Source organism: Mytilus californianus, unplaced genomic scaffold, assembly GCF_021869535.1.
Source record: "Mytilus californianus isolate M0D057914Y unplaced genomic scaffold, xbMytCali1.0.p SCAF_8, whole genome shotgun sequence".
Classification (NCBI taxonomy): Eukaryota; Metazoa; Mollusca; class Bivalvia; order Mytilida; family Mytilidae; genus Mytilus; species Mytilus californianus.
Genome location: NW_026262734.1, coordinates 35,602,476 through 35,726,284, shown reverse-complemented (window position 1 = coordinate 35,726,284; position 123,809 = coordinate 35,602,476). Strand labels below are relative to the sequence as shown.

General features: G+C 33.3%; 4 protein-coding genes across 7 annotated transcripts; 2 read left to right on the top strand and 2 right to left on the bottom strand.

The window, feature by feature from the left end:
- Positions 1–4,047: 4,047 nt before the first annotated feature.
- On the bottom strand, positions 4,048–51,418 carry LOC127712210 (pre-rRNA 2'-O-ribose RNA methyltransferase FTSJ3-like). Of its 3 annotated transcripts, none has more exons than XM_052218514.1 (18): positions 51,271–51,418; positions 49,883–50,035; positions 49,025–49,104; positions 43,917–44,016; positions 42,952–43,264; positions 39,140–39,248; positions 38,413–38,513; positions 35,023–35,091; positions 34,069–34,176; positions 33,336–33,471; positions 30,948–31,168; positions 30,587–30,686; positions 27,623–28,010; positions 26,976–27,078; positions 16,211–16,295; positions 15,148–15,240; positions 14,328–14,422; positions 4,048–4,321 (listed from the first exon to the last, which is right to left on the bottom strand). In XM_052218514.1, exons 1-18 carry the CDS (start codon positions 51,335–51,337, stop codon positions 4,120–4,122), a joined length of 2,523 nt encoding a protein of 840 aa, XP_052074474.1. In that variant the 5' UTR covers positions 51,338–51,418; the 3' UTR covers positions 4,048–4,119. The 3 variants fall into 3 exon arrangements, with proteins under 3 accessions (XP_052074474.1, XP_052074475.1, XP_052074476.1); XM_052218515.1 differs by having other exon boundaries at positions 26,976–27,075; XM_052218516.1 differs by lacking the exons at positions 4,048–4,321; positions 14,328–14,422; positions 15,148–15,240 and adding an exon at positions 15,315–15,358.
- LOC127712212 (uncharacterized) lies at positions 16,828–21,212 on the bottom strand. 2 transcript variants are annotated; one of them, XR_007986993.1, is made up of 5 exons: positions 20,231–21,212; positions 19,651–19,875; positions 19,030–19,250; positions 17,819–17,945; positions 17,589–17,602 (listed from the first exon to the last, which is right to left on the bottom strand). XR_007986993.1 is itself a non-coding variant. In XM_052218517.1 (2 exons), the coding sequence occupies exons 1-2, from the start codon at positions 17,929–17,931 to the stop codon at positions 17,080–17,082; spliced, it is 636 nt and encodes a 211-aa protein (XP_052074477.1). In that variant the 5' UTR covers positions 17,932–18,588; the 3' UTR covers positions 16,828–17,079. The 2 variants fall into 2 exon arrangements, 1 of the variants encoding a protein (XP_052074477.1); XM_052218517.1 differs by lacking the exons at positions 19,030–19,250; positions 19,651–19,875; positions 20,231–21,212 and having other exon boundaries at positions 16,828–17,602; positions 17,819–18,588.
- Positions 51,419–56,758: 5,340 nt separating the features above from the next.
- On the top strand, positions 56,759–60,179 carry LOC127711285 (uncharacterized). The gene is made up of 2 exons (XM_052217280.1): positions 56,759–56,884; positions 58,210–60,179. Exons 1-2 carry the CDS (start codon positions 56,860–56,862, stop codon positions 59,874–59,876), a joined length of 1,692 nt encoding a protein of 563 aa, XP_052073240.1. The 5' UTR covers positions 56,759–56,859; the 3' UTR covers positions 59,877–60,179.
- Positions 60,180–63,515: 3,336 nt separating this feature from the next.
- On the top strand, positions 63,516–69,760 carry LOC127711286 (uncharacterized). The gene is made up of 2 exons (XM_052217281.1): positions 63,516–63,898; positions 67,973–69,760. The coding sequence occupies exon 2, from the start codon at positions 67,984–67,986 to the stop codon at positions 69,640–69,642; it is 1,659 nt and encodes a 552-aa protein (XP_052073241.1). The 5' UTR covers positions 63,516–63,898; positions 67,973–67,983; the 3' UTR covers positions 69,643–69,760.
- Positions 69,761–123,809: the final 54,049 nt, after the last annotated feature.

The following is a 123,809-nucleotide window of genomic DNA, read 5'->3' as shown; positions in this document are numbered from 1 at the left end:
TGGTCAATCTTAAGTTGTCATGTTTTGTCAGTTTATCAGACACTATAAGCAATAGGTACATTATATTTGGTGTATGGAATGATTGTAAGGTGTACATGTCTGTCTGGCAGTGTTCATTTTGACCTTGACCTCATTTTCATGGTTCGTTGATCAATGTCCGGTTTCCGTGGTTTTGTCAGTTTATCAGATACTATAAGCAATAGGTCAACTACTATTGCTTATAGTATCTGATAAACTGACAAAACCACGAAAACTTGACATTGATCATTGGTGAATGCAATGATTGTTATGTGTGGGTCTATCTGGCAGGGTTCATCTGACCTTGACCTCATTTTCGTGGTTCATTGGTCAATGTAAATTTCCGTGATCAAGTCCATTTCTTAGATACTATAAGGGAACGGCCATTTAATTTCAGGGGGAGGGGTGGGGGGGGGGGGGGGGGGGGGGTATTTTTCCTCAAAAATATTCTGAGTCCCAATTTGCTGAATAACAATATTGTGGTCAAGCAGATGACAAAAAAAAAATATTCTGAATCAAGATTTTCCTCATACCTTAATGTGTTAAATTTTGAAAAAAATAATTTGATTGATAGCGTCGAAAAACAAAAAAAAAATGTTCATTTTTTTTTTCTGACTCAAGACAAAAATCCATAACCACTCCCCCCCCCCTTGAAGTTAAATGGTTGCTCCCTAAGCAATATGTCAACTATATTTGGTGTATGGAATAATAGTAAGGTGTACATGTCTGACTGGCAGGTTTTATCTGAATTTGACCTTATAGTCATTTTGTTTAGTTTCTTAAGTTACCTATTCTGACATCGGACTCGGGCTTCTATTAAACTGCGTTTTAATGTGCGTATTGCCAGAGACATATAATACAATTGTATTATATGTCTCTGGTATTGCTGTGTGTTTGTTTTTTCTACATTGGCTAGAGGTATAGGGGAGGGTTGAGATCTCAAAAAACATGTTTAACCCAGCCGTATTTTTGCGCCTGTCCCAATTCAGGAGCCTCTGGCCTTTGTTAGTCTTGTATGATTTTTAATTTTAGTTTCTTTTACATATTTCGGAGTTTAGTATGACGTCCATTATTACTGAACTAGTACATATTTTTGTTTAGGGGCCAGCTGAAGCACGCCTCCGAGAGAGGGATTTTCTCGCTGTATTGAATACCCATTGGTGGCCTTCAGCTGTTTTCTGCTCTTTGGTCCGGTTGTTGTCTCTTTGACACAATCCCCATTGCCATTCTCAATTTTATTTTGATGGTTCATTGGACAATGTTAAGTTTTTGTGGTATGGTCTATTTCTTAGATCTTATAAACAATTTGGCCACAATATTTGATGTATGGAATGAATGGAAGGCGAACACGTCCGACTGGCAGGTTTCCTTTGACCGTGACCTTATTTTCATGGTTAATTGGTCAATGATGGTCTATTTCTTAGATACTATACACAATAGAGCCACTTATTTGTGTAAGGTGTACCTGTCTGACTGGCAGGTTTCATATGACCTTGACCTCATTTTCATGATTTTTTTTTGTTTGATCTGTTTCTCGGGTTTCTATATGCAAAAGGACAAATTTATTTGGTGTATGGAATGATTGTAATGTGTACATGTCTTTTGGGAATGGTTCATCTGACATTGTTCTCATTGTCATGGATCATTGATAATGTTAACTGCATGTGATACATTTAGTCAAACCTTCATAATACAGAAATAAATCATAAGTAAAGCAGGCAAGACATTTCAGCCTGTGACTCTTGTTTTTGTATTAATCTGTTACCATGTTGGTAGTGAAAAATGTCAAAAAACTTTTTATGGCTTTACAACATTGTGACCTTACACTCATTTCGACGAAACCCTCCCCTTATGAAGCTACATATATGATTAATGTTTTTTTTTTAAGTCAAAATCCTAACGTTGCCTCCTTTTTCAAAATCTGAATGCACATCTGGTTTATGAGTACTGGTTTTGATCCTGGTCAATCACAATCAAAACATTGGTGGATCCAGAGAGGGTTTGGGTTGTAACAATGTCCTTTTCTTCAGATTTATATTTTAATCAAGAAAAAATGAGACATTTAGGCTGGAACCCATTCGAAAACCCTTTCAAAATTTCTAGATACATGTGCCTGAAAACTCAGCTGAAGATATTTGTAGAAGAGATTTTATACAAAATCTTTTCAAATTTAGTACAGAAGTTGAAGAGAAGATAAACTTGTGAGTTGCTAAATGTGACTTCAATTTTAACTATGCATTAATACCAATGCCATCTTGTTTGCCACCCAATCAACATGAGATGATCTTTGAACATGTAGAGAGGGTCTCAATATATCCAATCTAGTTACATTTTATTATACTTAAACCTTGTTGTGCCAGAGTTTTGCCACTTGACAAATTGGCTTAGTTCCCAATCATAACCTATTATCAGTCACAATTTAATCCATTGAACAGATCGACAAATGCATTGGCTGTTAAAGCCCACTCTGCTCGAATGGACCTTCACATAGGAACAAGGATATATTGAGTGGGACAGAGGTAAACATCATGTAATTTCTTAGCCTTGGATCCTGATTCACTGCTCAACAGTAGTGGTGCAAGTGGAGATTTGGATTTACCAGAACTAACAATAAGTACAAAATCTTAAATTTTGTCACAAACTAAGAGTATTTCCAAAAGGAGCAGGGGCGGATCCAGCCAATTTCAAAAGGGGGGGTTCCAACCATATGTCCCCATTCAAATGCATTGATCGTCCAAAAAAAAAGGAGGACCCAACACCAGCTTCTCATGCCTGTTATACATTTTTGTATTTTTCTGTCCAGAATCACGCTGGATTTACCGGTATATATAAATTGTTTCAGTGTCAGAGCTGTTGGGGTTAACTTCCATTAAAGAACTCTACAAGTTTGCTTTAGCCTGTAATATACTTTACTATAATTTGGTTTTTGAAAATGTGTGTTTCATATTTTGTTCTGTTGTGTCGGGAACCTGTTGTTCAGTGGTTTTACACTAGTCATTTTTGGGGCCCTTTATAACTTGCTGTTCGGTGTGAGCCAAGGCTCCGTGTTGAAGGCTGTACTTTGGCCTATAATGGTTTACTTTTACAAATTGTGACTTGGATGGAGAGTTGTCTCATTGGCACTCATACCACATCTTCTTATATCTATATATTAAATAAAGATACTAGTCTATTGTTTAAGAAAGACCTATGATTGCTTAAATTAATCTGCTTCATTTGGACTCCTAGTAGCATAAATATATAGATGTCATGGATGTGGAACCCTCAATAAAACAAATTTATTTACAACTAGACGATCTCATCAGCCCCTTGACTTTTGAAAATGTGCCATTTTACAAACATAGTTTGTTCCTATGTTGAACTGCTACACAACAGTCCCAAATTAGGGGGAGGGTTTGGCATGCCAGCAAACATGTTTAACACGCCGCATTCTGTATGTGTCTGTCCCAAGTAAGAAGCCTGAAATTCAGTGGTTGTCATTTGTTACTGTATATTATATTTGTGTTTCGTTCATTGTTTTGTACATAAATAAGCCTGTTAGTTTTCTGGTTTGAATTGTTTAACATTTGTCATTTCAGGGCCTTTTATAGCTGACTATACAGTACAGGGTTTTGCTCATTGTTAAAAGCTATACGGCGACCTATAGCTATTAACTTCCATGTCATTTGGTCTCTGGTGGAGAGTTGTCTCATTGGCAATCATACATCTTCATATTATTATATTTAAATGTCTGTCTGTAGAATGTAGTGTATAGGTTGTTTTTTTTGTCCTGTGTTATCTAATTGATAAATATTTTTGACTATAATTGAAGAACTAGATGTCTCTTTTTCAATTTTTCACATTGGCTCAAGAGTGTTCTTTTTAAATTGACCTATAAATGGTATCAATCATTACCCAGTGCTGAATCCTGTACCATAACCTGTAGTGACTGTGATGGATAGTGGTTTTTGGAATTATACCACATCTACTGGTACTTATTTAAGAAGAACAAAGCACATATTAGTATTTTTGAAAGAGAAAATCAATATGGACAGCATCTGATGATTTTATTGTACGATATTCAATTAAAAAATATGATAAGCAATAGATTGTTATAAATATTTATTTTTTCTTTCTTCCTTTTCCTCCACCTTTCTTTCTATCTTGCATTTTCTGTCTTTTATTATCTGATTTCATTCGTGGATCTACAACTTTATAAGGGCCTTTATGGCCAGATGGACGAGCTGCTCGTTTACCTTTTTTGGCCACCACATACTTCACTTCTTTCTTTTTGGTTGATAATAAGCCTGCTTTCTTGTAAATTCTGAAAACGAAATAATAAATGATTCATAGTGATGCCCGAGTCTAAAATATTAATAAAATGCTCCGCTGGGGCGCAGCTTGATACGACCGCAGAGGTCGAACCCTGAACAGTTGGGGCAAGTATGGACACAACATTCAAGCTTGATACAGCACTGAATTTGGATTGTGATTAAATATTTGACACAGCATAGGTTTCTGACACAGAATGAATGTGGTCTAAGAACTTAAAAATTTTTAATTTACCTATTCAAACCATATCATTATTATTTGCTTTTATATATAAATCAGAAATAACCAATTTAAAATGGAAAATTTTAAAGAAAAAAAAAATTCCTCCACTAAATTTTTTGAACCCCATTATGATTCATCACCCCCAAACTCAATCCAAGCCTTCCCTTTGTGGTATGGTACCTTGCAGTACAATTTAAGAGAGATCCATACACTTGAACACAAGTTATTGTCTGGAAACTAGAAAAATGCTTGTTTTTAGGCCCCTTTTTGGCCCCAAATTCCTAAATGTTTAGGGCAATTACCCCCAAACTCAAACCCAGCATTCCTTTTGTGATATGGAACCTTGTAGTACAATTTCAGAGAGATCCATACACTTACACACAAGTTATTGTCCTGAAACTAGAAAAATGCTTGTTTTTTGCCCCTTTTTGGCCCCTAATTCCTAAAATTTTGAGGCAATTACCCCCAAACTCAATCCCAGCATTCCCTTTGTGATATGGAACCTTGTGGTACAATGTCAGAAAAATCCATACACTAACACACAAGTTATGTCTGGAAGTTAAAAAAATGCTTATTTTTGGCCCCTTTTTGGCCCCTAATTCCTTAACTGTTGGTACCATAACCCCCAAAATCAATCCCAACCTTCCTTTCGTGGTATTGAACCTTATGGTAAAATTTCATGGAGATCCATTCACTTAAACTAAAGTTAGAGTGCGAAAACCAATGTGTCTTCGGACGACGACGCCAATGTCATACCAATATACGACCAAAAATTTTTTAATTTTTGCGGTCGTATAAAAAAACAAAAAAACCAATGTTGAGCTGATAAAACCAAAAAGAACCATAAGTTAAAGCCGAACCCAGACAAGGAATCTGTGCAATGCATGAGGGAAACAAGTTCCATATTTCAAGTTGTTTCCAAAACTGACATGATTACAACTTTGCTTTGAATATATATATACACACATATAGGCCTTATAGATTAACCAAACAATGTCATAGTAATTTCAACACTCTAAATCGTCTATACACACAGATTTGATTTTGAAGTCATCTCTCAAGAGACGAGCTTTCAACAATTGATTAAATTTTTCTTGGACCATCTGCCAGGGCCGTAACTAGGCATCGAAAACAGACGAGGCAAGGATCTTGGGCTGCCGACTGAGGCCCTCTAGATAATAGGGGGTCCAGGGGGCTTTGGACCCCCTTCCGAAAATTGTAATATTAGGGTTTGAAATAAAACTTGTTATATTCATTTTGTTTCATATTTACTGCATAATGAACTGCATTAGGCAATCAGAGCCAGCTGACAGATACTTGCCTCGAATTTTGTACCATCAAACATGTATCCATTTAATTTGCAGTAGGATACATGTTTGATAGTAGAAAAAGCGGGACAAGTGGGTGTGGTCAACACTTCATTGAAAATAACACACATTTTAATAACACTTTAATAAAGCCCAAAGAGTGGAACCTAGTCACTGTCTGTGAATGCTAGTTTGACCTTTCTTGTGCCAATAAAATCCCATTGTTTGAGAACAGCTTCTGCGTTCACTTGTCCAACATTGTCCGTAAAGCATGGTTAAACCACATAATCTGTCCTCGGTCATTGCTGACCTGCACCATGTCTTTAAACGTCGAAGGGAGAGCAGAAAAAGATCTCTCACATGAGCAAGAGAACTGACCGGCAATGTCAATAGTAGCTTCAAAATTGTATGAATATTTGGATACAGGTCCTGATCAGCATATGAAGATGAGTCTGCAAGAGTCTGGTACATTGAGACACCCATCTGTCAATTTGTAGTCCCAGATCATTTGGTTTGGCAAGTCATTCATTTATTCTGTTTTCATATCATAAATAATTTCGGAATTTATCTTGTTTACAAGATCTGGTATGAGGTAATTGCTATAGAAAAGTCCCTTCAGTTCTTCTGGAAATTATATTATGCAGAATTTAAATTATTAACCGAATAATATATTAATTAATTTTTTAAACTATACAGTTGTCAGACCACCAATTCACTCACTCCAATTTAGAACCTATGTAAAAGTAGCCCTTTCCTGACAAAAATAGTGCTTTTGATGTCATTAAAATTGAGAATGGAAATTGTCTACTTAAACTAACCAACAAATTTGAAGAAATGAAACTGTTGATGAAAGAAATATATTTAGAGCATTTTGAGCCAAAATTTACTTGTCCATCCAGAGTTTGCATTAAAAATTGAGGATTAATGCGTTCCATAGTATACTTATTTAAGATTTCCAGAAAACCAGAAAACCAAGGGTTATTTTTAGTAGTCATGGTAGTAGTTACCTTTGGAACGTTGGTATTTTACTACAAGACTTTAAACATGGGTTGAAAATTGGCATGTAGAAAGGTGATACATGTACAAATCAGGATATACCTGGTTTCTATGAAGTTAAACTTAAGGTAAAATATTTAGAAAGCTGTGAAAATTGAAAAATTTGGTTCAATAGATAGGGATTTTGAATTGGTAGTCTGACATCTATATAAATACATGTAAAAGTAATAGAAACTGCAAATATTTTTTGTCTTCATACAACCATCCCCAATTACAATCCCTTGTAAATTGCATTCTTATTATCAATAATCAATTTAGTCACATTAGCCAATTTAGGAATCTGATATCATTATTTGGTATTGGATTAGGTCATTTATTAATTATAGAATATCAATATCTTAGGCAATAATCCAATGAAGATTGTCAATTAGCTGGGATGTTAAAGTCCAAAGTTGCCATAGCCTTCGTCAATAATGGCTCTCAGAAAATCAATAAGTAGATAATTTCATAATGTAAAAATGAAAACTGTTAATAATGTAGTGTAGTGTGATATACTAAAGAGGCCACTGAATTTCTGTCAGGAAACCTAAATATGAGAACAAATTTGTTTGATAATTGATCTAATAATAATGTACAAGCTTTTAGAGTTGGACATATGGTATCAACAATTGTCTATTGTCATGATTGTTGAAGACTGTCTGTCTTTTTTAAATTTTTTTATCAGTGTTCTCCTCAGAAATTTCTTATATCATCCTGGTAAACAGGAAATTATGAAATACCATCTTGTTTCTAGAAACTATAGCATCACATCCATAACACTATCTATAAGAAGCTAATTTCAGATAGCATCATCACATTCTAGCAATATAGCATTATATTACCATGATGCTAAACATGTTAAAAGGCCCTGGGGAGAACACTGCTTATATCATTGGGTTGCTGTCTCACAGTGTATTGTGCTTTATTGTATAACATAAAATGAAAACTTTTGAAATACGCTTTATTTTGCATGGAGTATTTATAAAACATAATGTTAAACTATGCTTCGGCTGTTGTCTGCTCTATGGTCGGGTTGTTGTCTCTTTGACACATTCCCCATTTCCATTCTCAATTTTATTTTCTAAACTTTTTGTTGCCATTTATCTATCATCTTTAACTTTATTTATAGTTTTTCATAAATAATGTTGAATATATATAAAATTGCTCCTTGAATTATTTTTTAGATCTGCAGGGATATTTTATAAATGCATATTTTTTGAAATTTGCCAAAAAACAATATTTATTAATATTTTTCACAAAATATATTTTTTCTATCTTTTTTACTACAGATATAATCCAACTACCATACATCAAATTTCAAAACCCAAAATAGCTTTTTTTTCAGTCCATTGGCATTGAGGAAAAACTTGACTAAATATGGATTTCTACAAAGTTTGTGATATTTCCAACATTTTAAAAATAAAACAATGAACAGAAAGTTTACTTTTACTATTTATTTCATATACATTATTTTTTAATACAGCATGCTATCTTTTAGAAATAAATATTAGAACCAATGTGATATATGCAAAAAAATGTGTACATTTTCATCATGCACAAGAACCTTTTATGATTTTTTTACAAGAAATGCATACTTTATAATTAATTTTTATTAAATTTTCATGATTAAAAAAATAAACGTCATTTTTAGCTGTTTATTTATCTTCTTAAAAAAAAATCATTAGTGATTTGTTCATAAAATGGTACAAACAATCTTCACTCATAATAAAGCCAAATTCCATTTTAAACAAGAAATGATTGTAACAGGATGCTGTTACGAAGTCCCCCAAACGAAGCTTCCATAATTCGTCATTCCCAGGGTCGCCTGACATTTGGCAAAGTCCAGTGAAAATTGGTTTGGTCCAGTAAAGTTATATGCATTAGTGATGCCTGGGGACTGACCCTGTATATCATCCAAATCATCTTGGCATGACAAACCAGAATATATATGGTTAAGGGGTGGGGATCTCGACCTTTTACAAGATATTAGAACATTGGGGGTGGGGGAACCCCTGGGGACTGACCCTATATGTCATTCAAATCTTCGGGATATGACGAACAGGAATATATATGGTTAAGGGGTGGGGATCTCGACCATTTACAAGATATTAGAACATTGGGGGTGGGGGGGACCCCTGGGGACTGACCCTATACGTCATTAAAATGTTCAAGACATGACAAACAGGAATATATATGGTTTAGGGGTGGGGATCTTGACCATTTACAAGATATTAGAACATTGGGGGTGGGGGGAACTCCTGGGGACTAACCCTATACGTCATTCAAATGTTTGAGACAGGACGAACAGGAATATATATGGTTTAGGGGTGGGGATCTTGACCACTTACAAGATATTAAAACTTTCTCAAATGGTAGGGGGTGGGGATAAGCCCTGAGGACTAACCTTTTGTTTCATTTAATGTGCTTTATCATTTACAACATTTTCAAATAAAAAGATTGTGTCTATCACAAACAGTTTTCAATTTATAATCATTTTGAAATTTTAAAAAATAAAATCACATAGGGTTCTATACTTAAACCCTCCTTTCTTTTAGACCTTCAAAGTACCCCTTTATAAACCCTCTTTGCACAAACAAAACCCTGATTGCACCACTAGACATGTTAGTCCAACATATTGTGGAACCTAAGTTAATCTGACTAGCGGTTTTGGAGAACGAGTGGGGACCAGTTCAAATTTAAAAGCAGCGGAGGAAGAAGAAGAAGAACTGAGCAAAACCAATAAGTATTCCCAAACTTCGTTTGGGAGACTTAAAAAGAGGAGTCCATTTACTCGTTTTCAAGCTAAAGATTAAAATCAGTTGATAAACCTTTAAATCCTACAGTCATAAGTATGTAAACAGATTGTGAGTAGGTATTTCAATACTAGGAAAATTATAATTGAGTTATCTTTCTTGTATTTGGGTGTGCTTCTTCATTGTCAGAGGATTATACACAGAAGTTAATACAATCAATGACCGTCTGTTTGTTATTTCATATCAAAAGTGAGGTCAGGCAAAGACTAAATACGTCTGAGTTTGACATTTCTAACGGAAATATAAATCGAAGTTTTTTATCAAGTTCAATATGGTTTTGGTCTTTCTGTCAATTACAGTTTCAGCATGAAACTATGGTAAACGTTGCAAATTGTGTGGACATATGAAAAATCAATGCTGACTGACTGATTGTATGAGTTAATATTGACGATCATTAATAGTTACTTATATGTTATATAAGTTATGTTTATACATAGTTTGATTTCCATTACACTCAGTAGTCATTATTTTAGGATTTTCCCAGGATTTTTTGTTTTCTTTACTATTGAGAAGAAACAGATTTATTATCATATCTTAATCAGCTACATGTTAGTTTATCTGGTGTTCTTAGCAGGGTGATTTAATTACATCAGTTCCATTACAAATATACATGTTTTGTTAATTAGTCAATAGTGAACACTTGTGGCATTTGGCTTTCCTTTGTCTTTGTTTGTTTGCACATAAACTTGGGTGTAGTTTTACTCCTCCCATTTAGGAATATCCCATTAAGAAGTTGTATATTGAAAACCAGTACATGCTGCCTTTAGTGTCCAGTTTTTTCAATGCAGACTAAGCAGTTAAAAGAATAATTTTTTCTCAAAAAGTGGCTTACTGGTAGCTATAAACTTGCCACCAACCAACTCCAACCTTACCCCTTCAATATTGCCATGACAGGGGAATCAATCTCAGCACAGTTTATATAAGATTTTTATTGATTTTTTTCTGTATATGTATATGTTATACACATTGCTTAAAAAATTAATTCCAACCCCAATTCATATCTTAGCAACCAGCCGTGCAATAATTTACTTTTAGGAGCTATGTTGGATTGGTGTGATGTCAAGCCAGGTGTCTATACTTTGCTACTTTTCAGTACACACATAGGCTGCTGGTTTAGGCATGGATCAGATAAAAAACCTCCCCATCTGAAGCAAGTCTTTCATGTCCGGACATTTATGAAATTTTATCACTGGTTGTTTCAAAAATTTCACTCATCCCCCAAGAATTTCTGGGGATAAACTGTCAAATTTCATACAAATTCCTTCCAACACCAATTCAACATCAACACTACTTGGCTTCCTCATAGCCACTTACTAGGCTTCCTCATAGCCTCATTATAGGCTTCCTCAGACATAGCCTCATATGCTTTCTGATAGCCTCATAGGCTTCCTGATAGCCTCATGCATGTATTTGGAACCATCATTCCAATTGGATTGGTGTGATGTCAAGCCAGGGGTCTATACTTTGCTACTTTTCAATACGCACATAGGCTCTTGGTTTAGGCATGGAGCAAAAATTTTAATTTTAGCTGAGGAGATTCTTCAAGGGCCAAATTAAATGATGAATATAAAATAATAAAAGTTATAGTTCATTTATGATTTATGTTTCATTCAAACCTGGATACCACTGGCACTGCTACACAATACATGTATTTACACAGAAGTTTATTTATAATGGGATAGAGCAGCGGCTCTTTTCACAAAAAATCTTAAGAGGAAAAATACTCGTGTAAGTCATACACTTTTCAGTATAACTTACAATCAATTTTAATCGTAAGATTTTTTGTGAAAAGAGTCGCAGGACTTTGAATTATGTTGATTATATTGTTGATATGAGTACTAAATGCTTAATTTTACATATCATGAGTTCAAATGGAGAGTTCTGAAGAAAATCAGGATAATTAAAATATTGCTAAAAATAAATGTACTAGGAACTCATTATGTGTGACTTTGAGGATTTTGTTCATTGGGCACATATTTCGGCAAGTTGGAATTAAGGACAGAGACTTACTCAGGCAGGTTTTCAATGTCAGGTCAAACGATTTTTGCAAGGAGGTAACTGTTTTTTTGGATGTTTACTCAGGTGTTATATACTTTTTATTATTACAAAATACACATCCACTGACCAAAGGAGAAATATGTACAGTATAAACAACAGACACTTTAATATTAAGTACAACATTACAACAAATTATGAATGGAACTTAAGTATATTTACAATCCAGAATTGGTACTCTAGTCAAACATGGAACAAATTACAGTTAAAAATAATCAGGACCATTTCTGAGGACTTTGTATAAAATACCCATCAAATTATGAAACCTGTTGTGTCCTTTTAATAGCTTTGGATCATAAACCTTTGGCCAGGTAAAATATTGTACCATTCATTTTTTTCCTTTACAAATTTAAGTGACAATTGATCAGAAATACTTTGATCATTTTTAAAATCATTTAATAAATGGCAAAAAATAAAGAGTGATGGCAAAATCACTAACTATCGACAAAGATGTACAACTTATTGACCTTACATTGATACTCTCATAGTAATAGTAATAAGCAATACACTGAGAAAAGCTTATCACTAATCATCAAACCATGACAATTGGACATGTACACTTTACACCCTTTATAGTCCATCTATTACTTTTAAAAATAAACTGACATAATCTTGAAAACAAACTTGACCCTATGTACCAACATGTACATAGTCCATCTTTTATACAATGTAGTAACTTAGAAACAGACCCGAAAATGAAAACTTAAGTCTTAACACTGATAGAGGTCAAGGTATGGATAATCCTGTCTAACAGACATGTACACAATAATCTAACGAACAGATATAGCTGACTTAATACTTATAATAAACAAGCATTCTGAGGGTATTGCATGGCAATGCATAGTCCCCTACCGTTTAAATTCATTGTACTGGAACAAAATGCTAACTTGATCTATAACTTGTCATGGTGTAAACTATATAACAAATAGTAAGTCAATATCTTCAAGCATGACAAAAAAAAAGTGTGGTAAACTGATTATTTTAGTGAATTTTTCAAGTCTAAGGACCATAACTCTAGACATAAACTGCTTCGCCGAGCACAGCTGGATACGACCACAGAGGTCCAACTCTGAACAGTTGGGGCAACAATGGACACAATATTCAAGCTTGATACAGGTCTGAATTTGGATTGTAATTAAATATTTGACACATTATAGGTTTCTGACACAGAATAAATGTAGTCAAAGAACTTGAAATTGGTTAAATGATTTGAATTTATATTCAATTGAAGATTTCTAGCTTTTTTGATTAACACTGTGCTGTTGCGCAATATTTAGTAAATCTGTTTTCAGACTATATACAAAGAATTAGCAAAATAAATTGTGACCCCAAATTTTTCTTTGGAAAATTGACAATTTCTTACCCCATAATTTTTTTTTTATCCACCCCCCCCCTCCTCTTCCAAAAATAATACTATATATACAAAGACACCCCCCAAAAAAATGTTTTTGCCCAAAAAAATATTTGAAGAAATTTTCTTTTTAATTTCTTAAATCTTGTGGAAAAAAAATTGCCCCCCCCCCCCCCCAAAAAAAATTTTTTTTTTACCCCTCCCCCCCCCCCCCCCTTTTCCAAAAAAAATATTTTTGTAAAATGTGGTACAATTTATTAAAGAGACATCAATACACTGAAACACAAGTTATTGTCTGAAAACTAGAAAAATGCTTGTTTTAGACCCTTTTTGGCCCCTAATTCCTGAACGGTTTGGGCAATTACCCCCAAATTAAATCCTTACCTTCTACTTGTGGTATTGAACCTTCTGGTACAATTTCAGAGCAATCAAAATACTTATACACAAGTTATTGTCCTGAAACTAGAAAAATGCTTGTTTTGGGCCCCTTTTTGGCCCCTAATTCCTAAACGGTTAGGACCATCACCCCCAAAAACAATTCTAACCTTCCTTTTGTGGTATTGAACCTTTTGGTCAAATTTCATAGATATCCGTACACTTAAACTAAAGTTATTGTCCGGAAACCAAATGTCTTCAGACGACGATGACGCTGACGAAGACATCATTAGACCGGAACAAAATTCGTACTTGATCTGTAACTTGTCATGATGTAAACTATATATACCAATTATCAAATCAATATCTTCAAGCATGACGGAAAAAAGTGTGGAAAACTGATTTGCCGGAATGACGAATGGACAGCCAGACAGACAGACAGAAAGACGGACAGAGTGCAAACGTAAAGTTACCTTCAGTAGGGGACTAATGAGAGATGGATCTAAATCATAAAAACTAAAATGTTTACTCTCATCCAACTAAAGACAAAATTTGTAATACAGAAATATGCCTTGCATCAAAATAATGATGAAAAGAAGAAACTAGATGTGTCGAAACAACACAAGTGGCCGCACTCACAAAAAAGCTTGAAGCCATTTTTAGGAGTGGAAATTCGAGAATGAAAGTATACGGACTATAACATAACCGAATGATGGCAATAGCATTTTCCCTTTTGACCATGTGAGGTAAGAACTAATACCAATGAAAAGCATTGAGTTAACATGTAATCATACATTAGCCAATAACAACCCAAGTCTATCCACTATATAATAAACTTACTGTTTAATCTGCTGCATTTTATCTCTCTCAGTAATATCTACTGTGTCAGAGATGGCTTCAGCTCTCTTCCTGGCTCTATCTAAGCGTTTACCTTCCTACAATCAACAAAAAGGATTTTATACTGAAAATTGAAATTTCTGATTGATTACTTGATTGTTTTAAACTACTTTCAGTACTATTTGCTATATCATAACAGTCAGTTTGTATTGGTGTAGGAAGGTGGAGAAACCACCGACTTTCAGCAGGAAAACTGACAACCTAGTCAATTAATATTGGAATTTTTATGTCTTATATATCAAAGTTAAGGTTTACAGTAGCCTAGTTTATGGTAACAAGCTATTTTAAGTTCCACTACTTTCCTTTAAGATGCAAGGGTCAAAAGATATGAAAGTTTATGGTTATGTAGGAACTTTTATGCTGTTAAACTACATAGTGTAAAAATATATTAAAAATACCTGTACTATTTCTGAAATGTATCCAGCTTTTTATAATTTTTGATACAATGATCAATTCTTGATTTTTTTCTGTCAAACAGACATTCATGGGTTAACCTGCAAAACAATTATCCATATAGCCCTACCTCCAAAAAAATCTTATTCAAATTTTGTAGAATTGCCAGTTATGTAAAGTTCAACATAAAATTTTCCTTCCTAATAAATTCAAAATCACATTTAAAAATTCCCTAATTTTAGTGTTCCCAAATACTAGACATAAAGGTCTACTTAATACCTAGCACAATAACAGCTCAGTCAGAACCAGAACAAGTTATAATCAAGGTTCTTAATAATGACATAACTTAATGGATAAGACATGTACTCACCCTATGTTTTTTTCGAGCCTTGGCCTCTGCTACTTTCTTGATAGGACGAGCATCTATATCTTTCATCTTCATTTTATACTCCTGAACTTCATCCTTAAATCAAACACATTTACATGCTTTTATTTTATTATTTTATACTCCTGAACTTCATCCTTAAATCATACACATTTACATGCTTTTATTTTATTATTTTATACTCCTGAACTTCATCCTTAAATCATACACATTTACATGCTTTTATTTTATTATTTTATACTCCTGAACTTCATCCTTTAATCATACACATTTACATGCTTTTATTTTATTATTTTATACTCCTGAACTTCATCCTTTAATCATACACATTTACATGCATTTATTTTTATCACTTTATACTCCTGAACTTCATCCTTAAATCATACACATTTACATGCATTTATTTTTATCATTTTATTCTTCTGAACTTCATCCTTAAATCATACACATTTACTTAGATATAGTTATTCTTTCAGTTTAGGTGAAACGAAATGTTAAATTTGACCACTCCTGTATAAACTGTTGGCCCTGGCAACTCATCAATTACTGGTTAACTATCTTTGACTGTTAACACAAATGTTTTAATGTTTGTATGTATCAGATCATTAAGAAAACTATTGACATTATTTGTAAGATTTCTTTGGTCTATAATTATTAAATATTACTCAAACCAGTGTTCTTCAATGCATAGGTGTTAAATTATCAACATCAAGCCAGAAATTTGGTTCAAAAAAGCTATTGGCTGTCTGAAATAGTTAGTGAGATGTAAGCCTTTGTACTTTGCTAAAGTCCTCATTGTGACTTTGATAATAAGACAGGCAATAAAAGCGGTGTTCCTATACTTTGTGCTTGTTCAAATGTCTGAATCTTTTTTTTTACATGCATTAATACACCATATTACTTCTTTTCCATTACAATGTCGCAAAAAATATCATAACTGGGGCAATACCCTCTGATAAATACAGCATGACCAAACTGAGTTTTTCAAAAAGGTTCTTTCATAAAAGGAAAATTGCCAGAACATACATATGAACAGTAAATACCTTACCTTTGTGACAGGTAAATCCCGTTTGGTATGCTTTGATTCATCCATAACAAACCATTCTGGGAGGCCTTCATCATCATACATGTACCTGAAATATATGAATATATAGTGTTATACATTAATTGTTTCAGAAGCATGTATAGTTGACTTCTATTCAAAACTAGTATTGAACTTGAAATGTTTACCAATGGATGTTAAGCAACCAAAAATCAACAAAACAAAGGTACAATGTATAATAAAATGCTTCGCTGGGCACAGCTTGATACGACCGCAGAGGTCGAACCCTGAACAGTTGGGGCAAGTATGGACACAACATTCAAGCTTGATACAGCTCTGAATTTGGATTGTGATTAAATATTTGACACAGCATACGTTCTGCAGGGTAGGAAACTCACTGGAAATGTCTACCAGACCACAGGGCTGGCTGCATAAAAAAATTACCTGTCCTGATCAAAATTTACCAGCCCTGAAAATTAATGCAATAAAAATCCAACCCATTTTCCTTCAAGATTCTAAATTATGTTTTTGTGTTTTGAGATGTTTTAATGACTAGAAGTATTATTAGATAAACTTCAGGATTTTTTGTGATGAAAATGACTTATGACTGCTTATGTAAAACACACTGCAACAAGACTCACAAGTGCACATTTAAGCAGACACTGCTAAGCCTAATGACCATTTGTTCAGAAGCAAGGTGTGATTTCATTTTTAGAATTTGGGGTGGGCACTGGGGGGTGTTAGTTTGTCTTCAGTGTAATTCAGCATGCCTTTGTTTGTACCTTTGTTCCACAAAATTACTTTTAAGCAAATAAAAATAAAATTTTGGTTTCATTTATAATTTTATTGCTCCTCATTTTCACAATATTTGAAACTCAGTCAATGTCACTCCTGTCACTACCAGTACCAATCTCATCACCAGAATAAAATCCCTCCTCCATGTCAGAAAAACAAGAATCATTGTCAGAGTCAGCAGCTTTGTCAGGGCAGGAAGCAGCAGTTTCCAAATTATCTACAGTATTTGTAAGTTCTTGTGTTTCATCCTCAATGACATTCATTATTTCTTCCATCTGTTGAACAACAGTTTTTTTCACCTTTTTTTGCATGAAGTTTGGTCGTCTTCTAGCCCCCTTGTTCCATTGGTGGATTGCATGTTCAGGGTTAAATTGTGTAATTGGATCTGAATGCAATTGTATTGTCATCAGTAATGTCATTGATGTAGACTTCAGTTTATTACGCCATTGGTTTTTGATAATTTTCATTTGTGAGAATCCCCTCTCACATTCTGATGTTCCTGCTGGTAGACTCAACACTAGATCTATTACATTCAGTGCATTGGCACACTTGTCTTGGTACAGATCATTGATTGTGCTCCAATTCATCTCATGGACTTTATGACTGAAAATAGATACATAGCCATAAAATATTTAAAACAATGTGTTTTGACATACAGCAATTATCATTGCATGAATCATGAATAGAGATGGTATAAGCAATTTGGTTTACTTTTCAAAGCCCTTTATCTGTAAAACAAAAAATACTTGAACATTTTTTTTCACCAAAACTCAGCATTTTTGACATTTAATACTGAATTCTAATTGCAGTTTAACTCACTTTTTATACAATAGGTTCTTTAATATTGTCCACTCTGGTTCTATGTTGCTTACATCTACACCATCAGTCTGATCCAATAACTGTCTATAGTGGTCAACCAGATTGCTCACCATTTCATCACCAAACTCTGCAATAGATAACACTTCCAATTTCAAATCAAATTTGCAAATTTATTAAATAAAATTGAAAATCTGCAATGTCAAAGATCTGTGATTGTAATCTGCAAATACATTAGGTACATGTACTTAGAAATAACAAACTGTCTGGAAATTTGGAACTGCTGCTGTAGCACAGAGAAAACTGTATATTTAGTCTATATGGTTCACCAATATCTATCTTTATTTTCAGGTTTGTAGAGAAATCAACATTTCAAGGAATTTGAAAATTAATTTCTGTTTGCAAAGCATTATAAAATATGACTTTTATAAAAACAAAAATCAGCATGATAGTGTTAATTAAGAAATTAATTTTTAAAAGAACAGATCTGCCCTGATTTTTTCAAATATACCAGGTTCATTATCAATAGTTGCAGGCCATGAGGCTAAATCAGCAATCTTGGTAGCTTGTTTTACACCTTCTGTTACATCCTTAAACCTCTTTTGAAGACTCTCAACCAAAGCTTTTAAGACCTTTACTGTTTGGCCCTCACAATCATCATTTCCCACAAGGAGTTCACCTTCAAATTTGCCATCATTACTAATAATTTCTCTAACTTTCCTTAATTCTGGACCTGGCCTATAAAAAAGTTAGCTGTGAATATTAACACGAGTCCATGATCAACAAAAAATAATCTGTCAATCATATGCAGATATATAATTAGTGCATTAGGTTTTTAGATTTAAAGCAGATTATTATACATGACATGCATATATTACATGAGGTAAGACGTATTAAAAGCACATGATATAGAAGTGTATTAAAAGCATATGATATAGAAGTGTATTAAAAGCATATGATATAGAAGTGTATTAAAAAAATATGGTCTACTCTACATGGTTAATAGACTAAGGTCTAATTGTTTGTCCTTTCCTAAGAACTGCACTGTAAGAAGTGAATGACACTTGAAAAAAAATAATAAAAGATTATTAAAACATGTAAGTGATATCTGGATAAGTTTCAATAAAAAAGTTATTGGTAAAGGACAAACAAAGAGAAAATGAAGCTGATAATGTGCAAGCCTGTATTATGTTTAAAGCTGAATAGAAATGAACCTTGCTTCTAGTTTTTGTATATTGGCTATGGTACACTCTAGATCCTGGTGAACTTCATAAAGGCAAGTAGCTCTCTGCTGCAGGCACATGGAAAGCTTGGTCAGTACATTGACAACATCATTAATGAAATGGGCAAATACAATAACACTCTTGCTTCTGAGAAGTTTAAGAAGATACTTTGCCTTGGATTGTGTAGCACTCTGAGTGTTGTGTAATGAAACCTGAAAAAGAAATGTGTACATGTAGTATATAAGTAATGCACAGACTCAGACTACCAGTTAAGAGGGAATGAGTTCATAGAAAATCAAAAGAAAGCTAAAGCATAAAATATAAAAAATACTGTCTTCATTGAAAAATTCACTTGGCAAAGTATAAATATAAAATCATTGTCTGATGTATGAGAAAAGTATTACAAACCTTACATGTATGGTACTCATTTTTTAAATATAAAATAAATTGAAAAATCATGTAAAATTAAAAATACCAATTTTGCTGCATCAGTGAGTGAGTGACCAGATTTGGCAGATGCACATAGCAACAATTAATGTCTCTTCAGTGATGCTCGAAGCCAAATTATTTTTAATTCTAAATCTAAGTGCATTGACAATTCGTTATGGTTACCTGTCCAAGATGAGTGACAAATGCAGGATATCCCTTCCAGAGACTGTTTAGGGCAGTCTGAACATGTCCTAACCATCGGGTACCACCAATCCTTGTTGGCATTGTCTGTTTGATCTTGAGTGCGGTAAAGGTCTGCTTCAAGTTGCTTGTCTGTTTAGGACTTTTGTGGTAAAATTTAAACAGATCATCTAGGAGACTAAAGACTTTAGTAAAAACTGGAGCTACCTAAAAGTGGATTTTTGGAATTATTTTGGATTATTAGAGAGCTACATAACTATTGTAAAATTTTTCATGTATTACTGTTATGAATATGACATAATGTTGAAGAATGAAGTATTATTTAAATTTAATTTATAATTTATTTTATTGTTGTGGCAGTGTAAGATTGATACACAAAATGATAAAAATTGGAGACTTTAACAGAAAAACCAGAAGTTGTAAATAATAATGTTTGGATTGCATTTAATCTAGTCAAACGTACCTCAATTAACAGTATACTAGTAAAGAACATACCCTTATTAGTAAAAGAATAAAGTAAAAATAAACACAAGACAAACCTAATAATTTGTTCTTTTTATACCTTGAAAGCAGTTTTGTATGCAAGTTCAATTCTATGTGACATGCACTGGACCATGACTACAGAAGAGGAAGCATTTTCTCGAAAATGTGCAATAACACCATTCAGCTGTCCCGTGTTCACTGATGCGCCATCCCCAGCAAATCCTACGGTTCTCTTAAGAATATCATTGACCGTCAAGTTCTTGAAATTCAAAGCTTGTAGAATTGCTGCATATATTCCTTTGGAATCAGCAGACTCACACTGAATGAGCCCAAGGAAATAGCAGTAGGCAATACCTCTATGCGCAAAATGAATGTAGACAATTTCATTTTCAATAACGGAAACATCAGTGGATCCATCAGACATAAGGGTATAAAATTTGGCTAGTTCAATCTTTTCCTCAATTTTACCCCTTTCAATTTCCGAAATAGCAACCAGAAATTCCTTGCAACTTTTGGTGTTTCTGTAGGTGTCTCCTAAGTCAATACCCTTTTGGATGTCAAGCTCACATTGCCATGTATAATCAGAAATAGGCCGTGACTTTTTCGCTATGGCATGTACATTCCTAAATAGTTTTTCAAGTCTATGAAATGATGCCTTGTTGAGGGTTTGTACTGTTTTTTCAGCTACACTCTCTCCTGTTGGTTGTCCTCGATTTTTCAGAAATTCAACTGCGTAGTTGTGGCCATCGGATTTTGCATGTGTAGTAAGGGCATCGTGCCTTAAATTTGCACAACCAACTACAAACGGGCCTTTTGCATATCGCCGAAATCTTTCAGGTACTTTTCTGACAGCCAAGGGCCCATACGCTGAACGGCATGGTTGACAAAATATTTTACCATGCGAGTCGTCACAAATCAACCACTCGAACTCCGTTTTCCAACCAGGAACAATTACCCGCTTCCTCTTAGACTGATCATACAATTTATTTTTTTCTGTTGATTCAACAGCAGTTCGCTTTTTCGGCGACAAAAGGCCCAAGTACTGTCTTAAAGACATCGAGTTTACCAAAACAAATTTATTTATATATATTTATTTTTTATTCAATAAACGCGATCGTGATTGGACGATTCGATACCAACAAGCCAATGAGTGCGGATCTTACAAACAACAGGTATCACCATGTTCCCTGCAGAAATCGTGTGGAAACACGTGGTAGTACAAGGTTAATTGACAGTCATGTTTCTTACGTGCTGTTATGAATGGGGTAATACTGAGAACTCATTCCAAAAATAGAAAAAGGTAATCCCAGCCACCTTCAAAAATAGACCGTCCACCGGACTGTTGAAATTTAATTTTTGACCGCCCGATCGTAAAATAGGCCGTCTCGGGCGGTCGGGCGGGCTATAATTTCCAACTCTGCGTTCTGACACAGAAAGAATGTGGTCTAAGAACTTCAATTTTTTTAATTTACCTATTATGGTCCAATGTCCAAAATCAAAATACATGGTTAGATTCAGCATATCAAAGAACCCCATATATTCAATTTTTTTTTAAATCAAACAAAGTTTAATTTTGGACCCCAACTTGAACAAACTTGAAAACTGGTCCCATAATAAAAAATCTAAACACATGTTTAGATTCAGCATATCAAAGTACCCCAAGAATTCAATTTTTGTTAAAATCAAACTAAGTTTAATTTTGGACCCTTTGGACCTTAATGTAGACCAATTTAAAAAACGGGACCCAAAATTAAAAATCTAAAAACACGGTTAGATTTGGCATATCAAAGAACCCCAATAATTCAATTTTTGATGAAATCAAACAAAGTTTAATTTTGGACCCTTTTGACCTCAATATGAACCAATTTGATAGCGGGCCCACAAAATAAAAAATCTAAATACATGGTAAGATTCAGCATATCAAAGAACCCCATATATTCAATTTTTGTTGAAATCAAACAAAGTTTAATTTTGGACCCCAATTTGGACCAACTTGAAAACTGGGCCAAAAATCTAAAATCTAAATACATGTTTAGATTCAGCATATCAAAGAACCCCATATATTCAATTTTTGTTGAAATCAAACAAAGTTTAATTTTGGACCCCAACTTGGACCAACTTGAAAACTGGTCCCATAATAAAAAATCTAAACACATGTTTAGATTCAGCATATCAAAGAACCCAAAAAATTCAATTTTTGTTAAAATCAAACTAAGTTTAATTTTGGACCCTTTGGACCTTAATGTAGACCAATTTAAAAAACGGGACCCAAAATTAAAAATCTAAATACACGGTTAGATTTGGCATATCAAAGAACCCCAATAATTAAATTTTTGATGAAATCAAACAAAGTTTAATTTTGGACCCTTTTGACCTCAATATGAACCAATTTGATAGCGGGCCCACAAATAAAAAATCTAAATACATGGTAAGATTCAGCATATCAAAGAACCCCTTATATTCAATTTTTGTTGAAATCAAACAAAGTTTAATTTTGGACCCCAATTTGGACCAACTTGAAAACTGGGCCAAAAATCTAAAATCTAAATACATGTTTAGATTCAGCATATCAAAGAACCCCATATATTCAATTTTTGTTGAAATCAAACAAAGTTTAATTTTGGACCCCAACTTGGACCAACTTGAAAACTGGGCCCATAATAAAAAATCTAAACACATGTTTAGATTCAGCATATCAAAGAACCCCAAGAATTCAATTTTTGTTAAAATCAAACTAAGTTTAATTTTGGACCCTTTGGACCTTAATGTAGACCAATTTAAAAACGGGACCCAAAATTAAAAATCTGAATACACGGTTAGATTTGGCATATCAAAGAACCCCAATAATTCAATTTTTGATGAAATCAAACAAAGTTTAATTTTGGACCCTTTTGACTTCAATATGAACCAATTTGATAGCCGGTCCACAAATAAAAAATCTAAATACATGGTTAGATTCAGCATATCAAAGAACCCCAAGAATTCAATTTTTGATGAAATCAAACAAAGTTTAATTTTGGACCCTTTTGACCTCAATGTGGACAAAGTTGATAACGGGGCCCAAAAATCAAAAATCTAAATACATGGTTAGATTCAGCATATCAAAGAACCCCATATATTCAATTTTTGTTGAAATCAAACAAAGTTTAATTTTGGACCCCGATTTGGACCAACTTGAAAACTGGGCCCATAATCAAAAATCTAAATACATGTTTAGATTCAGCATATCAAAGTACCCTAAAAATTCAATTTTTGTTAAAATCAAACTAAGTTTAATTTTGGACCCTTTTGACCTTAATGTAGACCAATTTGAAAACGGAACCAAAAATTAAGAATCTAAATACACGGTTAGATTCGGCATATCAAAGAACCCCAATAATTCAATTTTTGATGAAATCAAACAAAGTTAAATTTTGGACCCTTTGGACCTCAATGTGGACCAATTTAAAAACGGGGCCCAAAATCCAAAAACTTAATACACGGTTAGATTCAGCATATTAAAGAACCCCAAGAATTCAAGAATAAAACCCCATTCAAATTGATCAAGAAAAAAGCAATTTATACGAAGTATCTTCTTTTGCACAATACTGTGCAATTGAATATTTCTTGCTATTGTGCAATACTGTACAATTGACAATTTCTTGCTATTGCGCAATATTGTGCTATTGGATATTTCTTGCTATTGCGCAATACTGTGCAATTGAAGATTTCTTGCTATTGCGCAATACTGTGCAATTGAAGATTTCTTGCAATTGTGCAATACTGTGCAATTGAAAATTTCTTGCTATTGCACAATACTTATTATATAATAATTTACACATCCTGTTTGGTGTGTATCTCCTACCATATCATTATTATTTGCTTTTAAATATTAATCAGAAATAACCAACTTAAAATGGAAAATTTTAAAAGAAAAAAAAAAGGAAAAAAAGAAAAAAAAAAAATTCCCCCCCCAAATTTTTTGAACCCCCTTATGATTCATCACCCCCAAACTCAATCCCAGCCTTCCCTTTGTGGTATGGTACCTTGCAGTACAATTTCAGAGAGATCCATACACTTGAACACTAGTTATTGTCTGGAAACTAGAAAAATGCTTATTTTTGGCCCCTTTTTGGCCCCCAATTCCTAAACGTTTCGGGCAATTACCCCCAAACTCAATTCCAGCTTTCCCCTTGTGATATGGAACCTTGTAGTACAATTTCAGAAATATCCAAACACTTACACACAAGTTATTGTCATGAAACTCAGTGTTCCAGCTAGGATTTGAAAATAGAGGGGCGCGTTTTTAAAAAAGGGCACTTTAGCGCGTTCTCACTGAAAAAATTCAAATACTTAATATTACAACATAATGACATATTTTTAGCAAGCATGTAGCTAAGTTAAATACTCTATACTATTATATACCAGTTTAAAAATCATTTATTTAGAATAAAATCAAACTGAGAGCACTAATAGTCATTACTATATTCATTTCTCTTTCAGAACTACAGATTTTTTCAAAGAAGAGTTCAAATGCAAATAAATATTAAACAACATTGACAAGTCTTCTGTTTTTCTTTTTGAAGAAGGTTGTCACACATTGATCATGAATTTTTTCAAATTTAGTTTCATCACAGTTTAATTTTACAGTTAATATTTTTGTTAATGTCTGTGTTTTCAAGTTTGCCCTGTGACTTGTCTTTATCAATTTGACCTGAGAGAATATTCTCTCCACCTCTGCTGTACTGAGTGGTTGTATTATTGCAACACTGAATAGTTTTGCAACAAGAGGGTACATAGATAATAGGTTATGACAAGGTGAATGAAATAGCTCTAGCAGACTAGGTAAGGAACGATCTGTAAGTTCTGCTGATGACACAAGAGCTATAAATTCCTGCCATTGAATAAGGAGAGTTTCAGGGTCCATGTCAAATGTATTTGCCAGAGCTTCTATCTCTGTAAAACCATACATTGTTTCAATGTTGTCTGTTCCTGTAAGGTCTAAAATGGCCAACTGATGGATTGTGTCAGCATCCATAAATCTAATTGTTATATTTTCAATTAATCCATTGAGAAAGCACTCTCTGACTTTAGTGTCGTTATCTACTGGGGGTGGGTTAGTAATGTTACATGTGCTTCTTAAAAAATGTTCCTCTTTTTGAAGCCATGGGTCATTCTGGGTCTTTCTTGTTGTCAACAAATTGACAGTTTTCTCCACACAAGCATCTCCGTATATTTCATGTTGAGCGTATCTAATAATATCAATAAGTTTGTCAAAACGGATTTCAATAAGAAAATTGATACAAAAATCGGACTTTCCAGAGCTCCGTAATCGGCACAATAATAAATTAATTCAACTTTGAAAGTTTATTATCAATTCAACAAGCATCTCCGTATATTTCATGTTGAGCGTATCTAATAATATCAATATTAAAGTTAGTCAAAACGGATTTCAATTTAAGAAAAATGATATAAAAATCGGACTTTCGAGTGCTCCGTAATCGGCGGAATTTACAATAGAAGAACAATTGCGATATCTGATAGAAACCTTTCTTCTTCTCGATTTTTCTTAAAAGTAAAGAATCAAATTATTTTTTTACCTTTGATGGTCATTATTCTTGAAAAAAGATGTAATAGACTGGCAAGTCTTTGCTTCTTTTCATTTTCGAGTCGGTAAATTTTTCATTTTTTCGTCGGCATTTTGCGTGTTGACGATTTACGATATACTATTGGAATGATTCTTTTTTAATGAACGTTATTTTATAAATAACAAATACGATAGAAATGAACATCGTCACATTTATTTTATAAATTCTATATTGCATCGTCAGGTGTTAAAAAATCAATTCATTTAACTTGGATGTTTGGTGCTTCAGGGCAAAGGGATTAGACAGGGTCGTAAATTTCACCTGATTAAGTAATTGACTCTAATCAAATAGGTGATTATATACAGGTAACAAGTGTCAACAGTTTCAATCTGTTGTCTTAATGAAGTGTGTGTATAAAGAACTCAACAAAATGGCGATGATATGAGGAAAAAAGATTGTTTTTTAAACTTTTTTCAAAAGGGCACAGAGGGGCGCATCAGAAGGGCAGAGGGGCGCTTAAAAAGGCAGAGGGGCGCAAAATTTCGGGGGCGGGGCGCGGCGCCCCTCCATTTCATGCTAGCTGGAACACTGAAACTAGTAAAATGCTTTTTTTTTGCCCCTTTTTTGGCCCCTAATTCCTAAAATTTTGAGGCAATTACCCCCAAAATCAATTACAGCCTTCCCTTTGTGATATGGAACCTTGTGGTACAATGTCAGAGAGATCCATACACTTACACACAAGTTATTGTCTGGAAGTTACAAAAATGCTTATTTTTGGTCCCTTTTTGGCCCCTAATTCCTTAACTGTTGGTACCATAACCCCCAAAATCAATCCCCACCTTCCTTTCGTGGTATTGAACCTTATGGTAAAATTTCATGGAGATCCATTCACTTAAACTAAAGTTAGAGTGCGAAAACCAATGTGTCTTCGGACTAGGCTGGACGACGCCAACGTCATACCAATATACGACCAAAAAATTTTCAATTTTTGCGGTCGTATAAAAATTGTGAAACACTGAATTTTACGAAGCTAACTATCAACCAAGAATACAGTTACTATGTATCATAATTACTTAGATATACTTCCACCGCTTTTCCATCACAATGAACCTTCGTTCAACAGCAACAAGTAATGCATAATATCAGTAAAACATTGAGAAAAAGGTCATACGGCAAAAAAAAAAAAAACCAACATAACTTTCTTAAGGTGGATTTCCTACTTTCACAAAGCTTAAAAAGATCATCGTAGAGTCCTACCTATGATATCCATCATCAACAATATCACGTTTTCTCTTCCTTGATGTTACCATGGCAGCACCAATAGCTAATCCTACTGCATTTAACTTCGGGATATTGGCTGCTACAATGAAGAATTATCAAATAAATTGCCTCATATTTCAAAATAAGTTTAATGAACAAATTTTCTTTCTGCTTATTTAATATTTCATATTAAATCACTGACTTTAAAAAAGTATATACGTATGAATCTATGTCCCCCTATCCAACTGGAACATAAAATTCCCATTTAGATGCAAAATCTCAATGTGTCAGTGAAAAAGGTTTAAAAAATAAATTTTCACTTTACGGCTATTGAAAAAAGAAATTATCAGAAAATATAAAGATTATGCCCTCTACAATTGTAAAATAACAAGTTGACTTCTGTTACTGCTCAATGTGGAAAAATACACATTTTTTTTTTACATCAACATAACTCTAAATCTCTAGAACATCATTAAGTTGGAACATACAGAGCTCACTTTCACTGTGCTATGTTTCAGATAATAAAATTATGATTAAATTCCATGATAAATCAGACTATCATTCAAATGTAAAAGGATGGACAGACTATAATATGCAAATGCAAAATCTATTATACAGAGGAAATACAATACATAATATTTTACCTGAATCTACTGGCACTGTTTCAAAACCATCCTTTTTTGTCTGTGCCTTTTCTTTTTTTCTACTTTCCTTTTCCTTTCTATAAAGTTCTGAAGTATCATAATCACTGTCACTAGCATTGCTATCACTACTACTTTCACTTTCAGTATCACTGTCATCTGACAAACCACTATCATCTGAATCGTCCAACTGTTTTTTAGTTTTTGAATCACTTGAAGGTTTGCCATTAGTCAATGTATCACTGGATTTTTTGTTGTCAGTGTCAGTTTCAGCTAATTTTACACTTGGTTTTTGGTCAAGAATTTTACCACCCTTTTTAACATATTCCTTAGCCATTGTTTTTAATTCAATGTCTTCATGATCATCATCAACAAGATCAGCAAATACATCCTGCAAATTAAACCAAAAATATCAGTAAGTTATTTTCAAGATCTAAAGGACTATCGGTAACTTCAATGTTTGTCTGCACCAAAAATGAAAATGACATTGCACCAATGGCTGATTGTCAATTGTTGTGGTTGTTGTTAAACCAATAACAATTTTTGTGTGCTTCATTTAAAAAAGTTACCCAGAATGCTTTAGATTCTGAAATGGCAAATTAACTATTGAGCTGCTACCATACATTAGGATATTTTCATATCAGCTATTAAATGCTTATATCATGTGCATATATTATGAAATATTAACAATCCAATTTTTACATTAAAAAGCTGTCAAGTAACCTCAAAGCAATCTGAGCAATAAAATCTAAAAACAACATATCCCATTGCCAAGGTAACTCTGCATGCCATACAAAAAGCACAAAACTGAAAGAGATCTACAGAAATGTAGAATATAATAGAAACATTTATGCAGGACTAAATCAGGTTTTTTTTTAATGTGAGGTAATAAATTAACAATCCAAGGCTCTTTTCTGTTATGTGTGAGTTTATGCTCAAAGTTAAAGACAAAGTAGATTTCAAAATCTTCCGACATTCAAGTTCAGTGTTCCAGCTAGGATTTCAAAAGGGCAGGGTGCCAATCCTGAAAAAGGGCATTTAACGCGTGATATGATAATATGAAAAGGGCATGTTTTAATAAAGATAATTATCAAACATTGTTTATTCATTGAATCACTGGTTATATATATACAAGAACAACATCATTAGCTCATAGAAAAACTCTATCGTTCTACTTTTTAGGCTGAAAACTTGTCAAGCAGCTTGTCACACAAGTTTCAAGTCATTGCTTGGCACAGTTAAGCTTTATATGCAGTGTGTCCTGCTTCATTCTGTTTCTATGGTCTGACACACTTTACAAGTTTCACCTTTCTACCTCTTCTGTGCTTAATGGCAATACAGCACAAAACAGCTGTAAATGCACAATGTTAGGATATAATGAACAGTGAAAATTGGGATTAAAAATAAAGAATGCAGAAAAAGATGACCAAGGCACCCTACCAACCCTGCTACTAAGACCCTCTTTAACTTTTCCCATAACTCAAAATACCTAAACATATAAATTCTAAAGCCAGAAGTGTGTAGACATATTTTATAATATCTTAAGTAGGTTACTCAATGCTAAGAAAAAATAAGATTGAGTTATCTTTCTTTATTTTTGGTGTGCTCCTTCTTTGGAGGATTATAAACAGTACGTAGAAGATGTATATACGATCAACAATATGGCAGCCTATTTTGTTATTTTCGTATAAAAAATGAGGGCAGTCAATGACAAATACGTCTGAATTTGCTATTTATTTCACGGTAAACAATAACAGCAATGTTTTTAACCAGTTGATTATGGTTTTCGACTTTCTGTCAATTACATTTTCTCCATGAAACTACGGTAAACAGTGCCCAAGTTGTATTAATATTTATTCAAAGACAAATGCCGACTTACCGATTCTATTTGAATGAATTACTGTTGATGATCATTAATGACCCATCCGATAAACGGATTACCTATAACAACGGATTATGACACCTGTTTTAACCGTTGATTAGCTTGGGGTCGTAAACAAAGTCATATACTTGTCGCCAGGTAAATTTTCGTAATTGGCGGATCATATCAATACGAACAAAATAATATACAATCGATCTTCAAAAAGGCAGGGCACCCTGGAAACTGTAAAAAAAGGCACAGGGCGGCACTTGGGAAAGGGCGGGCGGACCGCCCTGTGAAAACAGCCTAGCTGGAACACTGAAGTTACTTATGCTGACCATTTAAGCTAATCAAGTACCAAGATGATTATCACTCTCTCTCTCTCTCTAATAAAACTAAATTGAAAATCTCTCTTTCTCTTATAATAAACTGTTGACACCGAGATATGTCTCGCCTGTCAGCATAAAATTAAGAAAAAGACAATCTGCTGTACATCAACATTGCTCATCATTTCAAAGTCGCTTGACCATGAATTAGTGGGCAGGGCCTTGGAATGGTCAACAAACTGAGATGTACACTGTACAGACAGTAATGTAACTTTATATAGAAAATATCGTTGTCTATTGTAAGTAGTTCCTATCAAACTGACTTAAGCAGAAAACTTAACATTGAAAATTGCTCATTAATTCACAGTCACTGGACCATGACCTAGGAGGCAGGGCCTCGAAGTAGTCGTCAAACTGATATGAACTGATAGTAATGCAAATTTATAGAAAATACCATTGATCTATCACAAGTAGTTCCTATAAAACTAACTTAACAAAAAAAAACTTAACATTGAAAATTGCCAATTAATTGAAAGTCACTGGACCATGACCTAGGGAACAGGGCCTCAAAATAATTGTCAAACTGATATATATTGATAGTAATGCAACTTCATACAAAATATCATTGATCTATCTCAAATAGGTCTTATCAAACTAACTTAACAATTGTTGATCGATCGTCGCTGGAAAAACGATACCTATGTCTCACCTTCCGCGACTTTCGTCTCGGGTAAGAAAATATCAATATTGAAAAAAATGTACTTCAAATAATTCACATACCTTACTGAACCAACTATTTAGTTTTTTCTCTGTCCTTTGGTCTCTACCTTCCATTTTGACCAGCAATGGATTATCATCATTATCCTCTGCTTCCAAATCACTACAACGAGTCATCATTAGAGCTATATTTTTACCAGGTGTATGTTGCAGGAAGAAATGTACAATGAAATTTTAGTCTTTTTACTGTCACTTTTCAAGAAATTCCAGTTTATTTTTTCATTCACTTTTATAAGAAAATCTATTTTTTTTACATCAATGTTACATTGCTTACACATTAGATACAGGCTGCAAAACAAAATCACAGACATAAACCAATATATAGCCTGCATTATTTCTGCCGAAATAAATTTTGTAAACATACCCTTCAATCTCTTCATCGTTATCATCATCCATTTCATCGAATTCTGGCTCATCCTCTCCTTCCTCACCAGACGAGTATAGATCAGAATCTAGGTGCTCCTTGTCCTCTCGATCGAACGTAAGTTTTTTCTGTTGAGCATTAAGATCTTCTTCTTCTATGTCTTGTTCAGCAGCATACTCATCAGCAATCATTGTATCACCTTCTTCAACATTATCCAATTGCTAAAAATTAGAAATATCATTGCTTTTTGTGGAAATTCCTTGTTATTTCTTTAATATTAGTTTTAAAAATTCATTTTCTTTTTCTTCTTGTAAAAGCTTTAATATTTAGATATGAATGCATTATTTTAATAACAAGACTAGCTAACACTTTTTATTTATGTACATAACAGTAAATCCATGCAACTATAACTCATATTCCCTTTTTCAATATTCCCTTAATTCTTCTACTTTTCAATTTTCACTTTTGTTAGAACATCAATTACAAAGTCAACCATATATTAATATGTAAAAAACATAATAATGTGGATTCATTATTATTCGTTGGATACCAATTCTTATGGATTTCATTGGTACAGATGAACCTCGAATTTTAATGTTCAACAAAAGACACATTTTATATAAGGTTGTATGCAGACTTTGGAAAAACCACGAAATTAAATAGCCACGAAAATGCAAGATTTCCATAATCGCCGAAAATTGACACCCCACGAAAATAAATGAATCCACAGTATTGATAATTTGCAGCACTAACATGACCTAGAATTTCTGCTTAAGATTGAAAAAATATTTTCTAAAGAAAATAGACTATTCTTTTTTATTGGTCATATCAATTCTATGCTTACAACAGAATTTCAGTGGTTCTTTATAGTTGTACATTTTTTGTTATTTAGGGAATTTAGCATTGATGGCAGATCTTAGATAGAGATAGTCTTTTAAAAATTTATTCATGGCTATTCTGGACTCTTGGACTTTATAGAAATAAACATATTGTATCGACGCTAGACAATTGGTGAAGACTGTTTAGCACATAACAAACATTACAAATATTACCACAAGGTATCTTAACATGCCATTGAATAGCTGTCTCATTCACATAAACCAAACATCTCCTATAATCATGAAATCTGTTTAGAGCCATTTTTCTAATGCTTGTAGTTTAAAGGTTTGGTGGGGTTGCTTGCTTTGTTTGTATAAATGTTTGCTCAAGCATTGTAATTAAGATTGACATCTGCAATCAGTAGATAGGCGGGGCTTCATCTTGTATACATTATACTTAAATGTTATTGGATGTTAAGTATAATACAGAGAATAATGAACACAAGCTGATGCAAGCCCTGCCTATCTATATTGATTGTAGATGTCAATCTTAATTACAATGCTTGAGTAAACATTTATACAAACAAAGCAAGCAAGCCAACCAAACATTTAAACTACAAGCCCTAGGAAAATAGCTCTAAATCTTTAACATCTGAAAATTTGCCTCTTACTGTATTATTAGTGTATATTTCAATTAGAATTTAATTATTATTTTAAATCTATGTATAGCAAAGTAAGTCATAAATTACACTTCTTAATCCAAGTCATTCTAAAGGACAAAGCTGCATTTTAAGGTAAAGATCGGATGCAGATCCAGGATTTTGAAAAAGGGGGCCCAAACTAGGCAACATTTGGAGTGAGACAAGTAAAAAGTCTATACATCAACCATATATGTAGCTCCATAAGGGGGACCAAGGTCCCCTGCCCCCCTAAATCTGTCTTTGGAGATGACTTCTAGTAATACAAGTATTGTCAGTTGGTCTCTGGTTGAGTGTTATACCATTTGAAATTAGATTTATTTTCACAGTCATGTAGGTTTCCTTTCGCATTTTCCACCTTCAAAACTTCTGGCTTATGTTGACACATAGTTTTCGTACTTTTTGCTTCCAATCAGGTCAGCGGATAGGTAAACCAACACATTATAAACCCTCGTCTAAGCTTGCGATACCATATGTCATGAAGTCATATACAAGACTCATTAGTTACGCTCGAATCAAAAGAGTGGGAATTCCAAATGAATTTCAATTTTGGAAAATAAAGATCATAACTAGATAGCAATTTCATTGCATTTAGAATAAGATAACATGTATACCCAAGTAAGGGTACATAAATTATTTTTCTTTGATATGTTCCAATCCTCATATACTTGCAATTAGCTTTTGTGTTGACAGTTTTTACATTTCGAACTTTTATGGTGAATCGTTATTATTTATAACATAGTCTTCAAAAGTTGCATCCTCTCTATTGGGAGGGGCAATAAAAGTCAGGGAAATATCAATATGACACATTGTACCATAAATGTATATGGTACACCTGAGATAGGCTGTAAATACTTTCCAAATATACATACTGTTTTATTTTTGATTTTCTGTAAGTTAAACATTCCAATATCATCGACAAAGTCATGTCTATCACCAGGTATTATCATTTTCAGGTCAATCTTTCTTCTTAACTTGGCTTTCTCCCTTCTAATCTTTTTTATTTTCCTACAATTAAAATGAATGCATATTGATTTATTACAATTCAAAAGTTTAATCGTGCAGATCTGAATAATATCATCCCCAAGTATTGCTCATCCCTCAATATTGAAAGCCATTCTAAGTCAGTGGGAGTTGTTCTCTACAAGCAAGTTTTGAAAAAAATCTTAAAGCTTTGATTTATTTATTGAACTCAGTGGCTGATAAGAGAGATGCAATCAGTCATATTTCCATTCATTCTGTGAATGTCTAACACAGACAAAAAATAGAAAATATGTACTGTAAATTCAGAAATTATTGCGATTTTTGAAGAATTAACAAAAATGCGAGTTTAATAATTGCGATTTTAGGAAAAGCTTCATATATATATATATGTAATATAAAACAAAGGATATGGGGTATCCATCCGTGTCACAAAAGCAGTACATGCACAGCAAAAAACACACAAAAAGCAAAGGTACAGCACTTTTATTGCTGTTCTTCATCTCCATATGGGAAATGAGGAATTATGAGAAAATTTTAATATACTTGATCTTATTTAGTTTAAAATATTAATATGATATGTATATTTTATTTGCTGTAGCAAAGGTTAAACCAGAAACTGACCTTTTTAATGCCTTTTTCTCCTCCTCCTCAGCCATTGCAATTTTCTTTAACAACTCTGCCTCATCATCCTCTGAATCTTCTTCCTTTTCTTCTTTTTCTTCTTCTTTCCTGAAATATAACTGAGAATAATTATGGTATAAAAAACAATCTTTGTGTTATAACCTAATAAAACAAAGGGCTTTGCTACATTTTTTTACATTCTCATCTAGTATAGAAAGCAGGCAGTGAATGTGCCAGTAGCAGCCATATTTCCATCTATGTTGTCTTTTAATATGTGAACTTTTAACTGTGGTATTTGTTCCACCACTGTCCGAGATATTAGATGGCATAAAACTAGTTGAAGCCAACCACTTAATTCTCTAACTGTACCAAGTCAGGAAGCTCTTCGGTGATTTTTGCTATATATGTTTTATGTCTATTTATAGAATTTTTATGCTGATGTCATATATTTTTATATCAAATTAAGCAATGAAAAGCAATGTTGCTTTAAAATTATGTGTAAATAATACATTGATTATAGTTAAAAGATAATTTTGTGTAGGATATAAATATGATAAATGTATACTTTAAACCAACTTACTTTTGCTGATGCTCTATTTCATGTTTACGGACATGAAGGATATACATCGATCCAACGACAATTCAATGATAACTCAACAAAACCAAGCAAATTTAAGCTAGCACAGCCATAAGATGTTTTCTCAAACATCACACTGACAGAAAAACAACCAGAAATACAAGTACTGCAAGCAAAGTTAGCAAAGATCACAAAATGATTCCATTGCCCCCACGGGATGCAATTGCAAAGTCTATGATAAACAACAAGATGACTATATGCATCCTAATAATTATTTTCAGAGATGATAAAAAATACAACAATCTTGGAATAATATTGTTTTTAATATGGAATACAATAAGCAATATTCTACACATATTTATATACAAAGTACTTACACAGGTTTGTCTTCTTTATCCTCTAAGTTGAAATCCTTTTTCAGTCTTTTCCTCCAGTTAATAATACTCCTTCAAAGTATACCCATAAATATTTTTAATTTTAGTCATACAATTATTTGTATAATATTTAAATTTCATTTAGAAATGTAGAATTAGAAATTTAGAAAGTGATTATGATAGAAAAATATTTTTTTTTTAACTTTAATCATGTTAATTATGTCATTTTCATATGATAAACAGTTCACAGCAATGAGGGCCATATGGTGGTTTATGGATAAGGTGGTCATCTCCTGCAAAGTATATGGACTAAATTCTTCCAATCAACCACAGAACCAAAATTGGTTTACAAATAAGGGCTCTTCCAGAAATAAACATATGGGAGGATCAGAAGGCACTTTTTATTTAACCCTGCCATGAATAAAATTTTAAATGATTCCATCATATAACTGTTGAGGTTATCTGTCTAAAATAACTGCCACCCATCAAATTTTAATAAAAGTTGCTTCTGACCAGTGATTTTGCTAGCGCTCGTCACTTTCGCAAAATACGAAAGGATTTTCGAAATGACGAAAGTTTTTCAAATCAATTTCGTCACTTAAAATTTTTAAAGTATAAAAATTTTCGCCATAAAATTTTCACTTAAAGTTACCTTGTTACATGTTTCAGACAAGTTTATGACCCCAAGCTAATTAATGGTTTCAACAGGTGTCATAAACTGTTGGTATAGATAATCCGATAATTGGGTCATTAACGGTTCTCATAAATAATCCATTTAAGTAATCATTCAATCAACGGGAACATTAAAGTCTGCTTGGATGCTATCATGAGTAGACTGCTCATAGTTAGACAAACAACTCAAATTTCTCAAAATGCCTTTGGTTGTAATAAATAGCCAAACATTATGAACTCCACAATTATTCACGATTGTCACGTTACAATCCGCCATGATTACAAACTTCTTCACTTCATCACATGACCCGGGGTCAAAGGTTCCGGCTAAAGTTCAAACCAGTAACAAGAAATCTAGATCAGATCGTCTTCAGAATTCAAAATTTAAACCACAATGGTCAAAGATTTTCCCATGCATTGACTTTGACGCAGATACCGACGCAATGTACTGCAAAGACTGCAAAACAGCCAAAATGATTAATTCGTTTACGATTGAATCCAGACGATGTTAAAAGACAACATCCAAAAACACATAAAGAGCGCCGACCATAAGAAGGCCATTCAAGCCAAGATCATGAGAACTGACTGGGACCAAGGCATTGCTACAGCCAACAAAACTCACGAGAAGGAAGTTACCGCAGCTATGTCAAACATTTTCTGGATGGCAAAACACAACCTGTCCACATCACTGTACAACGACGTCAATGATCTACTTGATTTCCATGTATGTGGTGATTGTCTGCTTTATTTTGTTTTAATAAAAATTGCCTTCGTCCCTCCCTCAATAAAATATTAGCGATTTTCTCAATATGGAGTAAGTTGTCAATGAGACTTATGTTAATTCCGAAAATGACGAAAATGGGTAAATGTGAAAGATTAAATAAAGAAAAATAAGATTTTTTTTTACAAATGACGAAATGCCGAAATTCGTATAAATGTTCAAGAGATAAATTAAATGATAGAATTGTGTTGCTTAGTGGTAATTGCCAATGAGACAGAAACAAATGTAAATTATTATTTAAAATACTTATGTCTTAGTGATAACTACGTTATGCATAATTTTACAATATTCTACTTCTTTTTTCAGGGTGTAGAATCTGTGTCTGCAATTCAGAAAGCAAAGAATGCAAAATATACCAGCTCAGACTCCGTCCTGGACATGCAGATTGCACTAGCCAAGGTCGTTGACGAGGAAATTATTGAAGACATGAAAGCCTCTGCTTACTACTCAGTCATGCTTGATGAATCAACTGACCGTACAACAGAAAAAACTTTAATGTTATATGTACGTTACATAAAATCAAATGTGTCTGTAACAAGATTTTTATCTGTTCTTGAACTGTCTGGTGGTACTGCTGATGTTATATTTACTGCTGTAAAAACGCTTTTTGATATGTATGACTTAGATTTTTCAAAGTGTATATCCATCTCTACAGATGGTGCTAGTGTAATGACTGGTTTACGGTCAGGTGTAACTACTAAGTTTTCAGAGCAAAACCCTTTCATAATTAAGACACATTGTATTGCACACAGGCTAGCCTTAGCATCATCACAGGCAGCCAATTCTATTAATTATTTGAAGAAATACCAGGGTACTCTTAATGAGGTATACAAATATTATCATCATTCATGTAAACACATGTCAGAGTTAAAAGCTATGGCTACAATTTTTGACAAGGCAGAGAAAAGGTTTCAGGAGGTGTTCAGTACAAGGTGGTTGTCCTTTGAAGGTTCTGTTTCCTCTCTTTTGCATAACTTTGATATCTTGATTGGCTGTTTGCTTGTGGATGAGGAAGGTGGTAACATTGTTGCTGGTGGCTTGGTTAGGTTTATTTCTACTTATGAGTTTTTAGCTGTCTCTCACTTCATGGGTGATGTTATGGGTATTGTTTGTAGAGTGAGTCGTGTATTTCAGAGAGAGGATCTGACTTTTTCTGTTATCAAGGATGTTATTGACCCTGCCTGTGCTGCTATTCTTGGTATGAAGTCTACTGCTGGGCCTAAGTTGGAATCCTTTCTGTCTGAAGTCCCCTCTGAGGTTCAGGAGAGTGGTAACTTTCTATTTGGTGGCAATCTTATCAAGGACAGTCCCAGTCAGAGGTCGAATTTTGAGAGTCTTAGGGTCAAGTTCATTGATCAGCTGGTCTTGAATCTCAGAAGTTCTGACCCCCATTTAATTAATTCTGGAAAAGCCCTAACAAATTTATATAAGTTTTTAAAATATTAGAATTCTATTCTATTGATTTATTGCCAACCAATTATTTGTTAATTATCAAGAAAATAAATGAATAGACATCACTAATGCGATAGGAAAAAGTTTCTTTTTTGTTTTGTTTGGAAGTTTATTATAATTTAATATGTAATAACTAATCAGAGAATTTCTTCAATGAGTGAATGAACAGCATATTAATTTACAAATGCATGAGTATCATATCAACTACTGTTGTTAGGTCATTAGTTGATCATTTTTCAATATTTTAATTCTTAGATGAGTTCTTCTTTTTATTATATTGACTTTTAATGTAAATAAAGAAGAAAATCCAAGAAACTTTATTTTTTCTATGTGTTTTAAATTGGTTTTGATGCAATATCATTGAAAACATCACGACAAAACCTCTTCATGTATGGTCAAATTACAGAATTTCTTTCACATGTGAAATTATCAGTTTTTATTTGACTGGGAAATAACTGCATTATATAGCAACCAATGTAACAATTTACCTTAATTCTTTCTTGCCTAAGACTTTTATATCTCCTAAACAGTGTTTCAGTTCTTCTGTGGATTCAGGATGATTTGCTATTCTATCTTCATCAAGAATTACCTAGTATTAAATAAAGTTAGTAAATTATAAAATTACACATGCTATTTGTTTAAAGAAAAAAGTAACACTTAATACAATTTTTCTCCCTAAAAAAAATAATTGAAAATATGAAATTTGAGCTATTCACAACCTTTAATAAGCAATGTATAGTAACTCTTAAATTGTCATTAGTAATTTGCATCCCTGTACATTAAAACAAGGACATGTACCAGTAAATGCATGAAATAATTGCCACTGGACATTAAGCAAACAATAATCAATCATTAATAATGTACAGTAAATGCAGAATTTCACAGGTCATTTTTATTTGGAAACAAGAATGTGATCATGATGGATATGGATTTTTTTCACGCTATCTCATCTCAACAAGAAATAATTCTGAGAAACCATCGTTATATAATTCAAGCACTTATTAATCACATGACCATGTAACTAAGAACAAAGGGCCAAATTGTTTTGAATGATAACTACATTACAATGATCTGATATATGTACCAGAATGTAAACAATATGCAAATGTATTTTTGGTTCACCTTTCTAGCAGAATATTGCAGTTTAAATCATTATCAAGGCTAGATAATGCTTATTAAATATTTGTTAATGCTAACTGTACATGTATAACAAACCTGATTAGCCGCTGCCAACAGTTCTAAATAATTTGGACTCTGTATAAATTCTGAAGCATTTAATGTGTGGAAAAGTGTGTAGTCTCCTTCAGCATAACCATCTCTTTGCCTGAAATACGATATTCACATAAACATACAAATTATGACCATTAAATAGACGCAAGACTAGGTTATCTACAAAGAAATAAATTCTAAAAGCCTTGATTTGCAAAAGATTTACTAAAAACTCCGATTTTTTTCTCAGTGCATTGATAATAAACAGCTGCGCCATGAGCACATGATACGCCCATCGTCTTGTGTGTGAATTTTTATGCAATAAGCATAAATAGTTTCTGACATACAGTGTGACATGCGAAAACCCCCTTTTTTTTTTACAAAAAACTCAATATCGCTAAAATAAAATTTTGAATCAAAACCAAAAAGTATACAGATCTTTAGATTAATATAACTAAGAAGTGTGTAAAATTTTAAGCAATAATCATAAATCGTTTTTGAGATACGGCGCGACATGTGAAAACCCCCCTTTTAAAAAAAAAAAATCAATATCTCAAAAATAAAATTTTGAATCAAAACCAAAAATTATACAGATCTTGAGATTAAATATAACTAAGAAGTGTGTAAAATTTTAAGCAATAATCATAAATCGTTTTTGAGATACTGTGCGACATGTGAAAAACCCCTCCCCCCTTTTTTTACAAAATACTCAATAACTCAAAAATAAAATTTTGAATCATCACCAAAAAGTATACAGATCTTAAGGGTAATATAACTAAGAAGTGTGTAAAGCTTTAAGCAATAATCATAAACTGTTTTTGAGATACGGCGCAACATGTGAAAAACCCCTCCCCCTTTTTTAACAAAATACTCAATATCTCTAAAATAAAATTTTGAATCATCACCAAAAAGTATACAGATCTTAAGATTAATATAACTAAGAAGTGTGTAAAGTTTTAAGCAATAATCATAAATTGTTTTTGAGATACGGCGCGACATGTGAAAAAAAACACACACCTGTTTTAGTTACTAAGTCCCGTAACTCAAAAAGTTTTAATCTTATTTTTCACCAAAAAGTATGCAGATCGTTTGACCATCATAAGAAACAACTATGTAAAGTTTCATGAAATTTTGATAAGTCATTCTCAAGTTACGGAGCGACATGTTTACGCCGGACAGACAGACAGACAGACGGACGGACACCGGACATTTGTATACCATAATACGTCCCGTCAAAAATTGACGGGTGTATAAAAATTGTTCATTCAGATTCCTCATTCACTGGAATCAGGGAAAAAAGAGATATACCGGTGCATACAATATGGACTGAATGGGTACATACATACATTAGTATTAATTATCCTAATAATAAAATTCTCAAAAGTAATACAAGTCTGAAGCATACATAATAAGCCTGTGCAATATATATGTATTTTCTGAAAATTAAAAGTCTTGTTGAAAATTTCAATTAACATCCTCATCTTTTTAGTGATCACAGCATCAGCATCAATTATGGCTGGGGTGACTCTACCAACAAAAATAAGTACAGTAAGACTCCTGCAAATCGGATACCCAAAATGTCAGCAAAAAATATCCCATTACCCGATATATTCAATTAGACGATAAATGTATATTCATTGAATATTCTGCAATAATGAGTAGACCTAATCCTGAGATGTTACTAGCCCTGACCACTGCTCTATATATATGTAAGGGCTGGAGTGTTTTTTATCAGTTACATCACCTCGATGTTTGTGTAAAAAATTATCAGCTGGTTATGATCGGTTATGTAATGCTCATATTTGTTTTCAGCTTTTAAATCCTACATTTATTAAAGTAAATCAAATTTTCTGAAATATTTATGTGAATAAATATCTACCATCCATAGTTTGTGTCTTTATTTGTTTTGTAAACGAATAATATCCATTATTTTCATTAATAACAGGTAAGCTAATTTGGCTATGAATACATCAAATAGATATAAGAAGATGTGGTATGAGTGCCAATGAGACAACTCTCCATCCAAGTCAAAATTTATAAAAGTAAACCATTATAGTTCAAAGTACGGTCTTCAACACGGAGCCTTGGCTCACACCGAACTAGTGTAAAACCATTCAAACTGAAAAACCAACGGTCTAATCTATATAAAAACGAGAAAGGAGAAACACGTATGAACTACATAAACAGACGACAACTACTGTAATTAGATTCCTGACTTAGGACAGGTGCAAACATTTGCAGCGGGATTAAACGTTTTAATGGTACCAAACCTTCTCCCTTTTCTGAAACAATAGTATAACATCACAACATAGAAAAACACACTATAAAATATCAATTGGAAGGCTTAACTCAATCAAAAAACTTAAATTAACACACAATGAACGAATAAATTTGACCTGTGACACCTGAATGCAAATACACAGTTAATAAAAAATTACAAGGGATAAATAATTAAAGTCAAAAGTAAATAAACAGGTTTAAACAAAGTAAAAGTATGATATCACTGTGAAATTTCAAACAATTTTTAGAAAATCATCACTTTTGAAGAAACCTGCATCATATTATACACATTAAATGAAAATAATTTTGTTGTTAAGTATACTTCTTCTTCTGTGTGTATAAAATCTTCCGTTTAGGAATACCAAGAAATTTCTTAAATATCAATAAAACTAATCTAACACTTGGTACATATGGGGTGAATATCAACAATAAAAATATGCAATTAGTGCTAGATAAAACTTCCTGTACAGGTCCAAGAACAGCATCTAAGGAAAAATGAAATAATTTTGATGTTCATAGTACGAAGAAGTGAAAATTTGTAGTAAATTAAATACCAAATAATCAAAGCTGGTATATAGACAAGATCCATGTTAACATTAAATAACAAAAAAGCATTACAAATAGTATCAACAGGTCAAATTAAAAAGAAAGTACGATTTGAGAGTACTCGCAGTTACTGAAAGCGTGTTCTGTGTAGTCTCTAAACTAAAATCTTATTTGTTATCTATTTTATCTTTTTAAATAATCAAATTTTAATTTATGAAGATAATCATGATTGATTAAATATTATTGCATCAAGTTTTCTGAAGACTCTGACTGTTTATAATGTTTAGGTCATGGTTCTCGAGGCTTCTTCACATTTTCTAAACAAAACAAAAAGGCGTCCATGACATGTGGTCATGTACATGTTACAAAATTATATCTGACAAAAGTCAGATTTCTCTTGTCAAAAGGGATTTATATGTATATTGCAATAAATTATTCAGAAGGAGGTACATTCAGTTTAAATTATATTTCTGATTCTGTGAGCAGAGTTTTATCAAAATTCTCCCAGCATACTGCACTTGTATATTTTATAAATAAATTCAAACCATTTGAATTTAAAGGGCATCTCATTCACATTACAAACGAAGACAATGAATAAAGACAACAATTCATTAAGAAATAGTTCCTTTTTATTTAGTCAAAACTATTTTTTTTTTGTCTGCAAGATTGTAATTTTGTAACTTCCAGGTCCATTTCCTGTCAGAAAAACACTGAAAATATCCGATTGTGCATGGTTTTGAACACAATTTTCTGAATATTCTTGTCCTATTTGCCGATATATTCTTATATCCCATATTCGATTACACGATAAAATTAACATTAAACATATAGGGAAGGGTTTGGTGTTTTGAAATAATATTACAATAGCCGATATATATTCGTATAGCCGATATCCGATTACGTGGTGTCTACTGTAATCGCAAAATAGAGCTTTTATTTGAAAATAAGAAATTGGTATCAATAAAATTATCCTTAAAAATGCATGAACATACCTTTTCTTTTTTTCTGGATGGATCAAACTAATGGTCTGTTTAGGTTCCATTTCCAACTCCTGGAAGACATACTTAGGGTCCAGAAATTTTGGGTCTATTTTATCTGGTGCTAAAAATTTCTCACAGACCACAAATATTTCTGCCGATTCATTACGTGAAGCTTGTGGTTTGGTAGCATGTACACGTTTAAATAACTGTTGCATTACCCAGAGAAGTGCATTGTAGTCTTTGGATCTGAACACTTTTGTAACAAACCATCCACCTGGTTTTAAAAAATCTGTTGCTAATTTTAACGCCTGGAGGGCAAGCTGAACTGAAAATATACAAAAGAGGAAAATACATCAAACAAGAATAATCACTTGCATGTTTTAAAAAAATAAATGGAGAATGTGTCCCCATAGGACACAGATGATGTCCCACTTGCATATAACGTTATTAAGGGACATAACTCAAGAACAGTAAAAGTGAAGCCACCCAAATTCAAACTTGATCTGTGTTTTGTGGTAATAAGCATTGTGTATAAGTTTCATAACATTTGGTTCAGGCAAACTAAAGTGAACTTATAGAATTGAATCTTTTGGGACGTACGTACAGACGGACAAGGTAACACTTAATGCCCCCTCTGCTGCGTGGTAGGGGCATAATAATAACATGATTATATGTATCAAAAGTGCATAATTGCATTGAAAGATTTTAATCTTTAAGCAAAATTGAAAATATTTGAAACAAATAATGAATATGAAAATCTCTTGCTTCCATCAGATGATCATTAATAATCATTACATCCTACTTTTTTATATTATACCTTACTGAACAAATGCTGGAAAGTAATGCAGTTTGATTTTATCAAAGCCGTACCAGTTTTTGCTGGAAAGCATCCTGTAGCAAAGAGTGTTACTAATACAACACCAAACTTTATTGGAAAGCTTTTTCATGCAACATGTTTTACTAATATAATACAATACCTTGTTGGAAAGCATCATGTAACCAGTTTTTGCCGACATTAGGAGCTCCATCATTGAGAACTACATCAGCTTTCCATTGATGTAATTCCTTCCTCAATGTCTAAAAATGAAACAAAAAATATGTCACTGATATAATTAGAAGAATGTACAATTAACTGATAAGAAATAATTATATTATTCAGCATTAACAATCTAAATCAAAGCACCAAAGGCGCTATAGGCAGTTAATTAAAAAAATCAAAGGTAAACTTGGCAGAAGTTAAGATGAATATAGCGGAAGAATGGATGAAAATATTTTTCTCTAATTCTTCGTCAATTTATCCCTTTCTGCACCCATTGTATACAAAAAATTTAATCAACGTGTGGTTCGTTTGATCTCAGTTCTTCATTGGTTAAAATCCGATTATGACGTCGAATTTACTTGCTTTCCTCTGAATTTCCTATTGTGACGGCATGAAAAAAGGCGACCATGCCTGATGACGTCACATAGAAAGAACACATCTTTTTACAGATCATTCGAAAAGACGGAATAAGTTTGCCTGCATATTGTTTGAAAATCATTAGAGAAACAGATACCACCACCAAATCTCGTGTAATACGATATTTATCCACTCTCGACAGTTAAATTTTAAATATTTAAAACGCTCGACGAGCCTCGCGTTTTAAATTTGAAAATTTAACTGTCATGACTGTCTCGAGTGGATAAATATCGTATCACACTCGATGCAGTGGTAGAATCTATATATCTCAGCTATTTCTCAAGTATCAAATAATGTTTGTACCGTAATGTTTCTTCTATCCAATCCTACCACTTTCAAAAGTTATTTCCAATTTATTTTTTAAAGATTCAATGTCTGAGATTATGCACATACACTGTCCCATGTTAGGGGAGAGTTTTGTGCCAGCTAACATGTTTAACCCGCCACATTCTGTATGTACCTGTCCATAGTGAGGACCCAGTAATTTGGTGATTGTTGATGTATATCATATTTATTTTTCATAATTGTTTTGTACATAAATCAGGCTGCTTTAGTTTTATTGTTTTACATTTGTCATTTCGTGGTCGTTTATATCTTACTATGCAGTATAGGTTTTGCTAATTGTTGCAGGCTGCATGGAGGAATATTCTTTTCAGAATAATAATTTCAATTATGGTGTCCAACAGTGGTGTATGGTTTAATTCCACTATGTACTAGAGTTTGAATATGCCATATTAGCGCTTTTAGTTGGATCAGCTGGTGCCACTATGCACAATTATCAAATCATACCTGAAACTATCTGAAATGGTGTAATTTTCTTGTATACTAGTATTACAAGAAATGCTGATGTTGTTATAATGGCCTAGCAATGATGCAACATATATTTTTGAAGGCTGTACGGTTGCCTGTAATTGCTTACATCCACTTCATTTGAATTTTGGTGGATAGTTGTCTCATTGGCAATCATACCACATCTCCTTATTTTTATAATAATTACACATGTCTAATCTATAATAAGCTATTAACACAACGTAATGTTTTGCCTATTTGTTATTTTGATAATGCAAATGTTACACTTAAAATAGTAATACTTTAACATGTAAGTGATATTCAAAGTCAATGAACCATGACTGAAGGTACAAGGCTAAACAATCTCTATGGAAATGAAAGGTGCCAATGCTTGTTCAACCGCAAACCAAATACCATTGACTTTTCATAAGTCGTTCCCTTTAAACAAACCTTAACACAAATTCAATTTCTAAGTCAATGAACCATAATGAGGGGGTGGGGTTATATAATATCCATGGAAATGAAACTTTTGAATACCAATACGTTCGCATACCAAATAGCTTTGACTTAAGATTACTGGTAATTTTAAACTGACATAATCATAATAATCACAAACTCATTCATGTAAACTAAGTAAAAGTTTCAAAGTCAATAGATCATGCATATGACTGAGGGGTGAGGACCAAATATCCTCTATGGAAATGAGACGTACTAATGCTTCTACACCTACATGCCAATTATCATTTACCTACCACTATTAGTTTCCCTAATACTAACCTAATCGAAAACTAATAAATGAAATTTCAAAGTAACATAAGTTTCCAAGTAAAAAGAGCATGATTGAGGGGGCGGGGCCAAATAATCTCAATGGAAATTAGAAATGAAAAAGTTTATACAACTGCACACCAAATATCATTGACCTACCACTAGTGGTTCCCCCTAAACTGACCTAATCACAAACATATACATGTAAACTATGCAAAGTTTCAAAGTCAATAGACCATGACTAAGGGGGTGGGGCCAAATATTCTCTATGGTAATGAGATGTGCCTATGCTAACACAACTACTTACAAAATGTCATTGACCTACCAGAAACCAGACCTTATCACAAAATCACAAACTAATACATTGTTGATTCCGCCAAAACAGCATGCCTATATATATATATATATGTCTCACTTTTTGACTCTGTCAAGGCAAGACAAAAATTGCAACAAATTTAATACAAATATTTTGTCCATCTTTTTTTAATATTCTTCATTTCTTAGATATATCAATGCTGCGTTGAGTGCGTTCACACATAATTCGAATTCGATTCACATTATTAACTGATTTGAATTAGTTTAATACGCATTCGAAACGTTTAATGTCCAAAAGTAAATTCTACTTGGAATTGCAATACACGTCAAAATTGCTTTACTGTGAATGCAGGGGTTAAAATTAACATTTGGTACTGGACAGTCCAGGACCTTTGACACTCCAAACTGAAAGGTCCACAACCTAAATTCCAGGTCCTGCTTTTACTTGAAATAGTTCATAACTCAGTAAGATACTTTAATGTGCTTTTGGTGTTAAGTTAGCTTGTTTCATTGTCAGTGTCACTGTCGTTTAACTTGTTTAATAATAAATGTAATTGTCTTGTATATTAATTTATGAATTCAAATAATCTTTTTTTTTGTATTAGGAAGGCTGAGGGAGGCTGAGGGTATCACTGTTGGTGGGTGTGTTGTCTCAACAATTGATTATTTATTACTAATTATACCATTATATTTAACAGTTCAAATTCAAAACTGTTTAAGTGTATCCAGAGACATATATGTCTCTGGTGTATCATATCTAGTTGCACTATATATTATATTAGCTAGTTCCTCTGTGAAAATAAAGTAAGAAACTTCCAGATTTTTATAGGCCCTTCAAAATTGAGAAGAAATTACCTCATGGAATTGTAGTAATATGTTTAAACAATAAAAACATCTACATGTAATATCAATATTTATTAATGATAAGGAAAATACTGTCACATTTTATTGGTTTTTGACATGAAAATTTGTGAACTAAAAGTAATTTTGAGTTTCTGTATAAAATATTTCCTGCTTTTTCTTTCTTTTCAATATATCTTTGGTTTTCAATTCTAGAGTTTATATTTCATCATGATAGATGTATTTTGTCTCATGCCTGGAATTATTATATTTTTATTGTATTTGATCGGCAAACCCGGAATTACCCTTATCCGCCCCCGGAATTAGATCCGGTATTATAATTTCCGGTTTATGGCATCCATTGTTTTTCAATGTTGTTTTTGTCAGTCAGATACGATTTACTCGGATTTACACATAACATGTTGCCGATTTTCGGTATAAAGCTAGCGGTTGAACAAAATGATTATTATCAGAAATCACCAAATTTAAAACGTCCTTGATTTACGTTTTGTCGACGAAGTTAAAATTACCGTCACTGAGACTTCAACTCCGTGTCATATTAGTCACAGCTGTTATACAATATTCCTGCGCTTTGTGCCATTTGGCAACTGTAAACGACTTGTAATTAGAGATTTTCGGCGATGAAATAATTCATGCAATTGTTCTTTGACATCTTGGCCAAAAGCACAGGGGATAATAAACTACATAAGGATTTCTATTGAGCACTACTTCCTATGTGCAACTTCAAAACGTTTGGGTGGTTCGACGATCATTTAAGGTTTTTCTGGTCATATTTTTTGTATTCCAGAATTAAAAGTATGAAAAAAGTGTTCAATTAGTTATAAATAACATAATAGCCAGCCAGATAATAACAATGGCACATATTTCAGCATTTATTGGGTAGAACACAAATCTAGGGTGCTCGCATAAAGCAGCTTAACTGCTTAAAAACTCTAATAGCTTACAGACTAAAATATTAAAACATGGTACATGTAGGAAGTGCAAAATGCCATGAAAGATTTTTTGAAAGTTTCATTGAAATCCATTCAGTGGATAAGTTCCTGAAACAAGATGCCTTTAGTACTTTTTTGTAGATATGACATATACATATTTTTCAATCAGAAAGCATACCAAAAAAACATTGGATACAAAATTTTAAAGATTACGCACACTGGCATTATGTCAAAATATTTCAAAAATAATTCTGTCAATGGTTTAAGAAGAGTGTATTTTAAGCATGTAGCTTGTAAACTTTTTATGATCTGGATACTGTGCAAAACTGTACAATACTGTTTAAAATATACATGGAAGTCATGGTGATAAAATTTGTGGTATTAACCTTTTTACAGCTAAAAATATATATCTCAGCTACAGTTCTTATGCCTTAACCTTTATTAGGCTTTATGCATAGGTTTTAAAGAATAAGTAACACTCATATTACAATTGGTACAATATACATGTATAAAGAGAGGCAAATTTTCGAAGTTGTTTTTGTCAGTTAATTCAAATATGTTCATACCTGGTTTTACACAATACTTGTTGATGATTTTCAGCATTAAGCAAGTGGTTCAACAAAAAGAACATATTTGTTTTTCTTTCATTATTTTGTACTTAAATTAGGCTGTTAGTTTTCTCTTTTGAACTGCTTTACATTTGTCATTTCAGGGCCTTTTGGCATGCAGTATGGGATTTGCTCATTGTTGAAGGCCATACGGTGACCTATAGTTGTTAATTTCTGTGTCATTTGGTCTCTTGTGGAGAGTTGTCTCATTGGCAATTATACCACATCTTCTTATTTTTATATCGCTTATAGAACTAGTACATTAAAATCTTTAAACTGTAGACAAATTCCCAACAGTTAGTTAATGGACAAAGGATATTATTTTCTAACAAGAAATAGCTGTCTCTTTACATACTAACCTGTCTGCATTTCTCTGTAGTGATATCTTCCTGAAATGTTGTTACATTGGGTATAGGTCTTATAGATACCAAATCTACACCTGATGACAAAAAAAAATCATTTCAGATATTTTTATGTACATAAATGTTAATTCTATCATATTTAAAACATACAGTAGAAATTTGGGTTGGTAAGCCTACAAGCAAAGTTTCTAATACATGATAGGATTCTGTTTTGGGGTTGGACAAAGGAGGAACATTTTATACTTGTGAAGTTGTGTCGCCAACAAAAGTTATATGACAGACTGTTCTATTTTTTCTGAGAGTTAAAAGCATTTCTATTTGCAAGACACTTCTTGTTTGTAGATTCATTTTTTTTATTCTGTTAATTTTGTAATTTTAATTTTTTGATGTTTATCACCTGTGTTTTATAATTAAAAACAAAAAGAATTGGGTCTCTGCTAAAGTAAGCAATTTTGTTAAAATAATATATTCAAGTTATTTACAATGTATTAATATTTTCATAATAATCATTTTTTTACAGCATACAATAACATTATGGTACAAGATAATTGGATATACATGTACATGACATTCTGTCAATATATATTTGTTATATAAATATTCTATACCCTTTATACCGTAAGGAACAAATTCTGTACTATTTGTTCCAGTGGAATATATACTACAGAATACTTCTTCCATTTGGAACTTATCTTATGAAGGAAATTCTATTTCATGACAATTAAATATAATAATTGGACAATTATCTCATCTGACAGTTTTTTCTCTCACAAAAGCGTATAATAATATGCAGCAAATTTGATTTGTACATTTCTTAAGGCCGTGACAGTGAACTACAAATGTATACAAACATACCAAGAATAAGACTGGATACTGGAGTATTTTCGGAACAGACTTGTAACCATCCTCCTGGAGCAGCACACAGATCAATCACTACTCTGGACTTCTGTAAAAACTCATATTTTCTGTTCAGCTGGATAAGTTTGAAAGCTGATCTAGCTCTGTAGCCTAAAGTAAATACAAAACTTAATTTCACAATTTGTAATGCAATGTCATGGATTCAGGTCTTGCTATTTCATCCTTGATGGACAGGTACTACAACCGTAGCCAAGAAAGCTAATTCCAAGCTTGGTTTTCTCAGAAGAAATCTATGATTTTGCCAAAAAGATTGCAAAAAGACGGCATATATATCTTTAGTGAGATTGACTATGGAATATGGGGCCATAATATGGGACCAATATACATGTACACAACACAATATAAACCAACTGGAAAGGATCCCATGTAGGGCAGATAGATCTATAACAGGCGATTAATGATCTAGAGAAGGGGGGTCGGTCACTAAAATGCTAGCAGAGTTAGAACTGGACAATCTACAGTCAAGAAGAACAAGTCAAAGGCTGGTATTTCTGTTCAAAGTGGTTGAGGGGTTTGGTCCAAGCTTTTAATCCCAACGATTTTCTGGTTAAAACAAAAACCTAAGAGAAAAAAATTAAACCGAAAAAATTTGATAACTTTGAAAGTGCCAATATAGTGACAAATTCAGTGAAAAACAATACGGAGGCCCTCAACACTATTTCATATAATACGGATCCATATAAGAACTCTTTCTTTGTCAAGAAACATAATTGTATTATTACATTGGAACCAACTTGAAGAAAGTATTGTATGCACTACAGTTGAGTTTTTCAAGGCAGCTCTCCAACATCGTCAATAGCTGTCTCTCTCTCTCCTGTTGAATAAAAGCCAGAATTGGTATCTTCAACGTATATATACAGATACAGATGTACTTTTAATCCCAATAACTTAAAGACAACCATCACAAAAATGTTGGGGTCTGCAAAAGGGCCGCAAAAAATAGGGTGAGTCAGGTAACTGGAAATATTCATATTTGTCTTTTGATTTCAAGGAAGAAACCCATTGAAAATATCACAAAAAAGAATGCAACCTGCAGTACAAAAAAAATGTATATTGAATTTTTTTGACAATTTGTAGAAACAGATCTTGAAATTATGCTGATTGGAAGGGAAGATATTCAGTGGGCATACACAACAGAACTACACGACCTCTCTAAACTCTAAATTCCTAACTATACCAAAAGCGAGAATCTACTATGATGTACTTCTATATAATCGGTTCTACCTATGCAATTAGGGAGAAGAGTGAGTATTTTTCTGATGTGGTTGATCAGTGATAAAATTAGAAAAATATAGGGAAAACTATATTTGAATAATGATGATTACCTGTTTCTTTAGCTAGTTTGTAAAATTTGTCTTTTCTAGATTTCCCTGTTTTACTTTTCTTCCCCATAATAGATGATATCTGATCAGCTGAATCTGTTTACACCGAAAAACGTGGTTTTCGATTTTGTGTGTTGTTCGTCATTTCCTGTCAATAAATGATTTTAAAATACAAAACTGGATGCGGAACAGACAACGACTTTTTTCCGAAAGTAAGTAAGTTAAACTTTATTTGGATTCGACGTATTGACATCAGACAAACATTTCATTCAAACAGATCTGATGAGCTTTTCTCCCAAAATGAAAACAATTACAGTAAAAAAAAAGAATAAATAAACAAAAAAATCAAACATTAAAAGCAAATAAATAATTATAAAACAGCCAACTCAGCCTGGATTTGTATAGTACTAATACCATAGATATAATAGTCATTTTATTATCTAAGGTAATACTATACAAATCCTTGGTCTAGCACACAAAAAAACCGACACTTAAAGCACGTACAAGTGTAACTGTACGTAAAGCAATCAGCCAATCTAATATAAAAGATGAAAGTAAGACAATTGCAACTTAATCTGGTCAGTCCTGATAGTCATTGAACGTGAAATTAACTATATTTTTACTTGTAATAACTAAAAATTAAAACGAGCATATATTATATACCACCATACAAAACAACCTGAAATGAGACCAATAATACAGCAGATAACGGACGAAGCTAGTAAAACACTCGGATTTTTGCGGGAAAATATCATGAATTTCATGAACAAAAGTAAAAGCCAATATCTATGATCAGAATATACCTCAACTGTTTGGGACCCAGCCATAAAAGAATCTATCTACAATAATAAAACATATACACAAACAAAAACTGCCAAATACGTGACAAACAAGTACAAAACCAACTGCTAGTGTCTCAGAAATGATAGATCACCTGCACTCAGCAATGGAAATATCACTTCAACAACGTAGAAAGGGAACCAGACTGAGACGGGTCTAGATCACCCATCTGCTGATACGACATCTGCTGATTTTGCACCATTAATCTGCCAATTTTTACCAGACTAGTCATGTTTCATAAAATAGAGAACATTCAAAAGCACATCAATTACCACACTCACGTATTGATGCACCACATAAGTTTTCATACTTACCACAGATTATAAGGGACTAGAACGCCTTATCACCGGACAACCCACAGACAGAAACACTAGGTGTCTTCAAGGCCCTAGTGTCAAACCTCTAGAGCCTTGGAGGTTCCTACTGTTTTTAGCCAGTTTTTAAAGTTTAAAATTTAAATTTCACTTGAATATCGTTATTTCCATTGGATAACAGCACAAAGATTTCTTACATGAGGTCCTATCCTGCAAACGGAACTTGTTAGGAAACAAAAAATCTTATATAGCATAATCTTCAATTTGTTGAAGGAGGCTATTACCCGACAGAAACATATAAAGACACAAAGCGCTCTTTATCTGGCTATCACGTATATATTCAGACAGTATCCTGCATAAAAAATTAAAAAAAATTTAAAATAGAGCCAAGCTTATAGAAATGAGATATTTAATTTTATTTAAGTTTTTTTATCTCCACACTGAGTCCGGTACCCACCCCTGCTAGCACCTCTATGTGCACCGACTGAGGTGGGACAGCTACCATAATGAAACTTAAAATAATAAATTACAATGTAAGCTAGTTAGCCAGCATAAAAATGCTAGAACTTGTATCAAATTACCTGCAAGCAGAGTAACAACACTTAGAACCAGTACAGCGGGCTGAACAAAACCCCTAAAATGTGCAAAACTGTGTTTAGTCCTTAAGTAGTCTAGTATAATTATATATATTATATATTTATATACGAGAAAAGGTATTTGTACTCGACTAACGAAATTTAAGATATAGTTTTATATACTTGTAGCCTAGTTGGTCGAGTGGTCTAGGGCGCTGGTCACAGTGCAGGCGGAGTTGCCACGATGTCACAGACGCAAGGGTTTGAATCCCGCTGACACAAATTTACAGATCTAACATTGTTGGGCTGAATTTGAGACGAATTATATATATATATATATATATTATAGAATATCCAGTATGGAAGAAGCTACAAAACGAAAAGATTTCTTACCACAAAAGTGACATCAATCTAATTAAAACTTATATCCATATTAACTCGCTAGCTCGTATATATGTCGTGTACAAGTTGCGATTTATTGTACATGTGATAACATGTACAAAAATATTGTACATGTTATAATTTGTACAATGCAAAAATACAAGTTATAACATGTACAAAAGTACCTCGTAAATGTTATAAAATGTACAAAATATTGCTTAAAAATGGTTTTAACTTGTACAAAATTGGAAAATAAATTTAAATAAAGCAGAATATACATTTTAAATTTATTGCATAATAAAAAACAATAATCAAAAGCCCAGAACGTGTTTCTTTAGAGCAGAGTGATCGCAAAGTTTCAGAAATGTTTTTATTGCTTCACGGCTTATGTTGGCATAATACGTTTTCATGTCATTGTATGTTTTATGCAGTCCACCATGGTCTACAGCAGTGTGACGCTGTTTGATAATTGCATACATTTCCTTAATGGCAACAAAGAAGATAACTGGGTCATCTGAAATTTTTAAGAACAATGCCTTGCAATTTTGGATTATACCCCTCCCCCCTCTTTTTTTTTAACATGCAAAAATTAAAGCACGGTCTCCTATGCATACTCTATAAAAGCCAGAGAGAGAAAATGGTTTTCATTGGACCACGCTTAATCATAAATATCTTTGGAGTTCAGGGCCGAAACTAGCCTCTTTTAAAAGTGAGGCAAAATATATTCGCCGAGCGAAGCCAATTTCGGCGAGGAGTCTGGGGGGCCGCGCAAGGCCCCCAGAAGTTCGGGAAAAATAACGCAAAATTGTGCATTCTGAGCTTCTCGGACCCGTTCTTAATCTGAAACGCAAGTTTTGTTTTAATTATGTTTTCGACAATATTTTTGTCTCAAAGCAAAATATATAGATTCATTGTAGGGACAACATCAAAAGACTGATAAGTAGGATAAAGCAAAAACCGTATTTCACATAATTAAGTGTGTGGCTGTTTTTTTTTTTTGTTAATTGAGTTTCGACTTGCAGAAAACGTATTATACCTGTCAATTATTTTTTTTTTCAAATCAAGTTAAGAGGGGGCTGATTATCATTTATTTAACTATGTGAATTCAGATTTTATAACACATTTCAATTACAACTTGATGTAGTTCCTAAGTGGGATAAAAGGGTACACTCGGGGTATACTCAGGTAAACTGTTCTTAGACCTCATTGCTACATTTTATACCGGTTGATTAATGTCGGATCTGTCTGTTCTGGTCTTGTATTATGTTTAGACTTTGGTGTATTTTTTTGTGACTTCGAAATTTATTCACAGTACAATACTTTAAGTACCGCTGAAGTCGACGCTAGGGGCCGTCTTGACCTTATTGTGGGATATGAATGATTCTTTCATTGTTGAAGACCCCCAAGCGACTGCCAAGATGAAGAACAGGAATAAAAACCCTGTTCATTGATAATATGTACCTTTTCTATGTAGTGTGTGCGATTTTGTCCCATGCACATTTACTCCATATCCTTTATTTTCTATTTAAGGGCCTGAACACGGCTTAATGCAAGTTTAACCCTTCAATGTAAAAGGTCGCATGGCAATACATGATTTTTCTTTTTAAATGATTTGATTCCGGGAGATTGGTTGTCTCACTTTAATTTAATCCATGTCAGCTTTTTAGTTTTATTTACAGAAAAGAGAGCCAGTCTTGTATTCTTTAATATAAAGTTTAATTTTCCATGAAAAAAACGACCAATTTTTCTATATCCGGTAGCTTTGAATCTTCTCAAAACATTTTTTCGAACAATATCTGGGCATCGGTGGACATGCAACATTGCCAAACCACACAACCTTTCACCCGTCATCGTTGAACTTTTCCAAGTCTTAAGTCTACGCAAAGCAGAGAATGAACGTTTACAACATACAGATGTTACGAGAAGAATCAACAACAGCTTAATATTGGACAATTGAAGCGTTAGTTATAAAGATTGATTGATTGATTGATTGGTGTTCGCTTAATGCCGCCTCAGAACAAAAAGGGAGAGCTAATTTCAAATATTTTTACAATTTAAAGTAGTTTTTAAAATTAGACAAAAGGTCCTTAAATATAATAAAACTCAATTTAAAAACAAAATTACTAAATTAAATTTACAAATGAAATTCAACACTAAGACAATAGTCATGAAGAAGGGCAATAAACGAACAAAAGACAAACCCGGTAACAGATAAGACACATAACGACAAACAATAGACCATCAACACTGAAAACTAAAAATAAATCAGGAACATGGATCCCGAAAAACAGGGGACGACGTCAGAGGGTGAACAGAACTTGCTTCTTGCAAGACACTCGCCGTGAAAACAATTTGATATGAAGACAAGCTTTTGTTTCAACTTATCTTTTTTTCTTTCTCGAAATTTCCAACATGAAATGCCTCATTTGCCTCAATGTAGTTACATTTTGTACGGCCCTGGAATTATTGAATCTGCTCTATAACATTTTTGGCCTTCAGCAAAACTGATGTAAATCTTACGCATCAAATCATTATTTTTTCATAATAATTAAGATCATTGCATGAGTCGAATGTTATTTTGATGTTTTAAATTTCTATCCTCTACTTTGAAAACAGGGTATTGTTTGACATATCAAGGATTTCATTGTAAAATCTATCCTGGCTATCCTTTTGCATCTCAAGTGTCAACAAGTATGAAAGTATTTTACTATTGCCTTTAAAGTGGACACTCACAAATATAATTTATCAGATGAGAATACTGAATAATGTTTGTTGACTGCATGTGTGTTTTAAAAGGTATAAAGTAATTATAAAAACTATTCATCTGGTCATTAACTATATCAAAATGGACAAAACACATGTTAAAGTATCTTTAAATATATTTTGAATGATTATTATGAAGCAATTTTTGTAAACATATTGGTGCCAAGTTATTCAAAATTTGTCCTGGTCTCGAGTGCCATATATTGTCATGATGCGTTTTACTTGTAGGATTGGGACGTCTAAAGGAGAGTTTCATAGGGGGGGGGGGGGGTAATTTTTTTACCGTAGTTTGTGTTGAATAGTACAAGTATTTCTAAAAACGCAAATTTTACAACTTTCTATTTTACTCTCCGAGGAATTAACTATAATATAATTGACAATTTAAGTTTGATATTTGTAGTAAAAATATATAACAATTTAGGTACATGGAAAAAAAAAGAAAAAAAATAATACCAAATTAGTACCTATACAAACGTATAGGTACATAGTAACTGTGTCTTTTTAAATCGGAACGAAGAAGTTTTCATGTCGATTTAAACATTTGAAAATTGAATAAAGAAAGGTTTCCTGTCACGTCACTGCTCGATAAATTTTACATCTGGTTATTGATAAAAAGGTGCGCGCATGTTTTCAAGGAACTATTTTTCTATCTTCGAATCTCTGCATACCACCTCTGGTGTTGACAAGTATATTGCAAGAATCAAAATCATTGTTCCATAATGTCAAAGACCGACTCTGACACAGGTTTGTGATTATCAAAACTCTGTAATAATGTAGAATTGAAGTATTATATATGTATTTATAAAATTGAAAATCTATTTAACTTCCGCTTGCCTTCATTTGATGATCGTAGAAAGGGTTCTGGAAAGGGGACCCTCATTTCTGTATTCTGTTACATATTGGGCCATTTTTCTCTCAATTTTGCCCCTTATTAAACATTCTTTATATTTTCTCTATTCTTAATTTTTGGTCTATTTTGTATTTCTTGGTCCGTTTTTCTGTAGTCTTGGCTCATTATTCTCTATTTTATTAACCCCATCCATTCCCTCTTAGAAGAGATGCAAACACATTTGTACTGATCAACTGGGACAAGGGATGTAGTATATATAATTTGCTTGGAAGAGCCGGGTCATCCATCGATTCATCACTCAAACATATTCCATCAAAGGCTATGTTGTAAATTAAATCAATAATAAATAACTGGTGCATAGTTTACGGTGAATTCAAAAATAAACTGTTAACATCAGTGTTGTTGATTCTGGATAGGGTTTCAATGAAGTTTAGTGAGCCGTTTTTTAAAACTCGCTTATGCGTTAGACGTTTAACAGCTTGTCCGGTAGTTGGTTCCAATCCATGATTGTATGTGGGGAAAATCTGTATATATACATCCATAGTTTGTTTGCATAAAATCGTCTGCAGCTTGCACAGACATGTGCTTATGTAAAAGCCTTTGTAACAAGCAATGCTAACCATACACAAGTGTACAAAATAAAAAAAAAACATGTTTGGCCTTGACATTTATATCAAATTTAATCAAGTTAAAAAGAATACCCGGAAAACAATATTTCGTATACCTTCACAAAGTGTTATTGATACTTGAGTGGGTCATTATCAACGTTGAAATCACCATCAACACCCAAGTCATCGCCAAAGAATTATATTACCTCTCAATCATTTTCTTTTTTATATAGCTCGTATAATATCCTACAAACTGTTTGCTTAAATGCATGCTCATAATATTGTGATAAGTTTATAATTTTTATTGTATTATGGAGAAGACTTCACAAGTCTTATTCATTTTGCTTTAATAGACACGCCCCCTCAACCTAATACAATTTACAATCCAATTTATGGTTGATCTGTCCGAAATCGTCTTGGGCAATAAAAACTTTATTTAAATATCTTTGTAATTTTTCATCTTCGAACATGTTGAACATATGTTGAACCGATGAAACATTTTATTTTCAAAGCCATTTCGTTATTCAAACACTACGTTGGATATTGCTCCGTTTGTATTCTGTATTTAATTGGATTGTCATTCAATTTGTAATTCTTATTATTTTTTAAAGATATTTTTCACATGGCATCAAACGATCAACGTGTCTGCGAACCATGTTCAAGAGGTGATACTGTCTCATCTGGTTACAGCTGGTGTTCTGACTGTGAGGAAATATTATGTGATGTTTGTGACAAATCTCACCGAGTGAACAAACTAACTCTGTCGCATAACCTAACCGAGATACGCGAATTACCGTTTATTCCGACAGAAACAGTTATCAAATTACGTTTCTGTGAAAATCACCCAGAAAAGATTGTTGACTTTTATTGCGCATTTCATGACGTCGTTTGCTGTCAGACATGCATACCTGATAGTCATCGAGCTTGTAAGCAGGTTAAAGTTATTGATGATGTATCTAGTGGTATAAAATCGTCGGCTCTAGTGGAAGACGTATCAAAAGCAGTTTCTTCCTTTCTGAAAACATTTCAGTCAGTTATAGAAAATCGCAAAAACAATAAAGAATCAGTGTTTTTACAAGAATCAATTATTAAAACATCAATAGAAAAGTTAAAACAGGATTTACTGCAACATGTTGAATCTCTTGAAACATCTCTACTTTTTGAATTGGCAAAATTAAAAGACGAAACCGTATCCCAGCTTAATGCTGATATAACCGAATCAAAATCAATGAGCCAAAATTGGCAGAAAATTAAACAAGAACTTGATTTCAATATCGAACATGGCTCTAATAACCAGTTATTTCGTTTGGTTCAAAAGCTTAAAAATATGATATCAGATGAGGAAATGAAACTTCAAGACAATTTAACAAGGACAATGAACTTTGATCTGAAATACTTTGTAGAAGAAGACTTATGCACCATGATTTCCTCGCATTGCAAAGTAAATGTTGCAAATCAGCATTGCGGTATTAGCCATATATCTCAATTGGATACAAAAGCACAGTTTGTACCAGCCGTTTTGTCTTTCACACCAGCTAATTCAATTGACTTATCGTTGAATGGAACATGCGCAATATCTGGTATAGAAATAATAGGCGATAGACTATTGTTATGTCATTTTAATGCAAGCAAGATATTGGTGTATAAAAATGACGGTACATTTATTAAAGAAAAATGCACTGAAATCAAGCCATATCAAATATCAAAGATGCCCAACGAATCACATGTTGCACTGACTACACTAGATTCTTCAACTATTTTGATAATTGACAGTGAAAGTTTAGATAGCATTCGCATGATAAATACAGAAAAATCATACACTGCTTTGAAAACACTTGATCATGCGTTTATTTTTGGCGGAGTCAATATTTTGGACATTATATCGTTTGATGGTAGTGTAAACCGACCTTTTACTGTCCCTAACATTAAGGATAGTAAAATTCGCTGTATACGAAAAAGACAAGACGATACACTATTGTTCACCAACTCCTATAATTTATATTGTATCCGTTTAATAGATGGCACGTCAATTTTTGAGTACTCTTCAACAACTGAGGCACGTGGCATAGCTGAAGATCAATATGGAAATATATACGTCGCAGACAGAAGACAGAAAAATATACACAGGCTCGCTCCTGATGGATCATTCATTGATATTGTACTTACGGAAGATGACGGAATCGGTATACCGATTGCTTTGCATTTCAGTAGCGATTATAGTAAACTATATGTAGGAATGGATCGAAATAATGTGTTGGCAGTTTTCAAATGCAAATGAACTATGAAATTTAAATTTGTCAGTTATATTCCATAAACATTGTTGCAGTCATTTTCGATATGAGAATTTAGGGCAGCACGATTTAATGTCAGCATGCTAAGACTTTGAGCTTGCTTCAAGTAAAAACTGCAAGCATTATTTGATAGGTAACATAATTATTTTTTGTACTTTCGTTTTTGTTATCTATTGCATGCACAAACGAGGAAAGTGCTTTTCTTACATTGATTTTACTTTGAGTTCTTTCATGTACATTTTGTTAGCCATCTGGTTGAGATTAAAAAGGGGGATTTGATATGTACAAAACTATTTTAACTGCACATTTATATATATACCTGTTCCAAGTAAGGTACCTCTGCAGTAGCATTTTGTCAATTTGCTTCCTCGCTTCATACACACTGTACTTCGGTCAACGTTTTTACAATCTAATAGAATTACAAAAAGAAGCATTCAATTCTTAAATGTTTTTTTTTTCTCTCTGTTATTTGGAGAACTTGGTGTTGATGACAGATCTTTAATAGTTTCTGTTTAATTGATTCTAAACATTTTTTTATACTCGGGACGATTTAGAGCTCGATATGTTGTACAGAAACCTGTCTTTTTGTAAAGACTGCGATTATTGACTGTGATGACCTCTAGGTTGACCACTTTGATTGGTTTGCTGTGTCATTGAAGTATACTCCACATCATCTTTATTCGTATTTTGAACATATGATACATTTGACTGTACTTCTCTATCGAATCATAGATTAGAAGGATTGCATATAAAATAGAATACAAAAGAGATAAGAAAGTCCAGGGTCCATAAGGGCATTAGTAGTTTTAAAGTTGAAATAAAACCAACATGAAAACGGAGAGATAAGAATCAACGACTTTACAATAACAATAGTTGTGACGTCATAGAAAAGCCACTTTTTTGCGTATTCATTAAAATGCATAGATTTTGGCAGACATTCATATGCTTCTCGGACCTGCAAAAAGAAAGCCCATGCAAAATCCCATTAAACAACTCACTAAAATGTTGGTATGCATGATCAAATCTCTCCTACAATTATTATCTAAAAGACGTTAACACACTTTTTATAATTTTCATTATATTTGGATTTAAACAGAAAAAATAATAGAGAAAACGTTTAATTTAAGACCGAAGAACAAAACATAACACAACACAAATATGTTTCCATTAGATACCGTGCTAGTCACACTTTCACATATTCATGTTCAATGAACTTTGAAAGCTGGGTCAAAACCCTTAATTTAGATATATTTTTTAAAGTTTGCATAATGAACTTGCATGTGCACAAAGGCTGGGCAAAAAACAATCTCTTAGATGGTCCAATGAGTACTGACTGCGTATGATCGATTCATGTTAGAAGTGTTTTTTTTTTTGAGAAATTAAGGCAGCGATTCTCACAATATCAGACCCCGGCCCTGTCCTTGAATTTTATTTTCTAAATTAGGTGACATTCTTTGTGTATACTGTAAAGATAAATTCCAAATGTAACGACTAAACTTCTGTGACCTAGCATACCTACAATATGCCACAGTATGTGTGGAGTAGCTGTTGCAGTAGCGAGAAAGCAGTCGATTTGCATAAGATATATGCAGACTAACCCAAACAATTTCACTCACGCAACGTTCTTTTTTATTTTTAATTATGAACTTACTGTTTTTACAAAACTAATTTTGGGACGAACATTTCCATATTCTGTACATTACTTATATTTTTATATTTTAAAACCAGTTTAAGAACCTCACTGTTCTCTATCTATTATTTAAATTCACTATGATTAATTTCTTTTCGTTATTTGTACGAATTATTCTCTATATTCATTATACCCCACCAAATACGGGGCGCCGAATGGGACGTGAACTTTTTGTAATCAAAATCAATTTTGTGTACACAAAATTCAATTTTGTCATAACAAAATCATTTTTGTCTTACAAAACTATGTGATACAGACTTGTTTTATGAGAACTTCAATTTTGTAATGACAAAATTCATTTTTGTAGACAAAATTGAATTTTGTCAAATAGGTATGCAAATATAAACTTATTTGCATACACAATTGACTTTTGTTACCTGATATGGAAATTAAAACACAAAAGTAAATTTTGTGAGACAAAATTGAATTTGTAAGCAATTAACATGTTGATTAAATTAGCATCCTGTGATTTTGTAATTAAAATTATTTTTGTGTAGACAAAATTGAGTTTTGTTAAACAGAAGTGAAAATTTAACACAAAATTGACTTTTTAAAAGAAGTCAATTTTGTATGCAAATTTGGATCTGCAAATGAATTCTCTCAAAAAATGATTTTGTAAGAAGGCCTCTCATTGGCTATAGTAAACGCGGGTCTCGCAGGTTCAAGGACATATCATATGGGTGATGCGCTATTCTGCAAAAGTAAGTAATACCTAATAAAGTATATATGTCAAATATAGGACATTTTGTGCAATAGTGATTATTCTAATATGACGTCCTTCTTTTGCTTTAATGTCAACAAACTCATGTTACTTATGGGGAAAACGTGCTATTTATGAACCGATGGGATGAGGTTGGGGTAGTTTTGGGAATAAGGAAAAGTACTGTAGGTTAAAATCGGAAAATATTATTTCTACTGTTGTACCATGTCTGAAAACTTGAAATGGTGAAATTATTGCTTGCTTGAAGCGAGTTTTTGTTCTGTCCTTGAAATCCCGACAAATAGAAAACATGTGCGATTTCGCGAAATACGTCTATTTTAACCACGCGCATTGTTATCGAGAACTGATTACTATCGAGAACAAATGACTACACGATACTCTAAATCGTCTTTTGAAAAATAACTGACGTCGGAAGTTCAATTGTGACGTCAATCACGTGTATCCCATAAGTAACATGGGTTTGTTGACATTAAAGCCAAAGAAGGACGTCATAATTGAATAAAAAATATTGTACAAAATGTCCTATATTTGCCATATATACTTTATTAGGTATTTATACTTACTTTTGCAGAATAGCGCATCACCCATATGATATGTCCTTGAACCTGCGAGACCCGCGGTTACTATATCCAATGAGAGGCCTTCTTACAAAATCGTGATGAGAGAATTCATTTGCATACAAAATTAACTTTTGTTAAATTTTCACTTCTGTTTAACAAAACTCAATTTTGTCTACACAAAAATAAACACAAAATTGAATTTTGTGACAAAATCTCAGTTTTGTATGCAAATTAGTTCACAGAACCCAAACTAAACTAATTTGCATACAAAATTGACTTTTGTCGCCCAATTTTCAAATTTAGGTAACAAAAGTAAAGTCTGTGATACAAAAATGAATTTTGTCATGACAAAAGTAACTTTTGTCCACTGAAAGATAATTTTGTATGACAAAATTTAAATTTGTAGTATGCTACAAATTTTGTTAAACTGAACTCATTTTTGTTGACCAAAACTCACTTTTGTCCGTACAAAATTGAATTTCGAGTACAAAACCACAAGAGTCCCGTTCGGGGCCCCGTACCAAAACCCTTCATATACAAAATGTAAGTTTTGTGGAAAACTGAATATGTATAACGATGTGTATATAATTATCCATGCACTGCTATTTAAATATATGCAGTATTTTTTTTTTCAAAATTAAGAATTTCTCAAGTTTCGATTTTACTCTACCCGAAGTAATTGCTATAAAAGAATTGACCAAGGCATATGTGAAAAAAATATATGCTAAATTATTTCCATGCACACGCGCAACATCTTACACTATTTAGAATTAGTTTTTATACAGGAAAGATACAGTTTTCATGCATGTTAGATACATGACTATGTCGATTTAAAGATTTGAAAATTAGATAAAAAGGTTTCCCGTTACAATGTACGTCACTGATTAAATTAAGTTCACCTTTGATTATTGATAAAAAGGAGCGCGCATGCTTGCAAGGAACTATTTTTTCTATCTTCCTACCTGCATGATGATTTAAGAATATATTGCTAGAATCAAACTCATTGTTCGAAGCTGTCATAGAACGAATCTGACACAGGTGTGTTATTATTGTAACTGATGTAATAATGTAGAATACAAGTGGTATGTATGTATACAAAGGTACAATCTATATTACTTCCGCTTGTACTTCATGTTACCCCAACTTTTAATATCGAAATGAGACACATGTGAACACGGTGAATGAGACTTTTGTTGGACCCTGATACATTTGATAGGTAAATTTTTATCTGAATTGCTTTGAAAAAGTCATCGACCCTTCGCGTAATTGTATATTCCAACATGGCTAAATATTTAAAATTAAATGAATAACAAATAGCTGGTACATATTAACAGTGAGTTTAAAATAAACTGTTAAAATCAATGAGTGTCTGGATGTTGGGTTCTTCATTTCTTTATTCTGATTTTTTTTAGACAATTCTTTATTCATTTTGCCTATTGTTCTCTATTCTTGATATTTAAGCACTCATTGTTTTCTATTCTTAATTTTTTTTGCGTTTTTTATCTATGCTTTGTTTTGTTGCCTTTTTTTCTCTATCACTTGGGTTTTTTTGTCTGCCATTTGTTCTTCACTTTTTGTCCATTATTCTCTGTTAAATAGTTGGTAATTTTATTCAACAGAAGATCTCAACATTGTTCCATAATGTCACAACCGATAACAGACAATACTTCATAACATATTCAGCTTAATGGCATGACATTCTTCTATTTAACAAAAAAAAAAATAATCAGAGATTGACAATAAATTGACCTACCCTATCTATAGTATTGATATTTTATACCCGAAAATCTCATCAGAAAATCCAAGTAAGTTTTTTTTTTTCTCGCGTTACCATTTGGTTGTGATTTGATGGTTTATCAGGCGTGTATAATGTCGTGCATTGCTTTGTTCAGTCGAGTCATATGGGAAGTTATCCTTTTTATATAACTTGGCCTTAGCTTTCTCATCACTTGGCGTCCGTCGTCCGTCGTCGTTGTTGTCCGTCGTCGTCGTCCGTCGTCGTCGTCCGTCGTCGTTAACTTTTACAAAAATCTTCTCCTCTGAAACTACTTGGCCAAAGTTAACCAAACTTGGCTACTATCATCATTGGGGTATCTAGTTTAAAAAATGTGTCCGATGACCCCACCTTCCAACCAAGATGGCTGACATGGATAAAAATAGAACATAGGGGTAAAATGCAGTTTTTGGCTTATATCTCTGAAACTAAAGCATTTAGAGTAAATCTGACATGGGGGTTACAATGTTCATCAGGTTAAGATATATCTACCCTGAAATTTTCAGACGAATCAGACAACCCGTTGTTGGGTTGCTGCCCCTGAATTGGTAATTTTAAGGAAATTTTGCAGTTTTTTGTTATTATCTTGACTATTATTATAGATAGAGATAAACTGTAAAGAGCAATAATGTTCAGCAAAATAAGATCTACAAATAAGTCAACATGATCAAAATTGTCAATTGACCCTTAAGGAGTTATTGCCCTTTAACGTCAATTTTTAACAATTTTTCGTAAATTTTTGTCATCTTTTACAAAAATCTTCTTCTCTGAAACTAATGAGACAAATTTAACCAAACTTGGCCACAATCATCATTAGGGTATTTAGTTTAAAAAATGTGTCCGATGACCCCGCTTGCCAACCAACATGGCCGACATGGCTAAAAAATAGAACATAGGGGTAAAATGCAGTTTTTGGCTTATATCTCTGAAACTAAAGCAAAAGTATAATGGTTGCATTATTTCATGCATCAATTGTAAACAAAAATATCAGATGAGCGACACAGGCTCCTTGGAGCCTCTAGTTAATGATAGTGCTGGTAATTCTAGTTTTATGTTACATTCACTGTCTCTCTAAAGTAATTGAGAAAAAAAATGTTCCAGTCTATGGAAGATGTTTCAGAACATCTTTCCCTTATACATAAGAAATATACCAAGTAAGAAACTCAAGTATTATTTTCAAAAAAAGATACATGTCCTGAATGTGACACATGCAGTATGAAATAGTACACTTATAGTTTATGACCCATCCGGTTGTAAAACCCATGCTAAGATAAGAAGATAAAATAAGACTTTATTGGTGTAAAAGCCAGACAATAGGATTGTTGCTAAATGACAACATAATCGGGATAGATAAAATTTTCGTATATAAGTGATCATTCGTTTTTAAGTTAATTTTTCCCCTTATGTTTATTAAATAGTTTTTTTAAATTTAAATTTAAATACGAATTAGACTTGTCACCAACTTGGTACTTAAACGAGCAACACCACGGGTGTCACTTGTGGAGCAGGATCTGCTTACCATCCCGGAGCACATGAGATCACCACCGGTTTTTTGGTGGGTTTGTGTTGCTCATCCTTTAGTTCCTATGTTGTGTTTAGTGTACTGTTGTTTGTCTTTTGGTCGTTTTCTGTTTTTCCATGGCATTGTCAGTTTGTTTTCGACTTATGAATTGGAATATCCCTTTGATATCTTTCACCTCTCTCTTCTATAAGTTCACTTTTGTGGAAATATATGCAGGGGCGGATCCAGGATTTTGGAAAGGGGGGCGTAGTTTTAAAGTTCGCCGAGCGTAGCGAGGCAAAAAATTTTTTGGACCTTTTTTTGGCTAAAAAACATAAAATAAGTTGAAAATGCATTTTATAGTTAAAGTGTAGGGGTTGGACATTTTTGGTGCCGTATTCTCTCCATTTATTGTCTATTATAAAATGATTGGATGGATCCAAAGCTATGTACTAATTAATATATTTGATGTGGGATTTGTCAGTAAAAAATGGACATGGAAAATTCTCGTTTGTTGTATGGTTAGTTAGCATAACCTCACAGATTTCTTGTTGTAAACAAGATATACGGCTATTCAATGAAATTTCATATACGACCGACACGAAGAAAGACAAACAAGCAATTTTTATCCAAATGTTTGGTTAAAATGTTTCAACCAACAAGGGAAGTGAGGGGTTCCAAATCAATCAAAGGCTACGAATGAGTTGGAAATGACAATGCAGTTGTGAATGACGGTTGACACATGGAGACATATAGGCCACACCCAGCAGGCAGGTTGCAGTCGGGCCTTGAAAAAAGTATTCAGTATATCAGTTCGGCGAAACAGACATTCCGGTCAGATATGGGATTCACATGCAACCCCCCCCCCCCCCCAAAAAAAAAAATTTACGCCCGTTTTTTATTCATCATGTTCATTTAATGCTAAATAATTTTGTTGAAAATATTTTTTTCTAATAGCAAAAAAGTGGACAAGATTATTGTTTTCAATCCACATACGGCCAGAATTTTTGTTTAAGGCAAAAATCAAGGTCAGAATTTGTATTCTAAAATATCTCAGACTGCCCCCTCAAATCAAATGGTCCGTACCTTAGACTTTAAATCTATATCTAGAGCTTACTGACTGGGGATCACTATTCAGCAATGTTATTAATGGGCTGGGGCGTGTGGGGTTAAACATGTTTTCGTAGGTAAATAATACTGCTGTGGAACTTTTTTTTTCATGAGAGTGTAATAGAGTATTACTTTCTGTTGGGTGGAATTGTGAAATAGAAGTCAATACGTTCTTGCTCAATACTTTGTAGCTTTGAAGGCGTCATGCTTGTCATCCTCAGCCTAATCAATGTGTTACTGTAATTTGAATTTCAAAATGACTGAGTGACGTTTTTTTCGACGTACTGGTCAACTCCACCGTAGCGAATCACATGACTTTGACATAATCAACAATATATTACAGTAAATACGAGCGAAAAATATCTTTATAAGTAAAGAATTGTCGCATAAAAATTAAATACACGGGAAATGGCAAAGTTCGCGAAGTCTAGTCTGATTAATCATTTTACAAAAAAAAAAAAACAAAAAAAAGTGCAAGCAAAAGGGGGGGGGGGGGCGTACGCCCTCTACGCCCCCCTCTGGATCCGCCACTGATATGCGTGACGATCGATTATTAAATTTCCTTGTTCTTGCTTAATTTGAAAGTCTTAATTATTGTCTTATTGGATTGGTTTTCAAGACTTTTCATCAAACATTGGAGGATCTAACCTTTGCTTTAGCCCTGTTTGTATTTTTTTTCTGATTGTCATTGAAACTCAAGGTTTAATTCCTAATGATTTCTTTCCAGGTTAACTTCACATGGCATCAAACGATCAACTTGTCTGCGAACCATGTTCAAGAGGTGATACTGTCTCATATGGTTACAGCTGGTGTTCTGACTGTGATGAAATATTATGTGCCGTTTGCAACAAAGCTCACCGAGTAGGTAAGCTGACTATGTCACACCATGTTACCGAGATACACGACTTACCGGTTATTCCGAAAGAAACTGTCATCAAATTACGTTTCTGTGATATTCATCCAGAAAAGATCGTTGACTTTTATTGTTCATTTCATGACGTCGTTTGTTGTCATACATGCATTCTTCAAAGTCATCGAGCATGTGAGAAGATTGAATTAATTGATGATGTGTCTAGTGGAATCAAGTCGTCAGCAATAGTTGAAGATGTATCAAAAGCAGTGTCTTCGTTATTGAGAACTTTTGACTCAGTAAAAGAAAATCGCAAAAATAACAAAGAGTCGATATATTCGCAAGAAACAATGTGTAAAACATCAATTGTCAAGCTTAAACAATGTCTACTGCAACACGTTGATTCGCTTGAACAATCTCTTTTCTCTAATTTAGCAAAACTAAAAGACGAAACTTTATCACAGCTTGATGCTGAGATAACAGAGGCAAACGCAATGAATGAATATATGCAGAAGACAAAGCAAGATCTTGATTTCATTATGAAGCATGGTTCTAATAGCCAATTGTTTCGTTTAGTTGAAAAATCGAAAAATAAAATATCAGAAGTAGAAGCGAGACTGCAAGACAACTTAATAAAAACGACGAATGTTGCTCTGAAATACATTGTCAAAGAAGACTTGTCCAACATTATATCAGCCCTTTCTTCAATAACTATACAGAACCAGCCGTGTGATATCGAACATATCTCTCAGTTGCAAAAGAAAGCTCAGTTTGTTCCTGCCGTGTTATCACTAACGTTTAATGAACCTATTTATTTAGCGTTACACGAAACTGGCTCAATATCGGGAATCGAATTGACAAGCAACAATGTATTACTCTTATGTAGCTATTTTGCAAACACAATACTTCAGTATAATGATGATGGTACTTTTATACAGAAAAAGGACTTAGATAACCGTCCATATCAAATAAAAATCATGCCTAATAATGAACAGGCCGCAGTTACAATGCCATTAAAGAGTAGCATTTTGATCATCGATGCTGTCAGTTTATCTTCCATTCGAGAAATAAATACTGAGAAAAATTATTATTCTATAGAAACATTCAATAACGCTTTTATTGTCGGTGGAGATGGTGTTTTGGACATAATAACAATGGACGGTAAAGTTAATCGAACGATTGAAGTGCCCAAAAAAGGCCACATTCGTTGTATAGTTAAAAGGCGAGACGACACAATTCTTTACACGAACTACCGTAAGCTTTACTGCATTCGGTTATTTGATGATACAAGTGTATTTAAATACACCGCGACAAAAGAAGCACGTGGTGTAGTTGAAGATAGATATGGATGTATATATGTTGCTGACAAAAAAAGTAAGAATATTCATCGGCTTGCTCCAGATGGTTCATTCATTGACATTATTGTTACTAATGGTAACAAAGAATGTTTTGATTCCCCGCTTGCCTTGCGATTTAGTCCAGATTTAAGTAAATTGTATGTTGGATTGGACGAAAATAAGACGTTATTGGTTTACAAGTGCAAATAGTTATTAGAAGATGCAGTTGCTTTTGCTACTAAGAAATATTTTAATATACAAGTAGAATAATATGTAACCTTGAAATTTCTGTAAGGATCTAACATTTCATAAAAGATTTTTGAATTTTCTCTTTAATCTTTTCGCAACTTGTATAACCCGGGATTATTTAGAGCTATCTGGGCACCTTTCAGCGCAACTATTATCCTTATGCCATAATGTATGACATGTATAGATACCCGTCCATTGTTGAAGTATGTATCATACCCTATACATACTTTTTTTTGATGTGTTTTTGTATTTCGATTGCCGTCTCATTTACGTAAATCCTATATCTCTTTATAGTCATTAAAAAATTAAGAAAACTAAGAAAACCTATAACATTATATCAATACATGATCGTATGTCCAAGACACAATGTAGTCTCGATATCGACGACATCAACGATATCGAGTCGATATCGACAAATAATGATCCAAATGTTTATCTGCTACATTTTTCTATAAAGATAATTTAGTTTCTCCTGGTTCATCTAATAAAGATGTCGATATTGACGACATCGACGATATCAAGTCGATATCGACACATTATGTTTCAAATGACTATCTACTACGATAATCTATATAGACAATTTGGTTTCTCCTGGTTCGTATGTTTTAAGATGTCGATATCGACGATATCGACACATTATGTTCCAAATGTCTATCTTTTTTACAGTTATGTATTTAAACAATTTTAGTTTCTCCCAGATCGTCTATTTTAGATGTCGATATCGACGACATCGTGTCGATATCGAAAAAATATGTTCCAAATGTTTATCTCCTACAGTTATCTGTATAGACAATTTAGTTTCTCCTGTTTCGTCTGTTTTAAGATGTCGATATCGACGATATCAACATCAGGTTTTGTCATTGGTTTCGTCATCAAAATCTACATCTGGTTATGATATGAGTGTATAAGTTCACCGATATCGATTCGATATTGTGTCGACATTGTCGATATCGACGATATCGACATCTTAGTATGTCTTGGACATGTATGCCAATTTCTCACGGAAAAAATTGACCTCACACCTCATTATGTCCTATGACGCCAACCCCCCAAGCCCCTTTCCCCCAGATAAACCCCAGGCCGACCGAGGCATTTGATTCATAATTGGAAATTGGAAACTCGTCTAATATTACGATGCAATTTTTACACAACTATTATATGATATCATTTGTCGTGAAAAGCTTATTCGATGAAGAAACTCATGTCGTGCGCTCAAATATTGATAGCTTGATTATTTAACATTAATGTACTATTTTCTTTGAACAGGGATAAGATTTATGTCCTATTAATCATCATCAGTTTATCGTACTTAAATGATTGATTGTTGTTTGCTTTACGTGGATAGTTATCTCATCTCAGTGGTAATCATACCACATCTCCTAATCAGGTGCTCTGGAAGAATAAATTGTTCCTACTAAATTAGTGACACACGTCGTGTTACTCATGCCCCTAAGGCTTATAAGAGTTCAGGACCATCACAAACATAAGGAAATATAGCCGAAATCTATGTTTAACTCATCTGTTTTTGGAACTGATAGCCCGTAATTATGCTGGACACCAATGTATTAAGCCGACGATCAATACGTCAATACAAAGACGTTACAAAATAAAGCCAATATTATACATTTTACTGTGATACTGATTCGTACGTGGAAACATGGAGTCTTGATAACAAATCATACATACCAATACATGTGAATATACATGTATGCGCAAACAAAACAGCAACCTATCGACATACATAAAAAAAAATGTGACGAAAATATTTGTTGGACGAACGAACGGACGGACAGAAATCTTATTCATTTTCGCTATTCGATTAATTTTATATAGAAAGAATCATTGAAGTGTTGTATTTGTAGTGAATACGAAGGTACAAGATAGAACAAAAAAAAAATGGAACCGTTAAATTCGATTAGCTTTAAAGGGTGAGTACTCTTTCTCTGTTCGTTAAAAATCCCTTGCAACATATTGTCTGTTGCAAGGCTATTCCCGACCCTATCCGACAAATCCTTTTTTTTCAGTGACAGCCCAAATTTCCTTCCCTTAAATCCGATCGAACTACCTTCTCTAATTGCTGATTTGTTCTCGTCGTGATTGTGAATGCAATAGTTCCCACTGGACGTTAAAGGGGCATTAGCTACGAGAAATAAAAACAATTACAATATGATTTTTTTTTGTTCAATCATTAATGAAAGTGATATGGTGAAATAATAATTCGCTTTTAGCAGGCAATTTGGTTCAATTTTGTCAAAACAAGCTAAGAAACATCGCTGATGAATTTTTCACTTGCACGTGAATAATTCGACCTCATTGAATCCGTATTCATGTGACCTTCAATAGTTAACCCCTTAGCTGGAGCTTGGTTACGCATTATTCATCTATTAAAAGGAAAAGAATGTCAACATTGAAAAGTGAAACAAGGATGAACCATTTGGTTGACTGATTCGATCCACACAAAAATTATTCTTATACAGGTAAAAACGATGATAAACATACTTTTCAACCTACAATATGAAATCAAACAGACCTAGAAAAATCCAGTTGCACGTGGTCGTTATCTATTTAATTTTATGTTTATATCTGATTATATGACCGTTGGCAGTCTCCGGAGGTCATCTCGATGGTTAATTAGATGACGTCTAGAGAAAATTGCACACGAAAAGTTAATACATATTATCGAGTCCATGCATTGTTAATTGTTTATTTCAGACTTTTTGTAATTTGGATATACGTTTTAATATGTTATAAATCAAATATGAGAATTTGAGTCAAATCGGTAAACATGAATTTGACAGCTAATGCCCCTTTAAGCAAACATTTAATCTAAAAATAAGGAGATGTGGTATACATGGTATAATATAATTGTTAATGAGACAACTATCCGCCAAAGTTCAATGCGATTATAGGCAATCGTACGGCCTTCAACAATGAGAAAACCCCATACCATTTAGTCGATTATAAAAGGCCCCGACATGAAAAATGTGAAACAATTCAATTGAGAATCATTATCCAAATTAGTACCTCACAAACCAACACCTCTTCATTTGACTTTATAAGTGCAATTGTAAATTTAATATCAAGAACAGTATTTAAAAAAAAAAAAGATACACAAAAATACGATTCAAACATTTGAAAGTTGATAAAACGATTTCCTTCTGCACACTATTATTTAGATTATTGATTAAAGGTGTGCGCATGTCTGCAACGAACTTTATAACTGAACAGACATGTGACTTACAAGTACCAAAGACCGAATTCAGCATAGGTGTGTCTTACAGGCAACATGTGTAATAATGTAGAAATCTAGTGGCGGAAAAAAAACCTGCTATATATGTTTTACATGTTTAAATTACTTCCGCTTTACCTATGGTGTTGCGTTTACATTATTCCATCATGGCGAAAGGGCTTCCAAAACAGGCGAAACTATAATATTGTAACGTGTAACGGGCGATCAATGGATCCGTATCTGAATAAATCAGGATTTCAAGTGTTAAACACAAATTTGCACCACAGCCAGTTGTCCTATTCAAAACAATTAACACATCCTTAAATGGATTCACAACGCAAAATATATACACAGCACAATGTACAAAAATCAAAATGCAAGGTGAAGTACCTCATTCACAATGCATAAACACAATGTTTCATAACTGAATATATATACACAATGTCACTATGCAATCACTATGCAACATGTATAAGACCGATTTATTCACAATGTCACTAACAGATCACTATGCAACATGCAACAGGCCCTTTATTACACAATGTCACCAACAGATTACTATGCAACATGCATCAGGTAAGTATCACACAAAACATATGAACACAAAATCAAACATATATATAACTTCTATTTACAACGTCCACCAATATGTAGTATCACCTTGTGAGTATGCAACTAACAACAACAACACAATGACACATTTACACTTGCACAAATCCTTCCATGCACAAGGAATATATATATAAACACAGCTGAACTCGCGCACTAACTATCCCTATGAGTTCCCGCACAATGAATATTCTCCAAACTGGTAAGGTTAAACGAAGTGCACTTTCACCTATACACTTCCACAATATAACAACTTGCAACACCAGCAAGTATACACAATGTATTCTCACTAATATACATCTATGAAGTATTCACACTTCCACAATAGTACAACTTGCATTCTCACTAATACAATAACTTATTATATAAGTTTCACTTTATATCACAATCACTATTGTAATATCCACATATAAATCCGAACACTATTCATATATCCTTTGGAATCACTAAATTCACTCTACTTACCAGTTGGAATATAATCCGTGATGTTATCACTTCAACGGTCCACATAAAACTGACAGAGTTTCTCTGTCTTGGGCTGGTTTATATACTACCATCTGGATCAGTCCATTATACTTAAAGGGGTGAAAATCAAGACTATACCAACTTTAGGGGTGTTTTAAGTAACAGATGGTGCTCCAACTATGGAGAAACTTATATAAATATAGAAACACAATAAATAGGAAAAGACAACTGGTATTTCACATCAAAATAAATGAACTATGACCGATTTTCGTTACACTACCCACGCCTCAAAAATCATGCGTCCCGCATGACTCCTTGAATACATCTGACATGCTGAGAAATCATCTATCAAAGTGGTCATTTTTCATACACAAACGCTACCATAGTGCAGGCACTATTTCCATTGGACATATATACATCAAGACAAAGCCTTTTCCCGCTTTGCCACTTCACAATACCAAACAACTTTGGTTAGATTCTGACCATATATATCTTCAATTATATATATATCTTCTGACCACAACGTCAGGCACCATTACATCCGACAATATGTCAGGCTACACTTTTGTCCATCAGGTCTTAACAGATGACATCACAAGGCACAACCCGTAGATACAAAGTCTACCTATATGTCCAAATTTCAGTCAGCCATATCAAACATATTGAACTTTCTTCTGATGTACAAACACTATTCACAGGATTTCTCTTTTTGTCCGAATAAAACTTTTTAAAACTTCCTACTTCAAAATATCCCTGTTTCTAACATTAACCTCTTTCCTATTAACGTCTGTAATTTTGAGCGTCACTGCCAAAGAATAAATTTAAAAGGTCCCTAACAAATTTTGCCTCTGCAGCGGCCCCAAGGAGCCTACTCTTAACGAAATCTGCAGGAGGGGTCTTTTACGTGCACAGGGCGTGACATGTTCCTGTACATGGGGCATCGGATTTAACGTCCCCATCCGACGGACTCACATTTAACTCTATGTACACTATATACAAATATGATATATCTTATCATCTACTCTACAATTTTCAATTTGCCTAGTTGTATGTCTTAAAGGCAGAGTCTCTTTGTCAAAAATATTCAATTTGAACAGACATGTTTTCAGAAAAGTGCTCCTATGTCCCTAAACTAAACAGAATTTCTGGTTACTTCATTTTCATCCTTAATGAAATCAGCACAAGTGTATCTCTAGAATCATTTACACTTTTCAACGTAGATAAATTAATATGACCAATATTGAGCAGTGAATGCCTAAATCTTTGTTTTAAGCTGTATTCTAATTTTTCAATTTCACTTGTTAAAACTGCAATTTCCGAATCAAACAGATTATCTGCCATTTCAATATCAACTGACTTAATGTTCCTTTTACTTTTCGTATCTGAATAAATCAGGATTTCAAGTGTTAAACACAAATTTGCACCACAGCCAGTTGTCCTATTCAAAACAATTAACACATCCTTAAATGGATTCACAACGCAAAATATATACACAGCACAATGTACATAAATCAAAATGCAAGGTGAAGTACCTCATTCACAATGCATAAACACAATGTTTCATAACTGAATATATATACACAATGTCACTATGCAATCACTATGCAACATGTATAAGACCGATTTATTCACAATGTCACTAACAGATCACTATGCAACATGCAACAGGCCCTTTATTACACAATGTCACCAACAGATTACTATGCAACATGCATCAGGTAAGTATCACACAAAACATATGAACACAAAATCAAACATATATATAACTTCTATTTACAACGTCCACCAATATGTAGTATCACCTTGTGAGTATGCAACTAACAACAACAACACAATGACACATTTACACTTGCACAAATCCTTCCATGCACAAGGAATATATATATAAACACAGCTGAACTCGCGCACTAACTATCCCTATGAGTTCCCGCACAATGAATATTCTCCAAACTGGTAAGGTTAAACGAAGTGCACTTTCACTTATACACTTCCACAATATAACAACTTGCAACACCAGCAAGTATACACCATGTATTCTCACTAATATACATCTATGAAGTATTCACACTTCCACAATAGTACAACTTGCATTCTCACTAATACAATAACTTATTATATAAGTTTCACTTTATATCACAATCACTATTGTAATATCCACATATAAATCCGAACACTATTTATATATCCTTTGGAATCACTAAATTCACTCTACTTACCAGTTGGAATATAATCCGTGATGTTATCACTTCAACGGTCCACATAAAACTGACAGAGTTTCTCTGTCTTGGGCTGGTTTATATACTACCATCTGGATCAGTCCATTATACTTAAAGGGGTGAAAATCAAGACTATACCAACTTTAGGGGTGTTTTAAGTAACAGATGGTGCTCCAACTATGGAGAAACTTATATAAATATAGAAACACAATAAATAGGAAAAGACAACTGGTATTTCACATCAAAATAAATGAACTATGACCGATTTTCGTTACAATATCAAAGATTAGAGAATGAAGATAAGTGGTCGTTGGATTCAACCTTAATTGCAGACAAATTAAACTAAGTGACATACTGATAGATAATTTATACCGACTACGTTAAACATTGAAGTGTTGATGATCTGATCAACTAGGACAAGGGCATTTTAGCTGTTTGAAAACGAGACTTTTTAATACTGGTAAGTTGATTTAAGGTATAAAAACATGGGGATTCCTGGCCTTTGCCATCCGGTAGTAAAAAACATCGGAAGAGAGGCGTCCATTTGACTATACGGAATGTCCAAATAAGCAGTCACGCAAGGTCAGAGCGTGTACAAAAATCCAATGCATCAGGTTTTAAAAAAAAACCTGCAATAACCCTTTATGGAGTCCGTAGGTGACCAGCTGCAAAGCAAAATTCATACCCATGTTCACCATGCCCTCATTTTCCAGTGGCAGTTGAAATTCCTGATCCTTTTCGACCCACAGAACCTTTACAGAACCTATTGGATATTTTCGTCCTGAATATTCATGAAGTATTTGCAACTAGACGTTAATCAAACAAATAATCAATCAATTCAAGTTGATCAGCATAACTGCATCTGGTAAATTACTTCTATCAATTACAAATAATGATGCACATTTTACAATGAGTTTAAACTATCTAAATGAATGTTGTTGATGTTGGCTATATATGTTTTCAGTAAACATGTAAAATGTATTGATTTAATGTCTCGTGTTTTAAACTCGTACTCCATTCGATGTCTAGTTACTAGTCTTTCAATCCCCGATTCAACGTTGAGAAAACAAGTTTCGATGTTCTTGTTGGTTTTATGATATATGGTGATATTGGTATTACATTTTTTGCTTTGTTCAGCAGAGTAATACGGATCTTCTCCTTCATATAGATAATTGTGAAAATTCTAAAAGTTACGTTTTAGTCCCTGGCTCATAAGGTATTTCTTTTAATGAAACATGCGGCAGGGCGTGGAACCATCACTGTCTGATCTATATGTTTCTTGAGGTATGAGTCCCATATCTCCCTCAGTTCACATGGTGTGGTCTTACAAGTGCAAGGAGGGTTTGTTTCTTGACCTCTTTGGGCAGGTGTCGAATGAGGGAAAGTGTCCTTTTTTCATTTGGCTACTTATTTGTCTCATGACAACTCCAGTCTCAAGTATAAATTAAATTTATTTGACCTATTAGAATACATTGCCATTGATTTAGTACGAGGTTGTTTTGATGTCAGATGGCCTTTTGGGTACTTGCTGGGCCCCACGACCCCAGCAAGTAGTGAAAAGGTCGACAAGTCGGACTACCATATATTGTATAGTCAAAATCTACTATTGTCGTTTCCTTGACAATAAATTGATAGTTCAGCCTTTTATAAGATGAAAATGATTTGCCAGTTTTTTGTCCAGTTTGTCCATTTTATAGACGTTGAAAGTCGTCGTTGGTAGAAACCTGTAGGTATAGTAGGCTGACATCTGCGAATAGTCAAATTTAGGTATTGATGTTTTCCTTGATGTTATTGATATAAAGCAGGAACGTCAAGGGACCTATTACGGTTCCTTGGAGTTGTCCGATTGGATAGGTTGTTTTTATGAAAGTTTTGAGAGCTATGCCCTGTAAATTTGTAAATTTTTACCCCCACCCAAGCACATACGTTGCTCTTTTATATTGTGATTTTGATGTACATAGAACCGGTAAATCGTTATTTTTTTATATCATGGGTATAACGTATGTCTCGTTCCATTGATGTTAGATCAATTTTAGCGCCGTAAATCGTCTGTAATGGTTTATTGTATCCACAATAATCTTGATACATTGTTTGATCCAATTGTTTTTAACTTATTAAAGATGCCTGTCCATAGCAAAAACAAAAATCATCATAGATTGACTCTATCTTTGCAGGGTTTTGGGGATTTGTTTTTCTATTGAGTGTTGTTTGAACTTTAAAAAGCAATACGTATATGTCAAAACAAGTAGATATGGTTTGATTGCCAATTAGACAATTATCCACAAAGACCAAAGCACAAGGATGAAAACAACAGCAGGTTACTGTAATACCAGAATTCACTTTTGTTATAGTAGTGTTTACATATTGTATTGCATGTACATGCACAGTTAGGTATATTTTAAGATCTTAACGTGTGTTAACATAATATACACATGTCAATATAAGAAATATATTGAGTTCCAGTAATATTCTTAAGAAGCGAAATGTATTTATAACGTTTGTCTGTTAGAATATTTCATCTGTATATACTTATTTGCTTTTACATATTTACTTAAATATGATAACATTGGTTGTTATCTCATATCATATTATAAGATGATTATATGAGATTATCAAATTATTTTAGTTTTCAATTATTTTAACCGATTCAAGAACTTTGCTCTTCGTGGTCTCTTTTAGTTTAAATAAAAAAAAAATATTCTGATGGTTTCTGAATAGTGAGCAGTTTTCAGGTTGTTTTTTTTTTTGTCTCGCCTGTGACGAAAGTCGCAGAATGCGAGACATTGGGATTACAATTCTGCGGCGGTGACGGCGTCAACTATTTGTATACATCTTTTATATTTCAGAAGGTAGAATACCAGGAAATTATTTCTTACCTTGTTTAAAGATACCTTATAATACGACGTTTGCGTCTGTCATATATCTATTGTCCTTGACCTCATTTTCATGGTTCAGCGACTGCTGAAATGTTTTTTGTAGTTTTTTTGTCATGTAAAAATATTCACTTATTACGAGTAATATCATAACTATATTTTGTATATGGGATCCTTGCAAGACCTACATGTCCGTAAGGCACGGTTCATCTGACCTTGACCTTATTTCATGGATCAGTGATCGAAGTAAAGTTTTCGTGGTCAAATCCGTAACTATAAGCAACAGGTCAACTATATTTGATGTGCGGAATGATTGTAAGGTGTACATGTCCGACTGGAAGTTGACATCTAACCGTGACTTCATTTTCATAGTTCGTCAATGTTAAGTTTTTGCTGTTAGGTCTGTTTCTCAGATACTGTAAGCGATAGGTCAACTATATTTGGTGTGTGGAATGATTGTATGGTGTACATGTCCGACTGGCAGGTTTCATCTGACCTTGACCTCAATATAAAGTTTTTGTGGTTTGGTCTGTTTTGCAGATACTATAAGCATTAAACCAGCTGTATTTGGTGAAAGTAATGATAATAAGGTGTACATGTCTGTCTAGCGTGTTTCATTGGTCAATGTTACGTATGTCAGGTTGATCTATTTCTCAGAAACTATAAGCAATAGGGCCACTATATTTTGTGAATGGAATGATTGTAAGATGTACACGTTTGTATGGCAGATTTCATCTGACCTTGACCTCATTTTGATAGTTCATTTGTCATTGTTAAGTTTTTTTGTGGTAAGGTCTGTTACTGCGATACTGTAAGCAATAGATCAACTATGTTCTGTGTATGGAATATTTGCATGGTGTTCATATTTCTGGCAGGGTTCATCTGACCTTGACCTCATTTTTAAGGTTCATTGGTCAATTTCAATTTTCGTTATTAGGTCTGTTGGTCAAATATTATAAGCAATAGGCTAACTATTTTTTGTGTATGGTATGAAATTTAATCATGATAACTAAAGCAGGCTATACATTTTAGCATGTTCACTTTTGTATGTGTAAGCATTTCTCATCACTATATTCTGTTTAGACAAAATTTTAACATGTTAAAAAGCTGTTGCATTTAATCTTTGAGGGGTCCGTACAGATTTTTTATAAATATAAGTCTGTTTTTTGCAAATAATATAAATGAAGATTTATAAATGCTAGAATTTTTATTTGTTAAAATATTATTTGGATGTCTTAAGCTAAATATTGCCTTATTGATTCGATGTAAAATTTCTGTTCAAACCACAGGTGCGAGACGAGATTTTTTTCAATTTATGTATAAATGTAGGACTGGAAGGTGCAATTGGGACGCTGAAGTGCAATGGTCATGCTGAAGTGCGATGGTCACGCTGAAGTGCGATGGTCCGTTCGCTGATGTGCGATAGTCTATCTTACGTTAGATGGCTAGCTAAAAATCTACAGATGTTCGATTATAATGAGAAGTGAATTTTTAAATAGTTACTATATACATTTGCATTCTTTATTGCCTATTTATGTAATTATATATAGATAAAGTTGCAAACTAAATGAGAGATCGTCCTCTTTGATTTTCTGCATGTGAACACAATTCTGCATTAACATTTATCTTTACTTGATTCGGCCTCTCATGAGTTCCACGTGTATCTTTCGCCTCTCTTTTACTGTAATTGTCTCGCCTGTGCGCCTGCGACGAAAGTCGAGGAAAGTGAGACATAGGGATCGCTTTTCCGACGACGGCGACGGCTGCGGTGACGGCGTCAACAATTGTTAAGTTTTCTGCGTAAGTTAGTATGATAGGAACTACTTCTGATGGATCATTGATATTTAATACAAGTTGCATTACTATCAGTACATATCAGTTTGACGACTATTTTGAGGCCCTGCCTCCTAGGTCATGGTTCAGCGACTTTGAATTAATTAGCAATTATCAATGTTAAGTTTTCTGCTTAAGTCAGTTTGATAGGATCTACTTGTGATAGATCGATGATATTTTGTATGAAGTTGCATTACTATCAGTACATATCCGTTTGACGACTATTTCGAGGCCCTGTCCCCTAGGTCATGGTCGAAACACTTTCAATTAATAAGCAATTTTTAATGTTAAGTTTTCTGCTTAAGTCAGTTTGATAGGATCTACTTGTGATAGGTCAATGATATTTAATATAAAGTTGCATTAGTATCAGTACATATCAGTTTGACGACTATTTTGAGGTCCAGTGACTTAAAATTAATAAGCAATTTTCAATGTTGAGTTTTCTGCTTAAGTCAGTTTGATACGAACTACTTGTGATTGACCAATGATGCTTTGTATAAAGTTGCATTACTATCAGTACATATCAGTTTGACGACTATTTGATGCCCTGTCCCCTAGTACATGGTCCAGTGACTTTGAATTAATTAGCATTTTTCAATGTTTAGTTTTCTGCTTAAGTTAGATTGGTAGGAACTACTTACAATTTAGATAACGATTTTTTCTATAAAGTTACATTTGCTGTCTGTACATCTCAGTTTATGTTGCTGTCCATCAGATTGTCTTTTTCTGAATTTTATGCCGACAGGAGAGACATATATGTGTGTCAACAGTTTATTTTAGTATAACACGGAGATTCCGATGCTGTCTGCGGACCCGTATATATTTAGAGAATGACACGCTCATCAGCACATTAGCGTGACCATCGCGGTTAAGAGTCCTACATATATATTCAGTATTGTATATACATATATTAAAAAAATATCGTCTTGCACCTGTGATTCAAACCATTCCCTTTGTCCAACAACTGCGTTAGATCTCACTTCTTTATCTGATTGCCACTAAAAATCAAGTATTTTTTCATAATTATATTTTAGGTTAACTGGACATGGCATAAAACGACCAACTTATTTGCGACCCGTGTTCAAGAGGTGATACTGTGTCATCTGGTTACAGCCGATGTTCTGACTGTGAGGAAATATTATGCGCTCCATGCGACAAAGCTCACAGAATAAGTAAAGTGACACAGTCACACTACATTACTAACATACAAGACCTATCATGTATTCCAAAAGAAACAAATATTCAATTCTGTGACAATCATCCGGAAAGGATGGTCGACTTTTATTGTGTATTTCATGACGTCGTTTGCTGCCAGATATGCATTCTTGAAAGTCATCGGACATGTGAACAGATTGCATTAATTGATGACGTGTCTGATGGAATTAAATCGTCGGCTTTAGTTGAAGATGTATCGAAAGCAGTGTCTTCTTTATTGAGAACATTTGACTCCGTAATAGAAAAACGCAAAAATAACAAAGAATCAATATATTCGAAAGAAACAATAATTAAAGCATCAATTGTCGCGTTAAAACAATGTTTACTGCAATATGTTGACACGCTTATAAAATCCCTTCTCTCTGATTTGACAAAACTAAAAGATGAAACTGTAAAACAGCTTGATGCTGAGATAACCGAGTCAAAATCGATATGCGAAAATTGGCAAAAAACGAAGATAGAATTTGATTTCAATATAAAGCACGGTTCGAATAGCCAGTTGTTTCGTCTAGTGGAAAAACTGAAAAATCAAATATCAGAAGAAGAGATGAAATTGCAAGACAAGCTTGCAAAAACGTTTAATGTTGATATCAAATACGTTGTCCAAGAAGACTCGTCCAACATTATTTCGGCTCTTGCTGCAATAAGTATAGAAAACCAGCCGTGTAACATCGAACATGTATCTCAATTGCAAAAGAAAGCCCAGTTTGTACAAACCATGTTATCACTTACGCAAGATACCACCATTGAGTTATCGTCGCATGGGAACAGCTCAATATCGGGAATAGACGTGACAAATGATAATAAACTACTCCTTTGCGACTTTATCGGAAAGAAAATACTTCTGTATAATGAGAATGGCAAATTCATAAGGAAAAGAGACGAAGATAATGATAAAAATCCATATCAGGTAAAAATCATGCCTTGCGATACAGAAGCCGCAGTAACGATGCCATTTGTGCGTAGTATATTAATAATTGATGTTACCAGTTTATCATCTGTTCGAGAAATAAATACTGAGCAACAATATTATGCTATACAAATATTCAATGACGTTTTTATTGTCGGTGGTGATCAGGTTCTTGACATAATTACAATGGAGGGTAAAGTTAATCGAACTATTGAAGTGCCCCAAGATAGCTCCATTCGTTGTATTATGAAAAAGCGAGGCGATACCCTTCTTTATACGAACTCATTTAAACTGTATTGCATTCGGTTATTTGATGGCACAAGTATGTTTGAATACAACGCGACTAAAGAAGCACGTGGTATAGTTGAAGATAGATATGGGTATATTTATGTTGCTGACAAAAAAAATAAGAAAATTCATCGACTTGCTCCTGATGGTTCATTCATTGACATTATTGTTACTAATAGTAGCGAAGAATGTTTTGGTTCCCCGTTAGCCTTGCGATTTAGTCCAGATTTAAGTAAATTATATGTTGGATTGGACGAAAATAAGATGTTATTGGTTTACAAGTGCAAATAGTTATTAGGATAGGGAGTTACCTTTGTTACTAAGAAATAGTTAAATATTAAAGTAGAAAAATATATTACCCACATTGTATAGACACCTGTCTATTGTCGAAACTTGTATTTTGCCCACCTGATATCTTTTGGTTATTTTTGTATTTGGATGGCTTTCGAATTTACACCTTTTACTATCATTCAAGAAAATAGGAAATAAAAACCATTAAATTACTTATCGCTTCTAATTTGATAGAAAACTATCATATGATATCATTTTCCGTGTATAGGGTATCAGATGAAGAAACGCGTGTCGTGAGCACGAATATTGTTATAATGTCAAAAAGTAGCAATCAATCCTACACTAGTAAACACAAGCTGTAGTAATGATGCCGTTAAAGTAAAACATACTTTGACAATTGATATTGTCGATTTATCATCTGTTCGAGAATTCAATAAAAGAAACCATTACATGTGCTTTACCAACCATTTAATGATGTTTTACCTAATTATTTAAACGTTATTATAATATTTTCTTTGATCATTGATCAGCTTAATGTCGATAATTCTGCTCGGTAAAATCATTTATTAATAATGGTGACAGATTAATCACATTCTAGTTTCGTTCTAGTTAACCGGCTTCTGGTGGATTGCGATCGTTGCAGTGGAAATTTTAGGTTTATTTTTACTATCCTTGTGACTTTTGTGCCACTATTTTTCATATTGATAGAGAAATGAGTATCATTACATATCTGATGTAAATTTTGTTCATGTCCTTAAATCACTATACAAAAAATTTAAGATTTAGCAAAATGAACCCCACCTTAAACCAGGGGTGAATTCGGGTGCTCCGGAAGGTTAAGCAGTTATCATTTCACTACTGATGGCACAATCTTGAACCTAGTGGAACGCTTATATATATCTGGTGATAATTCGAATTTGATAATGTGAAACGAGGAGGAGGAGTAAGGAGGAAGGGGTATGTGGTAATCTTTAGCGATAACTGACTAGGATAATATAGTCTAGTCACTTTAGTGCAGAATCATCATTTCTTATGTCTCTATGGTGCCGTGAACATATCAAAATACACTTATTTCACTTAAATATTACTGAACATCTGAAGGACATTTGATAGATTTATATTAATTTTTTCTTTATTTTCGATTTCTAGTGGCAAAATAAAGTATCCGTACCTTGGCTTCTCTTTTGCTAAACGTGTTTTTCCGCAATACCCACTACATCGTTTTAGTGCTAAGAAATATCTTGCAAAACCATCCTGTTATAAACATTTCACCTATTCGATATTTATTTGAACGAAATGACACCAAGGTTTCAGTGTAAACATTAACTATTGCCAGTTGAAATATTAACACTCTTTGTCTCTAGATTTTGTTTCCCCTGCAACGAATACCACGAAGCGAGGCATAAAAGCAGTATGATAAAAGTGTTTTTTTTTCATTATTCAACATTCAACATTCAACATTCCAACATTCGATTGCATCATTTAACATTCGATTTAAACATTCAACATTCGATTTCAACATTCAACATTAAAAAAATTCCGTTTTTTCCGCACTTGATTCTGTCAACGTACAGTTGTTCCGCCTAACAAAAGTTCCCTTGGAAACTTTGTTATCAACAATGCCATAACATCTGTTCCAGTTAGAACAAAGATTCTATACTCTTAATTCCGTTAGGAACAAATACTGTAATATTTGTTTCAGTGGAAATAATATTTCATGATATATATTCCATTTGGAACTTACAGTATGAAGGAACTTCTATTTCATGACAATGCTACATTCAAATATGCTTTTTTTTTTCTATACTGGGTAATAACAAGAAATATGATTTTTAAGCTTATTTGTACCCAAAATAGTACAGAAATACTATTTTTCAACACTCGATTTATAGAATTCAACAGTAAATTTTCAGAATTCAACATTCGAGTCGTGCGTTATAGCTTGCTGTTCGATGTGAGCCAAGGCTCCGTGTTGAAGGCCGTACTTTGAATCTTTGGTTTACCTTTACAAATTGTAACTTTGATGGAGAGTTGTCTCATTGGTACTCATACCACATCATCTTATATATTTTTATTCACATACAACAGCCGTTTTTTCAACATTCAACACTCGATTTTGCATTTAACATTCGATTTCAACATTCAACATTCAACTTTAAAAAAGAAAAACGATTTCAACATTCAACATTCGATTTCAACATTCAAAATTCTTTACAACATGCAACTTTCAGTTTTTTTTTCAATACTTGGGAATACCAAGAAATTTTTTAAGCTTATTTTTTTCACATAATAATACATGTAGTTAAGAAATACCCTTTTTCAAATATTATTGCTGAAGATATATATTCAATGAAAATAAACATTGATTGTCATTTTTAGAGGATAAACACATTCAAGCTTATTTTCAATTTCTTCTAAATTGTTTACTCTGAAATCAGTTATAAATATAAAGAATAAATACATAAATACCTTGTCCCTATATAAAACAAGTGATAATGAATCTGATTCATGTCTTAGATATTTTCAAACGAAAATAAAAACTAATTAAAACAAAAATGTGGTTACGAAAGTAATTCTTATTCGAAAATAGAAAGCGTCAGTAAAAATACTCATACATTATGTCACAAATTAACAAAATATTTCATTACTTGGGAAACAAGTTTTTATTATCCTATTTCGGTAACAATATTTTGAGGGTCACTGTGTCCAAATTACAACGAATTTCAACAACTGAAGAAGCAAACTTTTTTAATGGCCAACAAAGTGTGTAAATCTGAATTAAATTCTATTGTTTAATAATAACGAGTACCTTCCAACAATATTGGTACTATAAGAAGTAAATATATTGTTCTTTTTTCATCACTATCAATGCCGAAATATTTATATACAATACAAATTTATAATCATATCGGAAAATAACAATATAGCATGAATTATTTGTTTATTTTGATCATTAGCACATTTTTGTTCATATTCCTAAATAGGGGTAAAAAAAAAACGAATGGAACGAACTGAAATATATCTCAGAATGATTGTGTTTACGAGCTTAAAATATTGAAAATGTTTTTTTGTTTTTTGCTAAGTAATATTAACGGTTCCAATTGTACTGTCCCAGATGCGCATACCGACAATATTTATTGATGGTCGAATACAAAAGAAAAAAGAATAACCTCAGCCTTATTCAAACGAGGAAGAGATGATAAAACCATAACTTATTAAACGCTAAGCCAAATACAGACAAGGAATCAGAGTTATGCATTAGAGAGACCCACTTCTTAATTGAATAAGAGTAAATTCAAATGAAATAATATCCACGTTTTCAAGCCAGAAAAGAAGTCCTGTTGGTTTGGCTGGTGATATATAAGGAACTAACAGTCAATCAAATAAGAATCTGAATGAATTAGAATTTGATTACACACATACTATAGTTTTTTGTTAATTAAATAAATGAATTGTATATACCATTTGTTTTCTTATCCATTTTCTCCACGAATATATAACTTGTATTCACCTGGAGCACAAACGGAAGCTTTATTCATGGCAAGGTTCCACTTTCGACGACAAACTTTCGATGTCCTCAAGTTATCACAACCTCACGTAATTTCTTTTTTGTATTATGAGAGTTAATTCATGTCAAAATGTTGAAAAGCACATTGGACGAATAGACACATCATGTTTATATATGCGGGTCACTGGGATCATATGCATACATTTACTCCAAAAGATAAATGCACATGACACAAAGCACATGTCGAAGGTGAAAGACCATTGCTAAAATTGGAAAGGTTGAGAGGAATAACGGTTGCGTTTGTGCTACATGGAAATTATCGTTAAATTTATTTAATAGAAAGTATGAACGATCTTACCTTTTATCTATATGACAAAAACATTTAGATATGGCAACACAAAATTCCTAGCGAAGTTTCTGACTTTGGAGGGTCATCATATGTTAGCCTTTAAGTTTTTTCTTATGATATCACCATTCCCATTTTAATCTTGAATATAATTAAGATAAGTGGACTACAAAAATGAACAAATAATAATATACATAAAACGATTTGGTTTGTCAGTTTGGCTGTTGAATACTATCACAAACAGAATGATACCATATTATTATTGTTGAGGTGATGTTGTTTAAAGAGCTGTTAATTTAAGTTACGACCCATGCAAATTAGTCGATGCCTAAAATAAATTCTTAGATGCTTATGTACATAGCTATTAACAATAATGCTATTTTTATAATATAATTCATAACTTAATATGTATTGGTATCCAGGTATTAAAACAATTACGATCGCCATCCTGTCTATACTTATATTTTGTCATTGCACCAGGTAATGCTTTTCTTAGATGATTTTTGATGTCTTTACACTATATCAGTTGGACTGTACAAATATATTGGATAATCTGGAAAACAAGAATTTATTAGCTGCAATTGGGCGTATAATAAGCTTTCCGTGTTCGCTAGACTGCGTACTAATACATCGGTACTTTATATTGTTTTAGGCAATCCCTATCTAACTAAAGTTCTTGTGTTGTGTTGTAAAAACTTTTTACGGGCAAGATATTATGCTATCAAACATATTTCATCCCGACTGTCCCAAGCATTGAGCATGTTCTGTAGTAAATTGATTGATGTTTGTTGTTGGATCAAATATTCAATTGTTGTTTTAATAGAAAAATAAAAAAAAAAGATAAGATATGATTGCCAATGAGACAATTCTCCACCAAAGACCTTAGATTTAACAACTATAGATCACCGTACGGCTTTCAACAATGTGCAAACCCCATACTGCATAATAAGCTGGGATATATCGGAGGCTGGACTTCATAGTAAATTTGTACCGCAACACGATGAACAGTACAGAAACAAAACAGAACAGAACAAAATTGCAAGGAACTCCAATGCAAAACATAACCCTCCAAAACAATCAGAAAAATAAAAGGAACATACGAAAATGTTTGTATTACTCCTCATTGCCATCAGGGGAGCATACTAGAATCCCAGATAAGTAATTGAAAACTATATCACCAAGTGCACTAATAACTGGCTCGACTAGACATATACTGAGAAACCAAATAATACGAAACAGAATTATCAATAGTGTCAACAAGACATTGATGTTGGTCAACGATACCAAAAAGCCATAGATGTGTCAATCTTAAATCACAGTTTGCGTGCATTTCATGTTTAGGAATTAACAACACCATCGAAGTGTTTTCAGTCACTGGTTAAAAAATATATAAACATGTCTCTACCAGCTATCAGCCATAGTCAACAGCATATTTTGTCTGTCAATAATGACTCACGACAATTCGTGTTCGCCATTTTCTCCAAATGCTGAAAATGGTTACACGAACCTCAGAAAAGTTTATTGTTGAAGACAGTTAATTGCCTCTAGATATATATTTGGATTATTTTTATGTTGGTAGGTTTCGTACTAATTGAAGTATACTCCAAATTTCCTATCATTTAGATTATAGAAAAGCCTTAACAGAAGAGGCAAAATTCAGCAACAATGGAAAGTCAACATCAATAATAAAAAAAAGGATCTCAACATCACGACCATCCTTTAAGGGAACGACCATTTAACTTCAAGGGGGGTTATGATTTTTCCTAAAAAAATATTCTGATCCCCAATTTGATGAAAAAAAAAAGTTGTGGTCAAGCAGATGACAAAAAAAATTATTCTGAATCCAGAAATTCCCCATACCTTATAGTGTTAGATTTTAAAAAGAATAATTTGATTGATAGCTTCGAAAAACTAAAACAAAAATGTCTGACTCAGACAAAAAGCCATAACCCCCCCCTCCTTGAAGTTAAATGGTTGCTCCCTAACACAAAAGATCAACCTATTCTAATAATTTCAACAAGTTCCAAGTTAACAACAGGGTAAGGAGGACATAATTCAATATCAGCTTTCGATTCAACAACAGTTTTCAGCTGTAGTTCCCGTCTCTAACTCAGTAACAGCCAAATTCACGAAAGTTTGTACAGGCATTCATCAGTTTATTCATCAGCAACCACCTTATCAACGACATTTGACTCTGTTCACTATACCAACCAGCTACTACTTTTGGTTACCGTACTACATTGTTTCAACTTCCAGCTACTGGATTCACCTAAGGTACGGAAATTTCTCATACGTTTACAACCAAATTCTATAAATCTATCATAAAAGCAATTCCTATCAGTAGGGGAAGGTATGAAGAAATAAAGCAATCATAATAAGGTTTTAACAAACTGGATATTATGATAAGCTACTATTCCAATATGGCTGCATCAGGTGCCTCTTCGTGTAACTTAAAAAATGTTGTAAAAGAATTAGGAATAAATGAGCACTCAGGTAATCCCACATACAAAACATATCATTTGACAAGGATGAGATTTTTGCGAATCATAAGTCCTTCATGGCTTCAATGAACATTGCATTGAACAACAAATCGGAGGACTTACCTTGTTTGTATTGGATACCTAAACTTCACAAAATTCCGTACAAAACAACGGTACATTGCCGGCTCATCTGCATGTTCCACTAAAGAATTGTCCATTAGATTGACTAAAATTCTGTCCGCAGTGAAAGGGGGTCTTCAGAAATACTGTATAACTGTTTACTCGCGTAGTGGTATTAACCATATGTGGATTCTTAAAAACTCTAATGAACTTCTGGATAGTTTTAAATCTCGATCTTTTTCTGAAATTAGTTCTATCAAAACTTTTGATTTTTCAACCTTGTATACCACCATTCCCCATGTGAAATTGAAAAACCGTCTAAAAGAAATAATCCCCAATGCTTTTCAACATAAAAATGGCAGCATACGCTATAAATTTATTACTTTGGGATACCATAAGGCACATTTTGTTAATAGTGAACAAAAGGGTAAAACATGCTACACAGAGGAACAAGTGATCAGTATGCTGGAGTTTCTTATTGACAACATATTTGTTGAATTTGGAGATAGATTTTTTCAACAATTTGTCGGCATTCCTATGGGAACGAACTGTGCGCCTCTCCTTGTCGACCTCTTCTTATTTTCATATGAATCGGAGTTCCTTCAGACACTTGTCAAAAACAAGAAGATCAAAGAAGCCAGGTTATTTAATTTCACTTTCTATATATTGATGATGTTCTTTCTATTAACAATCCGAACTTTTCTGATTGGGTTCCATAAATATATCCCCCAGAACTAGAAATTAAAGAAACAACAGACACGGCTTTCTTTGCCTCATTTTTAGACTTATACCTCGAATTTGACATACACAGTCATCTCAGTACCAGAATCTATGACAAACAAGACGATTTTAATTTTGAAATTATCAATTTCCCCCACCTTAGTAGCAATATACCAACTTCACCTGCATATGTGATATACATTTCCCAACTTATTCGGTATTCAAGAGCTTGCAGCTCCTACTCAGACTTTGTAAAACGTCACCAGTGTCTCAGCAGAAAGTTGATGAACCAGGGGTATGTCAAAGAACGTCTCGTTCTTTTTCTAAGTTCTTCGGAAGGTACCAAGACCTTGTTGATAAATATTCCGTAACAACTTCACAAATAATACACGATGGTCTTGAAGTATAGATTCTGCGTACTGACGTTGTTTATCATCTTAATAACGTGTTATAGTATACTTTTATTTGTCGTTATTAATATTACTTTTACTGTTAAGTCTGTTTTTTGTGATATCCATTTGACGTGACTCTGTACTTATGTATCCCGTCATACTTTGAACGAAAAAATTATTTTATTTTATTAATATTACTTTTACTGTTAAGTCTGTTTTTTGTGATATCCATTTGACGTGACTCTGTACTTATGTATCCCGTCATAGTTTGAACGACAAAATTATTTTATATCTACCTGTGTGACGTCAAACGCGCGATTCTACGCCAGTACTTAAAACCTTCCATCCTTTATGGGTGGATTTTACATAGATAAATAAAATCGTATAATAAAAAAGCAAAATGAGGATGTTAAATTTGATGTATGCCTTTTTGTGCTTCTTTGTTACATTTGTTTGTTTTTATAGTGATTAAGATGATAACACAATGTTGACTGCTGTACCCCTATTTTTGACATTTTTACCTATTGTGTCTGCTTGTTTTGTTCACGCATCGTTGTCAATATAATGGAATTTGATGCGACTGTCATACAAGTAAGAGGTTTAGCTAGCTATAAAACCAGGTTCAATCCACCATTTTCTACATAAGAAAATGCCTGTACCAAGTCAGGAATATGACAGTTGTTATCCATTCGTTTGATGTGTTTGAGCTTTTGATTTTGCCATTTGATTAGGGACATTCCTTTTTGAATTTTCCTCGGAGTTCAGTATTTTTGTGATTTTACTTTTTATAACGTCAAAATAATAGTGAAAGAAGATTAGTATACGACATTAACATACAACATAGTTCATCGCACCACCGTTTGTCTCTTGGGATGACGATGGACACTATTCACTACATGTCAACACAGCAAAAAGACTTTCAACAGCGGACCATAAACTTTTACCTTGGGCAGGTTAAAAAAATACCACATTCAGGAAGTACTCGTCGCAATACGAAGTGCACACAAGATACTGAATTAAAGAACAAAATATCCTGATCTCTTAGAACGTTGATCAGTAAAAGCAGCTGCAAAGCATTTTACTCCATGAATTGAATTGTTTTGCATTACTTGGCGACTCGATTAATAAACACACACGTGAAAATATCTGCTGTTGAGAATGCGTGAGTGATTTCTATACACGGGTATGGAATTAAACCACTTATTCATGGCCCCATATGTCACATTCGGGAATTCCAACCAAACATAGCTATATTGCTAGTTATTGTTCGGTAGTTTCAGCCTGGTATATTTTCTTTGTTTAAATAAAATGACAGTATTTCATGTCAAAACTATATCTCATCCTGGTTTATGATAGGAATTGAACATATCTTTAAAGGCACATAAGAATGCGCTGATTCACAGACGTTTGGTAGTACAAAAACATGTACTTCTGATCTGAGAAAATATTCATTTTAGTTATATATATTTTTATTATAAGTCAACAGAATCGTTAACCAAGTACTTAAATTATAAGCCTTTATTTGATACCACATTGACCCAAACATTTTGCTTATTTACCAAGTAACAGCCGTGCGTAGTAAATATTTAGTTTGAATTATGCACCACTTTCGTATTATGCCTTTTATGACCGGGCCCGAATTACTGGTTCTATACCTATAATGAGTCTATAAAGTAAGGCGACAGAAACAATTCAAACGAAAAACAGATATGAACGACAACCACTGCATTACATGCTTCTGTTTTAGACTAGGCAAATACATAATGTGACGAGGTTAAACATGTGTATGAGCGGTCAACCTGCCCCTAACCTGGGGCAATGATGTAACAGCACATCATATATGTAAGAACAAACAGTAAAAAAAATAAGTTGAAACAACTTAACTCATCAGATCGGCACGAAGCACAAAAACAACTGACATAAAGACAAAATATACAAAGTGCCGATTTAAGACTACTACCAATTAACAATTACCAAGTACAAACTTATAAACATTATAGTCTCCCAGAATAAAGTATTAATGAGTACACATCCAACAGATTTATTGTAAAAAAAAGTCATGAAAAGTTTATAAAAAACCGACTTTGTACAATACCCAAATATAAGTACATACAATTGACAGGAAGTACGACCATATATAATCATAATCGTAATGCAATACCTATTGAGTTATGTATTAATTTAAAAAAAACAATATAAGTAACAATAAAAACTATATTCAAAGATCTTACTACGGTGTTTTGAATAATATCCTTTAAAATAATTTTATTCAAAAGATCATGAAGTTTACATGGATCTTATTTAATCTTCGTGCAGTATAAATAACAATACATGTATATATGATACACAAAAATACACTTACATCAAAAAGTTAACAGTTTTAATGCATGATCAGATATCACGTTCAACGCATTAAAAAAAGTCTCGACGCGGCAGAATTGAACAATTGATTTGGGAGTAATTCAACAGATTGTATGAATGCTTGTCTTGCGGATTCCTTATTGCCTAATAACTGTAGAACGACACCCAAAAGTGTGTAAGAAGGTCCTTTATCCTCATCTGTCATTAAATAATCTTCATCTATAACCAGTTGTAAACTTTGTAGGGAATCTTGACATTGTTTGGCATTATTGAGATGATAATGACAAAGAAAACTAAGGAAATAAGCATACGCAGTAGATCGAAATATTTGTAGTATAATCGAATTCATTTGAAGTTCATCTGGCAATAACGTAGAACCCAGCTCAAATTGTATAATATCCACAAACATTATTTTCAGCAAACAAACAAAATCCTTCTTTTGAATTGTTTGCAGCTTTAGCACCTGGTAATGAACGTCCGACAGAGTCACATCGTCGTAGAGTTTTTCGTGAGTACATTTCGATATAGAATACATGGTGACGTATAAAGCTTTACTGTATTGTTTTGTCTTATAGAAAAGGGAAGCTAAAATCAGCCATCCTGAAACAGCGTCATGATAGACATTTATTAGCAGAAAACTAAGACAGGATTTGTATTGTTTGTATCGGTATTTATTATTACTTAATGTTTTGTCAAGTGATAAACACTGGGCTATTCCGCTGCACTGTTTTGACAAATAGTATTTATAAACGTCTTTAATTGAAGACTGTTGACAATGAACTATCTGTTTTATACTTTCATTGAATTTTTTCATATTTATAATTGGTAATGTAACCAATGTCGGAGATATAACAATGGATTTTAGAATTTTTTCCAACTTCATTTACGTGTAATGTAAGCGGTTCGAAGCAGAAATTACACATTGATACATCAACGTTTGATATTTGATCTGAAAATAAGATGCATCGCCAGCCATAGCTATGCAACGTATTCATTTTTTCTACAAGAATGTCACGAGAACAACCCTCTATTTTGTTCTCGAACATGTTGTTTTCCGGAATGAAGTAATGCAAACAAACTGAGTGCTCAATACAATAAATTAGCCTGTTGAAACATCGCATGAAGCAAGGTATAAGGTTAACAGGTTTCCAAACGGATTGTGGCAGTTCTTCAGATATCCAGAAAATAATAGTTTTAAGGAAATAGGAGCAGAGTAAATCTTTACATTCGGCGAAAGTATTTATAACATCTTTCAAAATAATTTTCAGGAGAGCATAGCACAACAATTGAGTGTGTGTAAAGGTATTTATTAGAAGTTTTTCACCAAATGAAAAAGAAACACGCCATTCTAAATGTTCGTTTGGTGATCCCTTAACTCCAACAGGTACATAAAGTACTCCGTGTTTTAAAATACTTTGTTTGACACCATGACTCGGCCATGAGGTACTTGATCTTGATATCCACTGTACTGCAGGTGATACCCACGTTTTACAATGAACACAATCGGCTTTGTCAATTTGTTCATATTTGTCAGTTAAACACGGTCCATGAATCGTTCTCAGAGAGGGAGTGACACGCCATTGCTTAAATAATGCACTCGAAAAATAATGTTTACCATTATGTTCTTCACATTGTTTGAAAATCTCATGATGTCTGAGCAGTCTTAATTTCAACCTAGTAAAACCAGGTTTGACATTGTCTGTTTCCATTGAAAAATATGTTATATTTGGATTAAAATGGTGATTCACATCTTCAAAAACCTCAAAATGTTGATATACCATCGTAATATCCAAATCACTGCCTCGCATCTCAAGTCCCCAAAGCTTCCACTTGTTATAAATGTGAACAATTTGTTACTTGCCATATTGTCATTGGCAGCGTTCATCACTCTGATTCGTTTAACATGATCTTCTGTTCCTACTATGTTTTGACACATATAGCGATACAGTGCTATTGATATGTTGTGTGTTAAGGTGTCTGTTATAGCTAAAATGAATTTAAAACTGTGAATAAAAACATTACATGACTATTATGGTAAACACATTTTACGTTACAAGAATTATAGATTAAATATAATAAATATGCAAGGGGGCCTGGTTAATGCAAAATTTTATTCGATGTTTACTTGCCCTCAAATCCTCGAATTCAAAGGACGTTGTGATAAAAAGGAAATATTTCCTAATACCAATTATGAAGGTAATTAATAATCTTCTTTCATTTCATTCCCAAGAACTGGGAAATGATAGATTAATTGATTGCAATGGTTGCGTGTTGAATGCGTGTAAGGTCCAGGGACAAATGTTTGAAGCATGATTAATATCAGGAATAAGACCTTCATAAGATAAAGAAAATGACTAAACATCAAGTGCATATAATTAATGCATGCACTGGTTTATGCTCCTCCCATTCTTTGCTGTTCAAACGAAAAGCCATCAACGGCGGGATTGGAGAGTACAATAACTAAAAAATGATTCAGTTAACGCACTTCTTTAAAAAAAACTGAAGTTAAACCACTAGAAGATCAAAGGAAAAATTACCATTCATGTTACAACAATATTTACCATCAGGTACGATGTCGTTATCGTCAATATCATTAACACATCGTTTCTTGCACATTACTCGAATTATGTTAGGAATTTGTAGATTTAACGTGTCAACTGAATGCTTTTATATTGCTATTGCAATTTAGAACGACCATGCTCCATGTAATATACTAGTTGTTTTCACAGCAAAATTCTTAACTTCAAATATTTTCCGGTAAATATAGCACACCCAATATGTGTACTTGGTGGCAGGACCATTAAACCGCCACATTGCAGCAAGACTTTCATGTTGTTTTCTAATCTGAATCTTTATGCTTATTTGAATCCCACAACTTTCATGGGCTGGCATGCATATAAATCAGCCTATCGACACTTTCAATATAATAAATCTGAAATGCTTTACAAGGCAGTGATTAAAGTACGTTTGTTAAAAATTGTTTAGTCTCCATTTCACAAATAAAGATAGCAGTAGTATACCACTGTTCAATAGTAATACATTGTAAACCGATTTAGCGAAAACAAATCCGGGTTACAAACTAAAAAGAGAACCACATCAATTTTACGAGGAAAACAACGGAACAACAGAAACACTGAACTGCAACTAATTAGACAATAGTTTTTAGATGTCAAAAGGTCTAAAGTACATTAAATGATGCTTTACAGCTGGTAGATACATTTGTCTTTTAAAATACAACTTGTATATAAGGATCGTAATGATGCTCTGTGGATAAATTTTTAGAAACTGATTTGATAACGCGTCATCCCTACAATGACCTCTTTTTTCATCATAATGGATTGTAAAAATGAGCCAATTAAATGGGGAGATATTTTTGACGAAATAAATCTTGACTGTACCGTTTTTGTGTAATGTTCTGTTAATTTACATAAAGTACACTATGAAGATCGGTCAATTATCAGCTTTTATACAGAGCCAACAAATTTGCAAATCATTGAATTAATTTTATACAGTTTAAAATGTAGATTAGATAAACGTTTCATTATTACTTGTGCTCAGTGTACACCTTGAGATGACCCCTTCTCAAAATGGTTACCTGTCGTACTAGGTATAGGTGTAAATAAAGGGAACAGTAGTATACCGCTGTTCAAAAGTCATAAATAGATTGAGAGGAAACAAATCCGGGTTACAAACTAAAACCGAGGGAAACACATCAACTATAAGAGGAAAACAACGAAACAACAGAACACTGAAGTGCAACAAAAAACTAACGACAATGCAACATACATAGAAACGAACTATTAGATATTCCTGACTTGGAACAGGACATTTTAAGAAAAAATGGTGGGTTGAACCTGGTTTTGTGGGTAGCCAAACCTCGCGCTTTATGACAATGTTAAATATACCGCTTAAATGACAACATTACATGACGGGAATACAGTACAAATAAATGCAAGAACACTCAAGACAGAGAAATACATAAATAAATAATATAATAGTACATTTTGACATGTTAACCACAGAATAACAACGAACAATTAAAGTTAATTTGTGACAGTACACAAAAACAGCATAACAGAATTACGAACTGTGAGTCTGTCTCACGAATGTATCAACGCCACAAAAAGTAACGTCACAGGTAAATTTCTAAAAATTGGATATAAATCAAGATTAGGTTTCTAATTATGTTATCTGATGTATTTTATAACAATTACAATTATTAATATAGAATTGTGTTAGTAATTGTGCAACTAACAACACTATCTAACTACGTCGGCCTTTTTTTCAAATCAAACTGTGTAAAACAAATAAATCCTGTGCACATAGTTGCTTTAAACTAAAATCATACAAATGAACTGGGTGATAAATTATTATCTTTACTTTTACATACGAATAGAAAATAAAAAATAGAATCACAACTACAAACGATAAGACACAAAACAATATCCGATCAGAATTACAAATAAAACTTCGTAACTAAATACATGGACACTGGATAAACAAATACCTAGACACGTCTTATAGCAATGCCAATTCACACTCAGTCATATTCGGGAATAGGTCACGTTCGGTACTTGGTAGACCAGACGACGTAAATGGTAAACCACAATCTAAGACGTGGAAAAAATGTCTTTAGTTAGTTTAGACACAGACACATCGTATGGATCAACCAATTCGTGATGGTGTCCATAAAATTTACGGAGTATCATTTTTAATCTTTTCTCCTTATAACTTTGTTGGAGCAGTTTCTGCGTAAGGAGCACACTTCTGTATATGAAGTCCGTATAGTGTGAACATGCACGAGCATAACGTATCAACTGAGATATGTATACACCATACGATGGGGCGGAGGATATGCTACTGCTTAGAAATGGGAAACTGATAATTGGGAAGTTGAAATCGTCCCGTTTGTCATAGATTTTAGTGTGAAGTCGTCCATCTGTGTCAATATTGAGGAAGAGATCAAGGTATGCAGCAGTCCTTCTAGTATCAGTAGTATCCTTAATTTCAAGTTCACTGGTATATATGAGATGTAAGTACTGGCTGAAATATGGGTTATTCAGTGATAGGACATCAATTTTATCTGAAACTAAAATTAAAGAATTTCGCAAGGTGCTTTTTTGTTTGTCTTTTAGAAGGTTCTGAATGAATTTTGCTTCATACGAGTACAAAAACAAATCGGCCAGTAGGGGTGCACAATTAGTACCCATTAAAATACTGACCGTCTGTTGAAATATCAATCCTCCAAACTCAACAAATATATTGTCGATCAAAAAGTCCAGCATTTTGATAATATCATCTTCAGTATATTTTCTCGTAGAATCAGTGTGGTTTTCACAAAATAAAAATTATTATAACCCAAAACAAGAAATTTACATCTACGACTCCCATTTTAATATAAAAAAACTCTGTTTAATGAGATTGTGAAGCCGATCTTTCAATTGAGCATGGGGAATAGTAGTGTAAAGCGTAACAAATCAAAAGTCTTAATGTTGCTGCAAAATTGAAGAGATTGTGATCCAAGATTTAGCCGTAGATCTTTAGAATTTTTGAGAATCCACATCTGGTTAACACCACTGGTAGAATATATCTCATCACAATATTTTTGAAGGCCATCTTTTACTGTAGAAAAAATAGTAGTCAGTAATTTAGAAAGATGTTTAGTGGAACATCTTGATGATCCAGCTATGTATCGTTATTTATACGGAGTTTTGTGAAGTTTTGGTATCTAGTATATTGACGGTAAATTTTCTTCGTTTTCTTTGATGTTGATTCCAAAAGATAGAAGGACAGATTTGTTATTTTGTAAAATTACATCCTTTGCAAAATAGGTATGATTACCAGTTGTGCTGTTTATTCCAAGCTCTTTTGTGAGACATTGCAAATACTAGTAATGGTTTTTACATTCGAAGACAATATTATTGGAGGCTTTATCTGCTGGAACAACGACATATTTGTCATGCAAAGAGGATAAGCATCCACAACCTCCGGGTTCTTGAATGGGTTAGAAACCTTTGTGCTCATAGTACATCGTAGTTTCTCAATGCGCTTCTGAATGCATGACCGAATAGCTTTGATCCATTCAGACAAAGTGCTCTGTTCTAGTTCGTCTGGTTCGCGCTTTACCCATTTTCTAGCATAGTGTCCTCAACTGCATCCATCAGGAACCTGAAGTTCTTTTTCCAGTTAATGGGCTTGGGAATTCTATATTTTGGTCCCTTGAGTCAGTATCGACAATTTTTCTAAAATGTCTAGTAAAAATGACATATCATCAGCCGTCCTTTTATACTACGGTGTTTGATGTATCCCACGTCTCCGCATGCATGTTAATAGACAGCGAATGGCAGCGGTTTGTTTGGGTAAATTCAGGTGCATATTATTCGTATACTTTTTAACATACATAAAGACTGCTTAAAAATGGGTCAGTTGTGTTTATATTTCATTAAAAAAAAAACAGAATATAGAACCATTTTTTATAACCAAAAAACATGTAATTTTTTTAATCATAAACTAGAAGGACATTTTATTGAATCGCTACACCTATTTATTAGACTTAAAATTTTAAACCAGAAATCGTATAAATTCTAAATTCTAAGTTTTAAATTTAGAGACGAGAACATGAAATGAATACCAGAATTTAATTAAGGAATGTAAGGAATAAATAAAGTAATTCTTACCTGTCATCTTGTTAGCCTATTGAGTGTCAAGTGCGAAACGTGGTTTTCCGTAAAATCTTCTTTTGTTTCCACTAATTATATCGTCTCAAAACACCTACGCAACGCCTTGTTGTTTGTTTTCTAAATTCAACAAATGTAATATTGCGGAAATAAAAAAACAAAAACTACGATGTCAAATATTCCCATTCGCGTGCATGGTCACACTGTGGCGAATTAAAGTGTAAATAGAATCGGGGTATTTTATTCAATTTAACTATAATACCTGATGAAGGCTTAAACATTGACAACAGTTCACAATAAATTGCCACTTCGAAATTAAAATTGAATAAAAACATATAATGTAACATAGTTCAGAGTCTGGTGAATATAGAATGTGCAATGTGTTTGCTAGGTGGCAGAAACATTAATTGTCACAGTGTAGCAACACTTTTAATGTTATTTTTTAATATAAAAATTAGAAAAAGTTGTATGATTGCCAATGAGACAACTCTCATACCAGAGACCAAAAGACATGGAAGCTTACAACAATAGATCACCATACGACTTTCAACAATGAAAAAAAACCCATACCATATAGTCAGCTATTAAAGCCCAAAAATGCCAAATGTAAAACAATTTAAACAAGCAAACTAACGGCCTGATTTAAGTACAAAACAGTGAACAAAAATTGATACACAGCAACAACCGACAGGCTCCTAACTTTGGACAGGCATATAAGCTGGCAGGGTTAAAGTTTTTCTTAATAGGTATGCTCATTTGTACACCATATTTTTCTAGGGTTGGCATGCATATACATCAACCATCTACACTACCAAGATTCTATCTTATAATATACATCTGAAATAATGAATATTACAATAAAACAAAAGAGGAAAATGAGAAGAACCGATTATGACACGAGGAAACAATCTATCAAGAAAATGTAAATGCTTAGTTCCAGAATGTACTTTCAACAGATAAGTGCGTGTCTTGCTAGTAAATAAAAATCTAGCATGGAAAGTATTGTTCTCTTTGCATGATTTTTTTCAGAGTATCATTCTTTATTGTCATACAATTTGGTTTCAAAAACATAGACAGGATTTATCTTTTTAACAACGATGAGTGTTTGCTCTATTTCCATTAATGTGCTGGAATCATCACTTTTTGACGAGAAGCGGACACATGGTTATACAAATGGAAATAACACAATTAAATGTTTATCACGGGTAGAAACGTCGTCATATCGAGGAGCGTTTAGTACAGTGATTTTGTCATAGTTTGGTTAAGTCGGTCATGAAATAGTTAAGTAACTTCCCAGAATGATTGCCTCAGTTCTTTTCAAATGAGCAAATAAAAAGTAAATAACATGTTTGAATCTATATTGTAAGTCAAACGATCACAACTGAAATTGTTGTTTTTAAGAAATTAACGCAGGATAACCAAAATATCGAAATTGGTATGGTTTGGTTAAGCGGTTGACATGGCTTAGTTAAGTGTCTAGAAATTCGTCAGAGTTTTGATAAAATATGTCATTGTTTAGATCCAAATTAATACATAGTTGTTTCACCTTAAAATTGATAGTTTGTTTAAAGGCGCGTGTGAAAAAACGAAGTTACTCAACTTACCAATTGACTAAGAAGAAAATAAAGCCTTTAAAGAAAGTTGGTCTGCGTAATTGGCAAACTTGGACATTTTTACTTTTGTTGTGTTCCTTAGAAAGAATTTAGATAGCCACTGCTCTTTTTAACTGACATTCGATAAAATCAATTATAAAAATAGAAAGCGTTGGTTCTGTTACACCTAGACTCTTTTCTCCATATGTCCATGGTATCGGCTTCACTAGTCAAATGATTAAGGAATTCTGCTTAGTGTTCCAAAACGTAGCAGCTAGTAAAAAAATTATCTTTAATTTTTTTATAGCAAACTATAAAACTGTTATTTTCATTTGAACCAGATTATGTATATGACGAAAAAAAGGAGATGTGAGTGTTATATGCCGTTAATATAGTAACCCAACTACAATATCAACCTGACTATATTGAGAGGGCACCATAAGTCTTCAATCCTCCACGGAACAAAATGGTAACATGGGCAACCGTTTAAACTTATTTCTTTAGTAAGTTATAAGTGAAATTACTATAAAAATTACTAAGTTCAGAATTTGAATACTTTAGTATATGAAAGATCACAATTTCGAATTAGAAATAGGTCGATATAATGTTCATTTTAATCAATTATTATAACGAATGAATAAACATGATTATATATTGAATAAGTGTATTGTGTAGTATCACTTAACCCGTTTAAGATTGTTTTTCTTTTATGCAATAAAGTTTCGATAATATCGACTAGTCGTTGGTGATTATGTGACTTGAATATGTTGCTTTGTTTCGATCTGGTGAGTCATATCCTTTTCAACTGATTTTTACAGTTTGTTCTTCTTTGTTGTTTTGTTAAACCACTATCTAGGTTAAGGCGAGGAGGGGGTTTGGAGCGCACAAACATGTACCCTTCAGGAGCACCTGAGATCACCCCCAGTTTTTGGTGGGGTTCGTGTTACTTAGTCTTTAGTTTTCTATGTTGTGTCGTGTGTACTATCATTTGTCTGTTTGTCTTTTTATTTTTTAGCCATGGCGTTGTCAGTTTATTTTCGATCTATGAGGTTGAATGTCCCTCTGGTATCTTTCGCCCCTCTTTTAAACGCCGCCATATTCTGTATGTGCTTGTCCTATGTCAAGAAGAGTCTGTAATACAGTGGCTGTTGTTTTATTACTGTATATCGTATTGGTTTTTTCGCTTATTGTTTTGAACATAAATCAGGCCGTTGTTTTTTTCATTTGAATTGCTTTATATTTAATGTTGTCGGAGCCTTTTATTGGTTGCTAAGAGGTATGTGTTTTGTGAATTATTGAAGGCCGTACGGCAACCTAACATGTGCGTCATTTGGTCTCGGGTAGATATTTGTCTTATTGTATATCATACCGCATCGAGTTATTTTATATTACGATGTACTTTCTTTCGTTTTGTATTCAAAATTAAAGGAAATTTGCTATTGAAATGCAATATTATTAATATGATTTCTCAATACATGCGTGTTCTATAATGATAACTATAATGAAAATATCTTGAATTTACTGTAGACGACTTACTTTCTCGAGCGATATATTTCCGCGAGTAGAAGATCAATGTAAATATGTGAAACTCTGATCTTCTCGTAGGAGAACAAAACGACAACATTAGGAAATGGCGATAATGTATTTCCTCAAATAGGATAGAATGGTTAAAACGCGAAAAATAAAGTATTTCAATATTTGTATAATGTCTGTTTGTTTATTTTGATCGTTACTCTTCCATCTTACACGACAGGAAGCACAGAACTGAACCATGTCGAACATAAACTAAACTATGGTACCACAGAACTAAACCATGACACCGAATTTTTGTGATGTAACAATCAGTAAACAAATCACTTTTCCTTTTGCATAATACACGAATAATAACTTTTAAATTTTGACATACGCAAGCATTATTCTGTGTCAAATCATTAACTACATGATACAAATTTTAATGTACTAACATATTAAGCATAAACAAAGATACTTACCAGCTTGAATCTATGTTCAGAAGTTCCTTTCTAAAAAATCCAAATGTGTATGTTGTGTCATTGTTTGTCATTTAAAAAACCCCACTTAAAACAATCATGTCAAACTTAACCAAACTATGACAAAATCACTGTACTAAACAGTGTTGTCATTTTCTGAAGGATAACCTTTTTGAATAATCAAATTATTATGAATTTCTTCCCTTAACTACAATAAGTAGGGTTAATAGCGGAAAAGGAAAAATGCATTTTATCAAATTTGCGGAAATGTTACATGCCTGTTGATTTCGGTTTTGAACAGGACGTGTATTTACTTCTGGTTGGAAATCCTCAGTAATGTTTTAATATGACAATTAAAATGATAAAACTGATTAAAATAATCCGAATATGGTATTTGCAACTTTCCATACGAAAGTTGAGCGATTCTGTTTGGGGAAAGATTAATTAGTTACCCCTTAATAACAATGACATATCATGACTTGTCCTTGAATGCTACGGTATTTGATGTTTCCTACGTCCGTATACATGTTATATAAAAATGTAACAAAAGGGAATAACAGCCTTTTTTTAATGTAAATTCTGATGCTTATTAAGCGTATACTTTTTAACTTATATATAGACTGGTTGCTGAAAATTGGGACAGTAGTGTTTATCTTAAATGAAAAGCATTTTTTATTAAAACCCTTAAAAAAATCATGTTATTCTTTTTTAAAATTACAAAATAATTTAATTTTGGATGTTAATAGTTATCAATGGTACCAGGCTTATAATTTGATACGCCAGTCTTCATAAGACTCATCAGTGACGCTCAGATCAAAATAGTTAAAAAGCCAAACAAGTATAAAGTTGAAGAGCATTGAGGACCCAAAATTCCAAAAAGTTGTGCCAAATACGGCTAAGGTAATCTATGCCTGGGATAAGAAAATCCTTAGTTATAGAATAAATCATACTTTTGCAAACAGTTAATTTATAAAAATGACCATATAATTGATATTCATGTCAACACCGAAGTGCTGACTACTGGTGTAACACGTTTTTCTGATTGGCTGAAAGTATTTTGTCTATAATCTCATAAACATAATTTTATCATGTGACCGTGACGTCATCAACGTTTTTTTCATTATTTCTCCTTAAAATGGAATTTAGAATTAAATTATAAGGAGAGACTAATAATTTTTCTGTTTATTACAAAATTAGTTGCATACTTTAAAATAACCCGCTACGTGGGTTATTCAGTGTGCCCCACGGTTTTTTAATGTTTATTTCTTCATAGACAGAACAAATATTACAGTCATTCCTTAACTAAATTTTTTTTTTTGAATCGCTTCACCTGTTTTTTAAACTTAGATAGACGTATTTACACTTATATGCAAATTTGTCCGCCATTACTTTCATTAATACAAGTCTCCATAAACATTGACATCACAATTTAAAAAAATTGACGTCACAATTAAAAAGTGATTGTTGCTTGACGTCAGAAGGTTACTCGGGGCAGATCTAAGGTCATTTGGAGACAAAATTCAGCTAAATACCAAAAGTGTAACTACGTTTATTGTAAACCAGAACTACAATAAAATCAATAATTTTCAAATTTAGAGATGAGAAAATTAAATACATAACTACTAATTAACACATAGGTTACAGCCGTGCATGATGGCATCCGTCGGGTTTTGAAAAGAAAATGATACAGCTATGTTGTATGGTAAGAAGATGCATGTTAGATAAAAATGATCGAATTTGTGAGGATGACTCGTTGCGAGTTAACTGACAGTTTGTTTTTCTCTTCTCCTTGGATAAGGAATTCATATCGATATTTTTTTTTAAACATATCTTACTTTTGTTTATCAGCTCTGTTGATGTGAATTCGATTATACACTCTAAATGTCTATGTGATAACAGGAACTATTATAAATATGATATGATATGAATACCAGAATTTAATTAAAGAATGTAAGAAGATATACATTAAAGTTATTGTAAACTGCCATTCTGTAGACTTTTAAGGGTAATATGCATAAAATCTTCTTTTGTTTTCAATAGTTGAAACGTCCCCATAACACCGACGAAATGCTTTATTTATTTTATATTCAACTACATAGATATTGCGGAAATAAAAAACTACGATGCCAAAAAAAGAATCCATCTTAGAACTGGGGTATAACATTAGATTATAATTTAATACTTCATGACGGTTTGAACATTGGCATCAGACAAAGACCGTTTGTTGTTTAGACTTAGCTTGTGTTTTGTTTTGTGTGTCTTTCTCATTGACGCGTCGGGTTACGACTAACAAAAAGAGAAAAAAGACAAATAACAGTCCTACAAAGAAATCTAGAGGTCGACCAACACGAATCCCAACAATATTCTGGGATAAACTGAGTTACTCATATGCTTTAAAAGGGCAAGTAGTTCTTGCTCCAATAGCAATACCCGTCACATTGTGTCTTTATTACATAATCCTATATAAAAAAGTCAAATTAAAAAAGGGGAATTCTACAAAAACTGACAAAGTCAGACGCTATCAATCAACGGAACAATCGAAAAACAATTGCCATATTCCTGACTTAGTACAGTCAGGAATAAGTATAATATCATTTTGCATAGAAATTGTATAGCTCTTTATCGTGTTCATTGCACACAACCGTTTCTTCTTTTACACATTGATGTGTGAAATCAATTCTTAAGTACTTTACGCCAATTTTACACTGTAGGTATACGGTATGGTTTTATTTCAGCAGGTGAAGTTCTGCATGGTTGCTTTTAGAAACGCTGAGAAACCCTTAATACCTTGTAGATTATTATTCTATTGGTTGAACTTTCGTTTTCTTATCTATAATACCAATATTATGGAGTTAAATACTTTTCCTGTTTCATTATTGTGTTTTGTAGTACTGTTGAGTCTGGTTCGAGGCCGTCCTATTTCAGTTTATAAGGTTGTTAGGTCGGACCCGTATACTGTTTTTGTTTTTAGTTGATTTATTAATTAAAATTGGGTGCTCTCACAGCAAAGTCAGTAGATGCTGTAAATATGGACCAACTGCACCCATCAAAATATTTAATCCGTCAAGTGAGACTGTTGTCATTTCAAGGGGAACAATTGTAGCACAATTTGAGATACTGGACGAAAATTTTGATGTTATAACGATTCAAAACGATGGAAAACTTGAAGTGAATAACGTTCAATTTCAAACAGAAAAGATTTCCGAAAAGGTTGAAAGCGGAGCTAAATTTTTAAGAGGCCGAAGACGGAAAAACATTTCGGTCATAATTTGATATCCCAACGCATTTATCTGATTTAGAATAATACGGTTAAAAGAATTTCTAAAATCACACGAGCATAAACTTCGTTAAACTGATACAAATAACTATATATAGTATCTTCTACAAAATCCAACGCCTGACTCAAAATGTCTTCCGTCTTATACCCGTCCATATTGACAACTGCATACAAGTAGCATGATGTTCTTTTTGTTGTAATAAGAATGCACGATACGGTCAACCTTGACCTGCTGATCCATATTAGCACATGGATTTAACGGAAATATGTAAAACGGCAACTTTGACATTTGTAAAATCTGCTCATTTGTCAAGATTTGAACAAAGATTGCAAAGTAAAGTTACTAGTGGGGTTTTATCTAAAAACATTTTTCCCTTATTAATCAGGATTTGACATTGTCAAGAAAAATGCTATTCGTTATTTTTCACATAATATCCAAAATAAACAAATAAAGGGTGAAGCATCGGGTGTCAGTTAGTTATACACCTCAAGATACGGCGTGTCTGGATAAGAAACCCCTCCGGCCTTTTAGGGTTTCTTATCCAGAGACACTTATCCCTTGGTGTATAACTATTACAGAAATCATCCAATACCAATAAACATGACATTCATTCTGAATCAGGTATTGGTAGTGAAAGCGCTGAAAGTCAGGAAACAGACAGCCCTATGGACAATAACAAAATGTATTTCCATTCAGCAAACAAGAGTTTTACATTCAGTAGCGATTCTGGTGGTACCCTATCTAACTCCAGTTTTAAATCAAGATAAATTAAAGTTTACAGAAGAATCTGTGGAAAATTTTAGGCAATTACAGCATGGACACCTTTCACCTTTCATTTCCTACATTGAACAGAACAAAATACCCTCTTTACTAAAAGCTGCGAGAAAACTTCTACTAGTACTTGAAGTTCCAAATTATGACATGGTTGATGGACTACTTTTTCATACCCGGATAGACAAATGTAAACAAACAAAACTTTTCGGTTCGTATCAACTAGCATTGCCAGAAGTTGCTATAAAAATCGTTATCCAATTGCACTATGACTCACCTTAAGGTATACACGGTGGTATTCAGCATACTGCAGTTATGTTTAAAGAACACTAATATTTTAAGAATTTTTTACTAACAGTTACGGATTATATTAGAAGTTTTCATGACTGCCAGAGTAGAAAAGTAACTAAATTTAAAACCAAAGCAGGACTTGTAGCTTTCATGACATCAGAATCCCCTTTTCAGGATAAGCAAATGGATGGACCTGTCCCACTTTCTTCAAAAGGAAATTCTTACATTTTCACATGTGTAGACGCCTTTACCAAGTTTATAGTTGCAGAACCAATTCCAAACAAAGTTTTTTTGACAGTTGCTGAAGTCTTGTTAAAACTCGTGTCTCAATATGAACTTTGCGATAATATCATCAGTGATTGTGGTTCTGAGGCCACATCACGTGCAATTAAAGAAGTGAATACTTTACTCGAAATAACACAACAATATACACCAAGTTGTACTCATCATTGCCTTTGTTTGTGTGAAAGAAAATTTAGAACGTTTACCGATCGCATGACCCCTTACATTCAAAAATGAAAACGTTGGGAGGATATGGTTTCGTCTATGTTATTTTCATTGAACTCAAAAGCTAGTGAAAGTGTCAAATATTCTCTGTTTGAAATTCTTTACAGCAATCGCCATAAATTTCCATTATCTTGACACTCTCGAAATTTGGATTTATCGTCAATTCAAAAGACTATCACTAATATCTTTTTTCTGAAAGATTAGACGTTATTCGAAATGAAGTGAAGGAACAAGCAGAAAAGTCTAAGACAGACATGATGGAACGTGCTTATCACAATTTACATTAAAAGTGGATGACTTTGTGCATATGAGTAAAGAACCTACAGGACCTGGTAATATATACGCCTGCATACGGAGTATATATCTCCCAATTGATACGATATTCCCGGGCTTGTGTTTCCTATTATTATTTCCTTGATAGAGGATTGTTGCTCACAAGGAAGCTATTAAACCAAGAGTTCCAAATGGTGAAGTTGAAGTCATCCCTTCGTAAATTTTACGGACGCCATCACGAGTTGGTTGACCGTTATGGAATAACCGTTTCACAGATGATATCGGATATGTTCCTTATGGCGTAACTACAATACCCTCCCTTATCACGAATGTGACTTACCGAATTAGACTATTTACCGGATGTGTAATAACATAAGCAACACGACGGGTGCCACATGTGGAGCAGGATCTGCTTACCCTTCCGGAGCACCTGAGATCACCCCCATTTTTTGGTGGGGTTCGTGTTGCTTAGTCTTTGGTTTTCTATGTTGTGTCATCTGTACTATTATTTGTCCGTTTGTCTTTTTATTTTGGCCATGGCGTTGTCAGTTTGTTTTCGATCTATGAGTTTGACTGTCCCTCTGGTATCTTTCGTCCCTCTTTTAAAAGTGAAAGTCCACACTTATATACATTGAAGGACAAGACAGCAAAATAAAATTGCATTTACCTTGCTACATGTTTATATGCACTACCTATTCAGTGGTAGTGTTCTATCTAAGTATGTACTTATTTATGAATTTATGATTTAGTGGTGAAGATTTTTGATAGAATTTACTAAATTTATAGAACTTATAGTTTTCAAATTTTAATTGAAAACCGTACGTTGGTTTTCTTTGTTAATGGTTTGCCACATATATGATGCATCACAAAATATATACACATTTTGTTTAACGATATTAACCTTTTTATTGTATTTATGACAGACCGTACAATTAAAAATGTTCAAGGAATGATTGTTATTTAAAAACAAAAGGACAAATAACAGTCCACAATACACACAAAGAAAACTATGGTTGACCAACAAGAATCCCAACAATATTCGGGTTAAACTGATATGCTTCGGATGGTAAGTAGTTCTTGTTCCAATAGTACCACCCGTTTCGTTGTGTCCTTGTCACATAATTCTATATTAAAAAGTCTGTGATAAGGCTTCTTATCATGATAAGTGGATTGATTGTCGTCTATTGACGTTACGACAAATTCTGCAAATGCTCAAATATGAACTATCACTTCAATAATTTTCTATTTAATATGACAATATTTAAACACAAGGAAGCTTTCACAGCGTATTTTTACTATTATTGCGTACGTTCTGTCTCTCTACGAAAAATGTAGAAGCTTAAAGTTACAAGAAAGTCTGCATGATAGCTTTAGGTCAAACAATAACGACGTTGATAAATACTGGTTTGTCAGGATGATTAGACTTTTAGAAGCCGAAGTAAAATCCGAGTCAAGTTTTATGAAAAAAAGCCTTGTTACTGGAAATTATTTCAGATCGACAAAGAGAGAGAGAGAAAGAGAAAAGTTTACGCAAAGTGCCAAAGAAGTAAGGGTAAACAATACATCATGGTATTTACACCGTGGGATACTATTGAGGAGTACAAGAACATTTATGTTGAAATAATAAAATATGTAATGAGTATTTAAAAAATTTTCATTAACATTGATGATTTTAAACACAAAAATAACGGCTCTTCTTTTTCTTGTTTATCTATTTCTGCGTACCCCTACAAAAAAAACCCCACATTATTTCTATATTTTGTAATGCAGTAAATGTAATAAAAACTCCAATGAGTCAGTTTTAAGCTGTGGTCACACATTCACGATTTTTACTGCCGTCCTTGACAAGACCATTACTAATTAGAATTTGTCAAAAGTCTGATCAAGATCCTGTGAATCGTGGATGGAAATTCAAACTTAAATTTAAGATTGTACAATTATTTTCAAATCACGACAACAATCACATATTGTCCAGGAAGCGTCGATATTCAACAGTTTCCAGGCGAATTTGTCCCGATAATCCCGTTCTCAATCCGATTCTAATCAGATTTATATCTTTCGCATGGTAAAAAACGACCAAATCTGTCCCGACAGCGTCCCGATTCTACCGAATGTAATCAGACAGTAACCAGACAGTGAACCGACGCTGACGCAAAATATCAGTTAGAAAACTGTCGCCATATTCGGGATGATCAGGTACTGTCGGAACGTAATCCTATCATGGTCCGCTGTACTGCATTGCAAACGGCTTTGTCTACACTCGGTCGTATTGTGTTCTGTAATTTTCGGGACTCTGACGTGGGTATCATTGCCGAATTTCGTATTAATAACGGGACTGTTCCGGAACGATTTCGGAAAAGACGGTTTGTATTCGACAAGATCTGAATGTAATCTGGACTCAATCGGCAGAAAAACAGCAATGACAAATTTCTTCAGATCATGACCGTTCCACAGGACACCGTCCAGAAAACACAGAACATTGTAAGGATTTTGTTCCGATACAGCAGATCTGTCATGACATAGTTATGATTGTAATCCGACTAGTAAAAATCGGCTGAGTTTCCCCGAATGTTACGGGGCGCCGAATGGGACTTGAACTTTTTGTAATCAAAATCAATTTTGTGTACAAAAAAATCAATTCTGTCATAACAAAATCATTTTTGTCTTACAAAACTATGTGATACAGACTTGTTTTATGAGAACTTCAATTTTGTAATGACAAAATTTATTTTTATAGACAAAATTCATTTTTGTCATGACAAAATTCAATTTTGTCAAATAGGTATGCAAATATAAACTTATTTGCATACAAAATTGACTTTTGTTACCTGATATGGAAAATAAAACACAAAAGTCAATTTTGTGAGACAAAATTGAATTTGTACGCAATTAACATGTTGATTAAATTAGCATCCTGTGATTTTGTAATTAAAATTATTTTTTGTGTAGACAAAATTGAGTTTTGTTAGTCAGAAGTGAAAATTTAACACAAGAATGACTTTTGTGACACAAAATTGACTTTTGTGTTAAATTTTCACTTCTGTTTAACAAATCTCAATTTTGTCTACACAAAATTAAACACAAAATTGAATTTTGTGACAAAATCTCAGTTTTGTATGCAAATTAGTTCACAGAATCCAAACTAAACTAATTTGCATAAAAAATTGACTTTTGTCGACAATTTTCAAATAAGGTAACAAAGTAAAGTCTGTGATACAAAAATGAATTTTGTTATAACAAAAGTAACTTTTGTCCACTGAAAGATAATTTTGTATGACAAAATTTAAATTTGTAGCATGCTACAAATTTTGTTAAACTGAACTCATTTTTGTTGAACAAAACTCACTTTTGTCCGTACAAAATTGAATTTCGAGTACAAAACCATAAGAGTCCCGTTCGGCGCCCCGTAAATGTTACGGGGCGCACCTAACTGTCGGGGTGCTTGGCCGACCTCCTCGGACCATTCCCGATCCGTAGGAATCTGTTACGAACTTATACGACTGCGTTCAGACAATGATAGGACATTCCAGATAATTGAGGATAGTAATCCGACTTTTTTCAATTTTCGTGTCTTATCGCTGTCTGGTCTCAAACGGGAGCCATAATCGGCAATGTCTGAACACCGCGTTAAGGCCCCATCACACTAGACCAAGACTTTGAAGATCGAACTGCGATCTATAAAAAAAAGATCGCTGTGAGATCGTGATATGGTTGGCTTGAATATTCAATATTTCATAGTTTTAACGTTCATACCACGACCTTGTTATGATCTTGAAATGATTCTGTTACGATTCCGCTACGACAGTAACATGTTCTTGATACGATCTTGTCACACTCTGGCTACGTCACTACGCTCTTCATTCCTATAAATATATCTTAACTTTCCCATTGTACACAGCAGTCATGATCTGGAGAAATTTGTCATTGCTGTTTTTCTGCCGATTGAGTCCAGATTGCATTCAGATCTTGTCGAAAACAAACCGTCTTTTCCGAAAACATGCCACTTAAGTTATCAAAAACACTTAAAGGTCGTGGTGCTAAAAGTGAAGGTGACAACAAAATGAGGTTTTGCAATTATCGCGGATATGACGTAATAGAATCGTAGTAACGCCGTACTGAGGTCGATAAGCGCGTAGAAGCAGCTTATTATTGTCTTCTTCATCGTAATATAATCGTATCAATATCGTAATAAAGTGTTAATAAAGACGCAGTGCAATATGATCGTAGTAAGTTTGCAGCTAAATATTTTCCATTAACTTTCCCGATTGAACCACGTTTCCAATAAGATGCTTCTACGCCCATCTCTATCTTACTACGTCATTACTGCGATTTTCCTACGCTTTCTGCTACGACTAGTTTTTGTCTCGACTCAACTACGAATGTTTAAACCTACACGATCATGAAGACCTCACATATTTTTCATAATTTCTGAGGTCTTAACGGAATCCTGGTCCTAGTGTGATGGGGTATTAATACGCTTCTTCTACGATATTGCTACAATTATACTACGATGGGGAAGACAATAGTACGCTGCTACTACGCGCTTGTCGTCGTTGTTAGTACAACCTTACTACGATACTACTACATCCTAGCCATGTTAATTGCACGACCCCTATTCTGTTGATACTTCCTCTTTTATCACTTCGACCTTTTAGTGGTTTGTTTTACCATGTTTTCTCAAGGAAACTGGTGTGTACAATTGGAAAGTCAAGATATGTATAGGGACGAATAGATCAGTGGCAACGTATTGGAAACATAGTGGAGTTGTGATTCAATCGTAGTAGACTCGTATAGAGATCGTAATGCGATCTGGAAGTGCTTGGTAGACGCGTGCAGAGATCATGTAAGTCGTGGTAAGGTCTTATTAGACGTAGCAAGAGCATGACATGATCGTAACTAGAACGCATTACTATCATAGCGGTATCGTAGCAGGATCATATCAAGATCATAGCAAGGTCATGGAATGAACGTGAAAACTTACTCAAGCTGACCATAACACGTTCTCAACACGATCTTATTTTTTTTATAAATCATAGTGGGATCTCTTTGGTCTTGGTCTAGTGTGATAAGGACTTTACAGATATTATATTCGTTTTCTTCATTTTGTAAATCACTGGACAGAAAATTTAAGATTGGTCGACATGAACCCAATTAATAGCCTTTGAAAACCTGGTGAAGACAGTTACTGGAATTCAGTATTTTTGTTAATTTACTTTTCACTGGTGCTCAATCGTGTAGCTCGTGGAACGCTTATATCTGATAATAACTCTCATTCTGTAATTTCATAAAATACAACAGCAGAAAAAAAGACTATGATTTGTAGTAATTCTTATTCATTAATATTGTTAGGTCAATAAAGTTCAAAATTGTTATGTGTTATGTCACTGTGGCGTCATACACATATTCGGCTCTTCATAAAATTTCTGACAGACTATGAAAATTTGAAGACCATATGATTTTTTGTGGTTTTTTTTAAGGTTTTTTTTCTTCAATAGTACTATTGATCGAGTACAAAAGGCCATTTAAAAGAAGCTTATAAAGTGTTCTTTTCAACAGCTCAAAATGATAATTACTAAATTGACACCAAAGTTTACAGTGTAAACATTAACTATTGCCAGTTTAGAGATTTAGAGCTATACATGTATAAAAAGAGATTTTTAGTTTGGACATTGATAAAAATAGCATTTAAAAAATTTCTGAATTTTGGAAAAAAACCCAAATATATAACAAAGAACAACATCCAAACTATATGCTAATACCGATATTGGACAAGTATAGAATGCAAATTCCACATTGCCTTTAGTGTACGTAAAAATAAATGGAGAATGTGTCTATTGGACACAGATGACGCCCCCGCTTGCATAAAACATTATAACGGGACATATCTAGAAAACTGTAAAAGTGACGACCACAAAATTCGAACTTGATCTGTGTTTTATGAAAATAAGCATTGTTTTTAAGTTTCATAACATTTAGTTTAGGCAAACTAAAGCTAGAGAATGAAAACCAATGTTGGGACCTACGTAGGTATGGACAAGGGAAACACTTAATGTCCCCTTTGCCTAGTGGTGGGGCATACAAATTAATTCACAGTTCCAGTGTTAATTAAATTTGGTGTTTTCGAAGCACAAATTTGCTCTCTGATAGATAGTGGCTGTTTGCAGACAATACTATAAAAAGCTCTCTATATACATATTTAATACTTTGCCATATTTTATGAATACTTCAAGGGACAGCCGATGGTATTCTAAACATCTAAATTATGTGCATTAACTAGGACAACTTATGTTGAACCAATTTAAAAGTATTCCGTTATTAAGCAACATTATATTTAGTTTCATTGTAATTGATCAAGCCTAAATAGGAGTTCACATTAACGTATATATAAATGAATGTAAATTACCATTATTGGTCATATTGAATGAAGTGGACACATAACAAGTACAAGGAATGCTACATAAAATAAGGAGAGGTATGGCAAATGAACGGGCTTCAACATAGAGCAAAACGTATACCGTGCAGTCAAATATTAAAAGTACGACATGACGAAATGTATTACAATTCAAACGAGAAAACAAGGGCCTAGTTTATGACAAAAAAATAAATGAAAAACAAAATTGTCAAAGAGCAACCATGCATGTACAATTTTGTTTATATCTTTTTAATTTTTTTCTTAAAAATTGCATTTGTTTTATACTTTAAAAATCGTTATTCCTTACATAGTTTTTTTTACTGGGGACTATGATGGATTGCATGATTTGTGAATTAGGAGATAACTATATTGTATTTTAAGCTCCGATGGCATCAATTGGTGATTTGATGGTCGCAAATTAAGTTTACTGGCGACGCGTTACCGGAGCCAGTAAACGGGTATTTGCGACCATCAAATCCCCAGTTGATGCCGTCAGAGCTTAAAATACAATATTGTTATCTCCATTCTAATGAAACTTACGAAAACAACGTCAAATCATACATTGAAAATCTGTAATACGTCGTCTGCGCCTGCGCGTACGTTTTCATAGCATCAATTAATAATTGATGCCATGAAAATTGGTGACGTCATCCAATCAAAATGAACGTTTCAAACGATGTTGCATTAGAATGTTCAATGCCATGTGGCAATTATTACATGTAAATTCAGAACATTCACATTTAAATGGAATCTGAATATATGTCTTGCTTTTAACAAGACCGATCTAATGAATGTCAAAACTGGCATGTTTATGATGTTTTTCACACAAAACAATCTGTCATTTTTACAACATAAAAATGGGCGAGGTTCCAGACTTGGGAGAGGTATATGAATGTGTGGCTGGGATGAAGTAGTTTTTATTCTCAATTCTCCCCGTTTTCGATAACCATCAGTGGACTACACGAAAGAACATGCAATACAAAACATTTGTATTAATTACAGAATTAAAGTTCATTCTGCAATTCCAAATATCTTCGTATGCGACGTTGTCACTCAACTTCAATTCTATATCATTGTTTCTAATTTTCCTGTTAAATGTTGCGACATAAAAAGGAAACAGGAAAAGAGGAGTCTGAAGGTCAAATAATATCTCATTTGCTAAATTGAGGTATAAAGTTCAAAAAGTTTTAGTCAATTTGAAGTTTTAACTTCCCTATTAAAAGCCCATAGAAATTCACTAAGAAATAGTTATGAAATAAAATACTCAATCGCATGCATTTAAATTTAGTGTTAAGCACGGAATGAAACGTATAAGAATCGATGAGGCAGGCGCGGATTCAGAGCTTAAAGCAGGGGGGGGGGGGGGGGGGGGCTGGTTGAGAAGCATTTTTGAACATTATAGAAGTTTTCTTAATTGTTAACTAAACCTTATGTTTTCAATAATTGGGACACTTTTTGTTCATCCGTCATATGGTTACTCAAAATTGAATTTTTAGATTAGTTTAATTATTTAATTTCAGATAAAAATACTCCAATAAATGAAAATTGGGAAACATTGAATGTACAAAGTTATCCTAAAAAGTATATTGTTGATAATTTCATCCTGATGTTATAGGCTCTAGCATACTGATCGATCACTGCACTTTTGACAATTTCCGTGCTGATATGAATATGCATTAAAGCAAAAAAAACTATGATAAGCGGTTGCCAGTTTTCAATTAGATACTATACATATCAGCACTAGGTACAGATGTGGAAATAAAGTTTGCAATATCCTTAGATTCAGCAGGTGTCGCAGCAGTTGCAGAATTAAAAAAAAATAATAAAAATCTTGTGGATATTATAGAATGAGAAAGTATTTTTCTTCAAATCAAGCTATCAGAAAACGTCGTTTTAATTATTAAACCAACAAAGTAATAAAATGTAGGATAGCAGCCTTGGATGGTCTAAATTAAATCCTTTGATCCTCTAATTATTTTCCGCCAGGCCAATGTAATTGTGATTGACATGTGTGTATTTAACGGAGTGTAGCGACAACGTGTCACCCAATTAAGTGCTCACTGAATATTAAAAAAAGAAATGAATAAGTGATTGAATGCTTTTTGCTCACAAAAAATATTTTAAGATTTTCAAGCGGGGGGGAGGGGGGTTCCCGAACCCCCCAAACCCCCCTAAATCCGCTAGTGATGAAGGAGTATACTTCGAACATAAGAGTATAAAGGAATTTTAAAACCAAACCAAGCATTAATTAATCAGTTTTTTCTTCTCACAAATTATGATAGAGAGATATGGAATTCCAACAATTTCTATTGCGTCCGGATTTCGATACACTTTCACAGAGAATATAACCATATTTAAATTTGCTATATCAAAACTTTTTTCTATCGAAAAATAACTTTATCATAATCAGCCTTCAAACCTAAACTATCGTATTTTAAATTAGAATAAGTAAAGTGCGATTAATTTAAGATTACAACTGACTTGTGTCCTCATAAAGTTACAGCGAAGCACATATGCCATTTTATAGGAGGAACGAAATTCAACGTACACATAATTACCATAGCCTTCGTGCTATATAGGAAAGGATAATTATGGACCATAGAATAATGACTGATTGATAAACCTGGAAATATTACACAAATAGCTTGACTTCTGAAATAAATAGTTTTGAGTAAGAATGTCCTTGTTCAGATCAAACCCGGTCTTTGGTGAGGTTCGTGTTGCTCAGTCTTAATTTTTCTGAATAGTGTTTTAGACCATTTTTTATCTTTTCGTCGTATTTCTTTTTGGCCATGGAAGGTTTTGTCTGATTTTCTTCAAGTAGCTATTTGTGATTGAACCCTTATTATCTACCGCCATTTTTAATTCACACACTAACTTGGATGCATGTTAAGGTTACAATAAACCATTAGATTTTATGGGCGCAGCCATTTTATGAAGATTTAAGAGTATGGCTAATCCTGATTGGTCGATATGTGCGCCCGTTATTTTTTATTATTAGCGACTTCGTGCACACTGCATTATACCAAAGGCAAAATAAATTATTTTCCTTAGCCCTAACGGAACTGAGATGTTATTTCAACGCTAGGATGAGACACGTGTTTTTAAGTGCAAAATTGATAGGCATGGGAGATACGTACAAATTAAGTTAAGAAAAGGAACGGGAACATATATTTTTTGGACTAAAAAATACTGTCCGAATAATATTTCTTTAATTCTAGCAAGGTTTCGTTAAAAAAATTAACTTTCTAAAGTCTGTATCTCAAAAAAGGCTATCATTGTCGCCTATGGAGAAATTAATTGTTTATTACAATCTATAGAAATACGACAATATGCAGTTATAATCTAAAAAATACTGTTAGACAGAACATTGTAGTAAAGAGTGAAAGATGTTTTAGAAATGGTCATACCTCCTTTATCCCAAAAGTTTTTTTTTATGAACGCCCTCACAACAATCATGAATTTTGAAAAGACTATTCACCAAAGTTGTCAAAACGGCAGACGGTTTTCCGCTTAACGTATCATTATAGCGTCAATTATATTTTCGAAAGGTCAAATGTGACGAAAAATATTCAGATTGATGAGAAAACACAAATATATTTTGAAAACAGTAATCAGCTTTATAATTTCTGACAATTCCTTGTAATGAATGTCATTCTACACAACTGCACTTTCTATTAAAATGTCTATTTGTTTGTAGTTTATTCTATTAATTTTGGTGCTATTTTTGTTGATTTGACAATATTAGAAAGTCACAGTGAAATCGAATCATAAATAAAATAGAGAATGGAAATGGGGAATGTGTCAAAGAGACAACAAACCGACCAATTAAAGAGTAAAAAACCACAACCGAAGGCTAACAATGGGTCTTCAACACAGCGAGAAAATCCCGCACCCAGAGGCGGACTTCAGCTGGCCCCTAAACAAAAACGTGTACTGGTTATGTGAAAATGGACGTCATACTAAACTTTTAAACACATAAATGAACTAAAATTAAAAAAAACATACAAGACTACAAAGGCCAGAGGCTCCTTAAAGTTTTGATTTCACCTGGTATAAATCATCTGAAATACCTAAACAATAAATCTATATTTTATCGATACGTTTACGGAGTTTCGGACAAATTTTTGGACTGTATCAACTTTACTAACTACTATTTCCAGGCATTTTAATAAATACTAAATACCAGGAATAACCAACAAAAACGAGTTAACTCGGTCAAATTCCATTTAACATGTAGTCAAAAGACTGCATTTTAAATACAGTGGAAAATGTCGGAAACCTGTGTCCAAAACCCAAATGCTCGGAAGACCGTCTCAAGAGTTATACTTTAGATAGAACGCGGTGTGTAAGGTTGTCCTGCGAGAGAACGTTCTGTGCTGGTGATTCGGTCCTGACTGGTGCTGGTGGGTCCTGATTCTGTGCTGGTGGGTTTGTTTACATTGTATCAGAACGGCAATAAAACAACCGTTCTGTTGCTTACTTTTTCTCCGATACAACCTAAGTACCATGCGAGGAATATTACAACGATTTTTTTATTGCAAAAGTCGTGCAAATTCGCCAAACGAAATTTTCCTGACGACGTGCTGGTGATTAGAAAAACGGTCGTCCTGGTTCTGTGCACCTATATCCTGGTTCTGTGCATTTATAATTTAGTTAAAAGTGGCAAATATTCAAGATCATTGATGCAGAAAGTTTGTGTTATTGATAGAAAATATACCTAGCATATATTTGGTGGATATTTCATATGAGCAAAGTTGAGTCTATTTTGTTTTAATTTGATTTTTGAGAGGCGGTGCAAGATCTTTTCTGTTGATGTGTTTTAGGCATTTTTAAACTTTTGTTAACTGTTATTTTGAAGATATATGTGCTGTTAACTGTTATTGACTAATTAGCTGTTATCTGTTTTCTTAAAATTGACATTGTTGTGAACTGTTAATATGAAGAAAAAAAAATTACACCTGTTTACTGTTTTTTTGATTTTTGAATTCACTGTTTTCTGTTTTCTCATCTAAAATAGTTTAAAATGCTGTTATCGGTTATCAATATTTTAAATTTACTGTAATCTGATTTGAGCAAAATAAAAAATAATTGACCTGTTAATGGAACCCCTCTTGCCCACTTTTGAGATAAGACAATATGCATATGGTTTGCGGGATTACGATCCTTTTGCATGACCATCAAAATACGGTGTAAAATATCCAATACCTATATAAAAAAGATTATGTGGTATGTTTGCCAATGGACAAATTTCCATCAGAAACCAAATGAAGTGGGTGTTAACAACTATACGTCACCGTACGACCTTCAACAATGACCCGAAAAATAAAAATGTAAAAGGTTTTGCATAAACATGGAGAGCATTAATATAGAATAAAGGACTTTTTTTCTAATAAAATTGAGAATGGAAATGGGGAATGTGTCAAAGAGACAACAACCCGACCAAATAGCAGAAAACAGCCGACGGCCACCAATGGGTCTTCAACACAGCGAGAAAATCCCGCACCTGAAAGCGGGTTTCAGCTGACCCCTAAATAAAATGTGTACTAGTTCAATGGACTTCACACTAAACTCCATAACATATAAATGAACTAAAATTTAAAAAACATACAAGACTAACAAAGGCCAGAGGCTCCTGACTTTGGACAGGCGCAAAAATGCGTCCGGATTAACCATGTTTTGTGAGATCTCAACCCTCCACTTATACCTCTAGCCAATGTAGAATAAACAAACACACAGCAATACGCACAGTAAAACTCAGTTTAAAAGAAGTCCTATTCCGTGCCAGAATAGGTAACTAAAGAAACTAAGCAAAATGACAATGATACATTAATTAACAAAGGACTACTAGCAGTTACTCCCATGCCAGCTCCAGACCTCAATTAAACTAATTGAAAGATTATGACTTCATCATATGAAAATCAAGCACAACCTAAGTTGATCACGGCAAACTACCATGTGAGTTCAGATAATAAATTCAGTGTAGCCTAAGCATCCTGGATAATGTTTCTCTGACAAATTTGTCCGATACTGTAGATACTTTTCTTTTTATTCAACGAAATGAATCTCGGCCTTGTTTCTGCGCGTAAGAATCATGTGTCCTCAGCAGCTAAAACCAAATTTCTTTGTAACAATTAAGTATTTACTTAAAGGATGACAATAATATATCAGTTTTATTTTTGGAATAAGGGAGAGGGAGGTCACGGTGAAAGTTGTTAAGCTTGGAATAGTTTTGAAGTTCTAAAACTGATGATAAAAAATAATTTGATGCAGATGATAATTTTACCATGCAAACATTTTCCAAGAGGGGAAGAGGGGTTCCCGTAAGATTTAAAAGTTGTACTTTAAGAGAAATATGTATCTATTAGCTATTAAGCATCATTTGCTTTTTGTCAACATAACATTATTGTCTGATAGGTTGTCAGGGGGAATTTTCGGAAGTTCAATAAAACACTAAAAAAATTGCTTAAATATTTCATGGAAGGGCAGAGAATTTGTCAGAGAATGAAGACTAGATAACCTTGATAACACACACAAAAATAAGATTTTTAAATTATGCATTTTAAAGATCCAAAAGTAAAGTCTGTTGTCAACGATTTTTGATAAAGAATTAAGGGGGAGTAAGTGAACGGTGTGTCCTACTTTTCTATTTATAAATATATTTCATAAATAAAAAAAAATATGCCTAAATCTTAATTGAAAATGAGTGAAAAATGAGTGAACGAAAAAAAAAATACCAGTAAGAAATACACTTTTAGTTAATTGTAATATTATCACGAAGCTTTTAATTTTTGTGTTTCAAACACACTTTCTCTGTAGTAATGAATCTTTACAAAAGTATTTCACTTCATTTCATTTTTTGATACTGTGAATTCTCAGTATTATTATATTAACATGTAGCCTTAATATAAATTTAAAAAATCGAATCTAAAGCCAGATTATCTAACATTTTTTTTATTTTTTCAGGACAAAACAATCAACTCAAACACGCCTTGAACGTAAAATGTGTACTCGACTTTCTCTATACGATAAGATAATTGCCCTTTTCAGACCCCCCCCCCTCTCCCCAAAAAAATTTAAAAAAAAACTGTTGCCGGGGATAGAGATGCAAATTAATGCTATTTAAGATCAATATTTTGTCTTTTCGTGTAGGTTATTTTCAGTTGAATTTATGCTTATGCATCTTAAAGATCCAGAAGTATTTGCACCTACCGAAATCGGCTGTTTTGTTAAATGTACCTTTAATTAAAAAAATTACAAATATCTCGTAGCTTCATACTACCAATTGAGTATAAACAAGTACAAAAGTTGCAAAAAATCTTAAATCATACACCTACATTTAACTTGTCAAGGCCATAAAAACAGTTTTAAACAATCCAAATATACAAACTTTACAAAACTTGGTTTAATTTCAACTGGTTATCAACCCGTTTCGCTCTGAGCTCATCTGTATCGAGGGGCCGTGTGATCTATTGACTTGGCGTCCGTAATTAAAAAAAAAAACTTCTTTGAAATTACTTGACCAAATGTTACCAAATGAATTTTCTAGGAAAAACAATATTCATCAACAAACATGACCACCGTTTGTTAAAATATATTCGACTTGTAGAACTGCAGTTTTTAGTTTAGATCGCAAACGTTCAAGCAGTTAAAGTAGAATTTACCGAGTCAAAATATTCAACAGGCCAATGTCTATCTACCTTCTACTTTTCAGAAAATTCAGATCAGATACCAAAACTTGGTCCAGCAACATTTATCAGCAATACAAAATTTGACCCACACAGTTTCCATTCAACACAAATATTCTTGTTGCAATGAATCATTTTAAATGCAAAAATTGCAGTTGCAGCCTTTATTTTGTTTATTTATACATATGTATATGAATATATGAAGGGTAGCAGGGTGTGAAATCCATGTCATCTGAATTAAATACTATGCATAGATCTAGAAATCGACAGATAATAATTTCATTTAAAAAAATTACTCTCTTGTATTCGAAGTTTTTGCAATTTTGTTTTGTCTAAACAAATTGACACATAAAATGAATATAATATTGTGGAATTTTTAACTTAAATTGTTCGATACATTGGTAACACCGGTTACTAGGATAATAATCCTGTCACGTATGAATTGGGTAAAATATTTCAGAAAAGAAGATGGAAATGTGAAAGTTTACGGGCGGTAGGTGCAACAGGATACCGACAGCTCACATGGCTCGTCAGGGTGGGAGCTAAAAAGTGGATCAAATTCCATGAAAATTTGATTTTAAACCTTTATTCATTCCAACAAATTAAAGATATTGAGACTTTGTTGAGGATTTTACCATTTACTGCTGTCTTTCGCCAAAAAATACTATCAATTTCTTCTTTTCCTATGTTTACCTCCATGCAATCTCCGTCCCTTTATGATCAATAGTATTCGTTATGGTTTTTGCTCGTTGTGGAGGGTCATACTTTGACTTGCAATTGTTCACATCTTGTTCC

Bases quoted from the DNA above. Each gene is read 5' to 3' on its own strand.
- LOC127712210 (XM_052218514.1), bottom strand. From the start codon at position 51,337: ATGGGGAAGAAAAGTAAAACAGGGAAATCTAGAAAAGACAAATTTTAC. The intron at 43,265-43,916 runs GTATTGTATTAT...GTATATTTTCAG, and splicing joins ACATGATGCTTTCCAACAAG to TTCAGCTTGCCCTCCAGGCG. The intron at 15,241-16,210 runs GTAAGGTATTTA...GTTTGATTTAAG, and splicing joins GGGATTTACCTGTCACAAAG to GATGAAGTTCAGGAGTATAA.
- LOC127711286 (XM_052217281.1), top strand. From the start codon at position 67,984: ATGGCATCAAACGATCAACTTGTCTGCGAACCATGTTCAAGAGGTGAT.
- LOC127712212 (XM_052218517.1), bottom strand. From the start codon at position 17,931: ATGGTGAGCAATCTGGTTGACCACTATAGACAGTTATTGGATCAGACT. The intron at 17,603-17,818 runs GTGAGTTAAACT...ATCTATTTTCAG, and splicing joins AAGAACCTATTGTATAAAAA to TCATAAAGTCCATGAGATGA.
- LOC127711285 (XM_052217280.1), top strand. From the start codon at position 56,860: ATGTCAAAGACCGACTCTGACACAG. The intron at 56,885-58,209 runs GTTTGTGATTAT...TATTTTTTAAAG, and splicing joins AAAGACCGACTCTGACACAG to ATATTTTTCACATGGCATCA.